At 46.8% G+C, this 122,647-nt stretch overlaps 1 long non-coding RNA gene across 3 annotated transcripts; it reads left to right on the top strand.

Moving 5' to 3' along the window:
* Positions 1-2,876: 2,876 nt before the first annotated feature.
* On the top strand, positions 2,877-72,846 carry LOC123384497. Of its 3 annotated transcripts, none has more exons than XR_006595664.1 (5): positions 2,877-2,993; positions 4,355-4,448; positions 5,630-5,833; positions 9,185-9,314; positions 71,434-72,846. It is a non-coding gene; the product is annotated as an uncharacterized LOC123384497 (long non-coding RNA). The 3 variants fall into 3 exon arrangements; XR_006595662.1 differs by having other exon boundaries at positions 2,890-3,325; XR_006595663.1 differs by lacking the exon at positions 71,434-72,846 and adding an exon at positions 18,014-18,707 and having other exon boundaries at positions 2,890-3,325.
* Positions 72,847-122,647: the final 49,801 nt, after the last annotated feature.

The following is a 122,647-nucleotide window of genomic DNA, read 5'->3' on the forward strand; positions in this document are numbered from 1 at the left end:
CTTAATTATGTACTTAAAGGCCCTATCTCCAAATACAGTCATATTGGAGGCTTCACCATAGGAATTTTGAAGGGACACAGTTCAGTCCATACCAATAGGTTAAAGAGAATAAGAGTTCCATGGTTGTGTGAGAAAGGATGAATTCAAGCACATTAAACAGGGCTCTTGACTGCAGGTCTTATCATTGCCTTCCACTGTAAACAAGGATACTCTAAGTGGGGCTGGAGGAGATAACATGCTGTGTTTCCCCAAAACATTTGACCTTGGAATTCATTTTTCGTTGATCTTCTTGAGATAGTGTTTTGTAGAGCTCTATTTGGGACCCACTGCCCTAATCAATTGCTGCATAGCTTTTTTAACCTAAGTACCTATGGGCAAGGTCAGCATTACTGTTGCACCCAGATAATGGAACATTAACAAGGCAGCTCTTCTTGGTTACTGCTGGATTTCTTTAAAAAAATTTTTTTTTTCAACGTTTATTTATTTTTGGGACAGAGAGAGACAGAGCATGAACGGGGGAGGGGCAGAGAGAGAGGGAGACACAGAATCGGAAACAGGCTCCAGGCTCTGAGCCATCAGCCCAGAGCCCGATGCGGGGCTCGAACTCACAGACCGCAAGATCGTGACCTGGCTGAAGTCAGACGCTTAACCAACTGCGCCACCCAGGCGCCCCGGTTACTGCTGGATTTCTGATGAGTAATCCCAATCTGACATTGTCAACCTTGCCTGCTAGATTGCTGAGTGAGGTCCCCAAACCTACAATTTCTTTTTTTTAAAGAATTTTTTTCTAATGTTTATTTTTGAGAGAGAGAGAGAGAGAGAGAGAGAGAGAGAGAGAGAGACTCAGAATCCGAAGCAGGCTCCAGGCTCTGAGCTGTCAGCACAGTCTGATGCAGGACTCAAACTCATGAACCATGAGATCATGACCTGAGCCGAAGTTGGAGGCTTAACTGACTGAGCCACCCAGGCACCCCTACAATTTCTTTTCTTTTCTTCCCCCCCCTCCCTTCTTCCTTCCTTCCTTCCTTCCTTCCTTCCTTCCTTCCTTCCTTCCTCCCTCCCTCCCTTTTCCTTCCTTCCTTCCTTCCTTCCTTCCTTCCTTCCTTCCTTCCTTCCTTCCTTCCTTCCTTCCTTCCTTCCCGTAAGGCCTAGGTAATGCTGACTGGCAGCTGTACTCTCCCTTGGCTCCTCTATCAGAGCAGTACAGACAGCCTGGGCCCCTGGAGGGCAGTTCATTGCTATCCTATGCCATCATGTCTTTGCTACATTTCAGTTGCAGCTTTGCCTGGAGGCTGCTGAGTGGTGGGCAACCCTTAGTGTGGGTACCCTTCCCCTTCCCCTTTCATCTTGCATACATGATCCCCAAGCCCTTTGCTAGAATTGGTGCTGATCAGGAAGTTGTGATCCAGGGCCTTTTACTCCGGATCTTAGGATCAACATTGTATCACCTGGGAGCTTATTAGAAATGCAGAGTCTCAGGTTGCAGACGAATTGAATCAGAATCTGCATTTGGCAAGCTCCCAGGTAATTTACAAGTAGGGTCATTAAAGTTTGAAAAGTACTAGTTTGGAGCAGTGGTTTTCAGAATCATAGGTCATGACCCATAGTAGATTGTGAAAACAATGCCCTGACTTACAATCAGCATTTTAAAATGGAATTGAAAGTGGAATTGAAAATATAGGATGCATTGACTTAATAAGGGCAAATATTTTGGGGGAATCTTTATGTGTTCTAGGTTGCAGCATACATAACAAGTGTGTCACTATCAAAAGTTTGAAGACACTGGTCTAGGGACTCTCAGGGTGATGAGACAGGGGACAGGCTGTGGTGACCTATGCTTGGCTCTGCCCACCCCCTCCCTACCTGGCCTCTCCCCAGCCACCCTGGATGCCTAAGGGTTTCCTGTCACAGACCACACACACCTTGTCACCACACCCTATGGCCCGATGCCTGAGCTTTGGGGTGTGGTGGGGGAGAGCTGGAACCAAATGAGTGACTTTTAAAATAGGTCCTTCTCCAGGTTTCTTTTTCCCAACTCCCTCTCCCCCTTCCTTTTCCAGCTCCTTGCCCCAGTTCCTCCTTCTCCCTCTCCTATTCCAAGCTGGAAGGCAAAGCCAAGTTCAGCTCATCAGAGACAGGAGTCTCTCTCCCTCTACACTATAGACTTCTCCTTCCCAAGGCCCCTCACCCCATGTCGAGGAGTCAAAATAACCCAGCTGACCCCGCGCCGGCGGGGCCATTCCTACCTCTGGCAGTCGGCCATCAGTCCCACGTCTGCCAGAAAATTTATCTGATCTTTGAACCTAGCACTCCCCTGGAGATAAACCTGGGCTGCTGCTAAAGGCATCAGTGCGGCCTTCCAGTCGGAGAATCGGGGCATGTGGAGGTGAGTGGGGCGGGGACAGGGCAAGAGGCCCCGAGCACAAGGGCTTCGAGGCGGTGGGACCTCCCGCTGCCTTCTCCCTCCCTTCACCTTCAGCCCCTGGCTGGTGGCCAGATGGAATGCCTGCAAATCTAGCAGGGGCTCTTCCCTTTGGAATTCTTCCCTCCTGCTCCTCATGGTCACTACTGTAGGTGACACAGGGTGATCGCAGGTCGTAGGGTGATCACATGTCCCCATTTGCCTGGAATGGTTGGGATTCATACCTGTTGTCTGGGTACAATTATTAATAGCGTCACTCTTATGAGTGTTCCAATTTGGATTTTAAGTTGTCACCATGTATAAGGAGGCTAAACTAAAGAAAACTTTGCCGGAGGTCATAAAGCTAATAAGCAGTTCAGCTGGGATGTAACCAAATCACAGCCTCCTCTCAGAATGCCTCACGCCCCTCCCAGGGTGCCTCACGCCCCTCCCAGGATGCCTCACGCCCCTCCCAGGGTGCCTCACGCCCCTCCCAGGGTGCCTCACGCCCCTCCCAGGATGCCTCACGCCCCTCCCATGGCGCCTCACGTTCTTCTCAGGACGCTTCACTTTCTGCTTCTCTCTCCACCTGGTCAGAAGGGTAGTGTGTGTCAGAGTGTGAACCTGTGTGCTGGGCTCCTAAACTCCTGATAGCCCTTGAGAGACAGATGAAGTGATTCACTCTCTAATAATCTTTCCCAGCTATAGGGTGCAGCGGAACCTGGAGAGGTTTCTGAAACCTCAGATTTGGTTCATGGGTGGCAGACAGAGCTGAGATGGAGGTTGAAGTTTTACCTTGAAGTGCGGGATCTTTTCTCAGGGTGCTCTTTGGTTTTCCCCCTCGGGCCTGCTCAGAATCCTGGCTGTGGAAAATGTGAACTTCCTGGGGATGGAAGACACACAGTCTCCTTCTTCCCGTTCTCTGTAAGGGTGCGCGTATGGAAAGTGGAGTGCGGCAGGTGGATCTGGGAGTTAGTGGTGGAGTGGGAAAGCAGGAGCTAGTGCTTTTCATGCTGACAGGCTTGGGATTTGGGGCCTGGGAGCAGGATTTGGGGAGAGAAGAGCAGCATTAGTGGCAGGTGCTATATGCTGGCAACAACTGTCCCGTGAACTTGGACTTGGTGTTGGGGTAATAATTTTGAGGCAAAAGCCCACCCCCAAAGGCTCCTGGTAGCCTTATTCCTTCCAGGCCACCCATAGGCACTGAATTGCTGACAGGTTTCTGGCTCTATCAGGGCTACTGGCCACAGACTCGGGAGGCCTGGGATGGAGTCCCACTGGACCCACGCCCTGAAGGTTTGCTGGGAATTTGCCATATCCAGTCCAAGGACTTTGCAGGAAACACAGGTGAGGGGCACTGCAGGGTGCCTCCCCCAAGAAGCACACTGCTGGTTGGGGATGGAAGACCAACATATTCTCAAACACACATGTAGATACATCCCATATATAACACATTCACAATATCCACATAATCCACGCACACCCACACACGTACTGAACACAGGCACACTTACATCTAGATACCTCACACATACTCACTCATCCGTGTCTATATATATGTACACACATAAATGTGCACATGTACAAACACACAGTCACACACATTCATACACACATGCTTGCAGATAAATATGCATAGCAGATACTCACATGTGTGTGCAGTGTCCCCTGGCCAGCCCTGCAGGAATGAGGACTGGCCCTCTGCCATGACAGAGCGGAAATGCAGAGCTCTGAGAGTAGAAGCTGTGAATGGAGAGCACCCTAGTTCTTAAGGAGTCAAGGCTCAGGAATACGGGAGAAGAAGGAGCAGGTGGTGCTTGGAGCACAGGTGCAGTAGTTGAGGCGGGGGGGGGGGTGGGTAGCATGACCAAGGCACCCTCAAACAGGCTCCACCCCATTGTCCACACCCCCATTGTCCCACGGGATGAACTCTTTGCCCCTTCTGCCCCTTAGCCTTTTCCTCCTGACTCATTGGAAGAAAGAGAACAGATTACCTACAAAAGGAAACCCCGATCAGATTGGCACCAGACTTCTCCCTGGCAACAAGGTACACAAGAAGATAGTGAAATTGTGTTTAAATAATGGCAGAGTGGTCTCTATTGAATTGTGTTGGGGGAAACAAGTGGAAGGTGCTGTCTCTAGTGTTGAGTTAAAAAGTTGGAAAGAAAAATTCTTCAGTGACCCTCTTAGAGGACACTTCCTATCAGGATCATGCGGGACAAAGACCTTTGAAAACCTAAGTGGACCATTAGGACCAGCCTCCTCGGGCAGGTGGCACTGGATGTAGCAGGATTAGAGTTAGCAAAAGTGTAGAAAACCTGTTTGGTGGTGGGAACTCCAGGGCAAAGGTCCAGAGGCCAAGCAAAGCTGGTGTATTTGGCAACTACTTGGCCCTTTCAAATGTTCTGGAAGGTGCTTCTGAGTCACCTTGCCTGGGAGCAGTCACTCAGGACCCGCTTGCTGCAGGTAGCCCTGGGTTTGCTCAGGATGGATCCTCTTGCTCCTGGCCCACATGGCTGTCACTCAAGTGTAGCTAGACTGGTGCACCTTTGGGCCCATGAGGCTGTGCTATGGTTTGGTGCATTCCTCTAACCCTATTCCAAGGTCAGACGTCAGGGTCTGTGGTTCAGGGTCAGGGTCAATTTTGTAGCTAAGGTCAGGATTAGTCTTTGGACAGGGTCAGCTTTGTGGCCAGTGTCAGAGGTTGGTCTTGGCTAGGGTTGGAATCAGTCTGAGTCAGGGTTGGTCTGTGGCCACGGTTGTGGTCAGTCTGAGGTCACACTGATGTGACCAGAATTAGGGCTGAGTGTGACTGGGAAGCAGTTTATCTACAGTGTAACTGATGTGGATGAGACTGTGATCTCGCAAAGCCCTAAATGATGAAAGGTTGCCCAGTCGCTCATCCAATGGAGACACATACAATGTCTTGACATTTGCAACTCTGAGTTCTGAATACTTTGCTGAGGCCTGGCATTGGGGAGCAGCCGATCTGCCAGGCCATGTGTCCCTATAACTGGAAGGCCTGCGCTCACAACTGACAGGACTCTTGCACATGGCTGCAGTCTGGGGGGTCCTATGGGAACCATGGCAGATGTGGCCCTGACCGGAGCTTGGCATCTGGAGGCCAGGCTTTGGCATGGAACGTGGCCCATGGCGAGGGCTCTTCAGATGTGCGTGACTGTGTGTGGGCCTTCAGCACGGCTGGGTGACAACCCTCATCCCCTCCAGGCCCATTCTTCATCCCCTGAAACAACCAGTGACCCTCTGCAACGCTGTTCCTCTGCCCAAGAGAAAAGGCAACCTTTGGGACATTGCTTTTGGAACCATGCAGTGAGGGAGCCAGAGAGCCACACGGAGAGGTCACGCATAGGTGACCTGACCAACGGTTCCAGCAGAGGTCCCAGCTGTAAGCTGCCACCCACCACCAGACAGGTGAGTGAGCGGGGCTTCAGACAGTTTCCTCCCCTGGGTGACTCACTCCCAGCCTTGAGCCACCTCATATGACACTGAAAGGAGCAGAGATAATCCATCCCCACCGAGTGCTGCTCAAATTGCAGATTTGTGAGGGAAATAAATGACAGTTGATATTTTCAGCCAGAGACTAGAAAACTTCCTCTGTAAAGGACAAGATAGTAAATATTTTGGGCTCTGTGGGCCCTTAGGTGTCTGTTGCAACTATTCAACTCTGTTGTCCCACAAAAGGAGTCACAGGCAACACATAAATGGACGGGTGTGGCTGTGTTCCAATAAAACTTCATGTACACTGAAGTTTGAATTTCATATAATTTAAACATGTCACGAAATAGTATTCTTTTGATATATTTTGCAACTCTTTAAAAACCTAAGAGACCATCCTAAGCCTGTGGGCTGCACAAAACCACAAAGTGAGCCCATAGTTTGCTGACCCCTGTTTTAAGCCATTAAGGTTGAAGTGGTGTTACGCAGGAATAGATAACAGGAACAACAACCCAGCCATGTAGATGATTTTGTGAAACTTATGTGAAATTGAGGTACAGGGCATTAAGAAACTCCTTTGAGTTCACAGCTACAGCAACTGTGACCTAACTCATTGATGCTCAGCTCATTTACAAGAGATCGGGTGGGTTGGAATGGTGAGATCAGAATTAAAAAGATCAGAGAAACAATAGCTTGCTGCTTTCCAGCCATGTTCAGGGAAGAGAGGCTCAGAAAATAGAGGAGGGTCCACTTGTAGGTTGAGATGTTTTATTGGGCTTCCCTAGAGCAAAGCAAAATTTCCTTCCAAACCAATCCACAACTCCTTTTGAGTTCCACATTCACCAAGCATCTTCTGGGTAAGACTTTGTCTTCTCAGGTAGTCGCAGTTGTTATGATGAATATTTATTGACTGTTTAGTGTAGGCCAGACACTGTTTTAACCTCTTTACGTGTGTTAGTTCATCAAATCTTCACAATAATCTATTATCCCAAATTTGTAGTGAGAAAATTTAAGCACAGAGAGCTTAAGTTAAAATATAGGGCTAGGATTTGAACCCAGGCAGCCTGGCTCCTGACCTTATGTACTTAACTACTCTGCTATTCCATTCCACATCCTGACCTTGGGAATGGGTATCCTGGAGTGGAGGGTGCATTCTAGGCACTAGGAAGGGATAGTCCCTGCTGCAGAAGAACAAATGGGCGTGTGGTTTATACTCCGGCTTGGGTAAATTGAGTTAATGCAAGTCTGTGTCAAGTTCACAGAGACCCTTCAGCTTCTGAGGACTAGAGAGGCAAAAGCTTCCACCTGGAACAGTCTGGCTGGGGCCAGGAGGACAGCTGGCTGGGGGAGGGCAGACAGGCGGCTGGCTACCACTGTGGTTGCTGCCCCCACAGGTCATTTTGGTTCTTATTTGGCTTGACACCACAGCAGCATCCAACTTTATTCTCATACATTTTGTTTTGTAGCACAGTCTCTTGTCCTTCCAAATCTTTGTAGCGTCTGCAGAGACGTCCACTTTCTCATCCTGATGTTGGTTAGCCTTGTCTTCTCTCATTTTGTCTCTCTGTCTCTCTTTCTCTCAGTCATTCTCATTAGTGGTTTGTCAATTGTATTAGTTCTTTCAAGGACTCAATTTTTCTCTGTTGAACCTCTCTATTTGTTTTCTATTTCGTCATTTTCTTCTCTCACTTTTTTTAATGTTTATTTATTTATTTTTAGAGAAGACAAAGGGTGCACACACACATGAGTGGTGGAGCGGCAGGGGGGTCGGGGTGGGAATCCCAAGCAGGCTCCAAGCTCAGCAGGGAGCCCCACGTGAGATCATGGCCTGATCTGAAATCAAGAGTCTCAGAGGCTTAAGGGACCCAGCCACCCAGGCGCCCCTCTGCTCTTACTTTTGATATTTCCTTTTTATTATCTTCTGGGTTTGTTTTGGTGTTGTTCTAATTTAGCTCATTATTTTTCAGCCTTTTGAAATATATCTAATACAGTAAATTTCCCTCTTCCTGTTTTGGTTACATCACAAACTTTTCTATATAATATTTTCACTATTGGAGAGTTTAAGATATTTCCTAGATTCCAGATGATTTATTTTTGACGCTTGGGTTATATAGAGATGTGTTTCCTGATTTCCAAACATAAGGGGATTTTTCTGTTATCTTTTTTTGTTACACTTTTCTTGTTTAATTGCACTGGGATTAGGGAGCATGTTCAATGATTTCATTCTTTTACATTTGTTGAGATTGACCTTGGAACCAAGTATAAGGTCTGTTTATAGAAATCTTCGAAGTGTATTCAAACAAAAAATGTATCTTCTGCACTTGTTGAGTCCTGTTTCCTACATATGTGCATTAAGCAAAGTTTGTTAATCCTGTTTTTCAAAATTTCTGTGCCCTGATATTTTCTTTTCTTTTTAGTGTGTCAATTACTAACAGAATGTGTTAAAATCTCCCACTGTGATTGTGGATTTGTCAGTTTTTTTTTTGAAGTACTGGTAATTTTTGGATTCATATTTCTGAGGCTCTGTTATTAGGTGCATAGAATTTCAACTAGTTATGCCTTTCTTTTAAAAAAAAATTTTTTTTTCAACGTTTATTTATTTTTGGGACAGAGAGACAGAGCATGAACGGGGGAGGGGCAGAGAGAGAGGGAGACACAGAATCGGAAACAGGCTCCAGGCTCTGAGCCATCAGCCCAGAGCCTGACGTGGGGCTCGAACTCACGGACCGCGAGATCGTGACCTGGCTGAAGTCGGATGCTTTAACCGACTGCGCCACCCAGGCGCCCCTAGTTATGCCTTTCTGATGAACTAAATCTGTTATGATTGTGAATGAATCACCTTATCTATAGCAATGCCTTTTTCTTAAGATCTCTTTTGTCTGATGTTAACATAGCTACTTTAGCTTTTCTTTGGTATGGAACTCCATGGCATATACCCTTAGGTCTTTGATATCTTATGTAAACACATTTCATTGGATTATAAAGTTATCTCTTTTCATAATATAATAGTGAAAAAAAAACAGACTAAAAGTATGATCCCAGTTACATAAAATTTCACAGTGATGCAAATTTGGTTGGTGGTTCCGGTGGAGAGCCGGTGTTTGTTTTATGACCTCCCAGTGATGGGTTTTCGTGTCTTCTCTGTCTTCTCTCTTCCTTCTTTTCTTCTTTCTTTATCTTCTCCCCAAATCTGTGCTGTATCAAGTCAACTCTGCACAATCCTGGGAGGCATGTGTGTGCCTGTGCGTGTGTGTGTGTGTGTGTGCGCGTGTGTGTGCATATTGAACATGTGCATGTGCCTAATCCTCTAATCTCCTTTTCCCCAAGCTTCTCAAACTACACCCTGGTCACCTCAGTCTTCCTTCTGTGCTCAAAGACTGCAAGCTCATCCCCACTCTGAGCCTTGGCATTTCAATCCTCTCCTCTGGAAATGGCTTCAAAGAACACCCTACCTAAGGTAAGCCCTTTCCCTGAATCCCTCTTTATTATTTATCCTTTTTTTTTTATTATCTTCATAGCATTTATCACTACCTAAAATGATCTCGCATTTGTTTACGTGTTTATTTTACATTGTCCCCATGTCACTGGAATGTAAACCTCCAAGGAGACCTTATTGTCTTGCTCACTACTATATCTCCAATGCCTAGCAAAGAACTTCACGTGTGTTAGAAACTCGTGGCATTGCTGTTGAATGAATGATTGAATGAGGGAATATTTTACTTCTCTCTGTCTCTCCTACTCACGTCAAGTATTCACCATGACTTATGGCTTCCATTTCTTAAATACGTCTCAGGACTGCTCACCTCTCTCTACCTCCTCCTTCTGTTACCTGAGTTCAGGTGACCGTCATTGCTCACCTGGACATCTGCAAGTTCTTCCTAACTGGTCTGCCCACATTCTGTCTAGGCCCTTCCGGCCTACTCTCCATACTGTGCCCAAAGGATCCTTTTCACCTATAAATAGATCAGCTCAGCCCCTGCTTAAAACCCTTGTGGGGCTTCTTGTTGCTCTCAGGAAGAGTCTGGCCCCAGGGCATGATCTGGCCCCCACTCCCTCTTCTAATCTCACCCTGCCTTCTAATCTCCTCTCTCTCCCCTTGCATTCTGAGCACCAGATTGCCCTTCTTCCACATCCTCAAGTGGCCTCCTTTCCCCTCCTCAGGGCCTTTTACACACAGGCTCACTGTCTAGAGTCCTTCACCTCCTCTTCCTCCCTGGCCTCCAGAGGCCTTCCCAATCCCTATCTGCCATTGGCTAGGCTTCCTGCTGCTCTCCATCAGTGCTCTTGGCACACCTGGTTGTGAGCAGCTGCCAGGGCGACTCCTGGCTCTCGTTCCCTCTGCTGCTCTCAGTAACTGGCATACCGCCTGGCACACGGTGGCTCTTGGGGCATCTTTGTGGAACGAAGGGCCAGGGTCACTGTGCTGGGACCCCAGAGTTGACGGCGCCGGACCTGCGTGGCCTGGCCCATTCCCCTGCAACATTGCAGAACCACTGACAGCCATAGCCTGGGAAGGCTGAGGGGTGGCTCTTGGCATGCTCCTTGCTGAGCTGTGCTGAGTACCTGGCCCTGGCTGTCAGGGACAATGAGGGAGGCCTGGGCATCTCACCTTCTCAAGTGAGGAGTGGGGCACTGCTTCTCAAAAGACCACACCTTCCTCTTGGAAGGCTGTTGAAGAAAGGGCAAGCACAATGTGCTAAGTGTGGATCATACTCTCGATAGAGAGAAACCACTGGACATTGTGGAAGTTTGGGCCCAGGCGGTGATGCTTCAGGACCCATAAGCACAGTAATGGTGATGAGGATGTTGTTCTCTTCATTTCTTCATGAGAAATGATGAATCAGACCCTCGCCCAGGGAGGATGGGACAGAAAGCAGTACTTTGACATTCCGTAGGCGTGGCGACCTTGAGAGCTTGGAGACACCTGGGCATGGAGGGGGTTCTCAAGGGACAGTGGCAGCAGAAGCTGGAGTGAGACTTCTTCAGATGGCTTATGGTGAGCAGATAAGTGAGGACACTTCTCCCCAACTGTGAGTGAGCCCTGCCTAGAATGGCCTCAGAATACAGGGGATGCCTCCACGTAGGCAGGAGGGCCCGAGGCCTGCAGTCATGTGTCTTAGTCATTACTGAAGAAGGGGCACACAGACTTTCCAAAATTTAGAACTCAGAACTGAGCTTGTGCCCCAAAGGAGCAGCTGAAGGGTCCTGAGAGGAAACAGTTAAGAGCAGAGCAAAGTTTGTCAAGAGTGTTAGCTCAAGCAGCACCTTGGCTCATTCTGGGGCTGGCTAGGTGAGGGAGGGAAGGGCCGTGGCTGCTTTCTCTGGGGCCCTTGCCTGGGTCAGGCCCCTCCTGCTTGCTTCAGAGATCCCTCAGGATTCTGGACTCCACAATTTTCCATGTCTCTCACTTACATTTCTGCGTTGGCCTGAGCTTTCTTGGAGAAGAGGCCTCAGCATCAGTCCTCCTGGAATTGGAAGATGCATGGGGTCTTGATCAGCTGGTTTGGGGAATGAGATGTCCTCTGTTATCTGCCTCAGGGCACAGCCATGCCTCTATCATCAGACTGGCAGTTCCCGAAGATGCCAGCAGAGCTACTTTTCTTGGTTTGCAGTTTGTTTGGAAGCTGCTCCAGAGCCTTGGGCTCCATCGCCATCAAGATCCCTCCTGCTCCTCCCTTCAAGTCTCTAGCTCTCATTTCCTTTGGGAAAAGGAGACCCAAGCCGATTTGGGAAACGTTCTCTGTAGAGGAGGCTGGCACCATGTCCAGGTCGGCAAGGCTATATTTAACTGCTATATTTGCAGTTCCACTCACTTGTCCCAACCCCAGCCCCGCCTGCCACCCCTCTCCCCCCTCAGAAGCCTGTCCCGCACCATTGGGGCCCTGTGTCGCCCCTGCTCACCCCGCTCCAGCTGTGCAATTGTGGTCTGGGCCACAGGCTATTTTTTGCTTGGTGCCAAAGATTATTCAGTTATCAGGAATGTGTGTTTAAGTGGCCGTCTCCGGAACAAGGATTATAAATAGGAACTTGGGGTCAAGGCCTCGGCCCCAGTGTCCTCCTCCTCTTTGTCCCAGTTCCTGTGCCGGCTCCTGGATTTTACTTGGGGTGAACACCAGGAGGCTATGGTGAGGTTGTCTGGGGAAAGGACTGCAGGCTGGAAGGCCAGAGGTCCAGGACTGACTGCGTCCTGACAGGCTAGTCACCCAACCTTTTGAGACTTGCTTTCTCCGTCTGGGAAATGAGGACACTCAGACCCACTCGTCGAATGGCAAACACATAGCATGGATCTCTGTCAGTCTATGAAGGGAAATCCAAGTTAGACAGGTGGGTATCTGGGAGGGGAAAGTATCAACCATCAAATGCATTTTTTTGCAGGGGTGATAGGGTATTAACAAGCAAAGAATAAGCAAGAAATAGTCTTGGGACTAAACATGTAAAAGTGGAGGGGAGAAAGATCCAGAATTTGTCTTTAGGGAGCTCCCAGTCTGATGGTGGAGGCTGGGCCCAGTCTCAGTTCCATCACAGAGTGGCCTAAGCAGAATGGAGTTGGCACATTTGAGCACAGGTATTTGAGATGAGGCTAAATCTTTCTCTGACAGAGTGAGGGTTGGTTCTCGAGAGGCCAGTTCTCTTGCACAACCCGTCCCAGCCAGAGGCCCTGGTCCAGGCAGTTAGACTGGTGAGTGTGGGTGAGGGCACCTGATCAAGAAGGTTAGGCTACTTCCTGGTGACCAGTGCCCCCTCCTGTCCTGTTGAGAGCTATCGTCTATGACCTGGTTGGGGCAGCTTTGTCTCCTCTTCACCCCACACAGGGAGATGAGAGACAGGAACAGAGCTCTATCAAAATGCAGGGCCAGGACCAGTGGCTCCATGCTGCTCCCTGGGTTCCTCATCGGGCTCCTGCCTATGAAGAAGGGTGTCAGCAAGGAAAGAATACAAATGTCGTCGCTTTACCTCAGCTTTTCCATCTGTAAAATGACAGAAATAATGCACAACATCCCTCCCCGGAGATGTTAGTAATGAGAAAGATCTAAAGGGATATTGTTATGGTAAATGGTAATGATATCTAGAGCAGAAGGGCATTGGTTGGCCTGAGTGGGGCCAGCCTCCTGGACTGTGGTCCCCATGCATTGGGCCTCAATCTTCCCCTCAGGTGCAGTTCTTTCGTCTGCCCTGCTTGCTTGCTTGTTTTCTTTCTTTCTTTCTTTTTTTAATTTTTAAAAACGTTTTATTTATTTTTTGAGAGGGAGCGTGGCAGTGGGGGAGGGGCAGAGAGAGTTGGGGGACAGAGGATCAGAAGCAGGCTCTGTGCTGACAGGCTGACAGCAGTGAGAGCCTGACAGGGGGCTCGAACTCATGAACTGTGAGATCATGAACCTGAGCCAGAGTCAGACGCTCAACTGACTGAGCCATCCAGGCATCCCCATCTGCTCTGCTTTCTTAGTACTTTCCCCCACTTCTCCCCACTAAGGCCCCGGAGACCCCTTCTCCCTCAATTCTAGGTTTCTGGACCCAGAAGGCACTTAACTCTTTCTCCTCTTAGGGTGGGGCCGGTCCCTGTCCCATATTTTGTTACTAGGTTGGGGCTGCATTGGCAGGTCTGACATTGCACCTGCAGCTTCAGCTCTCATTCTGGAGTTATTGAATGTCCACTATAAATGGAATTGATTTTTTATATCTTGGTAAGACTTTCATTTAAATTTCCAAGTGAGAAAACAAAATTCTTTGGCAGAGTACATTTTTTTTTTTAAGTAGCCGTAGGTAGAGGAATAAGGTATTTCCAAATGGAGGTGGAGGTTGGCCAGGGGGCTGCCTCCCAGGCTGATTTAGAGAGCCCTGCAATGTGAAGAGAGGGGGCGGATGGCCAGGCTAGCCACCTGCCAGGATAGAGTTCTGGGGATGGCAACCGCATGGAGTGTCTTCACGACAGGTTCCTATGGAGCCCTTGCTGGGTCGTTGCTAAGGGCTTCCTTTGCCTTTACTTCTGGGGACTGTTCTAGCTTGGCTTGACCGTGCTGAGAACCCTAGGGCATCTAAGTCCAGTTCCACAGGCAAGAGCAGAGATGACATCAGAAAGAATTTTCCAGGAGGCCCCTACATGCAGTATTGGGGGGGGGGCGGTAGGTAATCAGGAGATAAAAAGGGAGTTGGGGGGGCATGCTTGGCTTATTCAAGTCCTGGCCCTCACTCCCCACCTGGCCCCCAGATTCTGGCTGCTTCGTGGATGAGAACGTAGACTTGTACTGGGAAGCCACCAAGATTCAGTCACATCTAGGGCTGAATCAAGAGGGAGGCTTGAATAGTTTTCTTTGAGGGCTTAGCTGCCACCTCCTTTTTCTGTGACAAGGTCAGGATGACTCCCAGCCCAGCAACTTCCTCAACCTCTTGCCCAATTGCCCCCACAGGCAAGAATCAGTTTCCTTCCCTCTTCCAAGATGAATGCTGTCCTTTTCCTTGGCTCACGGCTTTGTCTCTTCAGTCTTTGGTTTCATTGTCATACCTCCTTCTCTTATTTCATCCTCTTTGTCCCCTTCAGTCCAAGAAGGCAGCATTTCTAAAGGTATGACATCCTCTAGAATCTCACTTAGGTGACCCAGAGTGGACCTTCCTCCCCCTGCTGTCAGGCTTGCCTCTTGAACCCTGCTGGCCTCAATTGCCTGTTTTGGATTGGCCCTCTGCCCTCCCCCACAGGGACTGGCCTTAGAGACCCCTCCAGAGAAGCAGAACTCTGACCCCAGGACCAGCATTGGAGGCAAGGAGAAGTGGTATTGGCTAGCACACCCCCAGCCTGGAGACTCTGGAAGGCAAGGGGCAAGATTCTAGACCTGGACCATACTGCCCGTGGGCAAGTCCACCCAGGCAGAGGCAGGACCAGAGCAGCCCGGTGCTCTTTGAGGTAGGCATTATGACACTGAATGAGGAACCAGAGGCACAGAGAGGAACAGAGCCAGTAAAGGTCACACAGCCAGTAAAAGTCAAAGCTAAGAATAAAAACCAGGTGTTGCTGCCTGCCCCTTAGCACTCCTTTCTGTAGAGTTAGGAGGTGCCCTGCTGAGAGGTTACTGCCTTCAGTCCCTATACCGTCCTAAGGCTTGGGCATGAAGGGCCCTATGCCTTGCAGTCCTTTTCTTGAGGTATTTGAGGTCCCCTTCTGTGTTTAGAACAGACCAAGGCTGGCAGTGCCCTCTGAGTGGGTCACTTTGAGCTTGGACTGAGATGTATGTGAGCCCCCTTCCCTCTTTATCCTCTTTCAAGTACCCTCCAACCTTTTATCCCATGTGTGAGGTCGGCCAGATGCTCCAAGAGGCAATAAGACTCATACCTATGTAGCCATCCTGAGGCCTCACAGCCACACTCAATTCCAGGCAGGCAGTCTGGCAAGTGGATTGCTCCCCTGGCTGGTGAAGTATTTTTTATGTGGGATCACACGAGACTGGGCTTTCAGAATGGTGCTGACATGCTGACTTTGAATGACTCAAATTGTTTACGTAGACAGAAGCCTGGCAAAAAACAAATTTCCTGGGGTCCCGTACACCTTAGGGTTGGCTCCGCCATTCCCCTGACATTAAGCCATCTTGCCGTATTATTGCTTATTGTATTAATTGATTTTCCCTTTGTTGCCTTGAAACCTCTTTAAAAAGACCTACACCAAGGGAGATTTCCCAAATTCCCTTTATTACCCCCTCCCCATCATGTTTCACAATCCTTAGATTTTAAAATTGGATCCAGATCTGACTTCCAGGCCTTAATTCTTCAGCTCAAACAATCTCCCTTTGTCCTGGCCTCTGTGGACAGTGCTCAGCCCCACCCGACCTTCTTGCAAAAAAGCAGAAGGCCCTCTCACACCCTGGGATTTCCAGGAGCCCTAAGATGTATTAAAACCTGTCAGAGATCAAATGGCTGTCCAAGGAGGTATGGAATTGTCAGTTTATACTTCCATCTGAAATGGGGCATTCTGGGTTGTGTTGGAGAATGTGGCCAGAGGGAGCCTAAGAGGCGGGCATCCTTTGTGCCTGGCACCTGCTTCTCCTTCCTCTCTTTCAGCCTTCTTGCCCAGGTCCTGACCCCCTGGGCCTCTTTCTAATGCATGCTCTGGCCTGTGCTCCCCAGTGAAATTGGGATGAAGGCTTGGAATGGAACAATCATGGTCTGGGGAGTGATTGTCCCTTGGCAGAGAGAGGCAAATGGACCATCCCTCATCCCGGGAGGTCAATGCTGTGAACCACATTTCCTTCCCAGCAGCATCTGCCCATGGGCCTCTCTCTGAGCCTCTTTGTCTCTCTCTTCTCAGTGGGGCTGTCAAAAGCTGAGCCTCACAGGTTGTGACTAATCACTAGCAGATTTTTTTTCCATCCAAGAAGAAGAAAAAGCTGAAGGAGATGAAGAAAAACCCCAACAGTGAATAACTCCGAAGAGTTTCCAACATGTGGGTGTTTTTCTGGGACCAAAGATCAGGAAGATTCCAAATGTAAACAATCCCAAAATAACTCAGCTCTCTCAACCCCAGGCATTCCCAGGACTGGATGTCCACACTCCCTCCCTCTCCCTCTGGGAACTCAAGGTCAGGGAGAGGTGGCAGCCTTGGGCACTGTGAAGAACTGCTTGAGTGAGGCCTTCAGACAGGGCATAGACTTTGTGAGGCTGGGATTGAAACTTCTTCATCAGATAATAGTCTTTTTGAGAGAGAGACTTCTTTCTGCTTCATCAGATCAGGTCTCCCTGGGATCAGGGACCATGACTATGGCTCTCTTTGCTCAGAGTCATAACCCATTGTGCTTAAACCAAGCTCCTGAGATTTCTTGCCAGCATAGTGTAATGGAAAGAATATGGACTTTGAAGTCACACAGGGTTGGAATCTTGGCTCCACCACTTATTAATTGTGTGGCCTTGAGTATGTTATTTAGCATCTGGGAATCTCAGTTTCCTCCTTGTAAAACTGGAGCAATGATTCTTACTGGAGAAAATACGCTAACTAATGTGCCTAGTAGGATGCCTATTACCTAGAAAGGGCTCAATGAATGTTCCCTCTCCCCCTCCCTCTTCCCATGTAGGTGGTTTAAGCTGGAGAAACCACTAGGTTCTTTTCTACCCCTCTCTTTGTCAAAAGAAGGATGCTGTGCGTTCTAAGGTAGAAATCACTCCTTCCCCCACATTACTGAAAATCACTATTACAATTCATCTGGAAGAATATATTCAATATATAGTTAAAAATATTCTACAGGTGATAATGTTGGAGAAGATGGTAGAAGTTTTGGGGAAAATTATGGCAGCGGTGACAGTGGAGTTGATGGTAGTCATGATGAGATGATGGCGGAGGGAGTGGAGATGGTGTCAGAAATTACAGTGGTGATGGATGCTATGGAGTAGGTAATGGAGAATGTTGTTAAGGTGATTATGAGTGTAGTGATGGAGACGGTAGTATAGGCTACAATGAAGTAAATGTGAGGAAAATGCCAGGGATGAGGCTAACAGTGATGGTGATGGTGGCTATAAAGCCTATGTTAGAGGTGATGATGTTTGTGTGGTTTGGGATGATTGTTTCATTTGATTTGGAGTCATGGTGAGATATGGTGCTCTGTGATCAGGATTACCTTCAACAGTTATCCACTCAAGGAGAAAGGCACAGAGGGGGCAGGCAAAGCAAGGTGGAAGAATACTTTATGATTAACTGTTACACTGGCCCTAAACTGCAATAGAAAACATTAGACTTCTTAATCATTGCTGATTGAATACACATGTTTATCTTGGCTATTTCCAGAAGCCCCACTAACATGGCATTAATGGGCTTTTTTAAAAAAGAAAGGCATAAACCCACAGGGAAAGAGAGAATGGGAGAGGGAATAGCAGCAGACAAGAGAAATCAAGAATTTGGGAATCAGAAAGTATATGGATGTGTGGTACCTGACTTAGCAGACCACAGAAAACTGAAACTCAAGCCCACAGGGTTGTGGGGGTAGATGGCAAGAACCAATAGGTAGCAAAACATTTTTAGCCACAGATTCCCAGAAAAGTCTGGGAATTGGAGGCATCAGTTACTTCCAAAGGCAGAGGTTCAGAATGAGGGTGGAAAATGGGAGGATTGGTTACAAGTTAAAAAAAAAAAAAGCAGTAAGAACCTCCCCATTCCAGATTTATTCCTCTACCCTATGCATCCAGGTAATCATCCCCTTCCATGCTGGTAGAAGACAGAAGATTTATGCTCTGAGATGTTGAACCTGAAAAGTTCTGGATGTAGGAGCACCAGGCACAGCCACGGGAGGAGAGAGGAGCCATTCTAAAATTACGGATTAAAGATAAACCTGTTCCCTGAAAGATGAGGCTCTCAGCTCTCTTCCTCATCAGTCCTCAGAAAAGTGTAAGCCAGGTTAACACCACACAGGCAAGATATTGGAGGAAAGTTTCCCAGGGTAACTGATTTTCCCAAGAGAAAAGACCTACCGGTTTTGATATTTGGTCTCCCTGTGAATCTGCAAGTCCCATTCAATTACCCTTTGGTAAGGCCCACATGTCAACAACTTTCTCTCTTCCCCTTCCACCACTTCCAATCAGAACTGCAGTGCTTCACATATCAATATGAATGGACAGCTAAGAATTACTTGATATTTGAGGAGGGCCTTCAACATGAAAGGCAGACATCCAAACCAACGAAGAGGAAAAGGGAATATACAAAAAAACAGTGAAGAAGAAAAGCACAGAAACTATGATTAACATTTTTAAAACGATAAAAGAAGGTTATGCCTTCTTTTAATGAGAACTAGAGGTGATTTTTTCAAAAAGGAGCAGAAGAAAGGAAGTCCTTGGACATACAAATATAACATCCTTATTCCATTAAAAAATCAAAAGAGGGGCGCCTGGGTGGCACAGTTGGTTAAGCGTCTGACTTCAACCAGGTCACGATCTCGCGGTCCGTGAGTTCGAGCCCCGCGTCGGGCTCTGGGCTGATGGCTCGGAGCCTGGAGCCTGTTTCCGATTCTGTGTCTCCCTCTCTCTCTGCCCCTCCCCTGTTCATGCTCTGTCTCTCTCTGTCCCCAAAAAATAAATAAACGTTGAAAAAAAAATTTTTAAAAATAAAAAAAAAAAATCAAAAGAAGAGTTGGAATATAATATAAAGTCAGGACAAAGTCCCCAAAAGTAGACCAAAGAAATGGAAATTGACAGAAAAAGTTAGATGGTCAGTCTAAGAGCAGCATCTAAAAATTTGGTCCTAGAGAGAAAATTTAAAAAGGAGGAAAATTACCTAGAACTACAGAACATAAATTTACAGATCAATTTTTTTCTATGAGTATATGGCAAACTGAATTTAAAAACAAAAACAACTCACCCCAAAGTCACCCAAAACTTTAAAAGTTTTCAGAGAGGGGAAAGAAGTTTATTTACAAATTATCGTGAATTCGAATTGTATCACAGATCTCTACAACTACCATGTAAGGTAGAAGAAAATGAACAATGTATCTAAATCCTGAGGGAAGTGATTTCCACAGAGCTCTATATCCAGGCAAACTAGTAATTGAGTACAGCAATAAAAACAAAGATACCTTAGGACACGAATGGTCTTACAAATTTACCTCCTACACAGAATTTTCCAGGAGGATCTTGGGGAATGTTATCCACCTTAATTGGGCACTAAACCAAGGGAGAAGAAGGAGACAAAAGATCCCATGATCAGGATAGAGACAAAGGAAAGTTTGAAAGTGATGATGAAGGAAAGTGTCAGGATGACAGTCATATAAAATATGTAGAGAATGGTCAGTCCATGTTAGCCATGAGGATGTAGGACTCCAGGAGGGAGGTCTCCAAGAAGAAAATGAAACTGACAGTAGTGTACATTCCAAGGAAAATTTCAGTTCCATTGGAAACCTTGGAGATAAATTAGCAAATGATACATGGAAAATTAAGCACATGGCAAATCAAGATAATTATTATTTCCAAGAGAAAACAAACAGCTGTATAAGAAAGGAAAAGTAGTTTAATTGTGATAGTTATATAGTGATAGTAATGCAAATCCTGAATAATACTGCAACAAATAGCAATATTGTGTGTGTGTGTGTGTGTGTGTGTGTGTGTGTGTGTTAGAGAGAGAAAGAGAGATGGTGTAAGAAAGCTGAATATTCATCTTCCATAAGTAGATGGTCAATAGATAAAACCTAATACTGAAAAATATAAGAAATATCAGTATTACCATGTCATATAGAAATATGGAAATAAATCCTAGAGGAAAGAGTTAAAACAATTCAAAGTGCTTGCCTCAGGAAAGGAGGACTCAAAAGTGAGCAGGATTGGAGAAGTCTTATGGTTTTCATTATAAACCTTGTAGAACATTTTACTTTCAAAAATATGTACATGTATTACTTTGATTAAAAAAATAAAGATTTAAATAGAATATAAAAATGAGAACTCTAGTGAGCCATGCTAGATTATGTGGAGAACTTCTTGACCAAATAAGTCAGTCCAAATGGCTCAGAACCAAAATCAGCTGAAAGACCTGTTCCATCTACTGCCTCTAGGTCCAAACCCAAGTCTTGGATGTGTCCACATTCACCAGAAAGCCACAAAAGGGAGAGCAAGAAACACAGAAACATCTTGCATTTACTCTGATTTCTCAAGCCTTTCCAGGACCATGTGGCTGCCACATGGAAGAATGAGAGAGGAATGGGGAGAAAAAGTTCAAGCCAAAAATAAGGAGAGATGATTGGGCCTTCTCCCTGGGGGAGCAAGCCCTAGCCCTCATACTGCACCCATGTGGGCTAGATGTTCAGTCTGGCACTCTATCTCCTTAACTAACACAGTGCACTATAAGATATTCTTAGACCTGAGTAACTATTGCAGTGCTCCTCCTTGAATATAGAGCAATGAGGGAGGGAGAGCTGTGAGTATCTTCTAGAATCCAACAGTGATGATAGCAGTGAAGCTGGAGGTGACAGTGTGATGATGGCGCTGATAGAGATGAGGAAAAGGCATGACAATGGGGATTTATAATGAGCACAACAGAGGGAGTGACTAGAGAAGTGATAGATACAGTGATGGGGCTAGCGATAGTGGAAGTGATGTTGACGATGGTATTGGAAGTGATGGTGCAAATAATTCTAGCGGGATGATGAAGGCGACTATTCATGATGATAGAGGTGATAGCGGCTGTGAAGATGGAGATGTTAGAGAAGGGGGTATTAGCCACGATAGTAGAGGTGATATGGTGGTGACAGTGGCATGATGAGAAACATGGTATTAGTGGGGTTGATGGCAGTAATGGGAGTCAAACAAGCGGAAGTGATAGTAATGTGGATGGCATTGGTAATTAGAGCAATGAAGGTGGAAGTGATAGTGGTGATAATGGTGGGAATGTTGGCGGCGATGATGGATTTGACAGTGGTGGGGATGCTGGAGTGACTATGGCCAAGATGGTGGATTTCATGATAGTAAGATGGTGGTATTGACAATGGGAGCAATGATACTGGATTTAGCAATGACAAACAGAATATTATAAATATGAGAATATCCATCAAAATCATAAGACAGATACATATGTAGAGCATCTAAAGACAAGTGTTTGAATAGGCTGGGTTATGCTGTGGTAACAAATAGCCCCCACATCTTTGGAAGTTTATATAGTGAAAGTTTAATTCTCATACTATATGTTAAAAGGTGGTTCTGCTCTCATAGTAACCCATGGGCTGTGCTGATGGAGGGTCCAATTCTGTGTGCTTTTAGCGCCACTGTGGCAGTTAGGAGAGAATGTGGTGAATCATGCATTGTTTCTGTACTGGTCAGCTTGGGCTAGGTTATGGACTCCAAAATTTCTGTAGCTTTCAACAACAGACTTTTGTACTCACATTCTAGGTACATTGCTCAGAAGTGACACATATTGTCTCTGCCTACATTTTATTGGCTGAAACAAGACTACTTTCCAAAGAGGCAAGGAAGTGCAATCTTCTCAGGTGCCTAGAAACAGAAGAACTGGAATATTTGTATACTCTTCAATGACTGTGACAGGCACCGTTTGCTCATAGGGTACAGGAAGAGTAGGGACGATGTAGGTACCATGGAAGGCTGCTATGGTCATGAAAGAAAGACTTGGTCAGTGTGGAGGAGCTCATGGAAAGGAGAAAACAATTTAGAGGCAGGAGATACCGGAGCTAGAGGCAGGACAAGTTATGGCAAAGTTCATAAACCTGCTTGCCATTGTTCCTCATATCCCTGGGTATTTCTGGCTTCCCAGAAATCCAACAGATTCTAGGAAAGTTTGTTTGGAGCACAAGATTGATAGACAGAAGCAGCAGAATATAAGGATGGAAAGGTCAGCTAGAGCCATGGCATGGAGGGATTTGAAAGCCATGCTGAGGTATTTTGCAACATAAACCACAGATAAAATGCTACATAGCCAAATAAGCTTGGGGAATGCTTCATGGGTATCACTCTCTTGTACATTAATTCTCTTTGCACCAGGAAACCCACTGGTGATAACTCTGCCATCTGCAACACATGGCTTCCAATTCTCTGGGTGTAAACATCCTGGTCAGCAGGATGGGGAAGAACAAGGAGTGGGGGCATAGGAGAAGTTTATGGGTCAGGCCAGGAAATGGTGCACATTGCTTCTGCTATAAAGTGTCATTGGACATAACTACTTATGTGGTTGCACATAACTGCAAGGGAGGCTGGGAGGTATAGTCCAGATGTTTGCCCAAATCAGGAGAGATGAAGTTTTGGAGGGCAGCAAATATTCTCTTCATAACAGCTCTTTTCAGATCTTTAAAGGACTTGAAAGTGAGTGAAGGCCAAATCTTTCCAGTATGAGATAGGGTGGCAGATGTTGGCTCAATGAATGGAAGGATTTCTTTGACCATTTTAACATAATCATGGACTGTCAAGATTGGAAGGGGTCTGGTATGGTTTAATCCCCAATCTAGGGCTTGAGACTCATTTCTAAGAACTCTGTTTAGGGGTGGAGCATTCTCCATGGATGAGGTAGCCTGTTTCATTTCCAGAATTCTGAAGGCTAGAAGTATTGACCACCGAACTCACACAGAACTGTGAACAAGAGCATATAAGCAAAGGCTTATTCTTGTGTCAGTCCCCGTCTCCATACCTTTCTCAGCACCTTGATGGTCCTCAGTTTTGTTTGATGGACACCTCACCCCCACAAATTTCTTCATATTCCTAAGTACCAGGGACACATATGTGGCAGCTTTTATTTACACTCTGGGGGGAATGTCTTAGAAGTTGGATCCCTGTAAGTGCAGTCTAGGTGGGAGCTTAAAGAGTGATCTCTGGGCCTTGCTGTTCTGAAAAGTCCACCCTCACCTCTGCTGCTCATTCTTCTTGGCCATATTTCTCTGAAGGCCCAGCCTGGCTACCGTACTGCCAAGCTCCACCCCTCTCCCCATTCCCTGCACCCTTTCCTGTACCCTGTGCTCTCTCTGGAAACTGTCAAATTCTCGTTTTCCTATGATGAGAAAATGATTTCCCTTAGCCTCCCATCGCTTTTCCTTGAGGCCGGCTTTGCAAACCATATGGTTCTTCAAGGCACTTTGCTTCACACAAAGGTGTTTACTTAGAAGAGGCATTAGGGGCCCTTGGGCGGCTCAGTCGGTTGAGTGTCTGACTCTTAATTTTGGCTCAGGTCATGATCCCAGGGTTGTGGGTTGGAGCCCTGCACCAGGGTCTGCGCTAAGCATGGAGCCTGCTCAAGATTCTCTTTCTCCCTCTGTCCCTCCCCCCAACTTGCTCTCTCTCTCTCTCTCTCAAATGAAAAAAAGAAAGAGAACAAAAGAAGGAAAGGAAGGAAGAAAAGAAGGAAGGGAGGGAGGGAGGGAGGGAGGGAGGAAGGAAGGAAGGAAGGAAGGAAGGAAGGAAGGAAGGAAGGAAAGAAATACATTATATCGCTCCTGTAGGGGGAAGAATCACTGCAGTTAGTTAGGGTGTTAGTTGACTTTGGTTTTTTTCCCCCTACTATTCACCCATTCATGCATTCATTCAGCACCTTATTTAGTGATCACCTACTATGTGCTGAGCACATAGGTAAAGTGCCTAGCACAGATCAAGGACTCAATAACTGGTAGCTCATTGCTCATTTCCTTCCCTCTCTTCCCTTAGAAAATTCTCCCTGCAAATGAAATGACACTTACCACCAAGAGGCCTCTAGTTCTAGATGCTAGGGAGAGCTGTGCAGCTATGGGATTGGCTGCCCCTGAGTGCACATCCCCCTATCCCTCAGGCTCCCACAGTGGAGACAATAACCTAAAGAGGGGTCACGCTTGAGTGTTCAACCTCCAAGGCCATTGCTGTGATTGACAATGGTAATAACCCTGACAGTCTGATGTCCCCTGTATAGACAGGAAATCCAGTCTTTATAGTTGATTACCTCACAGGGGTTCTGGGTAGTCCTCCAGCGATGTCTGATCCAGTCTCCCCGGTGCCAGACCTGGCCTGGGTGTCACTGTCTCATCTGCAGTCTCATTGACTGTCTCATTTACTGCAGTCTGTCTGATCTTCTCCTGACTTTGTGAGACGCAATGGCTGGCTTCCCCCTGGGAAGCAGCATGTTCTCATTTAGATTAGAATCTCCTATGCGGTACTGTTCTGCAGGGACCTGGCTCCCAGAGAGCCACCCAATGGTCAGATGACTAAGGTAGCCCCACTCTCTGTGCAGGGAAACTTCTGGGAAGCCAGTTGCCCAGCTATAGGGTTAGGTCTGCAGGTCTGCACCACTCCCAAGAGCAGCATTCACATCATGGAAGTGCTCCATTCTTAAAGGCTGCAATGTGAATGGTGGCCCCTGCGGTTGTATAATGTAGCAGTCATAAAGTAAAGTACACTTTATTTGCATCAGTAATGTGCTCCCCTTGAGTGCAAAGAGCTGTAAGCTTTCAAAGTCCAGTTCTGTGCTTTCCGTTGATCCTCAAAACACTCTGAGGTCAGGTGGCATTTCCATTTTACATAGGGGAAACTGAAGGACACAGAAAGTGGCTTCCCCAGGGTCACACAGCTAGAAGTGGTAGGGCGGGAGCTGGGGCTGGCCCTATGCTCAGACTCTGAGCACAGTGCTCTGACTGCTGTGTGGCAGCTCCTTGCCTCCTACCAGATGTCCCCAGCCTCACCATGCTCCTGCCAACCTGAATGCTTCCTCTACTCTGTCTGCTATTCCCTTTGGGTTCAAGACCCTCATTTCCAAAGCAAGTATATGATAAGTAGTGTGGGCTGATGGGAGAGGATAGCAGTGCCACCTCTCCAGGTGACACAGATCCATTTTCTTAGGAGCCTTGTTTTCGGGGCTTCCTTGGTGCCTTAAAATGGGAAGTGAGTAGGGAGGTAACACCCCTCGATATGGCCTAGGATGAAGCAAGGGAAGAAGGAGCAGTGTTGGGGTGGAGGGGAATACCACTGGCACCCTACATCCCACCTTGGGTCTGTATCCCATCCCCCTTCTTGTCCTCTGCTCCTGTCTGTCAGATGCTCCTGACATCTAGAAATCTGAGATGCCTGGAAAAGAGGGGAAGAGGCGGCAAACAGCTATGAGCTCATCCTTACTGGCCGGCGCCAGGCGCCCCTGCGGGACCCTTTTTCCATGGCGGGGTCCAGGCTCCTCGGGTGGCGATGACTTCAGGGCTGGAGATTCCCCACTGGCTGCCCCGGGGGATGGACGCTGGCTTGTAGTGCATTCCAGCCGTGCTCCCCTCAGCCCTGGCGACATGAGAACCAGAACCCTCGACCCTCTGTCTCCCCGCTACTCTCCAGGGGAGCCTCAGGCCCAGCTTGTCCCCAGTCGTCTACTCGGCTCCTCCTGACCCAGACCTTTCCAGTCCCCACTCTTCCTGTTCCAGAGATGGAAAGCCCAGGATCAAGAGATGGGATCCTCCTTCTTTCTCTTGACCTAGCTTTCCTTTCTGCCTTCCTCCTTCCCTCATCAGGTCCCCAGTCTGCCCCCTAGTCCTTGGTTCTTCTTGCCCAGCAGACATCAGCTTGGACAGAGTCAGTGTCCCCAACAGCAGACAATTATGGCTCCATGAAAGCTACCTGAGAGAAGCAGTTGTGGGCTGCCCCTGGATCTGTCCATGCACGCTGATGATAGACTTTGTGGAAACTTTGCTTCTCCTTCCCAAACCTGTCATGAAACACTGTACTCCAATCCCTGTCCAAACCTGCCTCCTATCTAGTCCAAGTCATTGATCCTCCCGCCTCACCCCATGTTGCCTTTGCAATTCTTTCCATTCTCCTGGTCTCCTTCATGATCATGGGGTGTTTTATGGGCCTGTGGACTGAGATGGCCCTGTCCAGTAACTACACCTCCAATATCCATTCTGGCCACCATGCTATAGCCTGGGACTCAAGAGTATTCCCACGACTATAGGGCTTCCCTATATCCTTTTGGTCACTCCCCCATATCTACTAGCACTGCACGCCTGTTATCACTGTCTACACACTGCTGGTAATCTGGCCCACAGCCTGTCTCTCTGCTCCCACCCTCAGCCTGTCTTCTTGAAGCTGTCTACACTTGCTTCTCTATTCAACTTCCATTCTCAGCTCAGCCTGCCCCCCTCAGACACAGCCTGCCCCCAGCCCGCTGAGTCTGTGCTCTCTGCAGTCATCAGTGACCTTCTCTGACCTTGTTCCTCTGACCTCTCTGGTAGCCAGTTACACTGACCATCCTCCTCCTTGGCCTTTCTGCTACCCTCTGGGCCAAATGATCCCAAAATACAGTGGCTTAAGCAAGAGGGAAATTCATTTCTCTCTCAGGAAGGCTGAGTGCATGGCTGGTTGGTTTGATGGTGTGAAGGCCTGGCTCCTTCTCTTTGTTCTGCCATCTTCCATATGCCACTTCCGTGTCCTGGTCCTGGATGGCTGCTCCTGATCCTGTCATACGTGGGAAAAGGGAGATGAGGAAGGGGAATGCCACACAACTTTCCTTTAGAAGCAAGACTCAAAAGCTGCAGTGTCACTTCAGCTCGTGTCCCACTGGCCAGAATGTAGCATATGGCCACACCTAGCTGGGGACTGTGATCTCTAGCCAGGCAGAAATTCCATTGCCATGTAAGAAGGAGAGAACAGATGTTGGTGGACAACTACCTCTGATTGCTCCTTGTTAATATTTTGCCCCTTAAATGTTGGTGTTCCCTTTTCTGGCCTGCTCTCTTCTCTATGTGTTCTCCATGGGGGACTTAATGCACCCACAGATTCAAACCCCACCTTTCTGAAGTAAGGCATTCGCAACTCTGCATCTTAGCACAGACGTACCTTCTGGTTCTATACCCACACTTCCACCCCACAACTGGGTAATTTTTTTTGGAGGTCCCACTAACACCTCAAAATCAATATGCCCCCAAACCTAACTCATTATTTTCTTCCCAAATTCCCTTTTCCCCGTGGGGCCCTAGCTTCTGTGTGTGGTACCACCCCTCCCACCCCAGGTTCTCCATCAGTTCCCATGCAGTCCATCCATCAAGCTCCCTCAGAGCCATCCCTTCCTCACCATCTCCCTGCCTCGGTCCAGGTATCTGTACTTCCCTCCTGGCCTTGCAGCCGCCTGCTAGCTGTCCCCTGTGCATCTGCCTCCCCAGGTGTACAGAGCAGCCAGACTGTCTAAAATGTGCGCCCCCTGCTTATACACCTTCCATGGCTCCCCAGTGTCTATAGAGCAAACCCCAGTCCATTCCCTGTTCTGCTTCTTCCTATTCATGCTTTGCCATTCAGGTGGCTTCATGAGCTCTGAAAAGTGCATATCCTGTTTCTCGGCCTGTGTTTCTCACCCATCACTTTCTGTCCATCTGCCCAACTTGGCAGATACCTACTCAGCCCTCAGGACTTGGCCTAAGTGTCTACCCCACTGGGAAGCCCCTTCTCACCCACTCCCATGCCTTTTGGGAGCTCTGAGATGTAACTCTAACCCCTGGCCTCTATGACACAGCCTCTGTCTGGTCAAAGCAGAACTGTAATGATCCATTTCTGTATCCCTCTCTCACCTGCCCAGGGGCTCTCTGAGGGCATATACTTTCCTTCTCCCTGGATCCAGCATCAGGCACAAGGCCTGGAAAATAACAAGCATCCAGAAAGTGTTTGTTGAATGAACAAATGATTGTGTCACCCTAGCTCAAAAAAATGTGAAGGATTTGAATGATGGGACCATAAGGTTTTTCAGGTTTACCTTTCACTCCATCACCCAGACGCACCATTTCTCAGCACAGACTTTAAAATTTTTTTTAATGTTTATTTATTTAAAAAAATTTTTTTTTCAATGTTTATTTATTTTTGGGACAGAGAGAGACAGAGCATGAACGGGCAAGGGGCAGAGAGAGAGGGAGACACAGAATCGGAAACAGGCTCCAGGCTCTGAGCCATCAGCCCAGAGCCCGACGCGGGGCTCGAACTCACGGACCGCGAGATCGTGACCTGGCTGAAGTCGGACGCTTAACCGACTGCGCCACCCAGGCACCCCTAATGTTTATTTATTTTTGACGGAGAGAGAGAGAGAGAGAGAGAGAGAGAGAGAGAGAGAGAAAACAAGTGAGCAGCGGAGGGGCAGGGAGAGGGGGAGACACAGAATTGGAAGCAGGCTCCAGGCTCTGAGCTGTCAGCACAGAGCTGGACGTGGGGCTCAAACCCATGAGCCGTGAAATCATGACCTGAGCTGAAGTTGGATGCTTCACTGACTGAGCCACAGGCATCCCAAGACACACCATTTCTTGTCATACCCACATGTTCTTAGGCTCCTGTATCTTTTGTCACTTGCTTCTCCCAACCTGAAGGGCCTTTCCCCCTTTCTTCACTTGTTGAACACATACTCATCCTTCAAAACTCACTTGTGGGCTACCTTATTTGGTCTGCCCAACTCAGTCACATATTCTTTGCTCTGGATTTCTGCTGCTCATGCTGCCATTATAGTTCTGTATTGTTACTGTCAATAGAGTGCAGTGTCCAGCTATGCTATTAACATCTCTCACCCCTCCTTATATATGTAGTTTTCTCCTTTCTCTGCTGTCCCCATCATCACGTGGTTGAAAGGAGGGGACCACCTTGGTGTTTGGCAGCCCTGCCTTTGTGGTCACTGTTGAGACTTCCCCAAACTGGGTCAATCGTAGCTCCTTACCTTTCTAGTTCTAGCTCATTGGTTTAAGACCAACCACCTCACTCAATCCAGGCCACTCAGAGTCATTCCCTGATATGTTTTCTAAAAACTGAGAAAGAAGTAGTATGATGTAAAACTCAGAAGCTATTAGAGGCCATATCTTCTTTGTGTGATTGAAGCCATTGTGCAGTGAGAGAAGGAAGCTAACACATAAAAACGCATGGATGGCATGGATTTATATATATATATATATATATATATATATATATATATATATACACACACACACACACACACATACACACACACACATATATGTGTATATATATGTATATGTATATACGTGTATATGTATATATATATATAAAGAGAGAGAGGCACATGCACACACACACATCTGGAGGAGCTTGAAGGATTCCTGCTCTTGCCATGAATTCGTTGGATTCTCTGAGTAAATAATATCCATCATTTTTCCTAATCTGGTTCAAGTTGCAACCAAGAGTCCTAAGTAATACATATACTAGTTTGGTTCTGCTTAGTATTGTAGCTATCGGAGTGCAAATGTGACCGCACCCCCAGTCTGTCTCTGAGTTTGTAGAGGGCACAGCCCCCTTTGCTGCCCCCTTGTCCCCCAATATGGCAGCATCCCCTCTCAGGCCTACAGCCCTACACCAGGGCTGGTTCATCTTTGCTAATTCAGTGACTAAATGCTCCCACACAGGATGACTGGGCTGCTGCCTGACCATGGCTTTCCTCCCATTTTAGGCTGTGTAAACCCATCAACAATCAGCAAATTAATAGTCTGTGAGCCAAGGTCACTCGTGGTTTGTTTACTGCAGCCGCTGTTCCCCTGGGCTGAGGAGTCCTTTCCACAGGTGTTTCTTCAGCCTGGGCTTAATTTATTCCTTTCCCCTTCCCTTCCTCACCCAGGCTAATTATTGCTTTTGTTTATAATTGAGTTAAGTAAACTGACCTCCAGTCTTCTCCAGCAGAAGCCTCCATGCCTACACGGTCCATTAATGCCGCTGCAGTGTGGCTGGACATCAGCCAGGCTGTAGGACACCACACATCTGGATACTGAGAAGGCTTCAAGGGCCGCTGCTGAAGGACAGTGTCAGGGCTGGGGGAAAGGGACACAACAGCAGACTTTCATTGCCAGTGACCCAAGACTTTGCCTGGCACTCACACCAAACTGTTCCTGAAGTGAAGTGGTGAGGTCAGCCTGGGTGTACATTCTGAGCCATGGGCGATGCTTGGGAGGGGAGCAAGATGTCTCCCTGGGAAGAGACCATGGGGCAGATCTGTAGAAGGAGCAATAGCCAAATGGTTGTGGCTGAACAGAGGAGGCTTTGATGGGGGAGGGGAGGCACTGTCCTCTGCTCAGCTGGGCACTACTGGGATGGGCAGTCACTGGCCCTTTCTGGTGCTGCTGTCTACACTGGAACTGGAACTGCAGGGACTGAGTCCAGCACTCTTCAAGGGCCCACTCCAACCAGGAACCCATAAATACTGGGCTGGTTTTAATACAAAGACCAGCCCCAGGCCCATCAGCAGGGTGTTTTCAGCAGGGAGGAATAGACATACTCTTTCACTCTGGCTCTCATGTGGCCCAGCACAAGGGGAGCTGTCTGGGTGGGGGCTACCAACCAGAGCTTGGCTGCCCCCCAGCCCCTTGCCCTAAGCCCTGACGTCACAGCCCAGACATCTGGCTGTCGGATCTGATTGAGCTCATGCCTGGAGGGAGCTGGCAGGCCATGAAGCCTAACCCCGCACACATCCATGCCCACCCAGCCAGGATCGGCCCTCCTCCTGGGGCAGAGCACTCACTACACTGAGCCTTGATGTCCTCGTACATTAAATGGGGATAATGATGGCACCTACCTGGAAGGGCTGTAATGAAGATTAATGAAGACCATGAGCTGAATGTACACAGCATACAGGACCTGGCAGATTTTAAAATCCAACTGGTGATAGCCACTAGAGTATCATAACAAGATGCTCCTCCTACTCTCTGTGACACTAATGTGCTGTGTGATCTTAGGCAAGCCACTCTTTCTGAGCCTCAGTTTCTTCATCTGTAAAGCAGGAGACTTTCCATCAAGCTTCTTTTTCTAATCCAAAGTTTCACTATCTGTAAAATCAGGATAAGATATTTTCTTAATTATCTACTGGGGTGGATGGAAAGAAACTCAGATGACATATAGTCAATGCGATAAAGCTTTGAAAAATATAAAGAATTCAAGAGATAATAATGATAGTGAGCAAAATGATAAGTGCTAATTAATTCTAGTCATTTCCTAATATGCTTTTATTTGCTTGCCGAATGGTTGGAGGGGAGAATTTCAAGTGTAGGTGCTGAGGAGGAAACCTGGCAGAGTGGTTCTGGGCAGAATGTAAATTATGCAGGGATGTAGCTGAATTGGAGACATTCAGCCCACTCTTGGGATGTCTCCAACCTGCTAGGTGTGTGGTTTGGATAAGCTCCCCAAGTGGTTCTGAAGCTCTTGACTCCCACCTCATTCCCCTTCTTGGCTATTCTTTCACTTATGACTTTGAAGCTTATTGTGAAGTCAATGCTGCAGGGATCCCATTCATAGCTATTCTCAGATACTCATCTCTGTCTGTGTGTCATTGAGATTCCTGTAATGGAAGGGTCTGGGCTAAGAAGGGGGTAGACTTTGAGTTGGAACATAAGGGGAGAGTTCCACAGAAGGGAAGACTGCAGGCCAATGTCCCCTTGGCCAATGGTCCTCACATGTCTCCCTTTTGTACCTGTGGAGACAGTTTCAGCTGCTGTGTTCTCAGGAGCTGGCACAGGGTCTACATTAGGATATCTTAGCCCCTTTAATCCCATTATTTCCCTCCCTGTCCTCCACTGATCTGCCCTTCTCTTGGAAAGAATCATTACTATCTTTTGCATATCTCCATGACTTAAGCACATTGTGGTAAGCTATTTTCTATACCTCGTATTGTGAGGACAATACATATTTCATTTTTCTTTTTTTTTTTGTTTTTTTAATATTTATTTATTTTTGAGAGAGAGGCACACACACAGAGCATGAGCAGGGGAGGGGCAGAGAGAGAAGGAGACACAGAATCCAAAGCAGGCTCTAGGCACCGAGCTGTCGGCCCCAAGCCGGACATGGGGCTCGAACTCACAAACTGCAAGATCATGACCTGAGCTGAAGTTGGATGTTTAATTGACTGAGCCACCCAGGCACCCTGCCGTATTTCATTTTTCAAACATACAGCATTATGATATCAATTAGGTATCTAAGGCTGGGATCCCCTAGAAGTAGTACTAAGACAAAGATTTGAATGCAAATAGGGAAGCGATCTAAGAAAGCACTGAAGGAGTACAAAAGTGAGAAAGGAAAGGGAAGAAGCCAGTAAAGGGAGTGCTATTGAGTAGCTATTGGTGTGGGAAACTGGGGCACAATCTCACTGAGTCATTCCAGGCAAGGGGAAGGAAGCTGAGGTATCTATGTACCATCTCCCTGTCTTTGACTGAGGACTGCCTCCAGGAGCGCTAAGCCTCCATCAACTCTGGCTTGTCCTGTGCACAGGCAGACACAGGTGTGTAACAGGCAGTCTTCAGTCTGTAGAGGTGACACTGAAGACTATGGCAGGCATCCCAGGGGGCCTGCTGCAATAATGCTTTTACAAATGAGGTACATCCCCCACTCTTGCCCTCAACTCACCAAGACTGCTCTGATGTGCAATTTGGAGTTGGGGTTCTCTAAGTTGGTACACTATGACAGAGTTTTGGACAATGCCAGATACAGTCATTATGAGAGGAATTAAAAAAAAAATCTATTGAGCCCCTGTTGTAAGACAATGTTCCATGCATCTCATTTTTCTGCACATCTTGCCAGCACAGACACAGGCTCCCTTTGTTCTTGATTTGCAGCTTTGTCTGTGTCCAGAACAGTAAAGAGAATGTCTATTTCTAGATCAAATTTGAGGCATACTTATTGCCTATTATAAAAGATTCAGACTCTCTAAGCTCAGAGGTCTTCTGTAATACAACCCACAGTGAGTGCAGGTATCACCTGGCCCTCTTTGCCTAACACTGTAGAAATTAGGGCTCCCTGGGCTGTGCAAATGCTGATGCTCCAGACTGTTATCACTGTGAGTAATAAGTCCTTTGACTCTGACCCAGGAGTCTCATGTCTTCTGCCAGCATCTGGGAAATTGTGGCAGGTAAGCTTTCTAGCTTGCAAGAAGGGTGCAAACCTCAGCTCCTTTTACAGTTCTTGACACCTTTCCTACCTGCCCCCCAAATCAAGTGCTTGGCTATCATGTAAGTGATGTAAAGAGACATGAGACCTTCTGTTCAGGAGCTCAAAATCTATTTGGGCAAGTAAGATGAGTAAATAGGAAGTAAAAAATCATCCACAACATGGTCTGATTACTAATAGCATAGTGCTTGAGAAGGGGCTTTGAGGATGGGGGTTTGGAGGGAGGGAGAAGAGCTGGAACAAAGCAGGGAGGCTGGGAGTGAGTGCAAAGTGTCCAGGGCAGTCCACACCTGGTATGGGTGAGGGTCAGCCCACACACAGAAAGTCAGGAGTTCCCAGCTAAGGAATGCACACTGAGATCTGGGGGTGATGGGGAGCCCTGGAAGCCCTATACCATGCCGCCCATGTGTCTCATGCACCACCCTATCTTCTCTGGGACTTACTGTTCTGACACCTTCATTTCCATCAACTCGCTGTGCCCAAGGTGCCTTGGAAAAGTCCCCACAGAATACGTGGCACTTTTGTGAGGCATGTAGTTGTTTGTGTGGCCTGGGAGCTGGGGGTGGGGGCTGAGTCCAGAGTCCATAGAGCCCCCACCCGCTCTCCTGGGCAGCAGCCAAAGACTACCAGAAATGTCCAACAGGGAGAAGATTTACAGCTGAGCTAGGAAGAGCATCCCTGTAAAGATACCTACACAGTCATTTCAACAGGAGAATTTACAAGCATCCACCCTCCTTCACTTGCTACTGAGTGGAAAAATACACTGGGCCCAGAGCTGTGAGTTCCTTGCCAAAGCCTGTGACTCATCCCTAAGTCATAAATAACGGGTCCCTCATGACAAAGCAGAGAAGGGAGCCGGGCCCGGGGCCACGTATTTATTAGAAAGGAGAGTATAACCATTAGTCGGGGGGCTTGGTTTCCGGAAAAGTCAAACCACACCACGTTAGAGAAGGTCAGGAGGCACTTCCACAGGAATTCAGACCTGACATTTTTTTTTTTTTTCATATTCTCAACCTTTCATCTGGGCTGGAGACCCTTGATGCATCCACCAGAGGTATCCCTTGGCCACGCAGTCCCATGGATCAAGGCAGGTCTTTGCCATGTCCCAGGCCCTATTAGGTGTCTTCTGACAGCCACAAAAGGAGGCAGAACTGCATGCCTTGGTGGCCACCACGTTGTGAGCATCAGGAAACGTTTACTGCCTGAAGTGTGACCTCTGGCAAGTTATGGTTTCTCACGGGGCCTCCATTTCAAAAGGCTTCCAGGCCCGCTGTCAGAAAAAGGTGGGAGTAGGTGCAGGCACTGTGTGGACAGAGGAACTGGCTCATGCTTGTGAGAGGCATGGTCTTAGGGCAAAAGGAAAGAAAAGGAAAGGTTTGCTTCTCTCTGGAACACACTCTCTGGGGGTTTCTTCCTGTCTCCGCACCTCTCTCTGTCTCTGGGTATATAGGACTAAGAATCCAGAGGATAATGGATGTACACAGGGAGGAACAATAAATCACTTACAGACTGTCAATGAAATCTTCACTGCTTGAAGAAAATACAGGCGTGTGTGATTCAGGGAAAGCTGAACTTGCCATCTTCCCTCAGACTCCTCCCGTGTTTTCAACACTACCTCCCTTGTTGCTCAGACCAGAAAACTGGGTGTTTAGGATACTACTCTGCTTCCCCCCCTTCCTGCACCTGCTCAGGACATCACCATCCCTCACCTGATGGCACAGGTCTGAGCAAGCTGCATTTCCAACCCTTCTGTGCCTCCTACTATATTCTAGCAAAAGTCCACTCCCTTTCGTGTGGCTTCCAGGCCTGGTGGGGCTGCACCATTGAAGTTGTCTGATTTCTGTCTTGTTCCCCTGCCTGACACCTACTCACTCACCACAGCCCAGGGTCAGCTCCTCCTTCTGCATCCTGCTCCCCTAGGGCCACCTCGGCCAGGTACACACCAACCTCGGCCTCCTGAATCTTGGTGGCCCTTAACTGCTGCTACCCATCCATGCCCCCAGCCTGGCCATGCACCCCCTAGGCAGAGACTGTCTTACCTAATCCTCTGTGTCCACACAAACCCTGTCATGCAACTTCAGCCAGGGAGAGCTCAAGGAGTGAACGATGAATGGCCAAAGAGATGAATGGAGTGGTGAATCAACCCTGCCTTTATGACAGCCCTTGGCACACACAGGAATGTGTGCTGAGTCTGCTTCCCTACTCTGAACTGTGCCCTATTTTCGTTGCCGCCTTCTGGCCTGCAAAGCCAAGGGCCTTAACTAACAACTGGCCTTGAGCACAGATGACTAACAGAAGCTCCATGCGTGGGTTGGCTGTTTGATCTTGGCTACCTCGGCTATTAGGGAGACTCCACTCCTCTACCCTGAGCTAACTGGCCATTTCAGACACCACATGAGGGGCATGAGTATTTATTATTGTGGGTTTCCAGGGCCCTGGTTTTGGGCTATTGTGTTTGGAAATGCATTCCTCTATTGTGTTTCCATGAACACTGCAATCAGAGCATGAGCATTAAAGCAAAAAGGAATCCCAACTGTCAGGTCTAGAAATCCTCGTAGGAATCTTCTGGATCAACCAATGCCTTCACCATACAGATGAATTCCTTGGAGACAAAGATTTGGTCCACAGTCTTCAGCGCCAGTGGGAGGAGCGGCTCTGGAACCCCAGAGGTTATTGGTGAACCCACTGCCCTGGGTAGCTGGGTAGTTGACTCAGCATTCTCATCTTGCCACTGCCCTCTTCCTCAAGTCCTGAGGCCCCTGGGCTGGCCGATGGCTCCACAGCCTCCTAGGCCCTTCCCACATTTCTTGTCTGCCTTGCTGGTTTCCAGTTTTGCTTGTTTCTCTTATGCCTCCCATCAAGCACCTGGTGGTTGGGCACAATAAGACTTCAGCCTTGCAGACAATGGATTTGGGTCTCAGGTCTTAGAATCAAGTTCTTGGGACAGATTTAAGGTAAAGGCCATCAAAATGCCTTCCTGATCCTGTTCCCGTGTCTGGCAGGCTCAGAAAGGGCTGAGAAGAGCCTGGTGTGGACTTACTATAGGCCCATTCATCCTAGTGGGGCCACTGGGCACTCACCAGCTGGGGAGGAAACACCCAGCCACCGGCCACAAACAAGGGAAACAAGTGTGAATAAACACACGGCAACTCCTGGGCTTGAGTCTTGAGTCTTTACCACCCAAGTGTCCTCACTTGGGGAGGGCTCTCTGGAGGGGGATAAACTCTGGGAAGTTTCAGGGCAGAGATGGCCTTGGAGAAGAGGAAGGACAGGGGCCAGAAGGATACAAAAGATGCCCTCTTCTCAGGGGCGCCTGGGTGGCTCAGTTGATTAAGTGTCTGACTTCAGCTCAGGTCATGATCTCATGGTTGGTGAGTTTGAGCCTCGCATCAGATTCTCCGCTGTCCGTGCAGAGCCTGCTTCAGATCCTCTGTTCCCCTCTCTCTCTGCCCCTCCTCCCCGCTCAAAAATAAATAAACATTAAAAAAAAAAGGATACCCTTTTCTCTTGAGATCCTGATTAGCACTGGGGCTGGAGTAACACCATGCCTTGCAGCCCTGTAGCAGGTGGATGGGAAGGGAGGGGGTGTTAGATTCAGCCTAAGAGGGGCCATTGAGGCTGGTGCCCTGGGCTGGAACCCTTAGCCTCACCTGCCTTAGGTTCTGGGGCGACATTACCTCCCTTCCAGCAAGCTTCCCCTGTGACCCTCTGAGCCACCTCTCCTTTCAAGCGAACACCCTCCCTCACTCCATCAACTGTCTCTGGAGAGACACAAAGTCTCTCAATGTGCAGGGAGAGCTGAATTCCCAGCTTTCCTCCTGACCCCAATCCAAATCAATTGCATGTGTAGGGGAATGAAGACAGAGAGGTGTGGTTCTAATGGGACTGGAGGCAGCAGGAGTGAGCTTAAGTTTTATCTGGGCGGAGGAAGGGAGCTGGCCTTACTGCCGGTGTGCAGGAGGCCTCCTGGGGACCTCTCCAGCCTGGGGAGAAGTCGGTACTGTTGGTTTCTGTCATTGCCCACCCCCAGCCTTTGCCCCCACGTTCCAGGCCTCACAGCTCTGGAATCATCTGTAGCTTGCCCAAGCTGTTTTCTCTGCTCAGACCATTCTTCCTACCAACTTCCTAACCCCATCTCAGCCTTAATGCCCTGCATAATTCCCACTCACTCTTCCAGAGCCCCTTCAGATAGCAAGCATATGACTAGCATTTGCTGAACAAAACCCCAATCTGGGGGCTGCAGGGACCAAGAGGTCTGAATTCAAGCTCAGTTCTCTTTGCAGATAATCTGCATCTAATTTGCTTGTGATCTTGGGCAAATCTCTCCTGGTCTCTGGCCTCAACTTCTTTATCTGTCAATGAGGCAGCTAAGTTGGCTGAGCTGTGAGTCTTCCAGCTCTGACACACACCCTGGGTGGCAGTGAGGCCAAGGTCCCGGCCCCATGCTCTCCCTGCTGGCCTGCCTCACCCTCCCCAGCTGGGAGGAACATCCTGAACAGCGTTAAGAATAATAAACACGGGCTGATAAACATCAATAGGCCCACCCGGTGCCAAAAGGGAAAGAGGGAAGACTGTGCTTTGCTGGCTGGAGCCTCCCTGGACCAAAGAGCCGCTGCCAGCTCCTTAATCATCTGGAGACAGCCGGCCGGCTCCCCCAGCCCCGCCCCAGGCCCAGGGCAGGCAGAGGCCAGGCCAGGCCCTGGGGGAACCAGCCACTAGGTCCTTAGCCTCAGGCTGGCCACAGATGGCTCCCTGACCCCTGTGCCAGGGCCTTTTGCTGAACAGAGGCTTATGTCACCACCCTGCTTGAAACCTTCAGTGGCTCCCTCGTGCCCACGAGACACAGCCTACATGCCCCAGCCTGGCATGGAAGGCCCCTCAGACCCAGCCGCAGGCTGCCTCACCAACCTCATGGCTCACCTGGTCATGGACTACGGTTGCAGAGTGTATCTCGTCATTCTTCAGAAATGCTAAGCTCTTCCTCCTCTGAGATTTCCCTCAGACTGCTCCCTTTTGGGGAAGGCCCTGCTGCCCTGGCAAAATCCCACTTTGACTCTCAATTTGGGTGCAGGTTTAGAGCTAGCATTTTTAGCTAGAGGGGCTCAGTATTCCAATTATTTGGTTCATTGCCCAGCTCTCTCATAGATCATGAGCTATGGAAAGAGGAGACCTGTTAGTGGAGGAGTGAGGTAGGGTGCTTCCTGGAGCTCTCAGCATCACTTACCTTAGGTTCTAGAGGGATGTTACCAGGAGCCAGGTGGTCTGGGTTTAAAACCCGTCCTGTCACTTTGCTATGTGGCCTTAGGCAAATCACTTAACCTCTCTGTGCCCCAGTTTCCAGTAAAATAAGGATGATATGAAAGGCTGCCTTTAGGCTTACAAGGGCTGACACATCTCCAGCCCTTAGAAGAGGACTGGGGCCCAGCAATGCCCTCCTAATTGGCCCTAATTATTTACTTGTTTGTTTGTTTGTTTTAGCCCTAATTATTTAGATTTGCATACCATGCACTACCAGTGCCTGGCACACAGTAGGCCCCAGCTGCGTGTGTTGAATGACTAGATGACTGTCTGACTCATAGCCAGAGAAAGGACCACAGGCCTGGCTCCTTCGTGGAGTCTTGGTCTGCTGTTGTTATGCAATGAGTATCTGCTGAGTGCCTGGCTGTGGTGGCCAATGGTGTATTGACAGGACAGGCACCCCCTAAGGGCAGGAGCTGCATTTTCTCCACCAGAAGAGGGAGATCACTTCACGTGGAGCCTGTGGGTTTTGGTGAACTTGGGGACTTCTGGTTGCCTCGGCCTCTCCAGGGGTGCTGATGAACTCAGTGGTCGGTGGCTCTGGGTGCTGAGTCATGTAACACTTGGAGTTAGCGGTATGGCTGGGGAAAGGAGGGTGGCCAAGGCAGGAAGTGGGCTGCTGTGGCCAGGGCGGGCTGCCCTTATGACCTCTTGGGCCTCAGGGGCTCTTCCCAGAGCTAGTGACCTGGCTCATTCATTAAACCGCAAGTCTAAGGGCACCACCATTCCCAGGGAGGCTCGGTTCGCCGACTTCCAGCCTTCCCGCCTCCCTGGGGAAGCTGTGTCTCCCTGTTTTGGTCCAATTTTCCATGTGGGATTTCCGGAGACACCAGATGGGTCATGTGATAGGAGACATGGTTCGGGAACTTCGTACATTTCTAAAATTCCTGACCCTATTTTCAGATGCCTGCTCCCCTGTGCATACCCCTCCCCAAACATACCCTTTTATTATGAGCAATATCTTCCTTTCCAGTGGAGAATAAGAATCATTAGTAGATGTATGAATCAGAGTTCCAGTGGGTTGAGAATCATCCTTAATTTGAGAAGGTCTTTCTGCTAGACTATGGTTAAGGCTTGCCTGAGGGGTCTTGGTGGGAAATGTGCAGTTTGTGGAATACAAATACACTGGAGGAAACTCAAACACTCTGCTATGGGTTGAGGATCATGTGCTGTCTGATTACTCACAGCAAGGGGCTGCCCTGGCCTGTGCATCAGGGAATTTGGGGATAACCTTGCTTCAGGCTGTCTCAGGGAAAGTCATGTTGCAGTTCTGTGCATCTGTGAACCACAGTAATGCGTACATGCCAGCTATGGGCTTTCCTAGTAGCTTAGAGATGGGGAATGCAAGCTAGATAGCACTGAAAAATCGGCACCAAGAAATGGTTGGTCGTGGGGGACAGGGCCTCAGGCTATGGGCAAGGTGTAGGGGATGCACCTGGGGAGAGACTGGGGTTCTAGGAGGAGGCAAGATCAGTGCCGTGAACTAGAGGCAGTGGGGCTAGGAAGGAAGAGAGAACCCAGATACGTGTCCAGCACCACAGCTGTGAGCAAAGACCACACCTTTGAACAATCAGAAGAAGGTTTCAGAGCACAGCCCTGAGCCAGAGTGCAGGGCTTGGTGGGCAATGGCTGGGCTGGCCTTCTGCGTATCCCTCCTGTTGGGCCCTTATGCAATGAATGCATGACCTGCATAACCTTCATGCTGTGGCCCAGAGCCCTGGAACAGAAGCGCTTGTGTGTGTGTGTGTGTGTGTGTGTGTGTGTGTGTGTGTTTATGTTTGTGCTGGAGCTTCTGGATCAAGGACTATGTCTCCTCTCCCCTCTATGTCCTTCGAATGTTCCTTCTAGGGGAGTCTGTCCTCCATGGGGCCACAATGTAGGGGCTCTGAGGCTAGCATGGAGGGGTCAGCTGCTGTAGCCTAGGGCCTTCCTTATTCATGGAGCACTGAGTGCGGCCAGGGTGCCCTCCTTCCCTCTGAGGTGCCCTGGGGACAACTGATTAAGCAGGTTGGCACAGTGTCTCCAATGATTTACGGGCTCCCCAGAAGCTTCTTCCTGGAGAGCTGGGCTGCTGCATTATTCATAGAGAAGAGCCGTAAATCTGCCCCTGGAGCTGGCTCTGGCTCTGCCTTGGAAGATGAGGACAGAGGGAAGGGGTGGGGGAGGAAGGGCAAAGTGCTCAGGGTGCCAGGCAGTTCCAAACAGGCACCCGAGCCCTGCTTGTCAGTGTGCTGTGGAAGGACGCTGCAAGTCACCTTGTCCATTTCCTGCATCTTAGGGGTGACACTGTAGGTCTTTCTTTGGTTACTCTGGTCCAGCAATTTTCCTCTTGTCTAATCTGGACACATTTTACTGTAGCTGAAGCCCAGGCTTTCTGCCTGAGGCAATTCTTAACAGGACTTTTAAAATATCAGATCACATTTCTTTAGAACAAATGATCTGCCTAAAGCCCTGGTATCAGGCAGTGGGGTTCTCCATTAGTAAAACCCAGACTGAGCCTCTGCTAGTCTTACTTCTGGCTGTGGTTTACTCTATCTCACTCACTAAGATCTCTGTGTGAAAAATGCAAGGCAAGGCATAGCCTCGGGCGTGAGAGGAGCCATTAGTGCAGTGCTCCTCAAACTTGGGCCTGCATCAGAATCACCTGTAGGGTTTATCAAACACAGATTTCTGGGCCCTGCCCCCAGTGCTGCTAATTTAGGAGGTCCAGAGTGAGGTCCGGGAATTTGCATTTCCAGCAAGTGATGCTGATGCCTCTGGCTCAGTGCTAGCACCTCGAGAATCACTACCTTAATATACTTTAACCCAGCTTTGCTACGCTAGCATCACCTAATGAGGGAAGGAACCATCCGATAAAATATACAATCATTAAATTCATTAATTAATTCATTCAGTAAACATTTACTGACACCTACGTAAAAACACAGATATGAAAAGCCAGGCACTGACCTCTGTCCCAGTTCATTGTTCAGTGTGGAAGAGAAGGACACGTGAGCAGACTCTGGGCATTTGCTAAGCTGAGTCAAGCAAGTCAATATATTCAGTCTCTGCCGAAGGCTTGTAAATGCCTTCACTGCTCACTGCTGTGATCTAAATAAGTAGAGGAGACATGGTAGCATGGTGCTATCTTTTCCAAGGCTGACTGGACAAACACCCAGAGATTTGATGGGCTGTGTTCAGTCAAGTCTGAAGGTACCAGTGTCCTAAAAAGGAGATGTTCCTGCAGATTAGGAGTTGAGGGGGTCTTCATGGAGGAGGGGAGGACTGAAGGATGAGTTTGGGAAGGAGGAGAAATTGGTAAGCATGGTTATCCATGCTAGAATAACACTCTCTTCAGCTTCACAAATGTGACTGTCCACTTGCTTTCTGAGCTTTAGGGTGAAAAACCTTTCCTCTGACCTTTCTGGTCCCAGATCCTCAGTTTCTCGTAGTCTCTCTTCTGCATTTTCTCCTGGAACCTGTAGACAACAAAATATGCTTGTCTCAAAGACTTACAAGGGCAAACAGAGAGTAAAAAGTAAAGGCTGTTTGGGCAGTGTCTGAACCTGGGTTGGGAGAGACGGTAAATAAGGAAGGGGATTTATGACAGAGTGGAAATGGGTTGCAAGGAGCTATAGTAGGGGGTGCCTGGCTGGGAAAGGGAAGAGGGCATGGAGTAAGGAGCAGGTTATTTAGATGCATAGCAGGAAGCCCTGTTGAGACCTCCCAAGACTGTACTCCGCTCCCATCCTACTTCTCAGAAGGAAGCCTTTTAAACTATTTTTGTGTTTCTTTTGGGATTTATATCTGTATTTCTTTCTTTCTTTCTTTCTTTTCTTTAATTATAGGGAGCACGAGCAGGGGTGGGGAGTGGAGAGAGAGAATCTTAAGCAGGCTCCACGCTCAACGCAGAGCCCAATGCAGGGCTTGATCCCACCTTGGGATCATTACCTGAGCAGAAATCAAGAGTCAGAAGCTCAACTGACTGAGCCACCCAGATGCCTTTATATTTTTAACTAAAATGAATGCATTGCTTTCTCTTTATCCATTAACTTCAGACATTATTGACTTTCTACTATGATAGATGAAAATATAAACTCACTTATACACACTCTTCTACATCCTCTCTTCTCCTAATATCATTATACCTAGATTCTCGTTAAAATTGTTTTCAGAGTTTTCATCATTATGGCTATAAATTTTGGTCACTGTTGACACAAATGGTATAGTCTAATTGTATCTCATTTCTTGTACAACTTTGAGCTTTTTTTTGGAATTAATAATTGCCTCAGCTTTTCATTCATTTTATTTTCTTTGAACATCTGATTAAGTAATTTCCCACCATTTCATAGCTCTGTAAAATACCTCTCAAAGCAATTTTCTGATTGATCAAGCCCACCAGATAATTGACCATCTTCATTTTCTCTCCCCTGGGGTCATGTCTTCGTGCACTCTGAGACCTGTTGCTCTATCTGGACTCACTTCTCTCTCTGGTGGTGGCACAGCCTTATCCCGCCCCTTCCTCTCTCTACCATCCTGGCATTGCCTTTGCCCTTTGCCCTTGTCTTACGTTTATTCTTGGTCGCTTTGACTCCATGACATGTCTGTCTCTTTCTTGATTTACTCCCTTGCTTTGGTGGTGCACACCCTCCAATAGCTTCTTGAGGGATAGTATAGCAGATATAAATGTTAGGAGATTCTGCATGTCTGAAATGCCTTTACTTCACTCACAAACTAGATTGAATATAGGTGGGGAACTGTAGGGTGAAAAAAATTTCTAGCTACTAGTGTTGCTGTTGAAAAGCCCACCTCCATTCTTAGTCTCAGCCCTTTGCTTGACCTATTTTTGCTTTTTAAAAGCTTTTAGATATTTACCCCTGGTATTTTAAAAATCATGACAATGGGTCTTGGCATGTATTTATTTATTTATTTATTTAAAAAAATTTTTTTTTCGACTTTTATTTATTTTTGAGACAGAGAGAGACAGAGCATGAACGGGGGAGGGGCAGAGAGAGAGGGAGACACAGAATCAGAAACAGGCTCCAGGCTCTGAGCCATCAGCCCAGAGCCTGATGCGGGGCTCGAACTCACGGACCGCGAGATCGTGACCTGGCTGAAGTCGGGCGCTTAACCGACTGCGCCACCCAGGCGCCCCTTGGCATGTATTTAAAAACAAAATTGAAGTTCAGTCTGGAGACCCATGATCTTTAGTTCTGATATGGGGGAACTATCTAGCTGGGGGCAGTCCACCTAAAGAATTATAAGCCATAAAATGCTCATTGTCTTAAGCAACTAAATTTTGGAGTGGTTGTTATGTAGCAGTAGATAACCAGAATAGTGGGAGGAGAGAGCTTAGAGCTACACTGCATGAATCAATCTGAAGATTTTTCTTTGGTGCCTTATATTAGCCAGCTCCTTACCTCTATCTGCTCTCTCTGCATTTAGGTTCAGGAAATTCTATGGTTTGGAAATTTACTGGCCCAAATATAACTACTGATATTGACTCCAACTTTCAAAATGTAGCATTCAAGATCTTTACTCTGATATAGGTCAAGGCTAAACTTTGGCACTATGATGATTCATAATTTATATATATATATATATATTATATATATATTTATATATAAATATATATATTTATATTATTATATATTATATATATATATATATATATATATAATATATATAATTTATTGTCAAGTTGGTTTCCATACAACACCCAGTGTTCATCCCAACAGGTGCCCTCCTCAATGCCCATCAGTTTGTTCTCAGTATTTAAGAGTCTCTTATGGTTTGCCTCCTTCCCTCTCTGTAACTTTCCTTCCCCTTCCCCTCCCTCCTGGTCTTCTGTTAAGTTTCTCAGGATCCACATAAGAGTGAAAACATATGCTATCTGTCTTTCTCTGCCTGACTTATTTCACTTAGCATAATACTCTCCAGTTCCATCCACGTTGCTACAAAAGGCCATATTTCATTCTTTCTCATTGCCAAGTAGTATTCCATTGTATAAATAAACCACAACTTCCTTATCCATTCATCAGTTGATGAACATTTAGGCTCTTTCCATAATTTGGCTATTGTTGAAAGTGCTGCTATAAACATTGGGGTACAAGTGCCCCTATGCATCAGCACTCCTGTATCCCTTGGGTAAATTCCTAGCAGTGCTACTGCTGGGTCATAGGATAGATCTATTTTTAATTTTTTGAGGAACCTCCACACTGTTTTCCAGAATGGCTGCACCAGTTTGCATTTCCACCAACAGTGCAAGAGGGTTCCCATTTTTCCACATCCTTTCCAGCATCTATAGTCTCCTGATTTGTTCATTTTAGCCACTCTGACTGGTGTGAGGTGTTATCTCAGTGTGGTTTTGATTTGTATTTCCCTGATAAGGAATGATGTTGAGCATCTTTTCATGTGCCTGTTGGCCATCTGGATGTCTTCTTTAGAAAAGTGTCTATTATGATGATTCACAATTTTTTGATCCAATATCCTGACTGTAGCTAAAAAACCTTTTCCATCAAGCTTTCTCCTCTCCCTAACCTAGGACATTTCCTTCCTAATGCTTTCCTTCACAGTCTACCTGCATCTTTTGAGAAAATGGGATTAAAATTCCTTGTGCACAATGTATTCCTAGAATTTCTTCCCCTCATGCAATTTCTCCAGCAGATGTAATGTGGACCTCTGTCAGACACTAGCTCTTGACTGCTAAGGATTTTAATGGAGGCAGGTTTGCAGCCCCTGATGTGGCCCATATGACTTTCCCTCTACGAGTCTTAGAAAAACTTAGAGAGAGATGAATATGTGTAACATCACTGAAAACCAAGGCTGATGAACAACATATTATCAGATTATAAAAGGAATTCTTACTAAACACAATACTGATAAAGCTGTATCACAAAAGCAGAAACAAATGGTACACTCATGTTCCATTTAATATAAAGCAGAACATTTCTTTTCTCCTCCTCTGGTTGCCCTAAGACACTCTGATACCAAACTAATTAAACAACTATGAAACTGTCCCAGTACGGGTTAGTGCCTTCCTACTAACATTTCTACATTCATTTGGAGACACAAACTGCTGTAAAACAGCACAGCGATATAGGGTGACCTAGACCAGGGAGCAAAGCATGCTGGGAATCATAGTTTCAAAGTTCTAGGAAGCCACAAAGTAACGGGTGGGGCAAATCTCTATCAAAGCACGGCAGTAGCTTATTAGAAGAAAGCCTGGGCACCAGATCTTAGGAGTTGGGCTGACGTCTCTATAAAATACAGAGCCCTCAAAAGCCATACTCCTATAGATATGAGAAGGGGATTCAATTGATTCCAATTAAACACTGGGGCACTATGGGAAATGTATACATTTTGTTTGATGCTACAATGGAAACTTGATATACCTCTTTTGTTTTGAAAATGAATAAAAAGGGAAACCACTCAACTTGATCTATTAAAAAAAGATGAACTGTGGAAATGAGAAAGGAAACTTTATCTTGATGACTCAGATGTGCAGAGAGTAACACGAATTCAATTTTAGAAAATTGCTTGGAATCCTCACTAAGTTGCAAGAAAAAAAAAAGTGGCCTCTGAACAGCTAAAGAGAATCATAAGGAGAAAGAAGACCAAGATGAAATAAGAAGAAATGAAAAGATGCTAAAGTGATACTTAAAGAGAACTAGGTACGATGTTGGAATGTGTCAAATGAACTATGCTAAAACCTAGTGACCTAAATCACACCATTTTGTTTTTCACCATTCTGTGGGAAGGAATTAGAGCAGAGTGAGTTGATCAATTCTGGGGTGGGGTCTGCCCCGTGAGGTGGTAGCATTTAGTTGGGAAGTGGCTGGAGCTGGAATGTTCAAGATAACTTCACTTTTCATATCTGGCACCTGGTGGCTAGAGAATTGTGGGACCTCTTCCCACCCTCTTGCATATGGTTTGAGTTTATTTATATGGCAGCAGGATCCCTAAAGTGAGAAAATGGAAGCTGCCAACCCTCTTAAGATTGAGTATTGGAGGGGCACCTGGGTGGTTCTGTTGGTTAAGCATCGGCTTAAGACTTCGGCTCATGATCTCACAGTCCATGAGTTGGAGCCTTGCCTCGGGCTCTGTGCTGATGGCTCAGATCCTGGAGCCTGCTTGGGATTCTGTGTCTCCCTCTCTCTCTGCCCCTCCCCTGCTCATGCTCTCTCTGTCTCTGTCTCTTTCAAAAATAAATAAACATTAAGACTGAGGATTGGAAGTCCTAGAATATCCCTTCTGCTGCAATGCTATTGGTTAAATCAGGTTATAAGACAAGCCCAGATTAAAGGGGAGGGAAATAGTATCTCTTAATGGGAGGGGATGCATGCACAAGGAGGTTTAGGAGGAATTATTGACAGGAATTATTGGAGGAATTATTTTTGCAATCAATCTACTCAGGAGTTGTAGGTTCAAAGGAAGGATGGAAAAGAAACTTAAAAAAAAAAAAAATCCACACCAAAGGATGTGAGGAGCAGAATTGACACTATGGAAAATTGGAATCATGATGTGGAAAACAAATTTGAGAGCTTGTCCCAGAAGGTATGAATGGATATAGAGATGAAAATGAATGAGAGACAGAGGACAAAGAAGCAAGATCCTAACAGAAGTTCCTTTCTATGCTTGTAGAATTTCTCGCGCTAGGTGTCTTCATGGGAGAACTGTCTCACACATATAATCTGAAAAGGCCAGAATTCCATTTTCTTGGGGAGATTGCTGAGGTATGAGCATGTGACCTGTGTGTCAGCCAGTCAGGCACATGCATCTGGGACTTCGAACAGGAAGCTTGTAGCACAAAGATGAAAGGACTAAGGAGAATTTGCATGGAGACTGGTGGCACTGGGTTCAGGACAGCAGAAGCCTCAGCACAAGCTGCAGTGTCCAGGGTCCAGTACCACAGTGGTAGTGGTGTGAGCAGCTCCAGGGTTTAGTGGTAGCACCTTGGAGTCCTTGTTGGGTATGTTCTGTGGTGCAGCATGATTGTCATTCTCATTTCTGCTGCCTCATTCTATGCTGCCCTTTTTCTGAGCCTGGGTCTTGTTTTTGTTGTTGCTGTTTTGTTTTGTTTGCTTGTTTTTTAAAATATTTTTGTGAGATTCCCAATGTCTGTTTAATAAATTCTTTCACTACTAACATAACACAGCCAGAGTTAGTTTGGGTTGCTTGGAATTAAGATCCCTGACTTGTACAAGGGTAAGAACAGACTAACAGGTGTTGCTGTGGGAAGAAAACCAGGATAACTGGAAGAGGCAATGATCAGTCAAAACAATTTTTTTTCTTCTTAGAAGTCAAAAGGGAATCCAAGTATGTGTCCAGAAGTGTTTCACTATATTTTTGGGCAAAATAATAAAAAGAGATCTCATCTGGACATATCATGGAAATAATTATATTTAATAAGAAAAAATATTATATAGGAATCAAGAAGTGAAAAAATTAGATTACCTGCAAGTCAGGATGACTTCATACCACCTGCAACACTAACTGCCAAAGAAAGGATAACAGTGTTTCCTTTTTTTTTTTTTTTTAGTTTTGTGGGTAAGAGTCTGTGATCCACATTTTTTTTTAAAGAATTACTTGAAGATGTTTAGCCCAAAACTGAGTGAGTGATTCTCACACTTCATTCTGCTTTCTCAAGATTGTTTTAGCTATTCTAGGGCCCCTGCCTTCCACACAAACTTCAGAATAAGCTTGTCTGGATATACAAAAAAATCTTGCTGGGATTTTGACAGGAATTGTATTAAATCTGTAAATCAGTTTTAATAGGGCTGAAATACTTATTATGTTGAGCCATCTAATCAAGAAACATAGTATGTGTTTACATTTATTTAGATTTTCTTTGATTTCTGTTGTCCACATTTTGTAAATTTTAGCATATAGATCCTGTACATGTATGGGTATATGTATATCTAAGTATTTAATTTTCTTTGGGGTTATTGTAAGTGGTATCATGTTTCACATTTCATTTTCCATATGTTCATTGTTAGTATATTGACATGCAATTAATTTGTGTTAACTCTGTATCCTATAATCTTACTAAACTCAGATATTACAGGTTTTTTTTTATAGATTCCATGTGATTTTCTATATAAACATTCATGTCATCTGCAAAGATAGTTTTATTTCTTTAAATTTTTTTAATGTTTATTTATTTTTGAGAGAGAGAGAGAGAGAGAGAGGAAGAGAGAGAGAGAAAAAATGTGAGTGGGGGAGGGGTAGAGAAAGAGGGAGACACGGAATCCAAAGCAGGCTCCAGGCTCTGAGCTGTCAGCACAGAGCCCAAGGCAGGGCTTGAACTCATGGACCATGAGAACATGAGTTGAAGTCTAATGCTTAACCAACTGAACCATCCAGGCACCCCAAAGATAGTTTTATTTCTTTTTTTTTTTAATTTAAATTTTATTTTTTACATTTACATCCAAATTAGTTATCATATAGTGCAACAATGATTTCAGGAGTAGATTCCTTAATACCCCTTACCCATTTAGCCCATCCACCCTCCTGCAACCCCTCCTGTAACCCTCAGTTTGTTCTCCATATTTGAGTCTCTTCTGTTTTGTCGCCTTCCCTGTTTTTATATTATTTTTGCTTCCCTTCCCTTATGTTCATCTATGTTGAAGTCCTCCGTAGTTGCAAATGGCAAAATTTCATTCTTTTTGATTGCTGAGTAACACTCCATTGTGTGTGTGTATGTGTGTGTGTGTGTGTGTGTATATATATATATACATATATGTATGTATATATATGTATATACACGTATATATATACATATATACATATATATATAACATATATATATACATATATATATATACATATATATATACATATATATATATATACATATATATATATATACCACCTCTTCTTTAGCCATTCATCCATTGATAGACATTTGGGCTCTTTCCATACTTAGGCTATTGTTGATAGTGCTGCTATAAACATTGGGGTGCATGTATCCCTTTGAAACAGCACACCTGTATCCCTTGGATAAATGCCTAGTAGTGCAATTGCTGGGTTGTAGGGTAGTTCTATTTTTAATTTTTCGAGGAACCTCCATACTGTTTTCCAGGGTGGCTGCATTCCCACCAGCAGTGCAAAAGAGATCCTCTCTCTCCGCATCCTCACCAACATCTATTGTTGCCTGAGTTGTTAATGTTAGCCATTCTGACGGGTGTGAGGTGGTATCCCATTGTAGTTTTGATTTGTATTTCCCTGATGATGAGTGATGTGGAACATTTTTTCATGTGTCAGTTTGCCATCTGGATGTCTTTGGAGAAGTGTCTATTCATGTCTGTTGCCCATTTCTTCATTGGATTATTTATTTTTTTGGGTGTTGAGTTTGATAAGTTCTTTATAGATTTTAGACACTAACCTTTTATCTGATATGTCATTTGCAAATATCTTCTCCCATTCTATCCTTGCTTCCCTTCCATTGGTTGCTGTTTAGTTTTGCTGATTGTTTCCTTTGCTATGCAGAAGCTTTTTATTTTGATGAGGTCCCAATAGTTCATTTTTGCTTTTGTTTCCCTTGCCTTTGGAGACATGTTGAGTAAGAAGTTTCTGCGGCCAAGATCAAAGAGGTTTTTGCCTGCTTTCTCCTCGAGAGTTTTGATTGCTTCCTGTCTTACATTTAGGTCTTTCATCCATTTTGAGTTTATTTTTGTGTATGGTGTAAGAAAATGGTCCAGGATCATTCTTCTGCATGTCACTGTCCAGTTTTCCCAGCACCACTTGCTGAAGAGACTGTCTTTATTCCATTGGATATGCTTTCCTGCTTTGTCAAAGATTAGTTGGCCATAGGTTTGTGGGTCCATTTCTGGGTTCTCTATTCTGTTCCATTGATCTGAGTGTCTGTTTTTGTGCCAAGGATTGTTTTATTTATTTATTTATTTATTTATTTATTTATTTATTTATTGTGTTTATTCATTTTTGAAAGACAGAGACAGAGCACAAGCAGTGTGAGGCAGAGAGAGAGGGGGACACAGAATCTGAAGCAAGCTCCAGGCTCTTAGCTGTCAGCACAGAGCCCAATGCGGGGCTCAAACTCATGAACCGCGAGATCATGACCTGAGCCAAAGTCAGACACTCAACCAACTGAGCCACCCAGGTGCCCCTGATAGTTTTATTTTTAAACTATATTCCTTTTATTCCTTTTTCTTGTCTTATTACAGGGGCTAGGATTTCCAGTACTATGCTGAATAAAAGCAGACAGAAAAGACGGCAGATATTCTTGCCTGTTCCTGATTGTAGGAAAAAGCATTCAGTTTTTTATCATTAAGTCTGATGTTATCTGTAGGTTTTTTTAATAGATGCTGTATATCAAGTTGACATAATTCTTTTCTATTCCTAATTTGCTGAGCGTTTTTATCATGAGTGGGTATTGGATTTTGTCCAATGCTTTATCATGAACTTAAATGTAAAACAAAAAACTATAAAACTTTTAGAGAAAAAATAGAGAATCTTGGGGTCTGGATCTAGGCAAAGAGTTCTTAAATTTGACATCAAACTATGATCAACGCACACATGCAAAAAAGATAAATAGGACTTCATCAAAGTTAAAAGCTTTTTCCCTGTGAGGGTTCATGTGAAGGGGGTAATATAAACCACAGACTGGGAGAAAATGACTGGTATCTAGAATATGTAAAGAACTCTCAAAACTTAATAGTAAAAAAAAAAGTCCAGTTGGAAAATGGAGAAAAGACATGAACAGGTATTTCACATAGAGAGAATATAAAGATGGCAGACAAGCACCTGAAAAGATGTTCAACATTATTGGCTTCTTTATTCACCATAGCCCCAAATTGGAACCAAACCAGATGTTCTTCAACAGGTGAATGGTTAAAGCAACAGTGGTATATAATACCATGGAATACCACTCAGCAATAAACAGAACCAACTATTGATACATTACATGCAATGACTTGTATGAATTGCCAGAGAATTATGGTGAAATTAAGGTGAAAAAAAGCCAATCTCAAAAGGTTGCGTCGTGTATGAGTCCATTTATATAGCTTTCCTGAAATGACAAAATTAGTATGATTAGCAGACTAGTGGGGGGTTGGGGTTAGGGAGTGGGAGCAGGAGCATCTATAAAAGAGCAACACAAAGGTTCCCTGTGATGGTGGAACTGACATTTATTTACTATGGAAGCAGATATAAGAACTTACATGTATGATAAAATTCTACAGAATTAAAACACACACACACACACACACACACACACACAATACAAGTAGAACTGGGAAAATCTAAATAAGATGGATGAATTGAATCATTGTTAGTATTCTGGTTGTAACAACAGTTTTGCAAAATATGACCTTGAAGGAAGCCTGGTAAAGGATAAATGAGGTCTCTTTTTGACTTACAACTGCATGTAAATCTACAATTACCTCAAAATAAAAAGTGTAATTTAAAAAATTAAACAGGGGGGAAGCGGCAAGATGGCGGCTTAGGAGGACGCTGGGCTCACCGCGCGTCCTGCTGATCACTTAGATTCCACCTACACCTGCCTAAATAACCCAGAAAACCGCCAGAGGATTAGTAGAATGGAGTCGCCGGAGCCAAACGCAGACGAGAGGCCCACGGAAGAGGGTAGGAAGGGCGGCGAGGCGGTGCGCGCTCCACGGACTGGTGGGAGGGAGCCGGGGCGGAGGGGCGGCTCGCCGGCCAAGCAGAGCCCCCGAGTCTGGCTTGCAAAAGCGGAGGGGCCTGACGGACTGTGTTCCGACAGCAAGCGCGACTTAGCATCTGGGAGGTCATAAGTTAAAAGCTCTGCTCGGAAAGCGGGAAGGCTGGAGGACAAAAGGAGGGAGAGCTGCTGAGCCCCCTGACAACAGAGCTCAGTTTGGTGGGGAACAAAGGCGCTCGCCAGCGCCATCTCCCCCGCCCATCCCCCAGCCAAAATCCCAAAGAGAACCAGTTCCTGCCAGGGAACTTGCTCGCTCCGCGCAAACACCCAACTCTGTGCTTCTGCGGAGCCAAACCTCTGGCAGCGGATCTGACTCCCTCCCGCTGCCACAGGGCCCCTCCTGAAGAGGATCACCTAAGGAGAAGTGATCTAAGCCTGCCCCTCCTGCCCCTGTGCACCTTGCCTACCCACCCCAGCTAATACCCCAGATCCCCAGCATCACAAGCCTGGCAGTGTGCAAGTAGCCCAGATGGGCCACACCACCCCACAGTGAATCCCACCCCTAGGAGAGGGGAAGAGAAGGCACACACCAGTCTGACTGTGGCCCCAGCGGTGGGCTGGGGGCAGACATCAGGTCTGACTGCGGCCCCGCCCACCAACTCCAGTTATACACCACAACACAGGGGAAGTGCCCTGCAGGTCCTCACCACGCCAGGGACTATCCAAAATGACCAAGCGGAAGAATTCCCCTCAGAAGAATCTCCAGGAAATAACAACAGCTAATGAGCTGATCAAAAAGGATTTAAATAATATAACAGAAAGTGAATTTAGAATAATAGTCATAAAATTAATCACTGGGCTTGAAAACAGTATACAGGACAGCAGAGAATCTCTTGCTACAGAGATCAAGGGACTAAGGAACAGTCACGAGGAGCTGAAAAACGCTTTAAACGAAATGCATAACAAAATGGAAACCACCACAGCTCGGCTTGAAGAGGCAGAGGAGAGAATAGGTGAACTAGAAGATAAAGTTATGGAAAAAGAGGAAGCTGAGAAAAAGAGAGATAAAAAAATCCAGGAGTATGAGGGGAAAATTAGAGAACTAAGTGATACACTAAAAAGAAATAATATACGCATAATTGGTATCCCAGAGGAGGAAGAGAGAGGGAAAGGTGCTGAAGGGGTACTTGAAGAAATAATAGCTGAGAACTTCCCTGAACTGGGGAAGGAAAAAGGCATTGAAATCCAAGAGGCACAGAGAACTCCCTTCAGACGTAACTTGAATCGACCTTCTGCACGACATATCATAGTGAAACTGGCAAAATACAAGGATAAAGAGAAAATTCTGAAAGCAGCAAGGGGTAAACGTGCTCTCACATATAAAGGGAGACCTATAAGACTCGTGACTGATCTCTCTTTTGAAACTTGGCAGGCCAGAAAGAATTGGCACGAGATTTTCAGGGTGCTAGACAGAAAAAATATGCAGCCGAGAATCCTTTATCCAGCAAGTCTGTCATTTAGAATAGAAGGAGAGATAAAGGTCTTCCCAAACAAACAAAAACTGAAGGAATTTGTCACCACTAAACCAGCCCTACAAGAGATCCTAAGGGGGACCCTGTGAGACAAAGTCCCAGAGACATCACTACAAGCATAAAACATACAGACATCACAATGACTCTAAACCCATATCTTTCTATAATAACACTGAATGTAAATGGACTAAATGCGCCAACCAAAAGACATAGGGTATCAGAATGGATAAAAAAACAAGACCCATCTATTTGCTGTCTACAAGAGACTCATTTTAGACCTGAGGACACCTTTAGATTGAGAGTGAGGGGATGGAGAACTATTTATCATGCGACTGGAAGCCAAAAGAAAGCTGGAGTAGCCATACTTATATCAGACAAACTAGACTTTAAATTAAAGGCTGTAACAAGAGATGAAGAAGGACATTATATAATAGTTACAGGGTCTATCCATCAGGAAGAGCTAACAATTATAAATGTCTATGCACTGAATACCGGAGCCCCCAAATATATAAAACAATTACTCATAAACATAAGCAACCTTATTGATAAGAATGTGGTAATTGCAGGGGACTTTAACACCCCACTTACAGAAATGGACAGATCATCTAGACACACGGCCAATAAAGAAACAAGGGCCCTGAATGAGACATTGGATCAGATGGACTTGACAGATATATTTAGAACTCTGCATCCCAAAGCAACAGAATATACTTTCTTCTCGAGTGCACATGGAACATTCTCCAAGGTAGATCATATACTGGGTCACAAAACAGCCCTTCATAAGTTTACAAGAATTGAAATTATACCATGCATACTTTCCGACCACAATGCTATGAAGCTTGAAATCAACCACAGAAAAAAGTCTGGAAAACCTCCAAAGGCATGGAGGTTAAAGAACACCCTACTAACGAATGAGTGGGTCAACCAGGCAATTAGAGAAGAAATTAAAAAATATATGGAAACAAACGAAAATGAAAATACAACAATCCAAACGCTTTGGGACGCAGCAAAGGCAGTCCTGAGAGGAAAATACATTGCAATCCAGGCCTATCTCAAGAAACAAGAAAAATCCCAAATACAAAATCTAACAGCACACCTAAAGGAACTAGAAGCAGAACAGCAAAGGCAGCCTAAACCCAGCAGAAGAAGAGAAATAATAAAGATCAGAGCAGAAATAAACAATATAGAATCTAAAAAAACTGTAGAGCAGATCAACGAAACCAAGAGTTGGTTTTTTGAAAAAATAAACAAAATTGACAAACCTCTAGCCAGGTTTCTCAAAAAGAAAAGGGAGATGACCCAAATAGATAAAATCATGAATGAAAATGGAATTATTACAACCAATCCCTCAGAGATACAAACAATTATCAGGGAATACTATGAAAAATTATATGCCAACAAATTGGACAACCTGGAAGAAATGGACAAATTCCTGAACACCCACACTCTTCCAAAACTCAATCAGGAGGAAATAGAAAGCTTGAACAGACCCATAACCAGCGAAGAAATTGAATCGGTTATCAAAAATCTCCCAACAAATAAGAGTCCAGGACCAGATGGCTTCCCAGGGGAGTTCTACCAGACGTTTAAAGCAGAGATAATACCTATCCTTCTCAAGCTATTCCAAGAAATAGAAAGGGAAGGAAAACTTCCAGACTCATTCTATGAAGCCAGTATTACTTTGATTCCTAAACCAGACAGAGACCCAGTAAAAAAAGAGAACTACAGGCCAATATCCCTGATGAATATGGATGCAAAAATTCTCAATAAGATACTAGCAAATCGAATTCAACGGCATATAAAAAGAATTATTCACCATGATCAAGTGGGATTCATTCCTGGGATGCAGGGCTGGTTCAACATTCGCAAATCAATCAACGTGATACATCACATTAACAAAAAAAAAGAGAAGAACCATATGATCCTGTCAATCGATGCAGAAAAGGCCTTTGACAAAATCCAGCACCCTTTCTTCATAAAAACCCTTGAGAAAGTCGGGATAGAAGGAACATACTTAAAGATCATAAAAGCCATTTATGAAAAGCCCACAGCTAACATCATCCTCAACGGGGAAAAACTGAGAGCTTTTTCCCTGAGATCAGGAGCACGACAAGGATGCCCACTCTCACCGCTGCTGTTTAACATAGTGCTGGAAGTTCTAGCATCAGCAATCAGACAACAAAAGGAAATCAAAGGCATCAAAATTGGCAAAGATGAAGTCAAGCTTTCGCTTTTTGCAGATGACATGATATTATACATGGAAAATCCGATGGAGTCCACCAAAAGTCTACTAGAACTGATACAGGAATTCAGCAAAGTTGCAGGATACAAAATCAATGTACAGAAATCAGTTGCATTCTTATACACTAACAATGAAGCAACAGAAAGACAAATAAAGAAACTGATCCCATTCACAATTGCACCAAGAAGCATAAAATACCTAGGAATAAATCTAACCAAAGATGTAAAGGATCTGTATGCTGAAAACTATAGAAAGCTTATGAAGGAAATTGAAGAAGATTTAAAGAAATGGAAAGACATTCCCTGCTCATGGATTGGAAAAATAAATATTGTCAAAATGTCAATACTAACCAAAGCTATCTACACATTCAATGCAATCCCAATCAAAATTGCACCAGCATTCTTCTCGAAACTAGAACAAGCAATCCTAAAATTCATATGGAACCACAAAAGGCCCCGAATAGCCAAAGGAATTTTGAAGAAGAAGACCAAAGCAGGAGGCATCACAATCCCAGACTTTAGCCTCTACTACAAAGCTGTAATCATCAAGACAGCATGGTATTGGCACAAAAACAGACACATAGACCAATGGAATAGAATAGAAACCCCAGAACTAGACCCACAGACGTATGGCCAACTCATCTTTGACAAAGCAGGAAAGAACATCCAATGGAAAAAAGACAGCCTCTTTAACAAATGGTGCTGGGAGAACTGGACAGCAACATGCAGAAGGTTGAAACTAGACCACTTTCTGACACCATTCACAAAAATAAACTCAAAATGGATAAAGGACCTGAATGTGAGACAGGAAACCATCAAAACCTTAGAGGAGAAAGCAGGAAAAGACCTCTCTGACCTCAGCCGTAGCAATCTCTTACTCGACACCTCCCCAAAGGCAAGGGAATTAAAAGCAAAAGTGAATTACTGGGACCTTATGAAGATAAAAAGCTTCTGCACAGCAAAGGAAACAACCAACAAAACTAAAAGGCAACCAACGGAATGGGAAAAGATATTCGCAAATGACATATTGGACAAAGGGCTAGTATCCAAAATCTATAAAGAGCTCACCAAACTCCACACCCGAAAAACAAATAACCCAGTGAAGAAATGGGCAGAAAACATGAATAGACACTTCTCTAAAGAAGACATCCAGATGGCCAACAGGCACATGAAAAGATGTTCAGCGTCGCTCCTTATCAGGGAAATACAAATCAAAACCACACTCAGGTATCACCTCACGCCAGTCAGAGTGGCCAAAATGAACAAATCAGGAGACTATAGATGCTGGAGAGGATGTGGAGAAACGGGAACCCTCTTGCACTGTTGGTGGGAATGCAAATTGGTGCAGCCGCTCTGGAAAGCAGTGTGGAGGTTCCTCAGAAAATTAAAAATAGACCTACCCTATGACCCAGCAATAGCACTGCTAGGAATTTATCCAAGGGATACAGGAGTACTGATGCATAGGGGCACTTGTACCCCAATGTTTATAGCAGCACTCTCAACAATAGCCAAATTATGGAAAGAGCCTAAATGTCCATCAACTGATGAATGGATAAAGAAATTGTGGTTTATATACACAATGGAATACTACGTGGCAATGAGAAAAAATGAAATATGGCCTTTTGTAGCAATGTGGATGGAACTGGAGAGTGTGATGCTAAGTGAAATAAGCCATACAGAGAAAGACAGATACCATATGGTTTCACTCTTATGTGGATCCTGAGAAACTTAACAGGAACCCATGGGGGAGGGGAAGGAAAAAAAAAAAACGGGTTAGAGTGGGAGAGAGCCAAAGCATAAGAGACTCTTAAAAACTGAGAACAAACTGAGGGTTGATGGGGGGTGGGAGGGAGGAGAGGGTGGGTGATGGGTATTGAGGAGGGCACCTTTTGGGATGAGCACTGGGTGTTGTATGGAAACCAATTTGTCAATAAATTTCATATAAAAAAATTAAAAAAAATAAAAAATTAAACAGGCATTTACATTAGTAAGCCAGACAAAGATCTCACCATAACCATTATTAGTTGATATTGTTCTAGAAATTTTAGCTAATACGATTATTCAGGAAACTGAAAGAAGAAGCTAAGAAATAGGAAATGAAATTATCAAAATTTGCATATAATAATTTTTTTCTACCTTGAACACCCTAGGGACCAGGAGAAGAGAGTTCATAAGGGAACCGGTCACAAAATGACCTCAGTTAATGAAGTCAAAAGCTTTCTTATAAAATAGCAATAGCTAGTTAAGAAAACAAAAAAGATTTCCCTGGAATGAACTATTGAAAACTGTGCAGAATCCATAGAAATAAAACTATATAATGTTACTGAAAGACAGAAGAAAAGTCTTGAATAAATGGAAGCACATGCTCCTTGTTGGGAAGATTCAATACATAAAAATGTCATTGTACCACAAATTATTTTATACCTTTAATAAAATTCTGATAAACATCTCATGGAAAGTTTTCCCAACTTAAAGAGAATGCAAAGTTCATTTGGAAAAATAAACGGGCGTGAAGTGCCTCATTATTACACTAAAAAATTAAGCATTCAATGCAAGAAACTAAAAAAAGAAAGAAAGAAAAAGAAACGAAAGGAAATAAGGAGGGAAAGAGTAATAAAGAAAGCAATGAGTTACACAAAGAAAAAGAGTAGAATTGATAAATATAACCAATAGCTCTTTTTTTGAAAAAAGTGATAAAATAAATTCTTCCTTATACTCTTCATCATAATAAAACATGGAAGAAATAAAGTATAAGAAAAAGTAAATCTGTAATTTGATTCTTAGATGGGAATAATATAGGTATACATATTAAAATTTTTTTAATGTTTTTATTGTTGAGAGAGAGAGACAGAGACAGAGAGAGAAAGATGCAGTGGAGCAGAGAGGGAGGGAGACATAGAATCTGAAGCATCTCCACAGTCTGAACTGTCAGTGCAGAGCCTGATGCAGGGCTCAAGCCCATGAATCGTGAGATCATGACCTGAGCCAAAGTCGGATGCTTAACTGACTGAGCCACCCAGGCGTCCTTAGGCATATACATGTTTTTAAAAATTTATTTGTTCAGTTGAATTCTCTGTCAGCACCAGGTTGTTTTAATTTCTCTAGCTTTGTAATATATTTAATTAGCATAGTGGTTACACTTTAAGCTCTGAAGTAATGAGTCCAGGGTTCAAGTACAGACTCCTGACATTTAGTACTTCTGTAGCAATGGCAAACTTTGTTAACATCTTACAGGAGCACGTAATTGTACCTCACTGAGTTTTTGGAAGGAGCAGAGATCCACAATGCATGTGAAACTCTTAGCTCAGTGCTAAGTATGGTGTAAGCACTTGAGAGATGTTAAGTTTTTAGTGTCTAGGAGGCAACATCTCAAGCTTTTCCTGGCTTCCATTAAGTCTTTTACCTCAATTTTAGAATTGTTTTGTCAAATTTAAAAAACAATCCCATTTAGATTTCATGGTACTTTAGGTACCTTTGTTGATATTGTAAATGGAATTTTTCCCTATTGGCTTTTCAAGCTGGATATTGTTGATTTATGGGAAAGTTATTGCTTTTAGAGTATTTATTCTCAATGAAAAGAATTGAAAAAGTTTTGCTTTTTCCTTTCCAACATTTACTCTTTTTTAGTTCTGATTTATTGACTTCCATGAGATAGCCCTATGTGAATAAACTTGACTTGGATTCTTTACTTGCAACCAAAAAAGTTCTGCCTAATATGTCTTGGAAAAGACCAATTTTTTAAAAACTCCATTTGATGTCAGCTGTGATCTCTCTCTACGTCCTTATAGCTACTCATTTAAAGTGAAAAGATTTCCTAATTTTGACCCACCACTGCATTCCTGCAGTTAAATCTGCTTGGTCATGCATTACTCTTGAAATGTATTGCTGAATTCAGTTTATTGACTTATGTCAAGTTTTTATCTCTTTATTGAGGTTTGATATCAGAGTTTTTGCAAGATTTGTAAAATGACTTGAAGTATTTCCTATATTGTTCTCTGGTCTTGGAAGAGTTTATATAGTGCAGTAATGATCTATTTCCTGAGAGTCTGAAATACTTCTGGGCCTAACACTGTTTGATGGGTACATCTCTAAGGGTTTCTCAATTTGTTTCAAGCTTATTTCGGTGTCCTTTTTCTATATTTTTGGAATCAGTGCTGGTATTCTAAACTGCCTTCTTCCCAGCCTCCTTGCTCTTTTCCATTCCTCCCTTCTTAAATGCCAGGAGTCACTGGGTGGGCCTGGACAAGGTAGGGGTCCACACAGGGTGGGCAGTGCCCATGGCTCTAACTTGGGGTGTGAGGCTTCTAGCAGGCTGAGGAGGAAGCCTGCATGGGGTGGTGGTAGCAGGGAGAGGAAACTTGCCATGGCGGGGGTGCAATCCAATAAGTAAGCATATTAAGAATAATGAGAGCCAAATCCTCACTCTCTGAGAAGTGTGTTACAGTTACGGAAAAGACGAGAAGTAGAGTGGATCCTATGGTGTTGAATTGGAATTAGAGGTCTGGGTGAACTCATGGTTTTTAATATAAATAGAGATCTAGCAATAAATGCATGTCTTGTGTGTGTGTGTGTGTGTGTGCGTGTGTGTGTGTACTTAGTTTTCTATTGCTGTGTAATAAAGTAACCCCAAACTTAGTGCCTTAAAAAACAAGAGATATTGATTATCTCATAATTTCTGTGCATCAGGAATCTAGGAGTAACTCAGCTGAGTGCCTCTGACTCAAGGACTCACAAGACTGCCATCAAACTGTCAGCTAGGGTTGTAGTCTCGCCTGAAGGCTCTATTAGAGAAGGACCCGCTTCCAGTCTCACTCATGTGGTTGTTGGCAGGGTCACTTCCTCGCTGGCTCTTTGCTGGAAGTGCCCTCAGTCCCTTGCTATGTGGACCTCTCCATCAGGCAGCTCACAGCCTGGCAGCTGGCTTCCTTCCGAGTGGGTAAGACAGAGAGAAGTCACAGTCTTCTTGTAACCTGAGCTGGAATGTGACATAAACCTAAACTGAAACTGGAACTTTTGTCATACTCTGTTAGAAGTGAGTCACTGTCCACCTCACTTTAGAGAGAAGAGGATTACTAAGAATTTGAATACCAGGAGGTGAGGATAATTTAGGGGCAATCCTGGGGCTGCCTACCACAAACGGATGATGATAGGTAAGTAGATAGATAGATAGATAGATAGATAGATAAATTGATAGGTGATTGACAGATAGATACGGATGGGTATTTTTCACCTCTGTGCTCTGAGAAACCTTAATAGCAGTGAACTCACCTACTGTCCAGATCTGTGTTTTTAAAGCACCTTTCTCCACTGAGGACTTTTAAAGAAGTGGAGGATTCCAGGACTGGGGAAGAAAGAGTACAAGATGAGCCTAGAACATCCTGTTGTTCCAGAAAGTAAAAAAGCACTCAAAGAATAATGAGTACAGGTCAAGAGGACATAGAGATCAGATTGAAGGGGCACTACTAGCCAAATCTGGGATAATTTGACAAACTACAAGAGAATAGTAACAGATTTTTACAATTAAATGAAATAGGAATCTGGGAGTCCGCAGTGATGAAATAAATAAGTAAATATATGAGTGGAGAGGAGAGAAAAACCTTTCCTTAAAAGTAGAATGTCAACTCACATAGAAGGGATGATGGAATTTGAAAATCACCATTTGGCAACCTTCACAGTAGTAATAAGTGATTTCAGCCAAGAAACATCAGTGGATATTACAAGGGTAGTTGAGAAACTACTTACATAGTCTCAGAAAACTTTCCCATAAAGTAATTATTGATTACAAAGGGCTTTGGAAAAAGAGTCACTTAACAGTAGAAGACACTCCCTTAATTCAGTAATCAAGGTCAAATTGAAATCATGTGACCCATAGCGTATGATGTTCTTGTTCAAAATATGTAACATGAGGAAATACCAAACAAATCCAAGCTGAGGGCCATTCAGCAAAATAGCTTGCCTGCATCTTCAAATGTATCAAGGTTAAGAAGTGTCAAAGAATAAGAATTCAATGAGTAAATTTGAAGAGCTAATTGGCTTTATTAAGTGATTCATGGATTGAGTAGCATGTCGTCTAGCAAATAGAGAAATGCTCTGAGGACATGTACAAAATGGAAGGATTTTATAGTCAGGAGGGCAGGGCAAAGAAGTTATTGGCAAAAGAGAAGGAAGGGCTGTTCCAGGCCAGGACATCTATTTTTGGAGGTGGGATTGGGGTGGTGGGTAGAGGGATGATACGGTCTTTGTCCTGCAGATGGCCTCACTAGTGCTGATCGGGAAAGTTCACATTGACTGTTAAAATGTCACATTCCCCAGAGTAAGTTGACACTGTAAGTCTCAATTTGGTGTCATGGCGGGGGTGGGGGTTGGGGGTGGGGGTGTGGCTGTGTGCAAGTGACTCCGTATTTATTGGGCATATTGTTTCCTTTTTAACAAGAGTAAAGAAAAGACTGAGATATCATTCGAGATTGAAGAGAAATAACAACTAAATGCAAAATGTGATTCTGGGTTGAACCTGTTTATTTATGGAGAATGTGGAGACAGTTGGTAAAACTTGAATGGGGTCTGTAGATTGGATGGTAGAAGTGAATCCATATTGTTGTCCAGGTTTCGATGAGATTGAGATGATGGGGGAGCATGCCCTTACTTTAAGGAATATGCACTCAAGTATTGGGGGGTGCAGGAGCATCCCATGGGCAAATTATTCTGAAATGGTTTAGGGGAAAGAGTTCTCTGTACTGTTCTTGCAACCTTTAAGTTTGAAATTATTTCTACATAGAAAGAGAAAAAGAAAGGAGACCCAACTGCGGGAGGCATATGATCCCAACTGTGTCAAATAAACTTGTCAATTAAAAAAAAAAAAAAGAGGGGAGAGAAAAAACAGTTACCGTAGTATCAGGTTGTGTGTAGTATTTTCCCCTAATTTTAAATTCTCTTCTGTAGTGGTTGTATGCCTTTCTTCTCCATTGCATTGTGAGTCTCCATGTCTTCTCCTTGATTTGTCCCACTAGAAGAATTGTGCAATGACTAAGAGCATTGGCTCTGGGCATGGACAGATCTGGGACACAACATTTAACTCCCAAGACCTCAGTTTTTTGGACTTTGAAATGGAGATATCTGTACTTCCTATCACATGGGGCCATCCTGAAATGAATGTGTGAATGTTAAAGTGGTTAGCACAATACTTGGCCATTAGTTGAATGCCCCATCAACAGTCACTATTGTTATCTTAATTATGGTCTTTTCAAAGATCCAGCTCTTAAATTTCTCAGATCTATAGTTTTTATTATTTTTAAATTATCACCTTCTTATTAACTTCAAGTTCTTCTTTAGCTTTTCATAGCTTCACTTTTTTGCTTTTTACTTGTAAGCTTTTGACTTGAAGGCTTGTTTCATTTGATTTCTTTTGTTTAATGAGAAAAACAAAACTATATAAAGAGCTATTCTATTCTTTAGAGTTTTGTGTTTTCTCTTTGCTACAGCTCCTCATTGTTTCATAAACAATCATTAATTGTGGTTTTGATTTTCTCTTTGACTCTCTGGCTATTAAGACAAGTTTCCCTACTCTCCAGAGTGGCTTCATTTTGTTTCTTTGTTTCTCTTTTCTTATTAACTTCTACTTTTGTTGCATTGTGGTTTGAATTTGTGCATAGTACTATTTCTACTTTTGATATTTTTAATGAGATTTTCTTTGTGGCCTAACATATGATTGAATTTGTAACTATTCTTTGGCCATTTAAAATGAATACATATTTTCTGTTTCTAGAGAACACATTTTGATATAGATCTATTAAATCAAAATTTTAATAATAGGCTTGAACTCTCCTGTATTCTCATGAAATTTCTGTCTACTTCGTCTCTCAGAAATAGTAAGGTATATTAATCCTTCCATTGTCACTGTGGTTTTGTTCAGTTACTCCTTAATTTTTAACCTTTTTGACTTTGTACGTTTAATGCAATATTCAGTGCACACAGATTCATGGTTCTTACATTCTCCTTTGTTTCTACAATTTACCAATATAGGATAACCCTTTTCCCCCTTTAAGGTAGTGAGGTGCTTTTTTGCTGTGAATTCTGCATTGTCTGATACGAATATTGCTTTCTTTTTGCTTTTCCTTAGGTAATGGGCACCTAGTAGATTGTCCATCCTTTTCCTGGAAGGTGGTCCACTTTTGGGGGAGTTCTGTAAGACTCTGTCCCTGGCCACACTTGTTTGCTCCAGAGATAGGCATCTGATGCACCCTGGGCCCATCAGAATCCTCCCTGGGTAGTGGGAATGGGATAAGGATTTTCACTCAACTTTGTTGCTCTTTGGGTCTAAGGGGATACACACTTGGTTGCTGCCTGCTCCGTGGCCATCTTCCTATAGGTAGACTGGAAACCAGAGGGAGTGGATTACTGCAAATGGGAGAAGAGAAAGTAGACCCAGCCATGAGAGATGGGGGCACCCCCAGAATGGAGTTCTCAGTGTTATTTTAGTCCTGAGGCTCTGGAGTCAAGGTTTTTAATCACATGTCTCATATGATAATACTTTCTCCTCTTTATGCTTCCTTGTTTTCCTTTTTCCTTTTGCCATTTTCTCAGGTTTGCTTTGCAAGTTTCTTGAAAATTACACTTTTCATTTCTAGCCTCCTCCTGGTTCCTTCAGACACGTGCATGCACACACACACCCCATGTATGTACTATTGCTTTACCAACCTCAAAAGAAAATATATATTTATTTCCCCTGTATATGATGGTTTCATGCTTTTAAAATTTCCTCCCTACTTCTCCCTCCCCTTTTTCTTGATATACAAAATTAAGATTGGTATTATGAATTTATTTCTTACATGTATGTATACTTTCTCTTGCAGTAAGTATTTTGGACATTTATGTACCTTCTCTTTCAGTCATTAGTTTGGATGTTTTGGACATTTCATTTGGACATCAACAATGCTAATGTTGAGTTTTCGTAACCTTGAGTTCTGCTAATTTTCCTATTTGTTTCTTGCTTAGCTGGAACATTACTTGGAGCAAATTGTTCCGCATGTTTGGGTGTGTAGTATACATCTGAATGCTTAAATGTTTGAAAACTGTCTTTTACTTGACCTCACAAATGAATCGTAGCTTTCTTGTCTTGAATGTGGTCTTTTCCCCCTTGGAGCTTTGTAGATATTATTATATGATTATCATATTTCTTTGTGTATTTAGGGCTGTAAAGGAGAAGATTGATTCTGATTCAATCCTCTTTACCCTGACACGTAAACTTCTTCCCTTCAAATACTTAAAAGATTTTAAATTTCATCTCCGACATCCTAAAACTTCACCAGGCAATATTTAAGCATGGTTCCTCTCTCATAAATAGTGTTTGGTCATCCGTGGGACCTTCTACCTATAAGATTAAAGATAATGTTCATCTCTCACATTTCCCACCTGATGCGTCTTCTCCTCTTTTTCCTTCTGGAATAGCGATGGGGAAGTTGTTTTAAAATGTAGGCTTTGTTGTTATTCTGGTATGGAGGGGCACAGATCAGGACATGACTAGCATTGAAAGGATAATTTGTGACTCACGTTCCCAAGAGGAAGGGGCATGCCACACCACACAGGGCCATGTGGGGAAGCACCAGGGTCAGTCAGGAGGCAGAGAGCGTGAGAGGAAAGCATGGGCAAGAAACTTCATTGTGGTTTCTATAAGAAGGAATGGGCAGAGTAAGCAGGCTTTGGAGTGGCTAGTTTGAATAGTTTCAGCAGAATCTGGGGCAAAAAGGCTGTGCCTAATTGTCTTGGGGTTGGCCCTGGGGTGGTTAAAGGACATGGTTGAGTATGGGCTCAGGATTGTTGGTTTGCTCCTGAAAGGTGCTTATAGGTGAGTCTTCCTATCTCTAGGAACTGGCTCCCCCTGGGAGGGGCAGTGTCTCTGGGACAGCAGAGCCTCAGCTATCAAAGTATCATGAAATATAAAAAATAGAAAGGCATGATTAACACAGAAGCAGCTACCAGAAGCCCCCCCCCCCCAAATAACACTACTATATTAATAGTTATGTTTGATTATATTATAATAATATAAGTATAACATATTATGTTTTTTCTCAGCCCTATTAGAGGGTTTTTTTTCTCCCAAACAACCACTTTTTATTTCATTGTTCCTTTCTATTTTTGTTATTTATTTTTATTTTATTATTTTTGGCTTTCATCTTTATTATTCCTTTTTTCTTTCTCCTTCTCCTCCTCCTCCTCCTCCTCCTCCTCCTCCTCCTCCTCCTCCTTCTCCTTCTCCTTCTCCTTCTCCTTCTTCCTCTTCTTCATTTGCTCCATTATTCTATACTCAGCTTCTTGAGGTGAATCCTCAGTCTTATTTTCAATCTTCCTTGGTTTTAGTTCTAACATGTTCAAAATTTGTTTTAATGATTTCCTCTTTAACTTATACATTATTTGGCAGTGGGATTGTTTTGCTTGTTTGTTTCCAAATATATGGGCTTTGGGGGTGTCCTCTTTTGATGATTTTTTTGGGGTTTTTATTGTGTGGGAGAACATGTGGTCTGTTTCGTTTTGAGTGTTTGCAATTAGATGAGACCAGCTTTAACATGCAGTTCAGATCAAGTATTTCAAATGACCCATGTATGCTTGAATGATATGTGTTTTCTACTTATTGGATGCAAAGTACTGTATGGCTCTATTAGAGCAAATCTATAATTTTATTGTTCAAATACTTATATTCAAATATTTTATAATGGGAGCAATTTTTGACTGCATGATCTATTCATTTCTGAGAGTGGTGCATTCTGACTATGGATTTGTTACCTTCTCCTTTCAATACTGCCAATTACATGTTTTGAGTGTATATTGTTAGTTGTATGGAAGGCATTATTATTACACCATTTTAATGGATACTTCTTTTTAAGACTAGGAAATGGTTGTCATTTCCATGCAAGGTTTTCTTCTACTAATTAATATTTCACCAGTTCCCTTTTGGTTAGTATTTGTGTGTGTGTGTGTGTGTGTGTGTGTGTGTGTGTGTGTGTGTATGTGTGTGTGTGCTGTTGCACATCTTTATTGCCAACCCTCTGTCTTAATTCTAGATATTTATCTCATAAGTAGCATATATATGAATTAAAGGGAAAAGCATTACAAAATTTTGTCTTTTAATATTTTTAAATGTTTATTCATTTTTTGAGAGAGAGGAGGGAGGGGCAGAGAGGGAGACATAGAATCTGAAGCAGGTTCCAGGCTCTGAGCTGTCAGCACAGAGCCTGATGTGGGGCTCGAGCCCACAAACCACAAGATCATGACCTGAGCTGAAGTCTGATGCTCACCCAACTGAGCCACCCAGGTGCCCCCAAATTTTGTCTTTTAATAAAGGTTTCACCCATTCAAATTCATTTATCACGAGTATCAATATATTTGAAATTACTTCTGCAATATCATTTTTGTTCCTATTTACCATGCTTTACTTTGCTTCTTCCCCTCCATTCCTACTTTCTGTTGAATCAGTTTTTTTTGTTCATTTTTTTCTGTTCATGCTTATCAGTTACACATTCCACTTCTATCCTATTGATGGATAATCTTGTTGAACTCTCAGAGTTCATCTCTCACGGCAGTGTTCTGTCAAATGCCCTTCCCTACAGGGTGATTTTGTGGTTGCCTTAGCTCCAGCTCCATGGGGTCTGGAGCTGTGGACAAGGTATCATATGAACAAATTTGTCTACATGTTTTTCCATGTAGATGGAATAGTTCTGAACTTTATATCTACACAGGGACATGGGCTTAGTTTCTTTCTTGGGCTGCATGTCTATTTCTGGCCTGAGATAAACTGCGCGTGTCCAGACGCCTGCGTGACGTGGGCAGAGTCAATCCAGACTTGCCTGGTGGGCCAGCTGTAAGCTCATGGCTCCCTGGCTTCACACAGGAACCTGGCACTGTGTCCTTATCACCAGTGACTCATCTCTGTTCCAACTCTTAGCTGCCCTTCAGTTTCTGCTTATCACTTTGCTTTCCTTCTCCATTATATGCCTGTGAATATCTTCCTTTCTTTATTCTCTACAACATGGTTATATACATATATATTAAATTAACAAACATATCTGACATTTCTGTATGTTGAGATGGAGGTGGGAGGTTGGCCTCTTGACCTGAGAGTCCCATATTAATTATTTATACACAAATTAGACTGCAGCTGAATGACTGATGTATGTTGGAACACTTTTGGGTAAAATTCCCCTCTGGGGAGATTGAGGAAGGAGGCACCGTATCCTCTTCAAGCATCCCTAAGGCCACATCTTTTTGGTTTCTCCTGTGCCTTTTCAGTTCTCTCTGGGCTCTTGAATGGGACCTGGCCATTCTTACTGCCCCTGCTCCCAATCTCACTGGCCTGGATAGCAAGCCCAACATGGGCTTCTTCCGAAATACCCACAAGCAGTTTGAAGGTCAAAAAAGGCAACACAACAATGCAATAGCAGAAACAAAATCGCTGTGACACAGGTGGATAGAGGTAAGGCTAAGGAGGAGCTTTTTCCCAGAGATGGTTTCTGAACTGTTCTGGACACTGAACAAATGGGTTCAGACATTTGCCTGAGGTAGTGCTGGGCTGGCTCTAGACCTGCTGGTTGGGGGAACTTCTGGGCTCTGGAGCCTCCTCTCTGTCTGTGGGCTCTGGCATCAGGGTGCTGAGTATTTGGGTGCTGCTGCTGATCATGCTTCTAGGGTATTGTTTCCTGGGCCCCTTGCACGGTTCCCCAGCCCTCTTCCTGCCTTTTTGAGTCGGGCAAACTCACTGCTTTCTTGTTGAGACTTGTAAGAGCCTCTCTGCTTCTTGCCCACCCAGGAGAGCACACTAATCCTAAATATCATTTATTAAGCACATATACGTGCTTCATGTCAGACAGATCCTGTGCTAAGGGCTGTGTCTTCTTTCAGCCTGTTGTACCCTTGTATGAGTGCTATCATAGTGTGGGGACTAATGTTATCACCATTTCACAGATGAAGACACTGAGGCTGACAGAATTGAAGCCCTGGCTTGAGTTCACACATCTGGCACATGGCAGAGTTAGGAATGAAACCCAGATTCGTCTCATCTCAAAGGCTGGGCTGTTGACTGTGCACATTTCTGCTGAGGATACAGTAAGAGGCAGTTGTATTATCAGTGTTTGCTTCCAAGGCAGTTTCCAGATTGTCAGTCGTGGCTGGGGGAGAGGGGCTCCACTATTCACCACCTCTCCAGAAAGCAGCAGAGCCCTTCCAAGGTCTTCTGGAAGGAACTCAGCACATTGCGAAAGAAGGCTGATGAGATCTTTCAGGCATATTTGGGAGGCGGGGAGGTAGTTTTGAGGAACTGGGAGGCAAGAGATGTCAGGTAAAGAGTGAGTAAAGGCTAGCCCTGACCACAGGGAAAGAGGGAAGTGGTGGAAAGGTATTTGGAGGTCACTTATGGCCTGAAGCACCCCTCTATCACACCAATCAGGTGCCACTTATGGGAAAGTCTACACCGTCCCCTCCCTCTTCTACAGGTATCCCCTGTAAGCATCAGCTTCCAGGGCCTCTCCCAATTCAAATGCAGCTTCAGAACCACCAGATCCAAAGGGGCTAATTTATAGTCTACATGCTTCCCCTGTAGCTGTCTTTCAGAAATGGGAGATGGGCAAACTTATGCCAAAGGAGGGGAAGACAACCCAAGGGAAGGGTTAGTGCCCACACTCTCCACTGGGCTCAGACCCACTTCCAAGAGACTGCTTCCCCCGTGCTGCAGCCCGGTCCCTGCTGCAGCAGTCTGTGTTCCAGGGCTCATACCCATGAAGGACCCTGTCAACCACCCACAAGGTTTGCCTGGAGAAGGGAGTCTGCACTCAGGTAACTGGGCACCAGTGCCCTGGACCTGTCTTCAAAGATGCCCAACTGAATCTGTTCCCATCCACTACTTTGAGAGGTCCTGGTGATGCTTGGTGCAGGGGCACCTCAGCTCCTTCTCTTGCATGAGGCCTAGACAGCTCCGGACTCCAGCCATCTGGATCTGGGTTGTGTGAAATAGACTTCCCTGACCCTGCCGTCCTGACCTCAGAGAGGCCAGGTGACCCTGCAGTCTGAAAGCTCTCTGGCTCGGGGCTCTTGGAATCCATGCTTCCCCCCAATGCTCATTTCTCTCTGTCCCACTTGGCCTCTCTGAAACAGGGTGGTGTGGCTGATGGAAATGGGTTTCCTGTCTTTCCTCTCTGCTGAACACAGCTGTGTACATCTACAAGAATTCATCTTCTCCCTCCTCCCAGACAGGGGAGACTATCAGTCCGGAGGGGATAAGTTTAATTGCAGTAACACACCTCAAATCCCAGTGGTTTGGAGCAGTAAAGACTAATTTCTCACTCATGTTCCATTGTCCACTGTGAGTTGGTTGGGGTCCTGTCTGTGATGTCCTTATGTGGGACCCAGGCTGATGGAGCAGCAATTCAGAATAGTGCCTGCTGTGACAAAGGGAGAGCTCTGGAGGGCTTGACACTGACAGTGAAATGCTCCGGCCTGAAAGTCATGCACATCACATGGTCCACCATCCACAAGGGGACTGAGAAATGTGTTCAGAAGGCAGAAGGGTGGAAATATAAACCACAACATTTGCACTATGGTTAAGCAAGGATGCATTTCTGGAAGGGTGAGGAGCTGGGGTTTCAGGTGGGTGGTCAGAAGTCACCAGGTACCTGGGGAGATCTATTCTCCCAATTGCTGCTTCATTCAACACTATTGACTTTGAAGCTAGACTGTCCTGGTTTAGGTTTGAAGGCTGCCATGAGCTACGTGTGGAACTTTGGGCAAATTGCTTAGCTACTGTAAGCCTCCATTTCCTCATCTGTAAAATGAGAACAATACCACCCAAGATGCCACAGACAGTAGGTGCTAGGACCAAGATTCCCCAAACCCTAAATCTTCACTGGTCAAAAAGTAAACAAATAAAAATAACCGTTCCCCATCTCTGGCTGTTTAGGAATACCCACGTGGCACAAGATGGCATTGGACCTCTCCCTTGTCCTACTTGCCCATTCTTCTCTGTCTCTATCCCAGGACCCAAATTTCTCCCCTGTAGTCCTGGGTGCTCTGGATCCTCCCTCCAACCCGAGCTTCACACTGGCCTGAATGTAGAGCTTGTTCTCAGCTCTTCCCCAGTCATTTGCTGAGGACTGATGGCCAGTCCGCTCCAGACTTGTTCAGCCCAGGTTCTCACCTGCTCCTGCCTCTCACTGCACATGGAATGACCCCAGCACAGCTGGTGGCCCTGATGCCCAGGCTTCCTCAGCCCTGGAGTGCACTTGGGAAGGATCTGGGGAGTCCCCTCAGCAGAAAGGAGGGAAAGATTACAGAATCACTCTAAACAAGGCAAAGCAAAGCCATTTATCTTGGGACATTAGTCACTGAGCTGCTGACACAGGAAAACATGCTGTACTCTTGGCAATTACCATTTGCATTAAAACAGGATGATTTGTGGAACTGAAGGCTTGAGACCCTTGCAGACTATCCCACCCACCTCGGGCTGTCCCAGGAAATGCCAGAGGCTGGGGCTGTAGCTTCCTTGGGGGAGAAGGGCTGGCCTTGCCCCGGGCAAAACAGGTGCCCAAAGTCACAGCCCCATTCCTTTCCAGGTGCACATTGGCCATGGAACCACAGAAGGTGCCTCAGCCTCCCAGAGAGAGCCGCATTCATTGGGTTCAAGGTCAGCGTCACATTTTCTGTGTACTTTTTTTCTTGGCTATGACTGTTTCGTATTTGGAAGTAAGGGTTTTCAATCCCCACACTTCCCTGTATTCCAAAGAAAGATGACACCAGCAATGAAGATTTGGAGACTATATACCTACAGTCCTCTCTCCCTTTAGCTCTGCTTCCCTCTCCTCTCTTTCTCCCCCTCTCCCACTTTCCCTCTCTCCTCCACCCACCCCCACACACATGATTGTTCCATATAGGGATGATATAGGGATGAAAATTGCACTGCTGAGAGCTAACGCTCTCTTTCCAGCTTAACTAATATGGAATAGATAAATCAGGAGAAAGGAAAGTAGGGAGAAGTTGGGGGCCCACCATTTTCTCCCAGTCTCCCTTTTCAAGACTTGTTACTTGGTTTGAAGCAAACCCCAGATGACCCTCTCAGCCTACAGTCATGCATAGGACAGGTGCCTTCTCCAGCCCTGTGTCCATCTTGGTACTCCTGGCTACCAGGTTCTTTGTGCCCGCGCTTCACCTATACAGTCAAGGGTGGGTGGAGCGATGACTTGGCCTGAGCCGATGAGAGAATCATATTCTCTGGATCTCACTGATTGGTTCAGAGATGGAGATTTGACCAAGTCCTAGCCAATGAGCTTCAAGGAAAGATTTGTAATTCTGAGTGAGTAAAGCCCCAGCAAGAAAGGGAAGGGAAGAAAAGGGAAGAAAAGGGAAGGGAAGGGAAGGGAAGGGAAGGGAAGGGAAGGGGTGTATGTTTTTGGCATAGAGAAGGGTGGCATCGGCAGGCCTGTCACTGTTACATAGAAAGGGAGATTTGGAAGGTGCTGGAGGGTCACCTTGCGAAGGTAATATTAGAAGAAAGACACAGAGAGAAACCGAAACTCTGGTGATGTCCGTTAAGCTGCTGGGTCGAGCTTCTCTGGCTCAATCTGTTGAGTTTGGGTTAAAAGTCAACACATTCCTTTTGTTGTCTAAGTCAGTCTGAGGTGGTCTTTTTGTCACATACAGACATAAGAGCTTGACCAGCACAATAAGTAAGTGTGATCAGGGCACAGAAGACCTTGATAACCAGCCTCTGAGCCTTTGCACAGGCTGTTTACTACTGAGAACACCACTGTTTTCTAGCAGAGCTCTAGTCCTCTTCCAATACTCCATAAATGCAGTCTCCCAGATGTGCTCCATGACTCTGGGACCCAGACTGCCCCTGGGGCATGCCCTGCACTGCAGGATAACTCTGCTGCACTAGTTGGTTCACATCCATCTTCTGCACCGGAAGACAGACCTGTCCTTGCCTCCAGTTCCTGTGGTCCCAGACACATAGTAGGTGGATGGTTCTCCTGAGCAGCTGTACTGGTGGGAGGGAGGAGTTGGGGGGTAGGGGAAAGCAGGCCGACCTCAGCCGGGCGGGGGAGTGGGGGGACTGTGAGAGCTCTGATCAGAAGTTGTGCAGGCCTGAACTGGGCAGTGGAAGTGACATTTGGGACAAAGAGAGAAATTGCTTTTGAAAATAAGGGGCAAAACCCCGTAAACTGGACCTGAGAACTGTGTACTTTCACGTGGGAAGTGTGGTGAGTGGCATGGGAGTCCTAGCGCAGAATGAGAGAGATTAGCTTCAAGTTGGGGTGGGCAGGGGTGGGGTCAGGGCAGTGTCCCGGCCACAGCAAGGAGTCCTGCTCCTCTGTGCTCCCCTGGCAGGACAGCCAAGCCAGCAGATACTGGACTCCCCTTGCTGACCTAAGTTGTCCAAAATGGTAGGTGGGAAAGGTAAGTGATCCTGATTGACTTTGGAAGGCACTTTAATGCTTCAAGTGACAGATGTAACTCCAAACTGATCGTGAACATCAGCCTCAGGGAAGGGAATCAGTGTGCCCTCCCTGCTTCCAATCTCCCCCAGTTGAGCTAATGCCATTTTGAGGATGCGTGGAACTAGCCCGTGGCACTGTCTTTTCTCTTGGGGCTATGGACAGCCTGGTCTTCCACCCTGGCTGCTGCCAAGGGCAACCAGGGCAGAGTGCTGGGGGGCAGAAGACGTGAGGCTTCCATCCCAGCAGAGAGCAGACATAGAAGTAGGGAACCAGGGGCATGGGCAGAAGGAGGAGGGGTGAGGAGGGGGCCACCTCCAGGGGCTCCTGAGGGTTCTTCAGCTCTGCCCACTCCCAGCTACCAGAGCAGGACCTACAGACTTTCGTTGCCAGCAGGGGAAGGGGCTTCCTGTGTTCTCCAGTCTTCGGGCTCAGAGCCAGCATGGGGTAGAAGTTGGGGTGGTGGGGCGTAGCCTAGCTGGGAAGGGAGTCAGTCTCTTGCCTGCCCACCCAGCATCAGTTCCCTATAACTTTCAGCCTAGAAGTTGGTGCTACCCATCCAAGGGGCAAATCCAGCCAGCCTGGGTTTCTTACCCAGCTGGAGCCCTTAATAAGCATCTCATCTCAGTGGCACAGGTGAATTTTGGGCTCCCACAGAGCTGCCATACTGCAGCCCTTCGGCTAATAGGCACTTCGTGAGCTTTTAAGCCCGGTTGGCCTTAATTCCTCCGTCTGCCTCATTCTTGGTTTTGCTACTCTCCACTTAGGCCTGCGCCACTCCACCCTCTTTCCCATCCTTACCCCTCATGCCAGCCCAGCCCTTCCCACTGGCAGGGACCCTGCTCCACTCCCAACAGAAAGCCCAGAGCTGGGGCACAGTCACCAGCAGGCCCTCTGAGCACTTCCCAGACCTCAGGTGGCTTCCTCCTTCACTCACATTGGCCCCGACAATGTTGGCTTAGGACCCCAAGAGCTTTTGACTTGGATTGAGGAGGAATGGAGTGAAGTAAGGCAGCCCAGGAGTGGGCCTATCTCTCCAGCCCCCTCCTGCCCCTGTATGCCCCTCCCTTCCTTTCTGCCCAGCCACATTCACGCACACGTCTTTATATAGACATATTATTTCATTTCTCTTGGGTATATGTCTCGGAGTGGAATGGCTGAATCATATAGTCGGTGTGTGTTTAATTTGGGAACGGACTCACAAATAGTTTTCCAAAGTACTTGTCCCATTTTACGTTCCCTCCAACCGCCCATTTGCCAACACTTGGTATTGTTAATCTTCTTCGATTAGGGCTGAGGTCTGGTGGGTTGCAGCAGCCAGAGTAAAGGGACAGAGCTGGAGCTGAGGGTGCAGGCAGGGAGTGAACCAAGAAGGAAGAAGCTGGGTTTGGGAATGCATCATGCTGTTTCAGTCTCGCTGCCGTTGCTTATCAGCCCTGTGAGCTTGGCAAAGTACTTGACCCTTGCCATCTTCCAGTTCTTCGCCTGTAAAACAGGGATATCACATCTACCTTTGTTGAGATTAAATGAAGTAAACATACTTTCACAGTGCCTGGCACCACGGATGCTGTTTGTCTATATGGTGTCTTCGCATGAATTAAGGTGAAAGTGCCCCTTTTTCTGGGGTGATTCAGGCCTGGGCCAGGGTGCTGGGAACTGCATTTTGATGCTGTTGTTCCCTAGACAGGGAGGCTTTGGCAGCACACAAATTGCACAGTTATTCGCATTTGTCCCACAAATTCTCACAAAAGGACCCTGAAGGTGAGAGTAAGAGTGAATGTATTTGTCAGTGGGACCTTGTGTGTGTTCACCTCCTCCCTGCAGCCCTCTCACTCATTCTGGTGACTTCCCTACCCGCCACCACCAGCACCTTGAGTCTCTGAGACCTTCAGCACAAATCTTCAGGTCAAATCCCACTGGAAGAAATGTCTTTGGAGTTTGGCATCTGTATGGACTCAGAGAACCCTGCTTGCATTCATACTCTTGTTCTTGGGAATAATCCAGTATCACAAAGACGTGCTTGAGACAACAGCATTTACGATAACTGGGTCTGGTCTTTGGGGAGAGATAAGAGAGGCACAAAATATTCGGGCGCCTCAGGAAATATGGCCAGAGCAGAGAAGTCCTGAGGAGCTAGAGACAAAATTGTAGGACTCCAGCATGGTCTGAAACGTTGCTGGGTTTCTGAGGTGAAGCCTTTGGTCAGGGAAGCATCTCTGCTCGCTCAGCCCAAACGGACGGTAGGCCGGGACACATTTACCTAAAATGAACTTGAGGGAGACAGCCCCAGCTCAAAACAGTCAGCCCAGTAGATGAACAACGCAATGGAACCAGGCCTTTTGATTTATGTGTTTACATCCTCAAAAGGAGCCTTTCTTTACCTGAGGACTTTTGGCCTGGTTCCTTTAATTAGGAGAACAGGACACATAAAGTTTGTTTATGGGGACGCTGGGGTGGGCCAGGAGGCAGAGGCCCTCAGAGCTAGGGGCTGGGCAGCCCTGACAACGAGGAGAATTTTGCTTCTGAGGCTTCTGTCTCTCATGCCTTAGCACCTGCACACAGTAGGGCTCCCTGGTTGAGTGACACATCGGTCATTTCTGAGAGATTCTGGTGAGTCACTGGAGAAACACTGTTACCTTTTCAAAATTCAGCTTACCAGCGACCTCAGGAGTTGAATTCTAGGTGTAGGGGAGCCTGCAGCCCCCAAGTGCCCCACCCCAGGGCATTTACGTGCTGGAGACAAGGGGGGGATCAGAAAGGAGAGAACACGCAAGCACCTTTCAGGAAGGTGAAGTTGAGGGAGATCAACTTCCTTTTTTTTTTTGGCTACCTAAAATAGATCAGAGTGGACTGTCATTTCTCTTCCCAGCATGAGAGAGTGAGTGAGGTTAGGCTTAAGGAGAGCTGTGTTCAGCCAAGGAAACTCGCTAGACCCCACTTGCCTCCAGTCTTTCAGGGCTGAACCTTGCCATGCCCTGGAAAGTTGGGCCCCAGGGGGAAGTGGCAGTCGCGGGCAGTGGGTTGGGGTGAGGGGGCAGCGTTAGTGCAGGAAGGCCGCCTGGAGGAGATCACTGTGGCTAGGGGCCCGGCAGGGGTCAGGCTGTAAACGCCCCTCCGCGCTCTCCTCTCCTGCCCCCTTCGGCCATCCCTTCTCTGCCAGCCAAGTGCCGCCTCTGAAGGTGAAAGTCACCTTCCTGGGCGCTCCGCTCTCCCGCTCTCCAGACTGCCTGCCGCCGCCTCCGGGGTGGGGAAGCGAGCAACATAAATCCTGCCCCGTCCCTGTCCCGCGGCGCTTGCCTGCCCGGCCGCGGGAGGAGGCTCCAGCGGCTGTAAATCACCGTAGCCTCCGCGGGCCGCCTGCCCTTCATCACAGTGCTTTACGGCGCTGACACCGGCCAGGATTTAGTGGGCCCAGCCAGACTGAGGCCGCCTCATTGAAATGCCCCCCCACCTGTCCAACATCCTCCCCTTGGAATTAAGGCCACCCATAAATCCTGGAGATGCCCATTTGCATATTCATCTGCATACATTTGCCCCTCAAATTGCCTGCGATGGAACTCACAGAATCATGGAGCCTGCTGGGACTGGGAGTTTCTGCTGTCCCAACTCTTGTTGGAGAAGGGGAAACTGAGGCAACGGAGGGACAGGGACCTGTCTGTGGCACAGTAGAAGGCAGTGGCACAGTGGGGGTTTGGCCCAGGAGGGATTTAGCTGGAAGTAGGCCAAGGAGTCAGATGTTGAATGAGGGACAGTGAGCAGATTCGAGGCTGAGGGGCCAGGAGCTGCAGGGATGAGGACAGCAGGAGAGCACTGGAAAAGGGCCAGCACTAGGAGGCCAGAGGACACCTCTCAGGAAGGTTCCACAGTGGTGGGAGCAGTAGAGGGAGCAAAGGCCTGCCCTTGAGGGAAGGACCATCTGGTGGGGGCTCACCAGGAGGCCCCTCTACAGAATAGGGAGAGGTTGGGGGAGTAGGTGCTACCTGTGGAATGGCCCAGGCAGGCCTTGCAAGACAGATTGGGGGTAGAGGCTAGGAGCATACACACCAGGGCCCCCTCTAGTTCCTTCTGCCTCAAGGTGGTGCCAGCCATGACCAGCCCCTATCTGAACATGAATCATCTGTTGGGAAGGGCCAAGGCCTGGAGGAGGCCTATGGAGCAGCCAGGTTCTTCTGCTCCCTATGAGCTCCCCTGCCCCACACCCCCAACATCAGTCCATCCTCTACTGTGCCTGAGAGCATCACTCGTTCATTCAGGGATGGCTTCTCTGGACAACTTTTGACAGGACCTGTCCAATGGTGGGTGCCTACTGAGCCCATCCCTCATGTTCCTTTTCATTCAAGGTAGGACCCTAGAGTTAAGGCTCAGATCTCTGTAGGCTCTCAGGGCAAGGTAGGGTCACGGCAGGGCCAGCAAGCCTTGCCCTCCTTGACCTTAGACTCTATTCAGTCTTCTAAGGAAAGGCCCATGGTTGGGACCCAGTGGCCCCAGCTGGGTCTAGGGCTAGCTGAAGACCGAGTCAGGGCGCTGCTCTGCCCTGATAGGATACCTCTGGCTCTGCATGTCTGCCCTCTTCCCTGTCCCTGCTCTTCTGTCCCTCATTCTTATGTTGTGTACTTCATATGTTTCTGATTGATTCATAAAAATGCCTTCTCATCACAGGCTTGTGTCGCAACAGTGTGGGGAGCAGTAAGCTTTGGGGGAAACCTGCTGCTCCTTCTGAAATCCAGAGTCCCGACGGGATTGGGATGCATTTTTCCAGCCCATTGCCATAGCCAGGCCTGGGGGCTCCCTTCTTCCCTCTCCCGGGGTAGGACCTGGAGGCCCAGGTGTGGAGCCCTCCTCTCAAAGTCTCCTTTTACTGCTTAGCCCCCCTCTCCACCCTGTGCCACCCCACCCCATCCCACTACCAGAAGGCCAGTGAACAAATCCCAAACAGGTACAGAGGGGGTTAGGGACTCTGTGGGACTGAGCCCTGACACCAATGTCTATGCCCCAAGCCTTCTGTGATCCCTCCAAGGCTCCGTCTTGAGCAGCCCAGATGAGGCCAGCTGCTCCAAGATGGGGCTGCATGTCCCTAACACCCCACCTCAGGGAGTAATTGATGGTGGGGATTGGCCAGGAGTCAGAATCAAGGCCAAGATGGTCAGAGGGGAAGAGAGAGGAAAGAGGGAGGTCTCTGAGCACAAGAATAACCCCAGGGTACCACAGGAGAAGAGTGGGAGCCCACCGCACAGCAAGTCCTGGCTGCACACACAAGAGAGACTGCCGGGGGAGTGGCGGGTGGGCACTGCTCTCAGCGACCCTAATCCCTGCGCCTTTCTGCTCCCCCTCACCCCAGTCCCTGCCCCTCCTCTCCACAACCATCCTGGGGCTGTTCTGTTCTGTCTTCTCTCTCGAACTTCCAGTGGCCTTCCCACACTTGGGGAGATGCCTCTTTTCTCTGGCCCCCTGCTTTCAGGGCAAACGGACCCCACAAAGTGGGTAGAGGGGTTGCCAGGATTCCAAGACACTGAAAGACCATCTTGGGGTGGGGGCGGAAGAGAGCAACAGAGATGAGACCCAACTCTGTCTCTGCAGCCTTTTAGCAAGAGAGAGTAATGGTAAGGGATAGGATATGGCCCCCATTAGCTCTGGGATGGTGGGAATCACAGAGGCAGGGGAATAGCTTAGAAGGCAGTCCCAGAACCACCCCGCTCACATTTGCTGAGATTCTTAGAAAGCGCTGTACAGACTTTGTGGCGGCACAGCAGCAGGCCTGGACAGAAGGGCCCCCCATCTGGAAGCCTTTAAGGTCTCCCTCCCCCTCTTCTCCAAATAGCTTGTTCCCAGAAAACAGGAGGAGAAGTTACCCAACAACAAGCTGGGGCTTCCTGTGGGGCTGGTGGCCCCCTCCCCTGCCTCTCTCGGTGCACCAGGCCCTCACCTGCTCCCCAGGCTCTGTTCAGCCAGGCTAGTTACATATTGCGGAGCTGGTTTCTGTCCCCTCATACAAGATATGGGTGCACAGCTCGCTTCCCCCAGGAAGCCCTCCAGAGCCACCTCTCCTCACTCCAGGAACTCCTGCACCCCCTTTGTGAACACACACATGTGGCCTTTGTGTGTTCTCTCACTTCCATTCCAGGTGGGTTGGTCTGTTTGCAGTTGTTCTCTTTTTTTCATCCAGTATGGGTTGGAAGAGTATTTTAGGGGTTGATGAGCCCTCCTTTTTTATTTTACATAATGGAAAACTGAGGCCCAGAAAGGTGAAATGACTTGCTCCAATACAGAGACGGAAGTAGACTCCGGGTTCCCTCCACTCCAGTCCCGGGTCTGTTGTCCTCCCCCCATGCCCATGTGGCTGTGCCTGTCTCCCCCATCTGACAGCAGAGGCCCAGAGAGAGCCCTCAAGTTCTGGTTTGCTGGCTTGATGTGGGCTCTGGCATGGCCAATGTGCTGCCTGGGGGCAGAAGCTGGCAGAAGCCAAAAGTAGAAACCTTGCGGGGGGCGGTGGGTAGGACTGACGGCTGGCTGGGGGAGGGGGGTGTAGTCTTCAGAGGAAGGAATTGGGGCCCACCAGTGTTGACCCCTACTCTGAGGGCCCTGGCTGCCTACCCTGCACACTGACTGGTTAATCCAGTTCCTGACCTGCTCACTTGGCCTCTGAGGGCTTCTGATTTGGGGCAACTGGGAATGAAAAATCTCTCAACAAAAAGGTTTTCTCACTTTTAGATAACTGGAGTTCAGTTTTAGAAGGCATCCCAGTCCCTGTAAGATCTCAACGTAAAGTCTGTGACTGCTGGGTCTCAGTTTCTTCATCTTCAAAATGGACACAAGAGCACGTAGGCTTCCTGAGGAAGTTGGAAATGGTCTTTGAAGGATAGGAAGGAAGAGCAAAAAGAACCTTCTAGAGCAAAGCATGGGCAGAGATTCAGAGGGTTGATTGGGCACTGACTGTTTTTTGAATATGGAGGAGGGCAGGCTCTGTCACTCTTACCAGCTGTGTGAGCCACGACAAGTTCCTTGACTTGTCTGTACCTCAGCTCCCTACTTGTATAGAGAGGATTATATCTCTATATAATAGCATCTATCTAAGATAGGTGAGGCCATATTTGTAAAAATGGGGTAATATTTGTAAAAATCTTACATTACTGCCTGGCATGTAATAAGTACCCTGTGAGAGGCTTATCTATTTTTATTCATATATTTAACAATATGATTTTCTTTGTACTGTCCATTTTAATTCCTATAAGCAACACAAGATGGCGTTTAGTCAAGCTTGTGACTCCTGGATGCTGGGCCTGAGGGCCAAGGCCTTTCAAGGAGAGAGATCCTGGGATGTATATACCCAGCCTCCTCACTCAAGAAGCTGCTGATGTCTGGAAGGCCCTCCTGGACTCCCTGAATTCTTCCCAGGGTTGTTGGGGAGATTCCTCTGGGACTGAAAGAGGCATGGGGTGGGTGGGTGGGGGGGCTTGTCCAGGAGGGAAGTCTAGTCTTAAGGCTCCAGAGCTTTCCAGTTCCACTGTGTCTGTGACCCCCAGAAGGTGAGTGGGAGCCCGGATAGGAGGCCAGTGTCTCAGGCCTCACTAGCCTGCCTGAGGGACCAGAAATCCCACAGTCCCTGACACTGGGGGTAGGCTGCGTAGAAGAGGGTGAGTGTGTGGGGAGGGGGCATGTGTGACCAAGGATTGCAGCTCCAAGTGAGAAATAAGCAGGAGCAGATGGAGCCCAGAGCACGAAGTTCCTGTTTTCATGCAAATGTCTGGGGCAATCAAAGTCAGGGGGGCAGCCGGGGTGGGGGGTGGGGTTGGGGTTGGAGGGGAACTAGACACAAACAGGGTGGGGGATATAAAAGGAAGATGCCACATCAGCAGAATTAGCTCTTATTCAAAGAGTTGCCGTTGAATTGGTTGGGGACTGGTGGTGGGGGTGGAGGGGTGAGGTGGGGGGTGGCCTTTCCACCCCCTGCCTGGGGCCCTTGGCCAGTCAGCTAGGACCCAGGCTAGCCAGAGGAGAGCAGGAGTGGTTTGGGCCTGTGCCTGCTAAGGACACCAGGCAGCAAGTACTCCTCCTTGCATTTCCTGGCCTTTGACACCCGAGATCAAAGCAGGGCCGGCCCTCCTGGCCTTCTGGTCTCCTGGCAGCTCCTCCCTGCCCTCAGGGTCCAGGCTGTGTTGTCCTGCTTGTGGGGCATCCATGATAGGCCCCAAGTGAGCTAGAACGGCAGAGATGTGGGCCTTTTCCCACTGTGGGGCTGCCAAGAGCTGCAACTGTGGGTATGGCTCATATCCGCTGTTTTTGCATGCCTATGCTTGTCATGCTGGCTTCCAGAGGTCACTAACACCCAGCCGTGGGGGGCCAGGGCCCATGTGACCCAGATCAATGGCAAGAGCCGAGACTCAGAGCCTGCAGCCTATGGCGAAGGCAGAAGATCTATCTTGCTGGAGCAAGAAAGCTGCAACATTGGCCATGCAAACTGGTCTCTCACTGGCTCCCAGCTGGGAAGGATTCAGAGTTGGCTTAGAGGAGAGTCTTCCTACACAGACCTTCCTTAGAGGGACCCCCTAACTCCCCTACTGACCTTCAGGGCTCCATTCTGAGAGGTCTTCCATTCTTCTGCTCTTGTTTCCACCAGACCTGAGCCCCCTCAGGGAAGGAGTTCCAGGGGTCATCCACCACTGAGAGGAGGGGCACCTGGAGTTCTGCTCTGAGTGTCCAGGGGTGCAAGTGAGCGAGTGAGCCCCTCTTGATGCACTACATAGATTTGTAAGGGTCCCATACTCACCAGGGAAGCTTTCCTGGGCGCCTTCGCCTGTGATGCTCTTGGGAGGGCTTCAGGTTCAGGGGGCTGCCTCAGCTTAGGGCAAACCCCTTCTTGCCTGGCTTCTTCCACCCAGGCGCCTGTCAGCTGGTGCTGCCTCAGTTTCCCTTTGGCAGAAGTACGCAAGGGGATGCCAGGCGCAGGCCAGGCCGAGGGTAGGAGGTGGGCAGTGTGGGGACTCTGGAAGGAAGACAGGGCAGGCAGAAGCTTCTGCAGTCACAGAGCTGCAGGTCAGGGGGAGGGGTCCTTGGGTAGAGTGACAATTGCCCCTGCCAGCCTGCATGCCTGCAGCAGGGCCCTGGCTCTTCATGGTGCCCGCCCATGTGGAGAGGATTAGGGCCCGGAAAGACATGTTTTTCCCCCTTCTTTCTTGGAAGGAGGATCAAGGGGACCTGGTGACAGCCCAGAGATTCTGAGCCTGTGGACAGCCCCGCTTCCCTTCCCGTCCATCTCCCAGGCAGCCTGGAAGATGCACACCATCTGCTGGCAGCCCCAGACCTCAAGTTCCCAGCCATCCCAGAAAGGGAAACACTGGCAGAACCTGCCTTTCCATTCCTGGAGCCCCCAAAAAGGGGATCGGGGAGCACTGGGCTGGGGGCTTTATAGAAATAAGGCGAGTGGGTATTATGCAAAATGGTTATAGGGCTTAATGGACCTAAGAATAGTCTGTCGAGGCTGCAAAGGTATAGGGACTCCTATGACTTTCCTGTGAAGTCAGGGGCCAATGCTCGTTCAGGGGAAGTAGTTACAAACCCTGCTGGTCCTGGAAGGTGGGATTGGGATTGGGGCTGAGACTGAGGGTGGCTCTGGGATCTTGCTCTAGTCTGTGTTTATTTGTGGTGGGTGTGTGTGTGGCGGAGGTGGGCGGGGGGAGTCATTCCTAAATCCAGATCCATGCACACACACATGCACACACACATGTAATTCCACAAACACAGGGTCTAGCACAGTGCTCGCATGTAGTAGGTACTCAATGAGTGTTTGATGACTGGATGGATGAATTTGTGAATGAACATTCCTGATAGTTCTATCCCAGGGGGCTTTTCTTCCTCTGTACTCAAGAGCCTTATTTTTTGAGGTTCGTCTATTCTTTATTCCTTCCTGTTGATATATTCTGGGTTATCTGGGGTGGTTTTTCCACTCTCTAATTCTTAGCATGGGATTAAATTGTGGTTCCTGGGGTAGGAGCCCTGATCTCACCCCCACAAAGTTCCTATATCCTGGTGTTGGGCTTCAGCCAGTCCCTGACACTGGTTTCTTAGGACATGTGGCCTTGCAGAATCGGGTTGGACACAGAATGGCAGTTACTGTTCCAGTCTGAGCTGCACCCCTGTGGGCAGTCAGGTGGGTGGGGAGCATGCTTTAGTTGTGGCTAAGATAAATCTGGGGCTTGGGGAGCAGGCAGAATTAGGACTAGGACAGGGATTACCAACCTGAAAATAAGCGTGAGGCCAGGCACCCCCTCCACCTCCCCATATCCCCTACGACCCCATTCTTCCCTGCTCCATGTGATGTGTGTGCAAGTGTGCTCAGGAGCACCTTTGAGAATGAAATCTAAAGTATTTAAGTCTGGTCTGCACAGGGATGGAGAAGTCAGAATGGACCCCAGGCAGAAGCAGCTACAAGTTAGTCCCACGGTACCCTGTTGCGTCTCTCCTTCCCTGCCTTCCCCTGCCCTAACTGCACCCCCCTCCCTTTCTCCCTCTTCCTTCTTCTTTCTCTTGGGTACTGCAGAATGAGTGGTACCAGTTGCTCTCCTACTGACATGCCTATCACTAAGGGGTTAGAAACTTCCAGGCTAGCCCAGGTTTTGACCTTGAAAGATGTCTGTGTCTCCCCCACCTCCTCTGAGGTCTTAGCATAGGCAGACATAGCAGGACTGGACATGTGCGGGCAGAGGGGATGGAGTCCTTAGTCACTGGCTAGCAGTGGGGTCTGGAGGACTCTGAACGTGGTGCTCATGCTTGGTTTTCAACAGGAACCTTCTTTGGAGGTGACTCAGTATGATCAAAGCTACTCTGCCATGTACCCAACTGGATTCTCAAGGGCCCCTATTCTGAGCCATGTGCCCTAGGGTTGCTGAGCAGCAGAATGGTCAGGGAAATGACTGGACCTGACCCATGACAGAACCTGGTGCCTCTGGCTGAACCTCACTGTGTGTATCTGGGTGTGCACACGTGCTCATATTTTCCCATGTGGACTAGAGTCTGCCTGAGTGGGCAGGCGTATGCGTATGTGTGTACGTATACTCATGAGTGAGCATGGGGGTAATGTGCTGCGTGTGTACATGTGCACGTGTACGTGTATGTGTGTGTCTGTGTGGGGATTACGTGCCTGTGTGTGCACGCTCACAAACAGAAGGCTTGGCCGGGAAACCCAAATCTCCCCCTCCCAGGCCTCAACCCCTGTTCCCTGGGGCCCTGATGGAGGAGAACAGAGAGTCCCCAAACCCTGCGATCTGGGGCGGTGACTTCTGTTGGATTCCCTCCCCACCCCCTTTCTTTCTTGACACAAATAGCCTGTGGAACAAAGGGAGCTGGGGATTTGGATTATTTATACAGTCAACATTAAGCAACTTGTGGTCTATTTAAATTCTTCTTTATTAGGCCGGGAAATTCCATGGCAAATAGTCAGGCAGTAAGGAAACCTCCAACACGGCAGCTCCCAGCTCCAGCCACTGCCGTTGGGTTCCTCCTAGCCTCTCCTACTCCCACACCTCTGACCCCTGCTTCTTCCATTCAGCTTCCGGAGGCCATGCCCAACCCCCCTTCCTCACAGTGTGGCCTCTGGATCCCCCTTCTTTCCTCCCATCCCTGCTTCCATTTCTCAAACCTCCACCAAAGACCCCTGCCTCATTCCTCCCATGCTTTCTTTAACTTGTGAGGGGAAGCTGGACACCAAGTCTGACACTTCAGAGTCAATTCTGTAGGCACAGCGTGGGTTGACAGGGGAGGGGAGTAGGGCTTGTGAAAAGGTCGGGGAGGGGCAGGTTGCTGCCGGCCTGCTGCCTTCATCAGGGTGTTCAGGAGGCTCAGAGGACTTCTGCCTCCTCAGGATGCCTCTTGAAAAGGTTTGAGTAGTGAAAGAAAGGGTCCTACCCACAGGAGGAGCTGCCAGCAAATGCAAGCTAGTGACAGCCTGAGAAAAGTTGAAGGGCCTGAGGCTCATCCTGAGGATAGGGGACTCTGCTGTCACCTGGGCAAACCCCCCAGGGGCTCCATGACCCAGGGCTGCAGCAGAAGATTTGTCTGGGCTGGAGTGAGGGAGGTGTGAGGTGTGAGGTCTGCAGGACCTGGTTTCTTCTCCCCCGCAGAAGGCTCTCCATCTTCCCAGGGATGGCCAGCCATCTCTGTAGCCCTGGGGGCTCACCTAGAGCCCAATATAGCTGAGGGTAGAGGAAAGCTTGGGGAAGGGGTAGAGGGGGGATGAGATCCAGTAGAGCACCCTGGAGGGGTGGGTTCTGGAGGATCCCAGTGGGCAGCCCCTGTATCCTATTCATGGGCAGTGCCTCTCTCTACCCCTCTGTGCTCAGAGACTGTCCTGTCACTGCCCTGACCTCTGCTGACATCTCTTTCCTTGTTTCTCTCCAATTAGACTGTGAGCCTCTTGAGGACACAGAATGCAAACATTTACCTTATAAGCCAGTGCCTGGCATGCAGCTAACAGCAGGAGCTTCATAAGTGCTTCATGAGCTCAGTGAAATGGCACTCTCAGAGGGAAAGAAACCATAAGAGAGTCTTAACTATAGAGAATAAACTGAGGGTGGTTGGAGAGAGGTGGGTAGGGGAAGGGCTAGATGGGCGACGGGGATTAAGGAGGGCACTTCTGGTGATGAGCACTGGGTGTTGTATATAAGTGGTGAATCACTGAGTTCTGTTCCTGAAACCAATATTACACTGTATGTTAACTAACTCAAATTTAAATAAAAATTAAAAGGAAAAAAAAAGACATGGCACTCTCAGGGGTTGTGGCCCAGCCCAATCCTTCACCTCTCTGCCCATACATAACATCACCCCCGGAGTCCTCCCTATTCATACCTTTCCCAGGGAACAGAGCCTGTGTCCAGTTGCAGAGGGAGCCCACTGAGGGCTGAAAGGCTCATCTCAGAACTTCTCCTGATGCCAGTCTGTGCGGGGAGGAGGGACTCAGGCCCCAAGGCTTTGGGAAGGGCTTTCACCTGGGAAGGGGACTCCAGAGGTGAAGGTCAACACTCCTGGCTCCAGCCTCTGGAGACCAGGCCAAGGCTTCAGCTATTGTTTAAGCTGATATTCGGGCCACGAATGAGCTGTGCATCCCCCTCCAGGCGGACAGGGCAGGGGAGACCTGCCCCTTTCAGACTATAGTCTCCAAGCGGCAGCCAGCCGGAGAGGGTGGGGAGACGGACCTAGAGTTTGCTGCCAATTATCACCTCGCTGTCGGCCCTGCCCTCTGGGCCTGTCCCTGCTGCCACCTCTGGGCCTGTGTTTCTGATTAGTGGCCCCAGCTGTGCAGCATTAGTTGCATTTTTCCAGGATGAATCTTGGTTGGGACTTCCTGCCACGGGTCTGAACCAGCTGCCTGCCTTTGCCGCCTGCTTCTCATCCTAGTCCCCTGGGCTGCCCCAAATGCCCGCGCTCCCAGAGGGCTCTTCCTCAAACTCTCAGGGGTTTGTCTCCTGAGATGGGGTGGAGGATGCACAGCCATTGCTCACCACGCAGAATCCATTCAGCTTTTCAGATGTGTGGTTTCAGAGTGAGTGATGGGGCCCCAGAGCTGAGCATATGTGCAGATGCCACTGGACAAGGGTAAAGCAGGTCAAGACCAGGGAGGTGTTTGGGCAGGTCTGAGAACATTGTTCAGGGAAGTCTCCAAAGGCAGAGAGCATCACCTTCTGGCTTTCTGGTGTCTGTCCTTTGTCCACTCCTGGTCTTGATTTTAATGGAATCATGTCTCCAAGTGAAGCCATGAGCTCTATCAGTCCTTCTTTCTCTGGTTTCCCGGTGCACTTGGGGTGAGCTGCTCAGTGATGGCACTCACTCAACGCACTCAGCTTTCACCTGAGAGGTGGTGAGCTCCCTGTCCCGAAGGCATGTAAGTGTGAGCTGGAGAAGAACATCTTTTACACTCATAATGGCTTTTAGATCTCCTGTGACCCGCACTACATTCCTATAAGAGGACAAGGGGAGGGGACATCCTTACACTTTTCAGAGGAGGAAACTGAGGATTGGGTGCATGAGTACGTGAGTGACTGAGTGCTGGGTTGTGGGCTAGAGCCCAGATGTGAGGCTCGCTTAGTTCAGCACGAGTTTGATCAAAATGCCTCCTCTCTGAACCCAACCAGACTTCGAGAGACAGCCCAGAGCCCAGCCTGGCAGCTGGTGCATCCTCTTCCTTCTCATTCCGCTTCCCAGCTTCCTGGCCGACACTCTAAGCAGTCTGACAGCCCTGTTCCAGACAAGCTTGCTTTTCACTGTCCCTCCTTGCCCCAACAGCCAGCACTCAGCCATAGTCTTTGGACTCTGCCAGGGTCTGTGACCTAGGACAGGTCTCTGGAAAGCAAAGCCCCAAGAGGATTCTTAAGGCTGTCATCAGCCTGAATGAGAAGCCCATGGACAGCAGCCCACTTCTTCGTCCCCAGTGCCCAGAGCAGGCCTGGCACACGGTATAACCCAGGCTGAAGCGTGGTCCAAGCAGCTGGAAGGAGTCAAACAGAGAGTGGCACAGAGAGGCAGCTTCAGTTAGCATTGGGGACCCCAGGGAGCTGGGGAGACGGCTCTGGGAAGGAAACAGAGGTTGGAGAGGAGGCTTGTATTCTGGAAGCATCTAGCTCTTGGAAATGCTGACCAGAGAAGAGCTGGTAGCCACGCTGGGTGCCAGACACCCTGGGTGGGATAACATTCTGTCGTGGCCCTAGGGTCAGGCTGCACAGAGAGGACCAGATGCTGCTGAGAGCTGGGGGCTGGTGTGGGCTGTCCTTCACCTGGGCCACCGTAGGGGTGCAGTGTTCACAGCCGTGACCCCTCTCAGGAGCCCCAGCCAGCAGGGCTCTCAAACGGTGCCAGAGCATTTCCTGGCCAATGAGGTGGGTGGGGTCCAGCCAGGGACAGAGACCCTGCCCTGGAGAAGCCTCTCTCCCAAAGGGGAAAAGGCTGCCCCTGCCCTCAGGGCAATGGCCAGTTGACACATCATAACCTACAGGCCTCCTTGGCCCTGGAACTAATGGTTTTATTCCTTCGGTTCTTTAGTTATTTTAGGCAAATGTGAGCTGTCTCCTTAATTATCTGCAAGGAATTGCCAACAACTACATTTGGCTAGATTGAGACTCTGGATGAAACTTGCGTTTGTCTTTCAGGGTCTTGGTTGGTTTTAGCCTTCACTGTCCCCTGGATGGCTGGTGGCAGAGTACTGTGTGTGCAGGTCAGCTAATGGGAACACAGTGTCAGTTTGCCCCGGGCCACATCAACAGGATCTTGGAGAAGGGTGGGCCCATGTCAACCCTTTGCATGAGAAAGAGATTCCCCTGTTGGAGGACAATACCATCAACCTCCATCACGTACCTGTGGAGACAGGGAGCTCACCATCTGCTGGTTGATTTTAAGTTCTGTCATCTGCTCTGGGGCTACAGGCCAGGCCAGAGGTCACTGAAGCCTCTCCTCTAGCGGCAGCTCCCATAGCATCCCCTAGAGCCCCCTGGTGGTTACTGTGAAGGTGTGCCGCCCTCCCCAAGGTTCTTTGCAGCCCTCAAGTGGACAACGGGAGTGTCTTCCCTTTGCAGGGACTTCCTTGTGCCGGCCCTGTGGCTGGCAAAGGCCCTTGAGTTAGAGTTTCCTTGCAGCCGGCCAGGCATAAGGTGGGCACCAGGGACAAGGTCTAGGTCAAGGCCCATCCTCGTCTCCCTGCAGTGACCCACCTTGAGCATCTCTTCCTGAACATTCTTACCCTCCCCTCCCGTGTCTTCAGGGTGAACCTGAGATCTCCGTGCTCAACGGCCCCCAGCTTTTAGCAGAGAGCAGCAGTCATTGCTAGGAAGGAGAAGGGACCTTGGACAGGGAAAGACAGAGGAAAGCCAGGAAGCGAAGCAATTCTATCCTTGCCTGCCATCAGGCCAGGGCCCCTTCCACCATCTATCTGGACAGCTCACCCTAGGAGCAAATCTCCTCTAGGCTGAAATGTCCTGGTCACTGTCAGTCCAAAGGAGAGGAGGACTTTATCATATCTGAGAGACCAGGAGAAGGGTTCACTCCCATAGTATCTTGGCTTGGAACTTGGCTGCCTGCCTGCAGCTCCGGTGATGGGGTCTCTGAAGGAGGACCCTCCATCTTCCCCATCACCAGCCACACCACTGTGACCACATCCATCGACTCTCTAGTTGAAGCCTTTCAAAGCCATTGCCTTGGTAGGCGAGCAGGAAAACCTCTACCATATAAGTAGAGGCTGAGCTAAAACTTTAAATCAGAATCACTGAACGGCTGGGGATAATGGAAGGGAAGTGAGGGGCCCGTGGGTCTCCAGTCAGCTGTTGGGCCAATTCCATGTGACTAGGGCACTCTAGCTCAGCATCTGGAGCTGCCCCAGCACCTTCAGGCCCAGGAACACAAGAATGCCTCGAGACTGCCCAGCACTCTGTCACACCAAAGACAACAAGCAGTGTGGGCTTGTCTCCCGGCCCTTGCCTGGAATAACTCCATATCGATCCAGTTTGGGCTTTGTATCATTTAATAGCACCACAGTAGGAAGTCTGTGGGCCTGTCCAGTTACTTTAGACAGCTCCCCCAGCCTGAGCTGAAACCCACGCCTGTAAGTCTTTCCTGTAGCCCATGGGGTTTCCTCTCCAGCCCTCTGGCAAAAAACCATTCCAAGAAAAACCTCCATAGCTTCCCAAGAACTTGCCATAATTTATAGGCACCAGGCAGCCCAAATCCATGCAGAGAACAGTAACATTCCTCCTTAAGAAGAAACCCAGCCAGCTGAGTTGGAGATGGTGGGGAGGTGGATTCTGCTAAAAGATACACCGATTTACAAAACCAACTAGGTAAAGACATCAGGAAAGCAGGAAGTGAGCCAATGTCATCCTCCCAGCCCTTCAGTCTAAGGGTGACCAGTTATCTCCAAGGACAGGGGGTGCCTTAGGGCCAATGATGGCTACTAGTTTTTATTTACCCAAATGGTGGTCTTCCCAGAACAAAGGGACACTTTTTTCCTCAAAGGCAAATTCAAGCCACTTCCTTTAGAGAAGCCCAGAAAAATTTGCAACTTTTTAGTGAGTTTTTCCAGCATTTATGCCCTTATACAATTTAACTTTTACAATAAGCCAGGGAGATTAGGTGTTACCATCCCCATTTTATGAATGAAGAAACTAATGTTCTGGGAGCTTAAGTCGCTTCTACTCTGGTGAGGTAACAAAGGGGGGCCAGAGCTGGGTCTGCAGCCTCCAGAGCCCACGCCAGGGGAGGGGGATGGTGTGGAGAGGGAGAGGGGGACCCCAGAATGCAGAGGACATCAGGTCAAGAGAAAAGGCCAAGTAGGGCTGCACAGGAAGGGGAGTGTCGGGCTGCCATTTCAGCACCACCCCCTCCCCCTTTTCCCTTCCTTTTCCACTGAGTTGACCTTTAAATTATGGCATCAGCTGCTGTGCCAGACACGCTGTGATTTCCCCTTACTCCATCTGCCTAGCCTTCTATTGGCACAGTTTCTCCTCTCGCTGCTTTCCCCTCCCTCCTTCCCACTCCTTCTCTCTCCTCTGACCCGGACAGACTGCTGCCTTCTCAGGTGTCCCCATTCACAAAATCTCTGCTTCTCCAGAGGCCCCACAGCAGGTGGGCATTGCCGGCCTTCCTGTGGCTGCCCCCTCCCCTCGCTGGGACTCAGCAGTTGGGGAAAATCACCTCTGCTCAGTCCTGCTCTGCCTTCCCTCCAGAGGGCTCTGCAAACCTTCCCACCAGCCCCTCCCCACTGCTGTCCAGTTGGGGCCCTTTCTGCTCCCCCATCTGCCCCAGCCTCACCCCTCCCAAAAGCCTCAGGCAGGGATGTACCCTCCGTTTAATGTTCATTTGCATCTGGCCCCAGGCCTAAATGATATTTTTCTGCCTACCACTGTAGAATATAGCAGACATTAAATCTTATCAGTTTAATTTTCTTCCAGATAATGGTGCAGGCTTTGATTTTTTTTTTTCCAAACTATGGAAAAAGTGTCAAAGAAAAGTGGAACATTAATCAAGGGACTTTCATGAAAGGAAAGAAAGTGTTTTCCTAAGAGCCCAACATGTGGTGCAGCTGCTGGTGGATATTTAAATGACGTTTTTCATATGTTGCTGTAAAAAAAAAAAAAAAAAACTCTTTGAGTCGATTCTGGAAATATATTCCAATTTGCTACAATGCCAGTGGTTTTAAAATTATTTAGAAATAAAATGTGTTTATGATTTCTGCTCTACTTTGTATTATTTGTCTGCTGCAGGCCTTTTCCTTTGAGGAAGGCATAGCCTGTCTCTCCCAGAAGCTGTGGGGCTCTTTAGGACAGAAACACTCAGACGGGGGGCCCTCAAAGATGGGAACCATGTTTTCTTCCTCTGTGGCCTTTGGCCCAGTTCATCACTCTGTCCCAGAGGTTTAACTACTACAAGAGGGGCTTAGGCAAGGAAGAAAAAGAAGGTGGTAGGGGACGTCATTGTGACTAGGAATGTCTGGGGAGACCTTTATAAAAGGCATGATTTCTCCTGTAAATGAGAAAGAAATTAACTCATTCAGCTCCTACGGTCCCTTATAAGCCTGAACACCTGAGTGAAGGAAATCCAGAGGCCGGAAAACCTTGGCTGCCAGTCTCTCCTGTGTGAGGCTTAGCAGAGTTGTGAAGGGAGCCCAGGTCCCACTTGGGCTGGGGGAGACCTGAGTGTTTTTTCCACGTTTGGGGCTGTCTGGGCTAGGAAGTCCTTGGGACTGTGCTCCCTCCCACCCAGCTGGAATCCCTTCCTCAGAACACCATTTAGAGCTTTCCTAACTCCTGCCCTCTGGAGGACCAACTTCTTGACCCTGCCATCCTTGGAAACTTGCCAATCTTAACATCAGGGGAGGGAGAGAGCCTTCGAGATACCCCCTTTTGAGCATGCACACTGAGGCCTCTGCCAAGGGCTCTCTGACCATGAGAGCAAAGCCTGGGCAGCAGCAGTGAGAGATCAGGATCCAGAGAGGGAGAGGCCCACCGCCCCTCCCCAGAGCCAGGAAGGCAAATGGCCTGGAGGCTGCCCCTGGGGGAGACGGCCTGGGCCCTGCATTAGCAATGGGTCCTGTCTTTGCTGACCAGTGGGGGGCACACTCTCCCTAGTTTTCCTCTCTCCACTGGAGTTTGGACCTGAGGGAATGTGTAGGGGTGCTGGTGCCTCTCCCCTGCCAGGACTTTCCTGGGGGTCTATGGAGGAAACGGGTGAAGGCTTGCTCCTTTGCCATCTGCCAAGGCCATCTCCAGCCTCCTAGCTGCTCCCTTCTCCTGTACTGGCCTTTGGCTTCCCCCAGGTCCTCACAGGGAAAATCTTTTATGGATATGTATTATTTGGATGAGAGGAGATACCTGCTCAGACACAGGGCTGAGATGAGCATCGCTAAATTTCTTTGGCTATGAGGTCAAGTCCAAACTGCAGCCTCCCCTCCTTCCAGATTTGCCTCCCCGCTCCCTCCTAATCTTATGTCCCCCGCGTCTTCTGTCTCCCTGCTCAGTTCCACATTGTGCCCTGAGTGTCCAGCCCAGTCCTGCCTCTGCTCTGGGCCCCAGTGAAATGGCTTCTAGGAGGCCCGGTCAAGGCCTCACCTTCTCCAAGGGCCCTTGTTGTCCTGCTCCAGAGAACATGATGACTGAAGCAGGAGAAGGAACAAGTCGGGGCTTTGCCTAGGTAGTTACTCCTCTATGACATTCTTGTCTTACATCCTTGTACCGTGAGCCCCTGGGCAGGGTTGTGGGGACCCTTCCTTTGTCTCCCCACAACACTGCTTGGTGCAGGCTGAGGCTCAGAGCAGATGTTCCTGGGGGGTTTTGCTGCAGCCACTTTGAGAAAACCTATAGTGCTCATGGGACCTGAGTCCCGGGACGTTGGGACGTTGCTCTAATGTAGCTATCATGATAATCCTTTCCTCTTGCCTGTCACTGATGCAAGAATGAGATATGATGGAAGACTGTTGGGGGCTCACAGGAAATGATCCCCCCCCCCACAAGAGAGAGATCCAGGAAGACAGGTCCTTTGCCTTCCTCTGGGCATATTGCTCTGGGGGTGAAGCTGAGACAGGAGACCAAGTGCATTGCAGAAACATGGAGCAGGAGTCCTGATGAACCTTCTTAGAGTAAGAGATCATCAGTTTCTCTTACCGTTTAATCTGCTTGGAGATGGATATCATGTTATTCACAGCTATAAAGCAGCCACCTGGCAGGGTGAGAGTTGGGGTGGTGCCCGGAGAACCCCCACGGCTGCCACTGAACTGGGACGCCTGATGCCAGAGCCTTCCTTCTCTCCTTCCCTTCTTCTTTCCAGAAAGAGGGAAAAGATATGAGTTTTGTCTCAGTCCACCTGAGACTAAATTGGGATGGCCTGGGCTGCCCACACTCTCTGGGCCATTCTGAGTAGTATCTTAAATAACACACAAACTCATCAGATTGGCGATGAGGCTCATCAGATGGTCCTTCCCTTCCCCATCCCCCTGCTGCCTTGCTTGCAAAGACAGTCTTTGTATGTCTTGCTTGCTGCATATTAGTAGTCTAAGGTAGTCATTAGTCTGGAAAAGGGAACTGAGGCCTCAAGTGAAAGAATCCTCATGCCTGCCCTCAATCCCAAGCCAATCAGATCCAAGGGGTTTTCAACATGAAGGGGCATTGCAGAGCCCCACCATGGCCAGAGCACTGTATTTTAGGACTTAATATCATTGGGAGATGGACTGTCTCCTCACAGTGGACTCGAGAAAACAAAGGTTGCCCCTCCAGAGGTGCCGCATGACCTTAGGGATAGCCCCAGCCGCCGTGCTGTGCTGTGCTGAGGATGGGTCTCAGCAGCCCAAGCCACACCCTAGCAGTTGCCCTTGAGATTACTGGCCACCGAGGGCCGGGGCCTGGTGACAACATGCCAAGCAGGGTAGAAGGCAGAACCTTGCCTCACCTGTCCAGTGCTCTTGACTTTTCAGTGTTAAGTACAACTCAGTGTTAACTTGAGCTCCAAGGAGTCAGCTAAACCTCGTGCCCTGCAAGCCTGAGCCAGCAAATGAAGCATGGTGGCAGGGCTCCAAGTTTCACCATGAACTGGTAGGTAGAAACAAGCTTGAACTGTGGCCAGAAGGGCTTGGGTGAGTGCAAGGAGACATCCTGAAAAAAATGGAGGGGCCACTGGTAGAAATGGGCAACCAGGAACATTTTCTCTGCTTCTCTTTTAGGCTTGGGTATCTTTAAAGGTAGGAGGGCTAATCAGGAGACAGGTTTGGAATTGATGCACTTCTAAGCTAGATGCTAGGGTTAAGTGATCTCCTGCCCCTCCTGCCCCTCCTGCCCCTCCTAGGCCTGGAGAGGGATGCGTGCACTCAGTCTCAGTTCTGAAATACTAAGACTAGAGCATTGTATGGCCTGTCTCTTGTTTGCTGGGACTTTTGGGAGACCCAAATTCAAAGTAATTGGAGTGGGGCGGGAGGCTTAAATTTCTACAAACGAAAATGTTTTCCAATTGTATAAATTCCTTTGTGGGGTTACTTGTGAGCATTTTCCTGTCTCCCAGCTGTGTTGGAAGTTTGGACATCGAATTTCATGAACACACACAGAAAGACAAGTGGGGCTACAATTCTTGTATGTGCCTCCATCTCTGGCAGAGAAAGTTGAGGGGAAGACAATGGTGAGTTCTCTACTGACACCTGGACCCTGTGAAGAAGAGCGCAGCTTGTGGAAGGAACCTTGTGGACATGAGAGAGAGAAGCAGACAGTGTTTGCCTAGGCCCCATGGCTGAGGCTGTGTTCTCATAACACATCTAAATCATCTTGGACTGGATTTTATGAGGATCACATATTTCTTGCCCTTGGGAAACCCTAACCTGACAAGGGAGTCATTAAGGAGCTTCTAGGTGATCCTTTGACTCGGGAAATTTCATGCTCATTGGCTCAGATATAAAGCAGAGACACTGAGGGCACCCGGGTAGCTCAGTCAGTTAAGCGCCTGGCTCTCAGTTTTGGCTCAGGTCATGATCTTGCGGTTCGTGGGTTCTAGCCTCAGTTGGGCTCTGTGCTGATGGGGCAGAGTCTCCTTGGGATTCATTTCTCTCCCTCTCTCTGCTCCTCCCCTCCTCAAAATAAATAAATTAATTAAAAAAAAAATAAAGCAGAGGCACCAGCATCAGACAATAGTTCTAATACTTGCACAACTAAGAATCTTTGGATCTGTGTCTGAGCACTGTGACAGAGCAAAAGGAAAAAAAAATTAAAAATAAAAAAGAGGTTGTTTACCCAGTGAGCTGGAACAACAGGGTATTCTTGGACCCTCATGTTTCCTGGGATCCTGGAAATGGACTACTGGATTTTTTGAGGGGAAGGAATGTCCTACCATCTCTACTCTCAGTAACACCACAAACCTCTATCAATTCTAGAGCCTTCTGTTCCTAAAAGGCATAGCCCCCTGATGTCCTTGGCTTCCTCTGAAGACATTCCTAGCAGTGAACTCCTTTAAAGTGATATCTTTGTTTGGGTTTTCTAGAAAATAGAGCCTGAGGCAAGGCTTAAGTGCTAATGCTTTATTTGAGACAGCAAGGGTAAGGCAAAATAAAAGTGAAGCAGTAAGGGACAGAGAACAATGTAAGATGATACATTATTGCGCTGGCCAACTCTTCTTGACCAAGTTGCAGAAAGACACAGCTTATCAAGATGTATTTGCTTCCCATCAGCCAGGCAGGACACCTCTCCACATGTTATGCAGAAAAAGTGTGCCTCAGAACAGTGCACATCAGAAGGGGAAAGGGGAGATAATTTTATCTGAAGCTCTCTTCTATATTCTCTTTCAAAATCCATCTTATAGAGAGCTGACTAATCTGAACTTCCTGACTGTATCACTCAGCCCCTTCAGCAGCAGCTTACAAAGTCAGATCTTGCCTTGTGCATACTGATGCTTCTTCCAAGTCTAAAAGTGCCTAAGGAACAAGGTAGCTGGTCAACCTCAGATGGCAAGACCGAGCAAGCATGGAAGGAGTCAGTTGACTGTGGTGGCAGTTGAAGAGGAGTAAGTGTCTGAGGGTCTGAGAGCATCTGAGAAGATTCACATGTGTCCAGTGGAAATGAAGAGAGTCCTTAGAAAAGGAGGATGGGAAGGGGTCCCTGCAAAGAGCCAGGGTCCTTAGAGATCAGGGAAAGTCAGGGCAGAAGGAAATCTGGGATAGAAAAGACCAAACTGGTATGTTGAAGATTTCATGGAAGTTGAAATAGGCCAGTTAGAAGGAAGTTGAATAGGCTGAGCTCTGGGTGGGAAGTTACTCCAGTCACTCCAGTTACTCTTGCCTACTCCAAGGACATTCCTCTGGATATAAAGTCACACTAAATTAGAGCCCTCTTAGGCAGTGTTTGCTGTTAGTTTTAAAGAAGAAGTCTTCTCTTTTTTTTCTGTGCTCAGCCATGTGGTAAATTATAAAAAGACCATAAATTCTTCTCAAATCCATGCCCTTGCGATGTGACATTGTAGATTTTCCCATCAGGAAGTCAAGTCTGTGTCCCCACCTCTTGAATCTGTGCTGAGCTGGTGGTGACTTACTTTAGACACTGGGCCATTAGCAAACATGCTACTCGTAGAGGTTTGGCAAGCACCCTTGTGAATGGAGGCTTGCCCTCTTGCTGAACTTAGAACCCTGAGACCACTGTGTGAATGAGCCTGAGCTGGCCTGCTGGAGGATGAGGAGCCACGAGAAGGAGAACCGAGGTACCCCATCAGATGTGAGTGAGGCCATCCTTGTTCATCCAGTTATTAGCTGACCTGTCAGCCGACTGTAGACACACAAGGAAACCTAATGAAGGTCAGCTCAGGCAGCCTAGAGTAACTTTCCACCTGACCCAAGAATCATGTGCTAGATAATTAAATGGTTATTATTTTAAGCCACTAATTTTAGGGGGTTGATCATTATGCAGCAAAAGCCAACTAATTCAACCTCAACAATTCATTGTGTGTTGAACTCATAGATTGTGTTCAGTAAAGGTTTTCTGAATAGAGCTGAATTTCATAGAATCCACTACTAGATTCCATTCACTAATTCACTAGGATTCATTCACGTGAAGAGGAATGTGATGATGGGATGAATAGTGATGCTGGGTGGTGGTCATGGGTGTTGACACTGGTGATGGTGTTGACGGTTGTGGGATTGTTAGTGACAGCAATGGTGATGGTGAGCATGTAATTGTGGTGTTGAGGATAAAACTAGTGGTGAGGGTGGTGATATAGAAGTTGATGATGTTTGTGAAAGTGAGTATGATGGTGGCAGTGCTTGTGGTGGAGATGTTAAGAATGACAGTAATGACTGCTGGGGGTGACTGTGGTGGTGGTGGTGGTGGGTGGTGACAATGTCTGTCCATGATGGCAATGATAATCATGGTGAAAACAATGGATAAGGTGACAACGATGTGGATGATGATAGGAGAGGTAATGTTTATTGGATGGTGGCAAAGGTGACAATGGTTGTCATGACCATAGTGATGGTGGTGGTGATCATGGTGAGGAACATGACGGTTTTGACTTCAATTAAGCTGATGTCTCAAGCCCAGAGATCTGTGCCCAGATCTTTATGGTGAGGAAGCCCCGTGGCCTGGATTTTTTCTTCCCATTGTAACTCAACACCAAAACCTAGCTCCTAAGGGAAGAGGGGTTTTCTGAGAAAATAATTCTGTGAGCTGGAAGATTAGAATCCCTGGCTTCAGTTCCTTTTTTGGTAATAATTGATGAACTAGAGCCTGGATCAGAGTGTTAAAAGAATGAGGGACCTTGACTGTCAGCACCGGCTGCCTCTTTGAAGGCAGAATGAGAGAAAAACCATTCAGGGCACACAAAAGGCTGGTCAGCTGGTGGAGGGAAGAGAAGACAGATCTCACATCACCTTATGCCAGAAGCCATAGATTTGAGTCTCCAGGAGCTCCAAGAGCATGGTCCTCTGCTCTGCAAAGAGCCCAGCAGGTAGAGAGAGAGGCATGGACAACAAGAATACCCACAGCCTTGTATAGCCAGACTGGGTTGCTGTGGCCATGTGTGGAGAAGGCCCCAAGTGGCCAAAGGCTCCGTCCTGATGGGGCTTGGAATGCTTATCATCTGCCACCTGAGTTGGGAGGAGCCCACACTGACATAGCTCTGCCCCAGTCATGCTGGAGTATGAGCTGTGCAGTGCACTGTGAGCCAGAGGATGGGGATACAGTGAAATAAGATGCTGACGACAGACTGCTGGCTTGGGGGACAGTGTGATCTTTGGGGCCATGTGAAGGTCAGACATGGGGAGGACAGGGTGGGCCAGAGCTGTCCCAGCTGCAGTGCAGCTGCTCCCTGACCGGTCATCCAGACCTTGCTGAAGACTGGAAATACTGTGGTGGTTTCATCACTCTATGTGGGCCCTCCTGCTGGTCTGTTGAATGCAGTTCTAGCTTCTCTGCTTGTTCCTAGGACCCTGCTCTGGGAATGCACACCCATGTTTCCCCTGGCCGAATGGGACCCCCTCCATCTACCCACCTGCAGTCACTAAACACAGAGGCATAGATGGGAACCCAGTGGAGTATGCTGCGCTGGGGATGCCTTGTCCCCATGGCAAAGCCCCCTCCTCAAACATGATTCTGACCTAAGACAGGTGTCAGCAGAAATGGGGAGAGAGTAGGGGAAAGTGTATCATTGATTTGGAGGAGCTAAGGGCGGGGGGAAGTGCCCAGAGCCTGTGGAAGACCTTGAGATGTCTGCAGAGCCAGAGTAGGAAATAAAACTCTGAGAAGTGTTTCAAAGGCCATATGGGGGAAGAGAAGACACGACTTCTTGAGCCCCAACTGGGTCTTAAGAAAGTTGCAGAGTTTCAGAACATGGGTTAGTGTCTTTAGCTAGCTTGAAAATTAGCTCCTTTCTGTACCAGGTTCTTAATGAAGGCATATCCTATAAAAAGGTACTTGCCCAAGGATGAGTTGGAGCTGAAATGTAGCCAGGCCAGACTCTACTCATCAAAGCCTGTGCCCTGCTATTGGGCTGCATCCTCCCAGAAGAAGGAACATCTTTTCCCAATCCCACAAAGGTATTGTCCAAGCTAGTGGGAAATCTGGTCTAAATGTGCTTAGAGTATCATCTCCAACTGAGGTTTGTTCTATCCCTGTTGCTCCAATAGGGCATGCAGGCTTCGGCCAGTTACAAGAAGGATTGGGACAGTGTCTTTTGAGCTCTCTCCAATATATCAAGGAGGGTGTTGATCTGCTCTGTGTTCTGAAAAATCTCCCCAGCTGCCAAGTGGAAGTGGACTGGGGGCAGGGAGGTGGTAGGCTGGTTGGCGGTGGCTTCATTAGCAAGGCCGTGGCAGTGGAGAGGCAGGTGTCCCCCGGAATTCCTACTCAAAGAGGCTTCTGGGGATCTAGTCTCCACTCTATGCCAAGTTCCATGCTCCAGGCCTGGGATGGACCAGCTTTATCCTTGCTCAGACTTTATCTTTGGCTGGGATCCCTAACTCTACTTTATAACCATATATTATTTTTTTATTTTTTAATTCTTTCATTTTTATTTTTTAAATTATTTTTATTTTTTTAATATGAAATGTATTGTCAAACTGGTTTCCATACAACACCCAGTGCTCATCCCAACAGGTGCCCTCCTCAATGCCCATCACCCACTTTCCCCTCCCTCCCATCCCCCATCAACCCTCAGTTTATTCTCAGTTTTTAATCTCTTATGGTTTGGCTCCCTCCCTCTCTAACTTTTAAAATGGAGAAAGAAGACAGAAGCAGGAAGTGCCCGGCACTTTGTACATAGAAGGGTCTTGCTCAGTATTTGGCAAATGAAGGAACGGTAGAGAAATACAAGGCGGTTTTTCACTATAGTGAAAAACAGCAGTGGAGATGCCCCATCTTTGTGCAGTTTAATAAAGTTCTGTACAGGTCAGGGAGGTAGAGATAGAAGGTTAATATGGGGAAGGGAAAGAAAGGCCTAGACTTTGCAGAAGAGTTTGCATTTAAAAAATTATTATTCAAACAAATCCATAATAGATATATTTTGGGGCAGTTGGGGAAAGAGGAGGGAAAGAGCAGAGGCAAGAAGTGAGGTGGTTGGGACTCTGGCCACCTCTGGGATCACCCTACCCAGTGTTCCTGCCACAGGAACTTTAGGTTCCTCCACTGTGCCCTTCACACCCCCCAGGAGCTTTGGGGCTTCCTCTCTTGAGTCCACGGTCATCCTATGCAGGTGGGGAGGGGAGTGGAGGGCATCCAGGGCTAGGCTGGCTGTTCTGGAGCCAACATCTGCCTGGGACTCTTCTTTCAACCAGTTGAGGCCACTCTTTGTACCTGTCCCACCCAGAGACCTGGATACAGCCACACAGACAGGCCATAACTCAACACATGGAGTTTCAGGACCCAGTGGGCCCCAGAGATGAGGTAAGTATGAAAGAAGTGCCATCCACACTTAAAGAGACTCAGAGAGCAGGTGGGGACCCAGGTGAGGGTCAGGGGAGAGACCCATAGACTTCATTTTCCTCAGATTTGGGCAAACTTCGCTTTGATTGCAAAGCCTTCATTTACAGCACATTCAATAATGAGCAAACAGGAGAGCTGTGACTTTTGAACATATGAATATATAAAAGTCCCTTGAAATTCAGGTCATCAAGATAAGAGCATTCCACAAGGAAAGCACCCCTCATTTTTCTGAAGAATGTTTTACATTTTAATTTTTTAAAATGCTTATTTATTTTTGAAAGAGAGAGACAGAGTGCAAGCCGGGGAGGGGCAGAGAAAGAGGGAGACACAGAATCCAAAGCAGGCTCCAGGCTCTGAGCTGTCAGCACAGCTGACATGAGGCTCGAACTTGCGAACTGCGAGATCATGACCTGAGCTGAAGTTGGATGGGTAATAACTGACTGAGCCACCCAGGTTCCCCAAAGATTGTTTTGCATTTTAAAAGATGATTAGGCATACTCGGAATTTCAAAGTAGTAGGATGTACCTTACAGCCAAGAGAAGAAGAAAATCTCTTTTCATATTATTAGACAAATACATATCAGCAATTCCACTTGATAAAGCGAAATGGATACCCTCCTTGAATCAGGCTAGGGCAGAACCCTTACTAAAAGACAGCCTGGGTGTGGATGGGAAGCAGGAGAAAGGGAGCACCAGATACAGGATAACAGGCTCAGGGCCCTGACAGGGAGGGAGAGGGTGAGGAAGCCTTGGAGGAAGTGGGAGGAGAGGGTGTGGAGATGTGGGCCAAGATTCCTGAAGGCAACTTAGAGCCAGAAAGCTTGAGAGGTGACGGAAGGGCTGAGTGTGGTGGGTGGGGAAGGAGCCAGGCTGTTCCTGGGAGCCCAGACCACCTTGGTGGCCTCCCTGTCACTCCCTCTGGAATGCAGCAGAGGAATACAAGGTTCTGGCCCTTCCTGGGGTCTGGAGTCTGGGGATAAGAGATAGCAGCCTCCCTGTTCTCTGGGTCCTGGCAGCAGGAAGTGGCCTTAGGTCTGGCCCCTGGGGAAAGAGGTGCTAAGGATGGGGAAAAAGGCAGGGCAGTGGAGCTGGGGATTCACATTTGAGGGAGGCTAGAGAAACTCAATCCCTCTACAATAGTCATTAGGTTTTAAGAGCTGTGTCCAGCTGGGACTCTTCACTCCTGTGGGCCTCCGGCACAGGGGTAAGCTCTGAGCACCCACACCCCAGTCTGGGAGGATGGAGCCAACTGATGGAGACTGGTGAGCTCCATATGGCTGGGGAGCCTATAGCCTGAAGGATTGGGGGACCACCCCCAAGGCTGTGGTGACACTGGCACCCAGCAGGAGAGGAGGGGCTGCAGGAGCCTACCAGGCAATGGAGAGCTGCAGGACTCGGGCTGGTGGAGAAAAGTGGTCCTCTGAGTGATGGTCTGATTCATTTTAGGGAGAGGGCACACTCTGGGTGAGGGACAAAGGAGGTGAGACAGCAGGTGTCCATCCTACAGTGCCTTCCCTTGTCTCTTTCCCATTAACTCATGGGCTCCATTTTCTCACCAATCCTTTTGTAGTGGGTTTAAGCCTTTGCACATTCAGTCAACAAATATTGGGTGTCTCCCTGTGCCAGCACTGCTTGAGGGACATGGGATACATCAGTAAACAAGAAACACCAAGATCCCTACCTGAACAGGGTTTACATTCTAGTGAGAACCCCGAGTCTATGGCCATACCACCCTGAACGCACCTGATCTCTAGTGAGAACCTAGGCAGTCTGGAGGAGCAGTGGGTGGAAGGGGTTGGAAATCTGGGAGCAGGGAAGGGGTTCTGGCTTCTGGAAGGAGACACAAGAGCAAGGCCTAGGTCTTGGCTTCAAAATAGTGCTAAGAAGATCTCAAGGTGGAGATTCAGACTTGGGGGATGGGTTTGAGCAGATCCTGAGTCTCAGGTACAAGGTATTTATCAGACTGCAGGTACAAGATCAAGGTTGCCAGAAGGCCAGCCCACTCTCCTCATGCCCCTCCTTCCGCTGGCCCATCTGGGGGTGTGTGCTGAGCCGGTGGCTCTCCCTGGAGCGCAGACTGTCCTTTCTTCTATGTGGTCCTCACCCTTCCCAACCTGCACACAGGAAAGTTGAACCAGGTAGCTCTGATAGGCTGAGATCAGGCTGTGATAGATTCAGCAGTTTTAACAGAAGATCCCAAAGAGGGGCCTTTCTCCTGGAATACTTCAGATGCTTTAGTTTGCTTCCTGGGTGCTCTGGCAACTAGGGTTTTGTGTCAACCCCCCCGCTGCCAGTGAGGTGAGGGGTCGGGATTTGTCTCCATTTTGCAAATGGGCATATTGAGTCCCTGATCATTCACAGTGAGCTTCTAGAAGAATTGGCCTGGTTGGTTTCCTCACAGAGCTGAGACCCAGAGCAGGAGCCCAGAGTGGAACATACCTTAGACCCCCTTAGATGTAGAATGAAAAGGAGAGCAGGTGGGGCCCAAGCCCTATAGTCTCAAGGCGGTGGCTCTTGTATGAGCGACCCTAAATGCACACTTTGGAGGAGGAAGGAGAATGTGTAAGGAGATCCCATGTCTTCTTCTGACTCCCTTTCCCCTGGTTCCTAAGAGTTAGGGTGAGCTGAGAATGGAGACCGGGGACCAGGGCTCCCTGGTGGCCTGCCCCATGGAAGAGAGGTAAGGGTGGGACATGCCAGCAGCTCCTCGTTAAGGTTCTTGAAAGAACAGCAGTGTGGCACATGTGTCCAGCTTTGGCCTAGCGGAGGCCTTCGGGTGTGCCAGAGTGGTAGGCAAACTCAGCATAACCTTGACCCTTGGCCACTTCATCTCTCTTGGCTCTGCTTCTCAGCCTGAGGCTGGTTCCCCTCCCTAGCACCTTGTCTCCTCCTTGGGACCATCTTTGCTCCCTCTATACTTACTTCTGACCCTCTTTTTCTTCCTAATTATGATCTTCCTGGCCAATCAGTGGCCTATCTGTGTGACTATTGCCGCATCTATGCCACAAACCTAGCCTCTAGAGAACACTGGCTGGATTCCTCTAGAAGACTCTAAGTGACTCCACTGAGATGCGCCATCTTTCTGTGTCATGGAGCCCTCCCAGGCTTGGGGTACAGCATTCTCTGGTGGGTCTTTGCCCTTCTCTGGGGATGCAGTGGTGGTGGACGCCCCCAGCTCTGGCCCCTTCTCTCTGCTCTTTGCCTCCGAACCTCAGCCGGGCTGCTGCATCCCTCCCTCTGCATGCAGGCAGACTCCTGGCTGACTTCACTCCCTGTCACATTCCTGGCTGTGAAAGGGACCTCTTCCAGGGCCCTGGGGAGATGACATGAGTTTGTTTGTTTTTCTCCTGTCTCCACTTCAAGGGCTCCACTGGCAAAAACAACACCCTGATGACTTCCAGCTCTTCCCCTCCTTTGCCCTGAACATGGGAAAGACGGCCTCTGCTCTCAGATGTGTCAGCCGAGGAAAGATGAGCACAGGGGATGGCTTTAGGAAGGTCACTTGCTCCCACTGCCTTTTTGAGGAGCAGTCATAGAATCATTCGGCATGCACAGAGCTTCTGTGGGCCCAACCCCAGGAGCCCCTCAGGAGAGACAGGGATACCATTATTTAAAAAGAAAGGCTTGAGGAAGGCAAGTCTCAACCCAAAGGGATTCATCTAATGGGAAAATACAGATTTGAGGATCAGAACACTTTCCTAATACCTCACACAAAACAGTGCACGAACAAGACTCCTCATAGCAATAGTGCACTTTCCTGGACTGTGCTGAACCTCTAAAATCATGACTGTAAGAGCCTTCTCTCTAATAGGAGGATTGTCACACAGAACCAATGAGAAGGGATTGTGCATGAGGCACAGTATATGTCCACCCTTTAGGTTCCAAAGATGAGCTGCTGAGGACCAGACACTCTTTTATGGGACAGAGAACAGCTGCTGTTTTCTTTAAGGGATAGTGTTTGGGTCAAAGGGGCTAATATTTAGAGCCCAGTGGAAGGACAAAGTGAATGAATAAAGATATTCTAAATACAATATGACCATCCATAACCTTGGCATTGATGGGGCTGCCATCTGGGCCATGGGCCTGTTGTTGAGAAAGGTATAGGGGAAGAAGTTGAACTGTCTCCAAGGATAGAGCAGAGCTTTACCACCACTTTCCTTGTGCACAAACTCCAGACAACCCCAGGGGCCACAGAGAAATGGGCCCAGGGCCAGAGAGCCTTTTATGAGGCAAGTGTGTTTCTGTGAAGTAGTGAATACAGGGATCGCTCTAAGGTCAATGAGGAACCCTTAAGGAGCCAAGCCAGAGCCACAGGACTGTCCAGTTAATCTCCCATGAATTCTCAGAAAACAAAAGACTATAGGGCTCAAGGTGCTGAAATAGGAGCTGATATAGGAAAGCACAGAGCAATGGAGGAGGAGAGATTCCGCTTCGTCAAATCCTCAAGATTCAGTCCGGCGTCCCTCACTTTGCCCAGGGGCCAGCCACTTGCCCTGAGGAGAAACTTTTGTATAAAGCTCACTTGAGGTTGTATAAGAGAAACAGTGTCACCTTGAGCTCCATTAAGTACCTGCTTTTTGTCTGCTGTGTGGACAACACTGGATTAATTGTTCCCACAAGATCAGATCTCAAGGTCCTTTATAAGTCCTTTGCCTGATGAGAGAACAAACACTAGTCTTTAGGGAGTTACTATCTGTCTTGATCATTAAAATACAGTTCTTGCCCCCCGGAAAGCCCAGGTCTTACAGGCCAGGTCTGACACACTTGGGAGTCTGATGATCAACCTGATACAGAGAATAGCCATCGATATGAGGCATATGCACTGGAACATAAAATGGGCAGTGACTTCAGTGGCCAAATGGAGCTCTTTGAAACAGTGCTGAGTGTGCTCAGCAGGCTGTGGAGAGTGGGGCAAGTGGAGGTTGGTCAGAAGAGCCTTCTCAGGGGATTGCAAAGATAGTAGAGCTCATGAATTGGTAAGAGGTGGAAAGAGGTGTTGTAGAGGAGAGGCTGATAGGAACAAGCAGTCCTATGCAGTTGTGCGCCAATATAATGGTGCTATTGAAGGGCATTGGCCACAGCATTCTAGTCTCAGGACTTGGAAAGGCTGACGTGCCCTTGCTGAATTGTCTTCTCTGTCTTTTCCCTACATAGTTCCTGAACATTTTTGAAACATACTTCATACAGGCCATCTATGTTCCTCTTGACATGTGGTGTCCAGAATTTTTTCTCTCACCCACTCACTCAATCCATATATATTTTGCATCTCCTATGTTCTAGATACTATGCAGGGGTGCAAAGATGAGTAAGACATAGTTTGGTCCTCAGGGAGTCCTTAGTCTAATGCAGCACTGTTCAATAGAACTTTCTGTGATGACGGCAATGCTCTCTGTGATGTCTCATCTGGGAGTCACTGGTCACATGTGGCTCTTGAGCACCTAAAATGTGGCTAGGATAGCTGAGGAACTGAATTTTTATTCAATTTAATTGTAATTAATTTAAATTGAATAGCCACATGTGACCAATATGAACCATATTAGATAGCATGTACATAACTGAAAAGAGAGACAAGGAATCAGACTTTTACATTATGTTGTGCATAACAGGACGGTTCAGTCAGGCCTGCCATTGTGGTCTGGTCAAGGAAGTAGGGGAGAGGGAGTGACTGTATCTTCCTGGGAATTAGGAAGTCTTCCCAGATGAGGCGACTTTTGAGCTAGGTCTGGGATGATGAACAGGACATAAATGATGATGGGGAGGGGGCGTGTGTGGGCAAAAGGCTCAAACTAGTGATTTCTGCATTTTTTTGGTAGACTTTTCAGCTGGGATCTTCCATAGATTAACCAACAGAGCTGGACTCTAGCAAGAAGATACAGATGTGCTCTGCCTGCTGGCCTGGCTCTCTGCCCTTCTCAGTTCCCAGGGAGGTGGGTGATGACAGATGGACTCATGACTCTCCCTAGATTGAGGGATCCAAGGGGTTGAACTGACCCTAGGAATGATGATTGCACCCAGGGGAGAGGGTGCGGGGTATCTGGAGACCATATGGGAAGCTGGGAAGCATTTAGGGGAAGAGGATTGACGCAGGGGGAGGAGGTTGCTGGGAGCCAGTTTCCCAGTAGAGACTGAGAGTCACTCCCAGGGTCAACTCCATCCTCCTGTCCAGATGGGGAAATGGGGGAGGGGTACTTGGACCCAATGGGGTGGTTGGAGAACAGTCGTTGTGGGGCTGGGCAAAGAGTTGGTGATGAGATCTTTCAGGGTGCTCCTGTGTTAGAGTCCTTGGTGGTTGGCTGCTAGCACCCGCACCACTTCCATCAGACTAGGGTTTGCCAGGGGTAAGGCCCAGTGCGTGGTCCAAAAGAAAAGAGAGTTTGAAATGTAGGTATTTAAATTCTACATGCTCTGAATTAGAGTTCTTGATTTACCTTTTCAAAACTCACCCCTCCCCCAGGCTTTCCTATCTTAAGATGGCATCACTATCCAGCAAGTTGCTCTGTCTAGAGACCAGGGAGTATTTATGGCTTCTCCATGCTTCTTTATTTCCTACATCATCTTTATCATTAAGTTCTCTTGATTCTCCCTCCAACATATATCTCTAGTCCACTTGCTTCTCTCCATTTCCACTGACACCAGTATGGCCCAAGTTTCTGTGATTTGTCATCTGGAAATTTCCCTTTAACTAGTTTCTCTATTTCCTTTGCTGCCCTTTCCTACCCATTTTACACAGAAGTTAGAGCAATTTAAAACAAAAAGGAAGTTTTATCCCATTCACAATTGCACCAAGAATCATAAAATACCTAGGAATAAATCTAACGAAAGATGTAAAAATCTGTATGCTGAAAACTATAGAAAACTTATGAAGGTAATTGAAGAAGATTTAAAGAAATGGAAAGACATTCCCTGCTCATGGATTGGAAGAATAAATATTGTCAAAATGTCAATACTGCCCAAAGCTATCTACACATTCAATGCAATCCCAATCAAAATTGCACCAGCATTCTTCCCGAAACTAGAACAAGCAATCCTAAAATTCATATGGAACCACAAAAGGCCCCGAATAGCCAAAGGAATTTTGAAGAAGAAGACCAAAGCAGGAGGCATCACAATCCCAGACTTTAGCCTCTACTACAAAGCTGTCATCATCAAGACAGCATGGTATTGGCACAAAAACAGACACATAGACCAATGGAATAGAATAGAAACCCCAGAACTAGACCCACAGACGTATGGCCAACTCATCTTTTACAAAGCAGGAAAGAACATCCAATGGAAAAAAGACAGTCTCTTTAACAAATGGTGCTGGGAGAACTGGACAGCAACATGCAGAAGGTTGAAACTAGACCACTTTCTGACACCATTCACAAAAATAAACTCAAAATGGATAAAGGACCTGAATGTGAGACAGGAAACCATCAAAACCCTAGAGGAGAAAGCAGGAAAAGACCTCTCTGACCTCAGCCGTAGCAATCTCTTACTCGACACATCCCCAAAGGCAAGGGAATTAAAAGCAAAAGTGAATTACTGGGACCTTATGAAGATAAAAAGCTTCTGCACAGCAAAGGAAACAACCAACAAAACTAAAAGGCAACCAACAGAATGGGAAAAGATATTTGCAAATGACATATTGGACAAAGGGCTAGTATCCAAAATCTATAAAGAGCTCACCAAACTCCACACCCGAAAAACAAATAACCCAGTGAAGAAATGGGCAGAAAACATGAATAGACACTTCTCTAAAGAAGACATCCGGATGGCCAACAGGCATATGAAAAGATGTTCAACGTCGCTCCTTATCAGGGAAATACAAATCAAAACCACACTCAGATATCACCTCACGCCAGTCAGAGTGGCCAAAATGAACAAATCAGGAGACTATAGATGCTGGAGAGGATGTGGAGAAACGGGAACCCTCTTGCACTGTTGGTGGGAATGCAAATTGGTGCAGCCGCTCTGGAAAGCAGTGTGGAGGTTCCTCAGAAAATTAAAAATAGACCTACCCTATGACCCAGCAATAGCACTGCTAGGAATTTATCCAAGGGATACAGGAGTACTGATGCATAGGGGCACTTGTACCCCAATGTTTATAGCAGCACTCTCAACAATAGCCAAATTATGGAAAGAGCCTAAATGTCCATCAACTGATGAATGGATAAAGAAATTGTGGTTTATATACACAATGGAATACTACGTGGCAATGAGAAAAAATGAAATATGGCCTTTTGTAGCAACGTGGATGGAACTGGAGAGTGTGATGCTAAGTGAAATAAGCCATACAGAGAAAGACAGATACCATATGGTTTCACTCTTATGTGGATCCTGAGAAACTTAACAGAAACCCATGGGGGAGGGGAAGGAAAAAAAAAAGAGGTTAGAGTAGGAGAGAGCCAAAGCACAAGAGACTGTTAAAAACTGAGAACAAACTGAGGGTTGATGGGGGGTGGGAGGGAGGGGAGGGTGGGTGATGGGTATTGAGGAGGGCACCTTTTGGGATGAGCACTGGGTGTTGTATGGAAACCAATTTGACAATAAATTTCATATATTAAAAAAAAAAAGGAAGTTTAATCGAATTCTGTATTGACCTGCCTAATGCATTTCACATCTTACTTGGAATACAACCTGTAATATAACATCCTTAACATGATCAAAGAGGATCTGCATGATTTGGCCCTGATACTTGTTCAATGTCATCTCACATGAGTCTACCCCAGAACATGATGCTCCTACTGCATTTGTCTTCTAGGTCCTTGAATAAGTCAAGCCCTTTCCTACTGCCAAGATTTCATCCATGTGGTGGCCTCCTTTCTTCTTCACTAAGATGGCTTCTTCTCACCCATGACACTTCTGTGTGTGTACCCATTCTACTCCTCTTCCATAGCACACTCTTCCTTTCCCTTGTAGTAGAATTTGAAATTTATTTTCTCGTTGACTTTCTTTTTCATTAGACTCTAAGCTGTATTGAAGCAGGCTATGTCTACTGTGTTCACCAGCAGCTGGTCAGCTGCCTTGCACACAGAAGGAGCTAGGGAATTATTCATCAAAAACATGAATGAATGGCATTTTTCCTTATGTGGACCTATGAAATCAACACTCTTCCCTGTTAGGAAGAACTGGCTAGCCCCAACATTGTCTTTAGCTATTCCTGAATTTTGTCCTACATTTTTCTGCTTTCCCTTCACCATATCTAAGGTAAGTCAGACTTTTCAGGAATTACCAAAGCCCCGAGGGTCTCTGAGGATTCTATTCATTTTGATGTCCATTCTGGTGTTTCTAAACATAAGCACTGTTAGTTGCATGAGCATTGTGATGGGGTCAATTCTTTCTCAGCCTGAGTCTGGCTGGGATTTCCATAAAGTTTTCCTTTTCCTAAAAACTCTCCCTGTTTAGAAAAATGTGGGTGGTGTGGGAAAACCAAATATTCTTTGAGAACCTTTTGGGCAGCAGTATTAGAGGAGACCAGGCAGCTAACCCTGGTGAAAAGGGCTCTGTGATCCAGAAGAGGTCTCAGATGCAGATCCAGGAACAAGGAAATAGGTGCTTTATTTTCCTGAACTTTCAATTCCAACATATTTATAGCCCGGTTATGAGCAGTAGAGATCAGCCTCCAGGGAAATATAGTGGTGAGGCTAAGAGCTCAGATATGCGAGGTAGACTGCTTGAGCTCAAAATCTGTGTAACAGTAGGCAAGTCACTGGCTCTCTGCATCAGTGTCTTCATCTGTCTTCTGAATACCTCTTCCTATCAGATCTTGATCCTGTTTACCCACCCTGTTTACCCCCATGACCATCCCTAACAGGGCCCATGTGGAAGGAGTAGTTGGTGGATTGGGCTATTCTGAGTGCCTGTCTCTTCCATGGTTCTACCACTGTCATTGCTTTGGGTCCAGGAAGGGCAAAAGCCTAAAAATGGCGTGAAAACAGAGCAGGCTACCAGATTATTTTTCTATATCCTTGAATCATGGCTCATATATGCCCTCCACAGGGACTCAGTAAAAATTTCTCCCTTAACTAGGAGGTCCCCTGACATAGAAAAATACCACAACTTACTTCTTACTTTTTATAAGATATCTCTCTGTTTATCGACCCTTCCAGTTACAAAAGCAACTCATAGACATACAGAAACTGTCTAATGTTAAGAAATTTATTCATGTAATTCATTACACAAGTAAAAGAAAAAATGCATAATCATAGCCATAGACATTTAATAAAATTCAACATTCATTTTTAATTAAATGAAGGGTATTTTTCTTGCTTGGTAAAGAGTGTCAAACTTTATCCAAATCATTTTGTTCAGAATGTCAAAATACTAGAGGCATTCCCATTAAAGTCAGGTAATACTATTGCTATAATTTTTTAACATAGTTTTGGACAACCTAGATTATGCAATAAGAAAAGAAAAATTGAGTAGCATAAATATTGGAAATGAAGAGGAAAAAAATCATTATTTTCAGATGGTTAGATTGTCTCTATACTGAAAATCTATCACCTCTCCAGTATCTGTTGCCTTTTCTTCTCATTGAAAAAGCTTATAAGCTTCATGTGAGGATCTACTTATTCATCCACTTTTAGTCTGTGTTATCTGGTTGGAGCTCCTTCCTTAGTAACAGTAGTCAAGCACGTAACCCTAGTGCAGCCAGTCAAAACACTCCATTCTCCTGGGCTATTTGGTGATGGCCACGTACTGACCACAAAAAGCCTGAGATTGAATTTTAGACATCAGAAGATCAAGGATAAAAATGGAGAAAAACCATGTCCTCCTGATGTTAGTCTTTGTCCTAGACTTTACATTGTCAGAGCAAATACATTTCCTATTCACTTAAGGCAGATGAAAAGAAAAATAACAGCTTTATTGAGATATAATTCACATATCATGCAATTCACCCATTTAAAGTGTACATACAATTCAATGGTTTTTAGTATATTCTCAGAGTCGTACAACCATCACAACACCTCTCCAGCCCTAGGCAACCACTTGTATACTTTCTGTCTCTATGGATATGCCTATTCTGGTCATTTTATATAAATGGAATCATGTATTTTAGAATCTTTTGGTAGTGGCTTCTTTTACTTAGCTTGTTTTGCAAACTCACCAATGTTGTAAAATGTGTCAGTACTCTATTCCTTTATATTGCAAAATAATATTTCATTGTAAGGGTATACCATATTTTATTCATTCATTCATTCATTCATTCTTTAGTTGATGGACATTTGGTAGTTTCCACTTTTTGGTTATTAAGAATGACACTATTATGAACATTTTGTACAAGTTTTTGAATGGACGTGTGTTTTCATTTCTCTTAGGTATATATTTACCTAGGAGTGGAATTGCTGGATCATCTGGTCATTCTATGTTTAATATTTTGAGGAACTGCCAGACTGTTTTCCAAAGTGGTTACAACATTTTGTATTCCCACCAGCAGTTGTATTAAGGTTCAAATTTCTCTGCTTGTTATTGTTTGTCTTTTTGATTATAGCCATTTTAGTGGATATGATGTGAAATCTCATTGTGGTTTTGATTTGCATTTCCCTCATGGTTAATGATATTGAGCATCTTTTCGTGTGTTTATTGTCCAGTTTGCATATCTACTCTGGAGAAATGTTTATTTAGATCCTTTGGAGTTTTATTTTTTCATCTTCTAATTGTGGAATGGGAAAGATCTTCCTAGGCAATACACAAAACTCAGAAGTCTTAATATTGAAAGATCCAACTACATAAAAATTTTAAATATCTGTATTTTCAAAGACAAACACAGTTAAATGAAAATCACCTTCCCGCTGCTTTACAGGAGAAAATATTTAAAGTGTGTGTATTAATATTAATAATATAGGATTAATATTAATAATATACAAAGAAATTCTTGGGGCGCCTGGGTGGCTCAAGGAGTTGAGCACCTGGCTCTTGATTTTGGCTCAGGTCATGATCTCATGGTTCATGGGTTTGAGCCTTGTGTTAGGCTCTTGGAATTCTCTCTCTCTGCCTCTCTCTCTGCCCCTCCCTGACATATGCTCACACACTCTCTCTCTCTCAAAATAAATAAACTTAAAAAAAAAAAAAGAAAGTCTACAAATCAATAAGAAAAAAAGCAACTAAAAGCAGACTGGGCAAATGGTAAGAATGAACATTTTACAGAAGGGCCAACAGCTAATTAACATATGAAATGGTGCCCAACCATTCTGCAGATCTGGGACTACAAATTAAATAAACAAGGACTCACATTTTTTTTTTCACCATTAGTTTGGCAAACTTTTTAAAGATCAATATTATCCAGGATTAGTAGTAGATCTCAGGAAATAGGAATCTCAAACACCTAGCTGGCATATACAATCCTTACAACCTTCTTGGAAGTCATGGCAGGATCTATCCACATTGAACTGTTAACAGGACAAATCTCAGGATAGTAAGATTGCAGTTGGCTTTTGCTTTGTGCTTTTAAGTTTGATGTAGTCCCACTTGTCTATTTCTGTTATGCAAGATGAATAAGTTCTAGAGATTTTCTGTATAATGTAGTGCTTATAGTTAGCAATACTATAGTGTATACTTAAAAAATTAAGTAGAACTCACGTTATATATTCTTACCACAATTATATAATATAAATATATATGAAAACTAACAAACCAGAGATAATCTGCTTTTCAAGGATGTGTATATAGAAAATGATGAGAGTCTACACAAAAAATAGGCAAAAATTAGTGTTTCTTATTCCTACCAAGGTGCAAATATTCATGGACACTATGGCCCCCTTCCCAAGAACCAGCCCTAGAAAATCTATAGAAAGAAATACAGAATCTAGTAAATAAAACCCCAACCATACCCAACACTGCACACACACACACACACACACACACACACACACACACCCAAAGCTAGAATTATCTAGGAAATCTGAAGGCTGATTTGAACTGGTGTGTTGGGTGTGACAAAGGCCAAGATGGAGGGTGGCTGATGATGACAAAGATATGGTCTTTGTCTTTCCCCTATATCACATTTGGACAAACAATGTGTGCCTCTTGTTACAGATTTTGGAGGTAATGGCCCAGGAATGTGGGTAAGTGACCATGGGGATAGTGTCAGGGAGGTGCACAGACCCCTCTTCAGGGGGCAGTTGGGGAAAACATGTTGGGACTGACTCAGATCTGCATTCCAGTCTTCCCTCTCCCACCTCAGGCTGGAGGATGACCTCTAGAGAGAGACCATCTCCTTCTGATCTGAGGAGTTGCTTTGTAGTATGATGACAAACAGGTGCCTGGGGCTGTCTGCCTTATGACTAGGGTGTAGCCTTCACTTTTCACCATATTCTCAGAGAGTAGCTGAGGCCCCAACAGCATATGTGTCAAAATAACTAAATTCCTGAGGGAGTGCTACCACCTCACTAGGAAAACCACAATTGGATAACACATTTGCTCTGAAGCAGAATTTTTAGAAAAATAGATTAAAAACTTAAACTAAAAGCATTTAAGGAAATAAGGCACAAAATAGGTACTATGAAACAACAACAGAAAAATCTTAGAGAGCAGCAACTGGAAACGTTAGATAAGAAAAACATAATAGTTGAGATGAAGAACAGGATAGATTGAATAGTGGGATGAATACAGCTAAAGAACAACTCAGTGGATTGGAAGATCAGATTGAGGAAGTCTCCCAGAAAGTTGTGGGAAAGGATAAAGAGATAGAAAATCTATTTAGGGAATACAGAGGATGGTCGTACAAGTGCTTACATGCAGATAATAGGAGGTCCAGCAGAAGTTAAAGACATGTAGGAAGAAGAATATATTTGATGAATAATAGAGATATATTTCCATGGGTTAAAAATAATCTCAGATAAAAAGGACTGATAATAGAAGAAGAACCTCACTCCTAGATATACTGTAGCAAATTTTAACATTATCACAGACAAAAAGAACATTTTAAATGTCTCTATAGAGAAAGAAGTGGCCAGTTACAAAGGAATAAGAGTCATACCAACATCAGATTTCTGAACAGAAACACCAGATACAAAAAGACAACTGAAGAATATGTTTCAAATCTTGAAGGAACAACTTGGAACAAAGACTTTTATATCTAACCTAATTGTCACGTGAATGCATAATAATATTCTTCATGATACAAGCCTCGAGTCACTGGCCACAAAAGGCCCATATTAAAGACTTTTTGAAGTATCTTTTAAAACAAGAACTAATTCAAGCAATGCTGCAAGATATATTAGAAGCAAAGGTAATAAAAAAAATCTTGGTAAATCTATTTGTTTTTATTGACAGGATCAAAGGCAAACAAAGAAAGGACCTGCATAACATGGATGAATCAGTAGCATAATTTTGAGTGAAAAAAAGATATCTCAGAAAATTGCTAGTGCTAAGCCATTATCCCCCAAGTTTGAAAACACTGAAAGTATTTAAACATACATGTACATCTGATAAAACTACATAAAACTACATTTTTTAAAAAAGTAAGAGAATGGTAAACATTCAGCAGAGTTACTCTGAGAAAATAGGGTCGGGGGACAGGATGGGAGAGGAATATAGGTAGTTGTAAGTTATCTGTAATGTTGTGGGTGGTGGTCCGTGGATGTTCAGTTTCTTACAAATTAACAAAGATATAAATAACAAATAAAGGAGGGCCACGTAGGAACCATGATGCTAATGTGCCATGAACTAGAATTGGTGTCACTATAACTTTGTGCACCTGAAGTCCATAAGGAAACAAACTTAAGGAAATGCCTGGTGGTCCCATTCATTTGTCTCCTTGAGAGGTTGCAAACTTTCATGGCCAGTGTGAGGAGCCCCTGGCCAGAAATAGGCTCTAAGCTTCACATGTGCCCCTTGGCTTGGCTCCCTCATGTTAGATGCCTTGGGTTAAAAGTTAGGACGTGAACATGTGGCCAAAGAGAGGCAAGGTAGAGAGTGATCAGCACACAAATTCTGAGGTCAGACAGCCTGGTTTCAGCTCCCACCCCTGCCATAGAGGAGCAATGGCCATGGCATTACTGAACCTCTCTACGCCTTATAAAATGATACATGATCACATCAGAAAGTGCTTGGCACATGGCATGTGTTCCAAAACATTAGCAAAATATATAATAAGAATGAGGATTATAATAATAGAATAAGAAATAAGAAGCACTTCTCCAGAAAAAAAAAAATCTTGGGGGATTTGGGTTGGGTTCTTTGACCTAAGATTGTTGATGAATTCTGGAATTCTGTAATAGTTCCTCAACCTCCATCACTTGCCTTCAGTTTTGCTTTGTTTGTTTCTTGGTTTCCTAGTAAACATTTTGAAAAAGCCCAACCTTATTTTGGTGGAGTGAAGGAGGAAAGGGACTCAGCTGTAAGAGCAAGGAGGAAGCTGTTGCATTCTTGGTGAAGGGGGCCACCTGGGCCCACCTCCTGAGGTGAAGGGTTGGGATGGGAACAGTAAATGGACCTGATAGTCATTGAGCCCCTACTCAGAGCAAGGCATCATGTTCATTGTTCTCACAAAGGTCAGAGCAAGGTTGGGTAGCGTTGCATCCAGTCCTAAAATGCCAGAGTTCTACCCGTTAAGTTTCCTAGGCCTGAGTGAGCGAAGGTTAACTCAGAGAAGCAGTTAGCAAGTCCAGTGTGCTAGTTAGCTGGTTAGCAAGTTAGCTAGTTAGCAAGTTCCCTTGCTCAAGGGGGGTGTGAATGGTGGGGTTCTTGCAAGCCAGACCAGCATGAGTCTACCTGTCCAACCTAGCCCTTCAATGCTCTAAGGTCTTCTTCCGCTGTCTCCAGGTCCCCTAGAGGTCTGACCTGAGCCCCTGCCCTCACCCCGATGCCGCAGCGTCATTGCCAGTAAGGACATGGGGGTGCAGAGATGCCTGCCATCAACATCCCCTGCTTTTGGAAGCCAGTGTCCTCTGGGCCTTCGTGAGGTCATGTAGGCCTCTGTGGATCACCCAGGCAATCTCTGCAGTTTGTGCCGGGGTTTCTGGGAGTTTCCCGGATTGTCTCCAGTTTGCCTGAAATGCAGCCTCTTTCTCTCCATCCCGCTGCCCCTCCAGCTCCCTTCCGGCAAACCCTTGGGAAGGTGCCAGTGTTCCCTCTCCCAGCGTGCGAAAGCTTGGATCGCTGAGGGCCCCGGGTCCTGACTGGCAGCTGGCACTGAGCACACGGACAGCCCCGGGGTGGGGGCTGGTCTTGGGGCAGTAGCAGCTGATAGACTGTGGTCCTGGCCCCACGTTGACTCCTCCGTGACATCTGAGTCTTCGTTGAGTTCGACGCTTCATCGTTTGTCTTCCTGCTTTCCTGAAATGAGGAATGACAAATAATCCCAGAACCGGAGCCACATGTCCCCAAATGCGTGTGGCTCAGCATCGGTCATGTTTTTCCAATTATGCCTTGTTCCGAATGCCACAGTTAATACGCGCGTGCACACTCACACACATACCCAGGACAATTTTTAGCTAGACATTCAGGCTCCTCTTTTCCCAGAACCCCATGGCCGTTCAAGGCCATGCCCCACCCATCCCCTCCATCCCTGCTCCACGCCCCCCTCAGGCCCCTGGCCTCCGGTCTCACCCCTACTCTGGGAAGGCCACTGTTTCAAGACAGGAAGTACTTATTTTTGTGTTGCCTGGAACGCCCTCCCACCCGCCTCAGGATTTCTAAATCCTGCCCATCCTTAGGACCCAGGGCAAGGCGGTCCGCCACGACCGCTTCCCGAGGCCCGCGCCCCTGAAACCCTGGCTCTTCCGGCACGCGAGTGTCTAAACTGGCGCCTCCCAGCCTTTTCGAATCTAAAGGCACTTACTATGGAGTTTTGGGCTGATAACAAAAGGAGAGTAGGTTCATTGGAAACACAAATAAAAAAATAAAAATAAATAAAAATCACTCCATTCCTTTAACCGAGAGGTAACCGCCAATCACATCTTCATGAGGGTCTGAAAGGAAGGCTTTCAAAAAACAGACACACACATACACACACACACACTTTTTAAAGAAAAGTCATACCTACATATGATTTCATAACTGCTTTTTCCACCTTAACAATGTAACAGCTGTCCACAAAGAACCCCTTCTTTAATGTCAAAAGATTCCATGAATGACCACATAAGAGCATTTACACTTTTTTTATTTGAAAAAATTTTTTACATTTATTTATTTATTTTTGAGAGACAGAGCACAAGTGGGGGATGGGAAGAGAGAGAAGGAGACACAGAATCCGAAGCAGGCTCCAGGCTACAAGCCCTCAGCACAGAGCCTGATGCGGGGCTCAGACTCACAAACTGCGAGATCATGACCTGAGGAGCCGAAGTTGGACGCTCAACCAACTGAGCCACCCAGGCACCCTTACACTTTTTGTTTTAAACAAATTATTATGGAAAATTTCAAACATACAAAAGTAGAGACAACAGTGTAATAGCTCCCCATGTACTCTTGATCCAGTTTCAATAATTATTAACATTCACCCTGGTTTTGTCCCCTCCCCCGCCCCCACCTTTCTTCCTTTGAGTATTTTAAAGGAGAGCCCAGCTATGGTTTTATTTCACTGTAAATAGTAGTTGCCGTTATAAGGTCTGCTGTTTGAGAAGAGGAATAGTAACTGAAAGGCAGTCTGCGTGCAGGGCCACTTTCTAGTGAATCTGTGTTTCATTCATGACAGCAGCATTGATGATTTGAAAAATAGTCACACATACACGTGCAAGTTGTATTATTTATTCAGCCTTCGGTCGATGCTTGTAGGGCATATGGATGTACAGCTCCTTTGCAAGAGTTCCAGCCCGCAAGCCAGGCACTGCCGGTCTGATCCACTCACCCAGGCATTCAATCAAACTGCCTAGCATTTGTCTCTAGTTGGTTCCCACATGTGAGTTTTCTCTCCTAACCTCAGCACTCTGCCATTAAGTTCCTGCACACAAGGCTACAGGCATCAAACCAAATTCCGCCCATGAAGATGCTTAACATGAGAGGCTGTGAGGGCCTCTGGGGTCTTCTAGACCCATCTTCTCATTCCTCCTTCGAGGAGACCAAGGCTGTGGAGGAGGAGGGATTCCCCTGGTGGCTGAGCCAGGATGAAGTCTCAAGTCTCCTCTCTCCCAGCCTGTTTTCTTCACATTGTCACACTGCCTGTGGGCAGAACTTTGTGGAGCCAGAACATGGTGAAAGTGTGACCTTGAGAATGATATCTTTAGTGTCTTTGCTGAGTTGCTCTTGTGCTGGCTCCTAGCTAGGGGTTCCAGGGAGGTTTGGAGCCTGGATTCTACAGCTCACCTCCCTTCCTTCCTGCCAAGGGAGTCTTCAACATAAGGATAAGATCCAAAAGGCAAACAAAGTAGTGGCTTCCTAATCACTGCACGAGTGCCCAGTGTCTCCTCAGGCGGGGCTGCTCTGATATGCTAGGCTGGGAAGGAGCCTCGCCTGGAAGCCCAGCAGGAACTTCCTGTTCCCAAGTCTGTGTCTCGGTGTGTTGGCCCTGGGTGGCAGACTTTGTGTCCACTCCCCTGGCCCTCTATAAGCTGGGAATGCCTTGTGTACCCAGCCACAGGCAAGCTGTGAAGGACATGACTGCCTTTGCCCCCGGGAGCCAGGTTATAGCATAGGAAATGAGAGTAGGCAGGAGGCTGGCCGGGCCTGCCTAGGAAAACAGTCCCAGGACGTGAAGGAGAGAAGAGAGTGGTACCTGAGTAAGGCCACCCTTTGTGAAACCTGGCCAGAGGGGAGTGTCCAGCCCTGACCAGATGGGCAGCTCTTCTAGAAAGGGGCAGATAAAAGGGAGATGAGATCAAGGTCCCAGATTGCTCCCCCTGACATTCTCTAGGTTGGAGAGAAGCTGGAGCGGGCATCCCCCCTCTGTGTGTCAACCTGAACTGTGGGGGTCTGAATCTTGGGTCTTCCTATGCATATCATAATGCTTACTGTTTTGACTGTAATCTACAGTCACTTTGTTAAAACTGCCATCAGTCAATGTCCTTTTGAGGCACTGTGCGGATTGTGTAGCTGTGCTACAGAAAGTAGACATACTTTATTCCTTTTTTAAAAAACTTTACTATCCTTCTGCCAGAAGTTTTAGATCTGAAAATGAATTTTCTTCTCCCGTCCTCCCTCCTTCTCTCCCTTCCTCTCTTCCATCCACCCGCATCTTTGGGGGTACTTACTGAGGGTCAGATTTTATACTAGGCTCAGGGCTTCTGTGGTTCAAAGATACCCGGATTAGGAGGAGGCAGTTGGACAGAGGCAGTAGGAAGGAGAGGGTACTAGGAGAAAGGCAGTTGTAAAACATGGACCAGCCATTAGACACAGACTCCATGTATCCTCACCCCCAGCACCGAAGAAAAAAAGCAGTGTCACCATAGCAGCAAATGAACCAAAGCCTCTGCTCTCAAATCCTGCCAGCAGAGCTCCTGGGTCTCCAGCCAAAGTGAGGAAGCTCAGGGCAGAAATTAGGTTGTTCAGCATAAAACATAGGGGCACTGGCTCTTCAGGATGTCCAGGGCTGTCTTGAGAACCCCAGAAGTTACTCAGTAATCTCAAACATTCTAGCTCTTTCCTTTAGTTTAGTACAGAGTCTCCCATGCATGTCATACACAAGGGCTGGTGCATGCTCGTGTGCACACGCGTGCACACGTGCACGCACACACACACACACACACACACACACAGTGGGATAAAACTCCCATCCCTCCCCTATTCTATATACCCTCCAAGTTTCCTCCCCAGCCTGTCATTCCTATCACTAAGAAGCTAAGTATATTCAAATGGACAAAGCCTTTCTACTTATTCGATTGATTACAAACATTTATTAAGCACCTGCTATGTGCTTAATTTTAGACTGGGTGCTTTTGGATATGGAAGGAAAAGATGCAGAAGCCCTCCTCTCTCTGCCTCTATTAGGAAGATTTTATTATGGCTATAAAGAGGTCAGTCTAAACTTTAGAAGTGGAGGGAAAGGCAGGCCATCTGATAGTGAGTTGTGTGGTTCAGATTCTTGGTCCAGGAACTAGGAAGTGGGAAGTGGCCTGGGAGGCTCCCTGGAGAAGGTTCCAGGGGATCTGGGAAATGAGTCCCAGACACTTTGGGGGTAAGCTCTCTTCCAAGGGTGGGCAGAGGAGAGTGGTGCCCGAGGTGGAGGGGAGGACAGAGGCAGAGGCGTGAGGTAGGAATAAGCCCAGCCTGCACAGGGATGGACAGAAGCCAGGCCTGGGTGGAGGGCAGGTGCGCAAGCCAGAGAAGAGTGTGAGGAAAAGGCTGGTGTGGGAACAGCCGATGGCAGGGGCCTGCGTCAGACACATTTGTAGGACACTCTGCCTGGAATTTTTCCGGAGAGGTAGAGAATTTGGGTCTGTATGTATTTTTAGCCTCGTCTTTTCCGCCCTCTTCTGAGCAACGATCCTGAGAGCTTTCAGCCTGAGGTCATCTGTTTTCCTAGTCCCTGTTCCAGGGAAGCAGATGCCAGCAGCACCACCTCACATGAGGCTGCTGCCGCCCCGGCGCTGACCCCAGGAGAGCGACGTGTCCACTGGACCACAGGAGCAGCCTGTGGGAGGCCGCCCCCGTGGCAGGCTCCGCAGTTCCAAGCTCCGCCAGAATGTCACCCCTCTGTTCTGGCGTGCCCCTCTGTGGTTGTGAGGAACCCCCAGACGCCTGTGCCCACTTCCCCTCAGGGCCAGCATGGACAGCCGTCAGGCTGGGAGGCTAAGGAGGGACATGGGGTATCAGATCCAGCTTTCAGGACTCCCCTGGTTATAGGCGACTCTGTCCTTTGTAGCTTCCTGCCTCCCTGCTCACTCGCCCTCTGTCGCTGGCTCAGCTGCAGCCTTGCCCGCAGCCGCCACCGTGGCTGCTTCCCGAGAACCACTTGCTCTGTTGCAGCCTCTGTAGCACACCCTCCGTCACCCTTGGAGGAGAGCTCGTTTGCTTCTTTGCCTTCCAGACCCGCGTTGTCAAGTCCCTGGTAGACATGACGACTGGAAAAAACAGGACCAAAACCAACTCATGATACTTGCTCTGTTCAAACAGCTTGTTCCTGTTAGAGGTACCTGTCTCTGCTCTCCAGACTGGAAGCCCCTTGGACCCCTCGCTTCCTCTCTAACGCTCCAATCCAGTGAGATGACATGACAGATTCGTTCTTTCTCAATGTGTCTTTTGCACTGATGCTACACCTACCACTTCAATCTCTGCTCTCGTCGGTGCTTGGTCGGATGAGCCCAGCAGCCTCAGGTGGCCTCTTACCCTGCTGCTCTACAACACCAACCACTTCCTGCCCCATTGAGAGTCTTCTGTGTCACCTCTTTTCTTGTCTCATCAAATCTCAGGTCCTCTCCTTGGCTTCCCGGTCCCCACCTCTCCCCCTTCTCGTGTTCAGCTTTAGCTTCTCTTCTCCTCCACTCCACTCACTGAGGGCAACTCCCCATCCCAGGAACATAGCAAGCTCATCCTGTCTCAAGGTCTTTGTCCTGGGCCTCCCCCCTGCCTTCCTCCCATCTCTCTGCTCCATTTCAAGTCCCTAGCAAGGATTTAATCTTCCAAAGGGGAACTTTAATTCCTGACTCAAAGCATACAATACATTCCAGCCCAGAATCGTCCTTAGAGACAGTTTGTAAGTCAGAGAAGAAAACGAATCTCATTTTAAAAGTACTTTATCTATTATTTTATCTGTACCACAATAGTATTACCCAGTTTGATCATTTAGGTTTAGGAGTTTGGGTCTTCTGTGAAGCTTGGGAGACAGGAGTGGGCATGAAAGAGATTTATTGGGGCGGTGCCTGTGAATAATAAAAGAAAGGGATTAGAGAAGGTGAGATGAGCCTTCATATGGCAGTGCAGATCTCCCCCCTGTGAAGGATGGAAGGAAGGTAGGAGCACGGGAGGAAGGGTCTGAGACTGCAGTGCAGGTACAACAAAGTCTCAGTCAGAACAAGGGGTCTCGTGGGGAGTCCCTTGCGACAGTCAGCTGGACGAAAAGTCCTGCATCTCCAGGAA

The sequence above is a fragment of the Felis catus genome, chromosome A3 (assembly GCF_018350175.1).
Source record: "Felis catus isolate Fca126 chromosome A3, F.catus_Fca126_mat1.0, whole genome shotgun sequence".
Lineage (NCBI taxonomy): Eukaryota > Metazoa > Chordata > Mammalia > Carnivora > Felidae > Felis > Felis catus.